General features: G+C 31.5%; 2 protein-coding genes across 2 annotated transcripts; both read left to right on the top strand.

The window, feature by feature from the left end:
• The first annotated feature begins 20,493 nt into the window (after positions 1-20,493).
• On the top strand, positions 20,494-59,255 carry LOC132733020 (uncharacterized). Its single transcript, XM_060719585.1, has 6 exons — positions 20,494-20,681; positions 51,907-52,014; positions 55,066-55,407; positions 55,687-55,773; positions 58,610-58,682; positions 59,138-59,255. Exons 1-6 carry the CDS (start codon positions 20,606-20,608, stop codon positions 59,253-59,255), a joined length of 804 nt encoding a protein of 267 aa, XP_060575568.1. The 5' UTR covers positions 20,494-20,605.
• Positions 59,256-72,109: 12,854 nt separating this feature from the next.
• On the top strand, positions 72,110-77,691 carry LOC132733019 (uncharacterized). Its single transcript, XM_060719583.1, has 4 exons — positions 72,110-72,366; positions 74,531-74,733; positions 75,229-75,403; positions 77,468-77,691. The coding sequence occupies exons 1-4, from the start codon at positions 72,144-72,146 to the stop codon at positions 77,689-77,691; spliced, it is 825 nt and encodes a 274-aa protein (XP_060575566.1). The 5' UTR covers positions 72,110-72,143.
• The last annotated feature ends 57,973 nt before the right edge of the window (positions 77,692-135,664 follow it).

The raw sequence follows: 135,664 nt of genomic DNA, 5'->3' as shown, positions 1-135,664 counted from the left end.
ATCAACTTCTTTTTCTTGGAAAGGTGGAACAAGCCTAATATTTTTAGTGACATCAAATTTTGAATTTATTCTATGTTCAAACTGATTTGCTCTCTTTTTGATTTCTAATTCTCTCATTTTTAACTGCAATTCTCTCTCTTCTCTTTCTTTTTCAAACTGCCTTTCCCTTTCTTTTTCTTCCCTTTCTTTTTCTAACAGTCTTTCTTCCCTTTCTTTTTCTAACAGTAACTGCCTTTCTTCCCTTTCTTTTTCTAACTTCATTTTCTCTAGTTCAAATTTAAATTGAAGTTCAAGCTCTTTTATCTTTATTTCTGGGTTTGTTTCAATAATCTGAGAAAGTGCATCTTGTCCAAAAATATCTTCATCCACAAAATAATGAACCAGAAGATTTTTAATTTCTTGTTTACGCATTGTAGATTTAATTTCTAATAAATTATACTTTTTTGCAAGATCGAGCAAATCAGTTTTCTTAGCCAAATCTAATACCTCCTGGGAAGGTTCAGCTACAAACTTTTCTAAATCAAAAGACATGACTGTTTGCTGCTGGTTTTTAACTTAAAAGTGGTGAGTTTAAAAAAAATCAGAATTGAAAAGCACACTTAATAGAACATAATATATATTACAGTGTACAAATGATCATATATACAGTAAATATAAATACAAGATATTTATGTATAATATAAATTAGTAAAGAAAAGGCATATTTATAACATGTACACACATCTATATATTTTCTCATACTAAAATATAACTAATGCAATTAGTCCATGATATCTATCAACAAATGTCAATTGAGTGAAAAAAGCATAATAAGAGAAAAAAAGGGAATAAGCTACTTGGTTGTATAGGTATCAGGTTCATATGTATACATCAAGAGCATCAGAAATGAGCTTGTTTAGTGAAACAAAATCGCTTAGGCGAAGGCAGAGGTAAAATACAAATCAATGAAGTCATTTATTTTCTCCCTCACTACGTTCGTCCGAAAATAAAACAATTATTTGCTATACTTGACAAGGAAAAACAAAGACAGTATCGAGTTAGAAGGCGGTTTGCTACTTTTTATTTCTTAAAGTCAACAATATTTTCTCATAGCAATACATGAATAATAACGTATTTTATCATGTAATAAAGAAAATATATATCTCCAAAGACAAAATTTAATATTCAATCAACATAATTATACAGATAATTGAGCCATTGGAAAGTTTTATTACAACATAAAGCAACAATCTCACTTATTTAGACCTTAAATTAACTGAACAAACGTAATGTTACTTGTACAGTAGCAAACCTCGAATGACTATTTAGCCGCGAAATACGCACGAGAAAAACGAGCACTATTCATACCAAATACTTTCAAATACCACAAAGGAAAAACTAGAAAGTACCGAAAACAATATTTATTAAAGTTACAATAATTTCAATTTTGAGGAAAGACAATGAATAATTTTGGTTAAAATAGATTTTATAATATATAAATGATTGCCAAAAACACATTGAGTAATTAGCCTTAACCGAAACGAAATTATCAAGGCGATTAAGATGTGTTTAAGCTAGGCCAGTTATTTTATATATGAATAAGGGCACTTACGCAAACTATCAATTATTGACTATCTATAATCTACATTGCTGATGATTTAAATTAAGCAAAAGTGTAAAAAAGGAATTCTTAATAAAAACAACACTTGTATGTTAACCTTAAACCGAAAACGAAACATTAAGGTGTATAAGTTGTGTTGTGAACAAAGAGTAATGATATCACAAAATTGTACATTTATAAAAGAAAATTCATAAAACAAACATAAATAATTGAAAATATAATATTCAGTATTAAATCTTTATGTACACGTTCATAACTTGATATAACTTAATGCTATAAAGTTATTCGCCATCTGCTAATATCACAGTTTATCACAGTTTATACATTGTTAAGGTAGTCATGTTATAGGCACTTGCTAGGAACACCTTAAAACATGATACTCTCAGGCTATCGTTCATGTCAAAAGAATCAAAACCACTAAACATTTCTAAAAGTTGTGATTCTAGTGAAAGGGTACACAACATTTCGAATTGTTGTATGCCTAACATATGTGACAGGTTAGACCATAATGTAGATCTGATAACTGCCATTTTCTCACAGAAGAAAACAAGGTGTAACACAATATAGTAAATGGGTAATTCACATTTATTACACGTTACTTCAAAGCTTCTTGAGAAAAATTTAGAAAGAAGTCTGAATGCATAGAAACATTGAATCTGATATGTTTTATACTGGCGACTGAATCTCCATAACATACACATGGCATCGCATAATATTCTATTGCGTCATTCGAATTCAACAGTTTTGTGAATGGCTGACTCCATGCGTATGAGGATTGTATAGTTCCAGTGTTCATGTCAATTCGTAAGAACGAAGTTAGTCCATATAGACCTAATATTTTGTATAAATCTGGGATAAATCCAGACACTATTCTCGGTTCCAGCATGTACGATGTAAGTCTATTTGTAAATACTTGTTTTATTTTAAAATTTTGTATTAAAACGACACAGTAAACCGAAGAAGAGGAGTTTCCTTTTGTCAATGATGACGCCTATCGGATATATTCCTAGGCTGCTTAACACGAAGTCTGTTCTTGAATTTGTCAGAACGCTTTGTAGATGTTTTATGCATTGATAGTGAGCTCGTTCAAGGGGAGTTAACTGTGTGTCTGTTATTTCACTCCACAGTTCACTCCCATAAAGCGATCGCGGGAAAACTACTAATTCATATATCTTCTTAGACGTGAGCGAGTTAAACCCATGTTTTTGTATTCCACAATCCGCACAGCTATAAAATGTTTTGCGGAGTTTAGTACAACTTTCCTCTATATTTTGTGATAAGGATAAAGACTTATTACAAGGCACTCCCAGGTGCAAATAACTGTCCGTTTCTTCGATTTCTCTGCTTCCAAATTTCCATTTACGAGGAACATTAGATTTGTCATTGAAAACAACGACATAACACTTATCTGGATTGTACAAAATTAGTTCGTTTTGAGCGTTTGTATAACATATGTCAAGAAGGTTGTCAAGACCGTGTTTAACATGTGATATAAGCACTATATCATCCGCCGACGTTGGACAACCACATCGTATTTATCATGAAGTTTGAAGCAATATTCATTATTTTCTATTTCAGTCATCAGCTGATTAATGAATACTATATAAAGGTAAGGACTAAGGCAATGTCCTTGTCTGGTACCTTGTAGAATTGGGAATAAGTCCGATGTATAGCCTTGTGATTCAACATAGCTAAAGCATTCTGTGAAAAAATGATAATATTGCCTTAAATATTGTAATGTCAATACCGGTATTGTATAATTTGATTAACAGGAAAGATGTCCATGTTCTGTCGAACGCTTGCTTGGCGTCTAGGAAACACGTATATACCGGAGAATTATTTTCTTTTGCGTAGTTGATACATTCACGTAACATATACGTTGTCATCAGGCAGTACACATTTTTTGAAATCCTCCCAGCGATGAGTTAAACTCTTAAACTCTTAATTTCCCGTCATCTTCAATTAACTGCATGAGGACTTTTCCATAAAGAATAAGCACACAAGAACACAAAGATATTGCTTGGTAACTGTTAGGATCAGTTTTCTTTTTATTGCACCCTTGAATAGTGTTGAAATAATCGCCTTGTTTAAATCGGTCGGGTGTGGGATAAGGTTAACATTCCATTGAATAACTTGATTAATAAACATCGAAGTGAGGATCCACCGTGAATAATGTTTTCATAATCAATTTTGTCATTTCTACACGCCTTACCTTTTTTTACACAATTTAAGTGCTTTCAAAAGCGTTTCCTCGTCAATTATATGGTGTTTTCCTTTCCTTTGTGGTAATGCCTCTTTTAATGCTTGAAGGTTATGCTTAATTTTAATCCTATAGTCCGGATTGAATTAGGTGAGTAAAGTTCACTAAAATAATGCTTCCAAGGGGAATTAATTTCCTTCGGGTCATTCAAGATACAGCCATTAAAGTTCATTTCAGACCCTAAAGTGAATGGTTTCTTATTTCGTCGCTTATTCATTGTTATCGTATTCAGCAGCGGGGTCTATATCCTCCTCTTGATTCTGTAGATAACGAAAAACCGTATCTCTGTGAAAACTCCTTAATGCTCGCTTCGCTGCCTTTCAATTGATTTTCACTCGACCATGAATGTCTTTTTTTCTTCATTTCATTATGTAGCATTGTCAGCGTTTCGTTTCAATTTGGTTTAATGTAAGGCTTAAAGATGTATAAGTCTGTGGCTAGGTTGACAATAAGAATAATAGCCGAGTATAATTCGTCAATAACTGAAGTTTCACTAATCTCGAGTCTTAATGCACATTTTAGAACGTCATTATTGTCTTTGAATGTTCTATAAGCACATAAATCTTCCTGTTTAACATTTCGCCAGTTAATTATATTGTGTGTACTTTTTCTAAAATGTTCTTTCGCTACATGTACATGTACAACATACAATAGGCCGATGTGTAGAAACACCAAGAGCATCGTCATCTAAAATTTGACAATCATTTGGCAAAATTATATGATCAATGAGTGTCTGTCTAACACTATTGTACGGTACATTGCTGAACTTTGAACCTTTACATATGTGAAGAGTGTTTAATTATTTCAAATCAAATTTTGCCATGAGATTTGATAACAGTTTGCTTCGAGAATCAATATGGATAGGAGTTGAAATGCGGCTGGAATCAAGTTCAGCATTGTAGTCGACAATTATAAATAATGTACCTTTATTTTGATATGCACATATGATATTTTCTAAATCTTCAATGCTTATACAAGCGTATTGTGTGATTTTTACATGGAAAGTACACTTGCACTATAAATATATAACATCCAGGGGACGTCATAATTTGAACACCAATGAAGTTTTCACAGTTCAGTTCAAGATTATATTTGTATAGATATATAAAAGAAAATCTTATGATGCATAACGGATGCAAAACAAATTTGATTAGACTGAGTAAATTTGCATTCAAAAAGTATAAAATATATTAACGAAGTGCAATAATCTTAATTTATTTATTTATTTATGTTTTAAATTACGGGAAAGAGCCGGCGTTGTAATTAATTTTAAATGTATTGTGTTAAAACGCGCTGAGAACTGACATTTGTTAAGTATATATATGCTGTAAGGTGTAATTATTATAATATTTTAAAAAGACTTTAATTTATTTATTTGTTCAAATTCTTAAATAATAATTGTTATGTAGAAAATCCGTTTTTAAAAAGAAATCTTTTAATTATCTATTTGTTCAGTTAAATTGACAAAGAAAATTATTAAAAAAATATTTTTTTTTTTAATGTGTACATGTTAATTGACTTTATAATTTTTAATTAAACAGTACAATGTATGTAACAGTGTGGAAAATTAAATAAGTTTGAACAACACACTTTGCATATTTGCGAACAATATAAACATATAGGGAAAACGCGGACAATATAAACATATAGTGAAAAAGCGGGCGATATAGATATAGAGGGAAAACGTTGACGGAATAAATGAATAAAACGGAAGAATAGAAAACTGTTATAAATAAAAAAAATTGGCTTATACCATGTATGTAATTAAGTTATATCAATATTTTAATTCATCGAAAAAGTATAGTTTTATTTATTTTTTAACCATTATGTAACTTAAAAAGAAATTTCTATTATAAATACCAATCAACTTATTCAAGTCTCCACGTGCCTCTTGTGTATTTGACTTATTCACGCACAGACACTTGTATATTTCAAGTAATCATACACCTTTTGTATATTTAATTAAGTGGCTACAGAAAACGTGGTCAATATAATAATATAGTGAAAAGCGGGCGATATAGATATAGAAGGAAAATGCTGGCGGAATAAATGTATAAAATGGCACAATCGAAAACTGTTATAAATATAAAAAAAAACCTGGCTTCTACAATGTATATAATTAAGTTATATCAATTGATTTCTTTTTTTTAATCCATCATACTTTTTTAGTTTTAGTTATATTTTATCCATTAAGTAACTTAAAAAAACTTTCTACTATAAATACCAATCAACTAATTCAAGTATCCACGTGCCTCTTGTGTATTTGACTTAATTACGCACCGACACTTGTATAAATGTATTAACGTTTTCCCTTATATAAGCGTGTTTCGACGGCTTTTTGCCCCCCCCCCCTTTTGAGGCCTCAAACAGTGAAAAAATGCCCTATTTAGGCCCCAAACACTGTTTTTCGTTTGAGAAATGTTGTTAAAAAAAATGACAACTTTTTCGGCGCCGTCCCCAATCCAAATATTACATCAGGGGGTTGCCAGAAGGGGGATGTGCCCCCTTCTGTTAGGGGGGTTTGAAGGGGGGCGGTGTTCCCCCTCATCGCCAAGAAAATTTTGGACATGTGACAGGCTAAAAATGGCCTCAGATCGATCTTAGGGTAACTAGTAACCGACGCTGAAAAGCCTTTTACTCTATCTCAATTCATTGAGAAGTTGCAGCATTTTGAAATCAGTTGGGTGGTTCCAGTATTCTTACTTGAATATTGTTTAATCACCCTTAGGATATGTTGCCTGCTTTTTAAAGTCTTTTGACGTCTATTCTGTGATATGCAGGCTTCATAACCTCAGATCCCCTTTCAAAATTCCATTTTATTTAGTTCCGCCCATTGTTTTCTTGTTTAGGGCAAAAGCATTATTTTAATTGGGGACCATACGCCGCTTTTCATGGAATGGTACTACCGTGCCACATTGAATGTTCCATGATAACCGCCGTATGAACACATCTGCGGATGTTTCTGAATTCAAAATTTCACCATTTCGTGTTAAATGTTGAATTCTGCTTAAGCCGGTGCTAGGGGCGTGACCGGTACCTTGCACTTTCCACTACCATCCATGAACAGGCTCAATCAAACCGAGCCTGTAACATTTTCAATTTTATTGTGTTGGACTTTCTTCAGGGATTCTGTTTTTCTCTATTTTGATGGGGAAAAAAAACAATGCAAAATAGTGATTTTCGGCATTTTTGAGACGTCTCTCCGTTGCCATGGTAACAGGAAATTTACAATTGAGCATGCTGTTACAGAGGCTATGGTCTAGTCAACATTTGTGCCAAGTTTCATCAGCATTGAAGCATTTTTCATAGTTTCATAGAAGTTTGAACTTGTTACAGGAGGCTTTTCAATGAAAATGGCCATTTTTCGCAATATGCTCATGGGGTAAAAGGTTAAAAGTAATCATACACCTCTTGTATATTTAAAAAGAGGCTACAGAAAACGCGAACAATATAGACATATAGTGAAAAAGCGGGCGATATAGATATAGAAGGAAAACGCTGACGGAATATATTTATAAATAATATATGTATAAAACGGGAGAATATAAAAAATAGTAAATGTTGAAATGAATCTTGAATCTTTTTCACAAGTCTTTATAATCACTTTTTTCATGAAATATTTTAGCTCATCTGAAGGCAGGCAGTTACTTACCCAGTCTTTAGTTTCCTATCAACACTCACATTAAATGGATGTACATAGGTTTAAAATTCTGGCAATATTTTCCATGAATAATTTGTAATTTTTGATAAATTTTAAAATTAGCAGTTTCTGAAACTTTAAAATTTACCGTGTGAGATATTGTGTAATGCATTAAGGATGTAACAAATTGAATTTTGTTGACCTCATTTTCTGCCCACATCAGGCACCAGTATTTTGTGAATGATATCCCCTTTATAAATTTGAATATTTAGAGTATTTACAGTATCTCTGTTATTACTGTTGCTTATAAATGAGATAGTACCTTTAATTAATTAACAATGAGTTATGTCTAATTTTTTCACAGTCCTAAATAAATGTAAATCTGCAGGAAATGTTATAATTACATTGTAAATGATTGCACTTGAACTGGGGACATTTGTTTCACAGAAGCATCATATCATATAGAAGCATAATTTTCGTTTAGGAATATGGTTTCTGTTCCTAAGTTAGATTTTTAATTCAACTTGTAATGTCTGAACTAACAGTTTTGCCTTAACATGAAATTATTTATGGGATATTTGTCATTCATGACAACATAATAAGACTTGCAGCCTTTCTTTAAATGCTTTTAGATGTTACCTATTTGATTTTGAATTTTGCAAAATGAAAGCATTGATGCAAAATTATATCAACCCTTAGCCTGTAGAGTTTCTTAATGGACATGTCTGGCTTTCATATTTAAAAGTGTTTATTATCATTTTGGGTACATTATACATCAGGATGAAAAGTTAAAGTTAGTGAGACAACAGTGTGGAGCCTGTTCAGTCTCAATAGCCTGGCTGTATACTGCTGGCAAAGGCTAATCACTCGGTTTCAGCAGTGTAAGCGTTAAATGCTGGCCTGGTATCAAAGTTTTAGTAGCCATTATGTCGGAAAAGTTCAATGGCTCTGACAATTTAAAGTCATTCTTAAATTTTGTTTTCTAAGACTTAAAGCAGCATGCCTCCAGGCTCATGCTAATTTTCATTAAAGTTTTCAAAATGTATTTAAAAATATTAAAATATTGTGAAGTGAACAAAGAAAGTAATTTACACATTGCAAATGGCACTTACATTCCACATAAATAACCAAAAACAAGTCAAATATGCAAAAATAGCCCTTATAAGTCACGCTGAGGGAATATGGTGATTAATAATGGAAAATCAAAAAGTATCTTTTTACAGTTTATCTATATTTAAATAATTTGATTCATCTGCAGGCATGAAGCTTTAAAACTTATTGAACATTTTCTTTGATACGCTGGTATAGCTTATTTACAATCAAGCATTAAAATAGCCAATTACACTGTCCTAAGGTTAATGCTAAATTACGACCAAATAATATGACCTATTTTAAGTAAAAGCCTCATAAACCAGATACTGTTCCGGCCTTCTTTTGGCAATTGTCAAAATATTTATATATATATATAATTAACTCACCTGACACAAAGTGACATGGTGAGCTTTTTTGATCGCTTTACATCCGTCGTCCGTCCGTTGTCCGTCCGTAAACTTTTACTCTCATAAACCGCATAGCCAATTTAATCCAAACTTCACAGGAATGTTCCTTTGGTAGTCAACTTCAAAAGTTGTTCAAAAAATTTAATTCCAAGCAAAACTCTGGTTGCCATGGTAACCGAAAGAAAAACTTTAAAAAATTCTTCGGAAAGAAACCGAAAGAGCTCAAGCTTATATATTTGGCATGAAACATCGTCTAGTCAGTGTCTAACAAGTTTGTTCAAATCAAAGCCTTGGGGTCAAAATTGGCCCGCCGGGGGGGGGGGGGCATTGATTGTCCCTCTTTGTATATAGTAAAATCTTAAAAGATCTTCTACTACAAATTCCAAATAGCTAGAGCTTAGATATGGGTGTCTACCAAGATGCCTCGGGTCAAAATTGGCCGCGCCCCAGGGGGTCATTGTTTTTCCCTGTATGTATATAGTAAAAACTTAAAAAATAATTCTTTTAAAAACCCTAACAGCCGGGGCTAAGATATTTAGTATGAAACATCTTCTAATGGGTATCTTCCATTTTTGTTCAAATAAGGGCCCTGGGTTGAAAATTGGCCCGCCCCGGGGGTTATTGATTTTCCTTATATGTGTATAGTAAAAACTTAAAAAATCTTCTTTTAAAAAACCAAACGAGCTAGAGTTTAGATACTAAGCATGAAATATCTTCTAGTGGGTGTCTTCCAAGTTTGTTCAAATAAAAGCCCTGGGGACAAAATTGGCCCCGCCCAGAGGGGGGGGGGGTCATTGTTTTTCCCTATATGTGTATAGTAAAAACTTAAAAAATCTTCTTAGAGCTAGAGCTTTGATATTTATCATGAAACATCTTCAAATGGGCTACCAAGTTTGTTCAAATAAAATCCCCTGGGTAAAAATTTGTCACGCCCCGGGGGCCTATATACTGGTGAGCCATCATGGCCCTCTTGTTTTTTGTCTTGTCAATGATTTTCTATGTCATTATATGAGAATTTATTAATTAGTTATTTGCAAACTGATAAAGCTTAGAAATCCTAAAACAGTTTAAAAGAAACGGAGGTTTTTGTTTACTTGTGTACAAGTAGATGAAAATTGATATACCTTTAGTGTCTAAGTTACTTCTGATTATATTCGAAGTAATGTTGGTCACGTGACTATTGTGGTTTTAATAAAAACAAATTTGAAAGAAATTTGTTAAATCATTACCATTGATTTACAAAAAATAGCTAGCTTATCCCAACCTATATATATTTAGTGTTAGTCAAATTTGATCTTGCTGTTTTTCTATAGTTAATATTAGAGGGTTGAGTTATTATCGAAAATGCTTCTTGTCATCTGAGAAAATATACGGCCTGACGTGAACTTTCTTGCAGCCAGAATGCGGACCATTATTCGTATTCAGCTACCGTTTACGTAGACTCAAGTACATTTGACAATCCGTAAATAATATATCATCGCGAACTTACCATTTTGGACATTTAATAGAAACGTTTAAAAACAAACAAGTTTAAGTAAAGTACAAATGAACACGCATTGTTTACAATACGGTGCGTCAAAATTCAGGTATGTGACAATTCGTTACATGTAAGCTAGTCACTGATTGGCTGAAGCGTAGACACGGATTTTCTGTCTAAAAATAGAAATATCGGTCTGAGCAGAGGTAAGAAAGTGAGCGAAAGTGGAACCTTCAACCGATGCACAGGAGAGTATGTTAGCGATGTCGATTACCTGATACTAACCAAATAAATCTGACTGTCGAGTAGTGGTATATATAGAATCTATATGTCAGACTGTTTTGGCGAGAAGATTTTCGCTAAATTACGTTCATCAATTTTAAACAACAGGTTTATCGTGAACAAAATCTATCGAAATTAATAAGGATAACATATCCGAAATGCAATGGAAATTTACTTGATTTTATTCAGGCTTTGCAAGTATAACTTCTCCGTGCTGCAGGGGTAACGCGCTCGTTTAGTGTGCGAGAGGTTTGGGGTTCAAATCCCGAGGTAACATTTTTTTAATATTTTTTTAAGTGTCATTGTTAAGGAAGTAGCCAGGATATGCAAGGATAAAGTGTGGCTGTCATAAAAAATGAACATAAATGATTTTTTGATGCAACTCTAGTTATGTTAAATTCCGTATGTATCAAACTGGTGCCCTGCAAGATGAACTATAGTGCATAAAGATAAACTTATACAGGAAAATACATTTGTACATGCAGATATACAGTACGATTTAGATTGCAAAGATCAGAAAATACCACATAGCTTGCAGCCCTTTGATTAATAGTAATGTGGTCTTAGTAGTCAATTGGCCGCTTTCTTAGTTTGCCTTTGCGCATAAAATTTTGGAATGCCTTGCGATATGATATTAACAGTATATGAGCTATTCTAAAATCCTAGCGTTCTACAAATTTTTGTAGTCTTTGTGTCATACCACTTCAAAAATTAAATTTAAGTAGACCCTAATTTTATATAAGATGAATGTTCATACTGATGGTACCTTAAACGGCTCTAGTCTTTTATAAACAATTAACATAATAATAATTGTGGTACACCTGACTCACAAAGACAGGACCAAGGGTTCGAGCAAGACTGCCTGCAGCCCTAAGCCATCCCATCCACAATCCCTGAAATAGGTTCCAACAAACGGGACATAAAGGAAAGTAGCTACTGTTGGAGAAATTAATAGCGGATAACATTTTGTTTGAAAAATATAGAAAAAATGGGTTTTCATTTGAAGAAATTATAAGAAAATATCTCGCTGAAAATATTTCCGAATGTAACCATGACTTTGTAGCGATTACAAGATAAATGTTCTCGCTCCTAAATTAGAAAAAAAAATCACATGCATTAAAACAAAAAAGTGATCTTTTAACTAACATATGTATATGAATGTATGCAAAACAAACTTTTGAGAAAAATATATGCCTTTAACATCATATTGTTTTATTAATAACCTGAGGTTTTTGCCCCAAAATCTTTGAAAAGATTGTATAAGATATCACACTGCATGCAGGGGAGCCGATAGAAATATAGAAGGTTCCAAGAAGATACTGCCACAAGGAGGTCGCCGGTGTGTACGTACACCAGGCAAAATAATACAGGCATCCGACATCTTCGTTGTCCAAATCATTTTAATTTCCCCGATAAGTCTGTTTCTTTATTTCCTTGATAATATATCTTTTGTTACTGGAGATTTTACAGTGTCTGCATTTAGCTGCGTTAATTTTTGATAAAAATCATGTCTAACATAATCACTATTTCCTTTTATATTATTTGGTAAAAACTAGTGTTTTCTGTTTTATTTACAATATCGTTGATATTGTTCAGATCTTCAGTGAAAGAGTCAATGGTTGAAAAAATGGCACAGTCTGTTCTCTCGCCATCATCAAATGCCGTTACCATTACTATTAGATTTAGATTAAATGGACTATTTCATTATCTAATGTGGACAAAACCATTCATAATTTTTTTTTGAAATTTTAAAGATATAAACTGACTGAATAGCAAAATTGCAGACATTGTTAAGACGGCACGCGGATGTGCCGGCATGAGTTTAGTATGTGCTAGCTACCTGACTAGAATCAATTACCGACAGCAGGCTAAGGTTAAAGGAAATTTCTAATCAAGTATGTTAAGAAATTAGTTTTCAATATAAATGGGAAATAAACGTTTAAGTACAGTTTGCTGCTGAGAGTACCTCAATATGTGATTACAACGGAGAAATGAATGGTGATGTTTTCATTAAGTGGATTAATTAAAAGTTAACCTCTTATCGTCCAGCACGCAATGTCGTGGTAATAGACAATGCACCTTATAACACTATTTGCGAGTACCAATTTCTAACGAAATCAAGAACAAAAATAATGACGTCCTTCAAACAGCGCCATAACACACACCTCAACCAAACAGCGCAGGACTCGCTTGCTCGCAATAAATAGATAATTTTTGTTGTAAACCATTATGTCACTTGTACAAAAAAAGCTCAATTGAATTGATTTAAACATGAGATTCCATTATCTCGTATTTGGCTGAAATGGTTTATTCTTATTAATATACTATTGTTTTTGTCTTTTCTAGACAGTAATTAATGGTTTCCGTTAAATGTCGAATAACGGTTTGTTCATCGTGCTATTTATATGCATGACACACATTTGAGAAGTACCCGTGCATATATATATATGTATATTATCAACAATATCTAACTGCAAATAGTATGATTTGTTTTGCTTATTACTATTACCACACTTTAAGTGGATGTGGTTGAACTTAAGCCTTCCATTTAATATGAATAGAACATATTATTTATCTAACCTGTTAGTACAACTTGCATATGTAAGGATACAGGCATACGAAAAGGAAAATGTACAATCACGGTAATACTGTTGAATTCACACTTAAGGTTACACAAAGTGCACTTGGAGTGCACATCTAGTGCACTTCTAGTGCACTTCAATGTGCACTTTGAACTGCACTTCATAAGTGCACTTTGAAGTGCACTAGACCTAAGCAGTTACATTTAATTTCAATAAATGATAAATAACAAAAGATGTTTACAAAAATAGATATCTGTATAATAATTTATTTATTATAAATTTGAAGTTGTGAATATTGGATTTTGAAAAATATGGCGTTAAATATAAAAACAATACTTTTTTGTAATTCATCATTTTTATTTTTACTTTAATACTAAAAGCTGCACGCCTCCAGATAAGCCAAACTATTTCAAGAAATTCAATCTGTAGAAAAATGTATTAAAAATCTAAAGAAACAAATAAAAAGATTTAAAATCTAAGAAATCATTTACATGTTATGTGCGATTAATGACTGGTTTTGCAGTATCAATCACTATTATTCTACTGCGTTACTAACGCGGGAAGGGGTATTCATGTTTATTTTGACCTCTGATGTTGTTATTTACGTGCATTGTAAGTGTTGTTTGCAATGTGCAATTTACTTTTTTTATTTTACTTTTAAACGCATTTTAAAAGTTTTCATGAAAATTAGTATGAATCTGGAGGCAATTAACACAATTAATTGATATTTTATATGATTCTATTGTGTAAAGATCTGGTAATGAAATATAAAACTGTGAAGTACAAAAAATCCAGTCATTTTTTTGGAAGGGGGGGGGGGGGGGGGAGCAAATTATACCAATTAGTTATATTTGATCTTAATTTATGGTTGTCACAGCAGGTTTTTTCATGCATTGTGATTATTTTTATGAGTTTATAATACAATGCAAAAATATTTTAGTTTTACTCTCTCTTTTTTGTACTTCTTCAAATGAAATGAAAATGGCATGCGGAAATTACATTGCCTACTTAAAATCTGCATTATATGTTATTTATCATTGGGCTCTCTTAGACTAGCTTTATACAGTTTATGAACAGGCTCAATTAAACCGAGCCTGCAACATTTTCAATTTTGCCGTGTTGGGCTTTCTTTAGGGATTCTGTTTTTATCTATTTTATATATGAATGTAGAACAAGCTTCTGATCTATGTGCGTCAGTTTGAAAATTCTTGAATTTTTTTTTATTTTCTCATGACTTAATATGTCAGTTAAGTATCTTTGTGTGTATGACAAAAAATAAATTTAATTAATTATATATTTACAGTCCTACTTTTTCAATCAAATCATTTAGGGAATGTTAACAGAGTGAAATCTCTGTATCTAAGCTACTGCCGGGATTGAATCAGTGGTTTTAATAGTTATTTGGTCTTAGTAGTCAATTAGCCACTTTATAAGGTTGTCTTTGCGCATTAAAGTTTGGAATGCTTGGTAAAAAGATATTAACCGTATTTGAGCTATTCTAAAATACCAGCGTTCTACAAATTGTCTTACCAGTACAAAAATAAATTTAAGTAGACCCTAATTTGATATAAGATGAATGTTCATACTGATGGTACATTAAACGGCACAAGTATTTTATAAACAATTAACATAATAATAATTGTGGTACACCTGACTCACAAAGACAGGACCGAGGGTTCGAGCAAGACTGTCTGCAGCCGTGAGCCATCCCATCCACAATCCCTGAAACAGGTTCAAACAAACGGGGATATAAAGGAAAGTAGCTATTGTTTGAGAAAAAAGCGGATAACATTTTGTTTGAAATGAGACCAAAAGAAACGATATTTATATTATATAGAAACATGTGTTTTCTTTTGAAGAAATTATAAGAAAATACCTCGCTGAAAATGTTTCCGAATGTAACCATGACTGCATAGCGATCACAAGATAAATGTTCTCGCTTTTAAATAAGAAAAAAAATTCACATGCATTAAAACAAAAAAGTGATCTTTTAACTAACATATGTATATGAATGTATGCAAAACAAACTTTTGAGAAAAATATATGCCTTTAACATCATTTTGTTTTATTAATTACCTGAGGTTTTGGCCCCAAAATCTTTGAAAAGATTGTATAAGATATCACACTGCATGCATGATAGCCGATAGAAATATAGAAGGTTCCAAGAAGATACTGCCACAAGGAGGTCGCCGGTGTGTACGTACACCAGGCAAAATATTAATAATACGGGCATCCGACTTCTTCGTTCTACAAATCATTTGAATTTCCCCGATAAGCCTGTTTCTTTATTTCCTTCATAATATTACTTTTGTTCCACATCATGTCGTTTGGAGATTTTTCAGTGTCTGCATTTAGCTGCGTTAATTTTTGATAAAACTCATTCCTTACATAATCACTATTTCCTTTTATATTAATTGGTAAATTAAAACTAGTGTTTTCTGTTTCATTTGGAATATCATTGATATTGTTCAGTTCTTTAATGAAAGAGTCAATGGTTGATAATGGTACTGTCTCTTCTCTCGCCATCATCAAATGCTGTGCAACTTCTGTTAGATTTCTTTGGTTGTTCGTCACCTTATCTTAGGACAAAGGACAAAAACCCATGACAGAACCATCTTACTGGTAAAGTAACAATAATTAAAAGATGTCGTTTTCATTTGATACCATTAACCCTGAGAACGTTAAATAGACTACTTCATTATCTAATGTGGACAAAACCATTTATAATTTTTTTTGAATTTTTTAAGATATTAACTGTCGGTGACTGAATAGCAAAATTGCAGACATTGTTAAGACGGCACGCGGATGTGCCGGCATGAGTTAGTATGTTCTAGCTACCTGACTAGAATCTGTTACCGCCAGCAGGCGAAGGCTTAAGGAAATTTCTAATCAAGTATGTTAAGAAATAAATTATTTTTCAATTGAAATGGAAAATAAACGTTTAAGTACAGTTTGCTGCTAAATTACAATAACAATAACAGTTCTTATTTATAACTAAAATGTGTGCGTGCTAATGTATATAGTGTTATATTTTATATTTATATTCGGGCTTGCGAGAGGGATTTCGTAGCATATGCAATTTACCAGTGCAATACATGTGCATGCTATTTTTTATGTAACAATAACTTAAATAAAAAGTATAAAGCTAATTTCTTTTTCGTAATAATGTCTTATCTTGTAAGAGTATTTGTAAGCAAATTTATCATAACTATTAATGAAATAAATGATAAGTAAATAAAAATATTGACTAGGTGATATATAAATATTTTATACCGTTTTGCCAGAAGTTTTATAACGATAAAAACGACAATGGCTACTAACCCAGCACAGCACAACATAATTCCTACAGACAAAATTGCTTAAGTCTTCTCCCAGGCAAACATATCAGGCGTTATAAATCGAATCAACGCCGCCCGCTGTACTGTACAATTGTGTCAGCTGCTGTCCAGTTTTAGCATTATTATATTATCATAGGTGTCCTTCTGAAACTTCGTGTAGGCCATGATTTTTCCGGGAAAGTGAAAACATGAAATATTAATTTACTTTCTAACAATATTTTGTACATTTTGAACTAGCTTTAATTTTTTATTAGTTTTGTATATAAACCAAAACACATCCTGACAATCCAGGGCGAGGTTATCACCCTAGCGTTTTGGTGTAACTACTCATAACTTAAACCTCAACCTGAATATTGTTAATAAAGAGGTATTTAACAATTGCTTTATCTGTGAGAAAGTTAAATAATTTTAATTAACTTTCTTTGATGATGTATTCAAGTAAAGCATATTCATTATAATAACCAGTCACAATAAAAGTAAACTTAGTTAAATGTGGTAGAGCTATTTATTACCTTTCTAATGAACTTGTTGATCTGCCAATAAGTAAAGTCCTCTCGTTCAGTCCATCGTTTATAAATCGAACCGGCGATTCCATATTCCCTTCATTGTGCTACTGAACCATCACTGAAAATGTTTATGTTAGCAATTTCAAATTTGCATATGTTTTTCCTAAAGCCCGTCTCACACAAAACACGGTTGGACACACGATTCCCATACGGTATACCCGGTTATACACGGGTTGACTGGAACGAGTTTTGAGCTGCAGCCGTGCTTGTGGTTTAGTTGGCACGAATTTGACTCGAATATAGCACGAGTATGTACGAATTAAGCACGGATATACTCGGTCAAGCAAGGTTTGAACACGATTTGCATATGAATACATACGACGGTTGTACGGTTCCAAGTACGGTCCAGTATGGTCTGGTACGATTAAATACGACTTTTACTCGATTTACTCGCCTTTCACAGGGTTTACATAGGCTCCCGCCGACTTTTGTTCGAGTTAGGCTCGAAATATTACACATTTGTGTATGTTTTGATATAAATTAACCCATTTTGATGACTTGGCTTCATGAATTTTCGAAATTTCAACAAAGAACATTTGTATATAGATCATTATAATACTGCACTTTTGTAACGTCGCTTTTCATTGGATAATCGTGACGTATATATATTTTATATACACGGCTGCTGTCGATTTATAAAGAAATCTCGCTTTATTCCTCTAAAAATGATGCTTGCTGTATAATAAATTCGTTATAAAGATTGTTGACAGGTTATATGGCCTTATATAAACGGCTGTTTGCAATATATTTACAAACAGCCGTTTATATAAGGCCATATAAACTGTCAACAATCTTTATAACTAATATTAACATCAATAAATGAATAAAAAGGTGAAGCAATGTAAAATGAATGTGTCTTTTTTCTGTTGTGCAGCGGTTGCTGGAGGGTCCACCGAGCTGGCATTGGAGTCTGAATCCCTGGGAGATACGGTTATTGCCGGTTGGTCCTCCAGCTTATCAGGGTCAATAAATTGGAGTGGTCGGTGAGCCTTGATGGCTCTTCTTGTCTTTCTTGTATGCGTCCAAAACTTCTTCTTTTGATACATTTTAGTGTGATGCAGCAAGTACTATTGGTAGGGTGGCAGCAGGTATTTGTGTTTTTTGTACAGTTCTTGCTGACGTAGAGGTCGTATTAGACCGTACGAGGCCGTGTGAGACCCTGTATACCCGTAATTTACCGTGTCGGCCATGTATGTTTCGTATATGAACCGTATTGGTCGTATGGCGATCGTATGAAACCTTGTGTGCACTCGTTTGAATCGTACCGTGATCTTGTGACATTCGGGTGTTAATCGGGTGTTGGATGTAGGTCTTGGGGACGGTCTCGAACGATTCCATACGATTTATATACGACCATGATACGGTTGGGCTCATTCGGGGAGTGAACTTCACATACGGCTGTATATACGGTCTCATACGGTCTCACAGATCTCTTACGGTTGTACGGTCGCTTATACGGTCATGAACGGACATGGCATCAGTACCAGTTTTTTTAAGTTTTAAAAAATATACACGGCTTACATGGATACACTCGAATGGCCCGAGTGTAACTCGGATAACGCTACGGTTAGTTTGGTTGTATGTACGGTTAACAAGGGTGGCCAACCATGTAAGCCGTGTGTCCTGTGTGAGATGGGCTTAAATAAATCTACATATAAATGCACCCGTCTCACATAGTTACATTTACCAAAATGATAAATCGATGTTAATCAATAGATGATGATACAATGTATAGTGAATTCATTACACCACGCTGTAATTATGTGAATATGCACATGTAAAGATATACAAACTAAGTGTTTTTATTAGAGTATTTAGACAAAAATGTAAAGTGATTTAAATATAACCTGTTAGGATTTGTCACGCCATGTAATCATCATCAATATTAAAACTGTAATCCCGAATGCTTGTCAGAGATCTATATTAAATTTTACGAATAAATTTCGAGAGAAAAAAATAGATCTAACTTTGTTTAAAGGCACATTATGACTCAGCAATCTATATCGTTTAATTCTTTAGAAATGTTAAGCATGTCTTTATTTAGAAAATAGATATCAATTCTGAGTGCATTGTTGTAGATTAATGCACGGTTTGAGTTCAAATGCGTAGTAATATAATCACGAAGGCCGATAGGCCTGAGTGATTAATTACAAAGCATTTGAACGAAAAATTTCATTGTGACGTCACGTAAACAACACTTTAAACGTCTGTACAGCATTAACGACTGAATTAAAATATTGGTGTTCGGATTCATTTTCTTAGTTAGACCATTTTCTTTCATTCTAGATACTTTTCTCAACCAAATTCGACAAAAAGAAATGTTTTTATTTATCAATTTTTTTAAACAAAATGGCGCCCTTAATGTGAAAATACACCGTGAGATAATAAGAACGGCGAGTGCATTGTTGTAGAATTGTTGTAGAGTGCATTGTTGTACCATGTAGTGGTTCCTCTATTTGATTTGCTTTCAGTTCCGACATTGAGTTACGGGTGAATTTTGACAATATATTAAACAGTTATTGGTGCTTTTAATGCAATCATTGAAATGAAATATTTTGTGTTGTGTGTACCAATTATTTTGTCTGTTGTGATAAAAATGTCCATTGGCTGTTTCAAGTACACTAAGCTTCTGAGCAAGCACCGTATGGTTATCCTGTTCCGCTCACTCTGTACTGTCATACACTTACGAGGTATGACTTTATATTTATATACTTATTTAAATAAAAATATCAAGAATCTATTATTTTATTTGTTCACTTATTTCAATATACATTAAAATGGTACTTATTTCTACAAACGGTACAATCATTCTATTTGGCATTCTAATATAATCGAACCTATGCCCAGTGTTTGTTCCGGTAGGTCCTCATTTCTAGAAATATTTGACCATATAACTAAAACGTATTAAGTACACGAAATAAGATTATATAAAACAAAAGCAGAAAATAATTATTGACTGGAATTTTGAAACTATGTTATGATTACTTTACGCAAATACCACTCTGGATACAAAGCAATATAAGGCAATTTCATATCAGGCAATTAATGTAATTGATTTAACGCTAAATAAAATGTTATGATATTATAGAAGTTCAAAACTTATCTAAAATGTCCTGATTGAATATGCAGTGAGCATTAATCATAAATAATTGATAATTGCAAGAAAATGTCAAACATTGCCATTTAAGGCGTGCCAAGTGTAGAGACGTATAGTATCATTTCAAATTAGTCTGATCCAGCTCTTGCTACTTGCAGTAAGCAGCGCAACAAATCATTCCGAGAATTTCTTCGATTTCTTCATAAATATTTTTTGGTATTTTTTCTTCGATAAGAACTTCAAACATGTAGTACGTGTTGTGAAATGTTCCTTTTATCTCCAACCAAAATGGATTTAAAGTTGTTCATCATCTGTGTTTTTGTCAGCTTTTTAAATACAGGTTAGTAATTTATACATTTATTTGATTTTTTTTGTCAGCTAGTTTACAAGTTGTAATTGCTTTGAGATGTATGGTATAAAGATAACAATTATTGCATTCAAAACTACACACACCGGGATACATTAATAACTAGTAATGTTAAATTTCGTTACTCTCTTGTGCGATAATTAGCTCCCCATAACGCGATATTTATCGCGTGAAGAACTGCAACATAAGAAAAATAAGACGATATTTATCGAGGTGAGTTTTTCCAATTTCGCAAGTATATTTTTCCATGTTCTCAAGAAAAAGCGCTCGAGAGACTAGCAAAATTAAATACATGCGAAATTCAGTACTAAATTTCGCCCGTTGGAGGAGATAATTATCGCGTGTTTCAAGCAAAATATTTTGAATTAAATAGGACACGTAAAAAACCACCAGACACGGAATAACAATGGCCACTCCATCATTAAATGCCTGTAAGTAAATGTATTTTTGGTTGACATAATTTAAAAAAAACTATCGTTTGAAATCTTAATGTATTTTAACTTTTGTAAAATTATTGAATATTCTTATATTCTTAAATGTACATTAAAACATCAGCAATTTCTCAATATTTTGGACGCAGTATTGCGAATAAAATGAAATGCACTAGTGAAATTTAATATAAACGTTGATTTACAGTGAAGGACAAAAAATATGAATCATTTAATCATTTGAGATACAAAAGATACAAATGTCGTTATTGCCAGACATTTTAGGACCCCGAAGTACGAAACGCATTTTGGGTCGGGCCCGAAAACGCTGTGTTACAAGGCGGACTAAAAACGTTTCAAACCCATACACAAAACAAGCATTTGTTTGTTTAGTTCACACTCGGACTTTGCGTAACTTGAACAATATAATTTTGTATTTAGTATGTAAACATTAGAAGGAAGTACCTATACAATGAAGGCAAAATGCTTTAAGTCTTTTATGGAAAGACATGTATACATAATATATATGTTAAACAAACAACATAACATTTCGCAGCAAGAAGCTTCAATATTTCGAACATATTCTTAAGTGGATACTAACACTTACACTTACACGTTAAATATACTAGGCATAACAAATTTGCCCCCCCCCTTTCGTTCGGTAAGGATATTTATTGTATTGAAGTTGTTAAAGGTGGCTATGCATATTGACTGTATTATCAATAAGCGTCTTAGTGAACAAGGCATTCAATTCATGGTTGTAAGTGGTTGTAACGTTCCTGAAATGTTATTATCCTCCAGGGGACAAAAACTGGATATTGCCCAGAGGTGTGGCTTCAAAAAGATAAGATTTTAAAAAAGTGAACTGGAACGCATGGAAGATCAAACAACCGCGTACGTTTTTGTTGTATCTATAGCACTTAAGGCACTTAAAGGTTATCGTTAATCATATAAAAAAAGACCAGTTTCACGATTTAAACTAAAAATGACTATACACGCTATCAACACATTATACTTAAATTGAAATACCATCCCGGGGCGTACCGAGTCGCAATTTTTTCATAGCCTCTGCTGCGACACCTGATAAAATATCATATAAATAAATTTTATTGCTAATTACATCAGCTCCTGCGCCGATAATGTAGTAGATTATGCAAATAAGAAAACAAACGTTTTATTGACAGTTTTGTCAATATGCGTAATAGCGGCCGTCAGCTTTTAAAGGGCTAAATTTGTTTCATGTCGCAAAATTTATGTATATAAAACTAGTTCCCTATTCCTTATTCCTTTATCGAATAAGGAATAAGGAATCAATTCCTTATTCATTTTTCGAATAAATAATAGGGAATTATTTCCTGATTCCTTATTCAAATCTATATTAGGAACAGCAAAGTATTTATATAATTTAGAAGTAAAACTGTGGTTGATCAGAAAACTAGAACGGTTCTAGATTTCTGTTCAACAATAATTTAATTTTATAAAAATACTAATTTTGCTGCTCCTTATTTAGATTTGAATAAGGAATCAGGACTTATTAAGACCCCCAAAATATTCAAGATATCGAGGGGTGATAGCGAAAAGGTTCTATCTAAGTGCATTTTCCAAAAAAATTTACAAGAAAAGCAAAAAACTGTCTCAAATGTTTGTAAAATAGCAAAATTCCACAACACTTTGATTTTATACATACACATGTTTTAGAAACGTGTCAATGATATTAAAATTCTAGGAAAGACTTATCAAACAAGATATTTATTCAAATGTAGCTGATAACTGTTTCGCCCTGCTTATAGTTTGATTTTTATGTTCAAAGCGAAAAGGTTCCAAGTGACATTTTGATAGAACAAAAGCATGTGTTTTTCTTATCTAATTTAAGATTGAGCAACATTTTGTCATTTCTTATTATTCAGTAAGAGATGCAGAATAGATTGCAAGATAGGACTGTTTCGCATTAACTTTTTATTTTGATTTCATATTTAAGGTGTGGGGCATTCTCTTATAATGAAATTTTATGTTTGACTGTGTTTAAATTAGAAACATAAATAAAGGTCATAATTGATAGAATACAAATCTTTTAAAGAACATGATGGACATTAATTACACCTAAAACAAATGCATGCCAATTAATTTGATAATCATTTTAGCGGAACTATACGAAGTATACGGAGAGCTGTTCTTCTCGCCCCGGCGTCCTCGTCCAGATTTCATTATTTTGGTGCAGTAAAATACTTAAGGTATCAACTTCAAAATATATGCTCCTACGGCCTTCGTGGCCAATTCCTATGCATCAAAATTCCAAACCCATGTTAAATAGCCAATAAACATCGCTAAGACCGATATTATTTCTTAGTCATTACACACATGTTGTGTGACATGGTACATAACTGTAGTGTTACTACTTCCATAATTATTCCACCATGAACTTTGAATTTATGTTGATTATTTTTTTATTATAACTTCTTGGCATATACGAGCGTAGATAACAGTTATAAAACGCAAGCTCCTGTATTCCCAGAATTATTCCCATTTAATTTTTGAAATTAATTTGTAAATTGATTTTTAGTATTATCTTTGTTGATATAAATAGTATCTACTCTAGACTTAAGATAAATAATTGTTCTTTGTCATTACTCACATCATGCATGACAAGGTTCATAACTCTAGCTTCTTTTTTAAAGTTATTTCCCTTTTTGAACTTTAAATTTTACTTAAAAAACTTTAATTTTTTTCCTCTTATAATTTTTGTTTCTGAAGGGATTGACTTCAGATTTCAAATTGCTGTCTTTCCATTAAAGTAACATTTATTGACAGGACCCAGGCCTCGACATTAGCGGTGGTCCGTTGGTCCGAGACCACTTGGTTTTGGCAAGGACCACCTAATTTTAAAACCCACTGGTCCGTCGGACCACTTGAATTTTCTGGTTGATACAAGGCTTATTTGGGAGAATGGCGATTTGGTCAAAAACATGTTATATACTTTTGTTTAAAATCATTAATCTATGTCCGATGTACATGTATATGGTTCATTAATCTCTGATTAGTTACAGAAGTTTTCTTAAAGTCATCAATAACTTTCATTTTAAGTCGCTAAAATTTTGTTTATGCAAGTTAAAAAGAAGTTAAGAATTTGTGATATAAATTTAGGTACAAAAATTCATTCAAATGGTGCTAGTAATTATCATTGTCTGATTACCTCGGGCGGAAACCATTAACATTTTATGTATGTTTACATATTAATCAACCGGAGTATCCGATGATGGTGATTATATGATATTGGATAAACTTAAATTTCAGATATTGAATAACGGCAGCAAACGAAAGGAACTGGAAAAAATACATCTAGTAATTCTATGCTATTTATCTTTATTTAACTGTTTAACGATAAGAGATCTGTTTCTTTCTAGAGTTAAAATTATTTTAAAAGGTTTAAAAATACCTTATGTCAAAAAAATGAAATATCAAATAACAAGCAACAGGAGGTAAAATTATGTATTATAAATATGTGAGAAAAAATAAATATGTGAAAAAAATAGATAAGTTATAGTAAATAATAACGTTGTCATTATTTTAATAATTTATATATTTCCTTGTTTTCAAAGACAAGAATAAGATAATTTATTAGTTCCATTAAAATGTTAATCTATAAAAAGATGCTATGTTATTTATAATCATGATTATAAGACATACCACGTATTCAGCAATGGATATTTGAATAACAGTAAGAAAATAACAGACACAAATGGCTTCACTATATATTCCCTAACTTGAGTTGAGGGAGAAATCACATTAATATAAAAAGATAACATAAATAAGAGCTCTGCTGTGTATTTTTTGACTCAGATAAAAAAAAAACAAGAAACATGGCAATGCCATGAAACCAGGTTTTCAATTATCACCATTGTAGATAAATATGTTGTATTTGAAATACAAATACAAGCAAACAAAACAATGTAACTATGTGCAATGTAAAAACATGAATAATGTAGGAGGAATTGCCACTGAAGAAGTGTTCACTATAATATTATGTATAAGGAAAAAAACAAAGGGCCATAATTAGGTCAAAAACTATCCAATCACAAAACCCCGACAATATGTGCCAGGGTGCTTGATGACAAAGCTTCTGTGAAAGTTTGAAACAAAATCCGTTGAGAAATGTAGGACGAGTTCAGCACAGAAGAATTTGTTCACTATAATTATATTGATAATTCTGTATAATGAAAAACAAGTTACAAAGTAGACATGAAATAATATATCATATCTTTTTTAAATTACCTCCAAAGATGATATGACCTTTGACTGCCAAATCAAGTTAAAATCATGTAAACAGGATTTTCAATGTTAATGTCACTGTGACCTTGACCTTGGAGCCAGCCATGCGGAACATGCGTTCTGCACGTCATCTTGATGTGGTAAACATTTGTCTGAAGTTTCATCAAAATTCTTCAAAGGGTTGAAGAGTTACAGAGCGGACAGTATTTTCAATGTTAATGTCACTGTGACCTTTGACCTTGGAGCCAGCCATGCGGAACATGCGTTCTGCACGTCATCTTGATGTGGTAAACATTTGTCTGAAGTTTCATCAAAATTCTTCAAAGGGTTGAAGAGTTACAGAGCGGACACAATTTCGTTTGTGACGCCCGCCCGCCCATCCGCCCAGCCGCCCATCCGCCCATCCGCCCGCCATACCCCAATCTAATAACCAGGATTTTCAAAATTGAAAACCTGGTTAATAAACAAATAACTCTACGATAAAATACCTACTGACTTGCTCTCCCTTTTCTGATTAGATGAAAATTATATATCTAAAAATATCTGCTCTCTTTAAAGGTTAATAATACATCTTTGTCATAAAGTTTAAACATTTTTTTTGTACATTTGCAGTAAAATGATATAATAATGATAACTGACCACCTGACTTCTGGAAGGACCACCTAACTTTCAAATCTAGTGGTCCGGCATACCACCTGCTAAAAAAGTTAGTGTCGAGGCCTGTCAGGATCATTATGTTGTGCAAAAAAATATAGAGCATTTGACTGTTTTCTTGATACTGCTGCAGAAATATATTTATATCATAATTGATTTTTCTTTCATAGTTTTGTCTTCCTTTCTGTGTCGAGCTTCGCTGTCTCCTGTGACAGCTATTGTTTTCTTACATTTTCTGTCATATTCTTTAATTTTTAAAATAAAACAGTTAAAACCATATTCTTTCATATTTAAAATAGTTACCTTCAATTGGAAATTAATGACATTTCATCCACAACTATTTTCTTACAATAGTGTATGCATTTATCTTTAAACAACTTTAATAAGAACGGCTAAATGAGGTCATCACATAGTTCCATTCTTAAATGCGCCAAAATGACATTTTAGCACTGTTCATTAATAAAATGTGCTAAAATGACGTTTTAACGCTGTTCATAAATAAAATGCGCCAAAATGACACTTTAACGCTGTTCATTAATAAAATGCGCTAAAATTATGCAACTCATCTGGCATCCCCATGCTGAACAGTTATTTAGATTATGAGTCTGATTCTAATTTAGATAGGGAAAATCCAAATCAGCCAGTGAATATAATACTACACACAGTAAATACGATTTTATTATTTGTTCTGATTACCACTGTTCTTGAATCAATGAGATTACTTTATTTTTATATCAATATTCTCGGAAAAAAATTGGACCCGTCCGAAACTTCATTCAAGCGCAAGAATATCTTTGCAATAAACAGTTTCACAAACAGTCCCAGATTATTGTTGAACTGAAAAAATATCTTAAAAATTATGCATTACATATGACTTGCACATTTTTTAAATTATATGCATAACACACGTGAGCCACCCTCATGTAGCAACAATACATAAAAGAGATGATATGTCTCAAGGCCAAATCCCAAAGGTCACCTTATTCATTAGCATAAGTTTCACTGATACCTATACTTTCATTTCCTAGTTTACACATCACAATCACCCATAGCTCCACCTACATTTACATTTTCAATATCTCAGAGGCACACATGGCCCCACTTTCATTCACATTACTTAAAATTTCGATGTCACATGTAGCAACCGCTATATTTACACAACTCAGTTTCTTGGACTCACACATAGCTCCAAGTTCATTTGCAATGCCCAAATTTATCAAAGTCACAATGTGTGGAAATTTTGTCTATAACCTTTCCTACCTTATGATACCCAGATTTCTGCTTATCATCAAAAAATCGTTTTTAACCATTCTAAATATTTCACTTAGCCCCGGTAGAACCCCAGCAGATTGAAAACGCGCAAAAATGATGAAATATAGAGAAATAAAAATCCCTAAAGAAAGCCCGACACGGCAAAATTGAAAATGTTGCAGCTCGATTTGATTGAGCCTGTTCATAGACGGTAGTGTCAAGATCAAACTACTTTCCACCAGTCGTTCCCGGAAGGGCTTAGGATTAAACCGACAAAGCTATACCTTCCCGGATCACCCCTGTGATATTAAATTAATTTCTCTAAGACCCTTTAGACAATTTTTCATTTCACCCTGTTATAAGTAAACTAAATTGAACATATTTTGACATAATATATATGTGGATGTTTATGTTACAAATATTTAAAAAAGTGAAGTTTGTGCAAAAAGTGAGTTAGAGTCAGCTGGTGGTCGGTTGGTTGCGCGGTCGGTTGTAGATTTCTTTTTCTTAATGTAAATAAAAACGTAGCCCTGCCATTCCAAATTTTGAGTTATTGCCCTTTGTCCATTTTTACACTTCGAACTTTGTCCGGAACATAACTTGAGAACTGTGAAAGGCATTAACCTGAAGCTTTGTAGGTAGATAAATCCCACTGATTAAGAGTGCAGTACATAAGAACTGAAATCCTCCCTTCCCTAATGAGTTATTGCCCTTTGTTAATTATTACACTGTGAACTTTATCCATGTCATAACTTGAGAACTATAAAAAGTATCAACATGAATCTTCGGTGGTAGAAAGATCTCACTGAGTAAAAGGGCAGACATTTCTAGTAAAATATGGTATTGCCATTAAAGGACGTGATGAAGACTCAAAATCCAAATTGTAATTTATCTTATTCATGTAGAACAAATTATTCAAAAGCCATTGAAAAATCAATATTCAAAATTATTTATTAAAAGGAACGTGTTCAGACAAGGGCGTGTCGGGCGTATTCGGCACTTGTTACAATTTCTAGTTGACCACAATCTTTAACCGCAAAAAGATTTGATTACTGAAATATTTGTCTACTCGGCAATATCAATTTAAAACAAGCAAATATGACACATAGGTATTTCAAAAATATTGATGTATTTGTAATTCAAGCCAATTTAGTTAGGTCACCTCTTGAATCACTTAAACAAAAAAAAAAAAAAAGAAATTGTACAGAAACCAAACTCGATTTGTTTACTGATGAAATTAGAGTTAATTCATCAAAGAGTTTATTATTACAAAATGCAAGACATTGACAATAAGAAGATCAGGAATGAGCTACTAGTATCTTGAATAAAGCACAAACGTAAAGACGAATTTTAATATTTTGCAATAAAATAAAACAAGAAAATAAGTTCTGTTTTGAAAAGTTATTAAAAAAAACATCTTGAGAACAGATGATTTTCACATTTTTTTTTCATTTATTTAACATTTTCTGCATGGAAAATAAAATTGTGGTTTTATACATTTTATAATAAATGATTTTAAATTTATGACTGCTTTAGAAATTAAAACATTTATCGAAATGTTAAACGTCCATTTGGCCAGCTGGGATAAGCCTCAAAATTTTATATAACATAACATAACATAATATTTTCCACATAAAATTGTATGCATACAATTTGAAGTCATAAAATTCTGGTATTTTGAGGTGTAAAGTGTTATAAGTAACAGAAAATGGGCCTAGAAGAGAACTATTATTGACAAGTATGAACAAAGGTTACGACATATCTAACATAGTTTGTAAATAACACAATGTTGCGTTTTAATTTAAGTCGACAAATGTTGCATAAAAATACTTATATATTTATAAGCTAGTGTACTTAAACAAAGTGAAAAGATATTTGGTAACGTTGCATTATATCATTATCTACCTATTAAACGGCAAACATTAATATTTCCTAAGATGACATTACCGTTATATTTACTAAGCATTTTTTGTCGTAATTGTAATTGCTCAATTGTTTTCCTGTATGAGAACTCATTATCTGCATCTTCTTTAATCATGTTATATATTCTTTTAAGAATTGAGTGAACAGGTGACTTCCTTTTATTAATCAAAGAATTAACCATTATAATTTTACGGTGTATTGTCATTGGATATCTCTCCATATAATGCATCAAGCTTTGTTGATTTACTTACACACATGATCTTTCGAAGAAATTTACAATGTACAAGTCTCATAATATCCAAACACTACTGTGCTATAATTTAAACGGATCCTACTAATGTATCAAACATTTAACATTTATCTTGAATCTTTAAATATAGTAGGTTAAATACTGTAAAAAGCATAGGAAATAATGAATGTTGGGCAAGATGCTTTTGAATCAGATCTAAAAAAAAATAAACTAAATATTGTAACGACTTCTTACGTGTGACCGTTGAACATGAAGTCAAACGTTGAATGTGTGCCTTGTTTAAATATCTTTATTTTAGTCTTAGTTGTGTTAACTTTTAGATTCCATATTTGGCACTTCGAATTCAAATTATTTAACATTGACTGTAATGCATCGGGTATATTGGCAAATAGAGCTGTATCATCAGGAATAGGCATAAATAATTTTAAGCCACGTAAGAAAAATATTCCGTCAATGTAACAATTATGTTATTTACGAAAAGTAAAAAGAGATGACTTGAACTGGGGTCATCTTGATTTGCGCCTATGGTTGGGTTGAACTTTACGATATCTCTTTATTATACCTCTTACGATATCTCTTTATTATACCTTACAGCCGATTTCACGTTCCTGTACATGCCTTCAATTCTCTTTTCTCAGTGCTAGATAGTAAAACCATTATAAAACGAGGGCTTCAAACTGCAAACGTGCTTATCAGACTTAGTTGCCCTTCATAGTCAGCAATGAATTATTTTTTAAGCAAATACATTCAACATTTTTAAAAGAAAGTTAAACATTCTAAATCAGACAAAGTAAATGATCAAACAAAGAAGCTTTTATGAATTATCCCCGTCTTTATTTGATTTATTTCCAATTTGAAAGTGAAAATTATTAAATTGAATATATATGATCATAATATTTGAGACGAATAACTTAACCATGAAATTTAAAGTAAAAAAGGGGTAATTATCCAGAAACAAATAAAACTGAAATAAAAATAAAAATTGAAAAGGTATCACGCTCAAAGGTATACCAGGTTTGAATTTTTTAACTTTAATGGTAATTTTGAAAAAAAGACTTAGGAAGAGGTGATGCAAGGTGAACAAATAGTTATTTACATATTGCAATCGGCACTTACAATCCACGAAAGTAACCAAAAAATGCTCAACACATGCAAAGAAAAAAAACACACCTCACTGCGTCAATAACGCAATAGAAATATGGTGATAATATACTGCAAAATCAGTGTTTAAGCACACATAACATGTAAAATATAATTACACCTTGCTGTTTTTACCTTTCTTAAAAGTTTAGTGCATTTTTCTATTTTTCTCAATATTGATTTTCTTGAAATATTTGGCTCATCTTGAGACTTGCAGCTTTAATGATATGACATATGTTTCAGATAAAATTATGATTGACATGTACATTGGTTACTCCACTTTATACAAATCCGCCACTGATGCTCTCGTTATGCAAGAAAGTCGTTACCTGTTCAACAAATGTTGCACAAGTTATAAATTAAAATAAATAAAAGTTTGCATCCAGGTAAAACATAGTGTATACCTTAAAGTTCAAATTTCTAAACAAAACGGAATAAAAAACTTTAAACATGCTCTTAATGACATAATGGTAGAAAACGTATCGAATATCCCCGGGATATACATTAATAATAATTGAAATTGACATACGCAAGTTTTCAGTATCTTACACAGACTCAACTCAAAGTACTTTTCAAACAAATTCCATATTGTTTGACAAATGTAATTAAAATGTTATTCAATAATGCATATATTGTGCCAGCAACGCGACACTGCAATACTGATAATATATTTATAACATGCAGTAGACGGCACTTCGTGTTATGACGAAATATGTATTCAAAAGCCAAATATTTCTTACTATTGAAAGTTTTTACTGGAAGAGATAATAATATGACATTCCGTCAAGACTGGGCTTCTTACCATACCACTAAAATGACCATTAACTTTCTCAACAAATGCAAAGTGAATTACATTAGACCCGAAGAATGGATGCTAACAAAGCCATGATGCAGCTCCCTGGTACTTTGGAACCTGGGGTATACTAAAAGGTAGGCAACAGAAACGCAAGTTTTATACAATGCCCGGTCTTAAAAAGGCTCTCAAAGAAGAAGAATTAAGCAAACTTGAGCAGCCTTGCTTAAACCGGACTTAAGAAAGCTGGCCAAAAAGTTGTTGAATTATTAACTATCGTCAGGGATCCCAGATTGTGTTATGTTTCAATAAAACACATGCGAGTCATTGAGTAGGCAGGACTTAAAACTGTTTCATAATCAATTGAACACCTCTCGTACCACATACCAAACCAGCAACCTTAACTTTTTGAGAAGCAAAATTTTAATTTTACATCTGTATATTAATAATTTCATCTTAGAGAAACCATTCTTTAGTAACAGTGACCTTGACCTTGGCCTAAGAGGTCAACAACCAATCCCATGCTCGGTCTCCTCATGGCGGGGTTTTATTGCAATTTACCGTATAATAGAAGAAATATTGCCATAAAGCATATAGTTTGTAATTTCTATAAAAAAAAAACAACATTTCTTAGGTCACGCAGCCTGGTCAAAAGTACAACAATTCAAGATGGCCGCCAATATGGCCGCCATAAATTACAAAATACCATATAATTTTTGGTTCTTGACTTTTTACTTTTAGATTTTGTAGAAAGTAGTTTCAATTGCACAATATCAGATAAAATATGGCAACTTTATGATTCAACCAAGCAAACGTGGCAATTATATGGCAAATTTTAAAATTATCACTATCAACTTTACCAAAAAAGTGGTAAAAATAGCATATTTTGAAAATATAATGACTTTGATTTTCCGTATTACAATGTGGCCATACCACGTGACTCTTCGGGAACGGAACACGCCGCTTTTTCACCCGATTCAGGTATGTTTTTTATTCATAACTTATTTATTACTCAACCGATTTTGATGAGATAAGGCGCAGAGTACCCCTTATTATATCAGCTATCCACGGTATATCAAAATTCTGAAAACCCCTAAATGGTTTTTGAGAACATTCGAGTACAGTTTTCTTTTCATAGCCTGGGCCGAGGGGAACGGTACACACTCATTTGTCATAACAGGCAATTTCTAGCAAGTCATATGTTTTTTGACAGTATTTCATAGAAAAATACATGTCAAATCTGATATATTTACTATGTCCAATGTATCGAGTGAATGCAGTGATGTTTTAGCATATTTTCATAAAGTTATGTTAAAATGGTACGGAACACACTGTTATTTCAAAAGATACGGTACACACACAATTTCTGTCTGTGTAATAATTCTAAAATAAAATATATTAAAATTTAATTTCAATTATAATGTGAGTGATTTTTTTCTTAGTTATACATTTTATTAATTTAAACGAGAACCCAGGGACCAGTTTTGCATGTATCATAATGCTTACTTTTAAGGTTTATATGTATTTGTGCACTTTATTTCAAGAGATCACGCTTAACATTTACAACCTCCATGTAATTGTCCTATTTAAATTCACCTAGGGTATGTTAAACACTTCGATCTTCACAGAATCAGGTAGTTGCGCTTTATAGAAAGAAAATGTTGTTATATAAAATTTGCTGTGTTTATTGTTGTTTATTGTTGTTTTTTATTTCTTTTAGTTTAAGTGAAGTAAGATATGTCTGTTTGCTTCATCCTGAAAAAATAAAACAAGGTCATGACCTAAATAGCTGAAAAGTATCATTACTTGATAACAATTTATATATATTTATATTCTGTTAATAATAAGCAAGTCATTAGGTACAATTTTGCAATATCCTGACCATTTTTAATTAAATCAAATCACAGAAGGCGCTGAATTTGTTTGGGTCTCGGATTGTCAGAAAGGTGAAGGCTGTGAGATTGTAAACCAATTTTTTTTGTATAGTGCCACCAATGTTGTTTCTAGTGTCAAAACTGTAGATAATTGGCTATAAGGCTTATTGCAACACTGATATGTAATTCATTGTTTATTTGGCTTAAACAATCAAAAACAAAAACAAACAAAACTTGAGTTGCCTTAACTTGGATTTGAAGTCAGGACATCTCTCTTCCTAAACGAGCGTGTAACCCCTCGACCACGGGGAAGTTATAAGATAACAGCCTGAAGAAAACCATATCATTCTAAATTAGGGTTTGTTATCCTTATTAATTTCGTTTGACACTGATGTAAATAATCATGGAGCTTAGTATTACATGTATATCTGTAAAGAATTACACAATATTTGAAATCTTTGACCAATTGGGTACTACTTTTTCTTCTCCCGAGAAGGCTTAAAAATTAATGCGCCCGTCATTTGACAATCTTAACACAGTGATCCCCCCTTATTTTTTCAGCGTTAGAGTACATATGAAGGTAAATAACCGCTTCCAGGGGTTCGAACTACTTTCTTATTTTGCAAATAAGCATATCAGAGCCTGAAAGTTCGCTACCATTATTTGTTTGGTCTGACGACCCAAACAAATAAAAATGTAGTCGCTATTGCTTAAATTTTTAATGTTTTAAGGCATGAAGCTTTTAATTCACGTAATTAGGTCATTTTTGGTTTGGTTTCACGGCTCATAAAACTGACATTATCATGTGGCGACTTTCGAGTTTTACAAGTGCCCCTTTGGGTATAAATAAAGGAACAAACGGGCACCTGAGTAAAACGACCGTCATTCTGTACGGTAGTAAAAAAACTTTCTCACATAAAAACTCGAAACATCGAAGTCACTTGTGGTCTCGTACCTACTTCATGTAGTATATAAAACAGAACGCAGCATAGCATTTGATTGACAAAATGGTTATTATTAAAATATCATTTTATTTTTAACACAAACACGCAAGCACTCATATCCATGAACTCAAGTGTTAAATGCATCTTGAAATGAAAGTCCAAGACAATTTTACCAAATTTCCTAACATGTATATCCTTACATGTATATGTAACAAGGTTACCTTGTATAAACTACGTTACGATATATAACAGGCCTTGTTCCCATATGGGTTCTTCAAATTATCAAATTATTAATTTTGATTGCACGTAAAACTGCGAAATGTATTTGTCCATATGTAGATAATTTGATAATTTAGATACATGCAGTTAGTTTGGGACCCTGGCAGATGATTCATACCAAATAGCATGTGGCCGAAAAAAAAACTAAACTTTCCGTGATATAAAAAAAATCCACTTACACCAAAACCAGCATTTTTTCTCTCAAATTCGTTTATTTAAACAACATTTTGCAAGGAACATATATTTCCAACTTACTCCTTACTTCTTGTTTGTTTATATATTCATACTACGTTTAGACAGTCATTTATATATTCGAACAAACAAATTATATAAAATAATAATCGCACATAACAGATGTCCATGGATTTCACAATTTGTTTTATAATCCAAAAGAATATACCTAATTGTTTCAAATGAAAATCAAAACAAAACAAATTTTGAATGTCTTCCGTATCACTCCCTAAATTTTAATATTTCATAGCCAAATATTATTTGCTCAACATATAAAATCGAATTTTGGGAAACGTACTCTCAAAATATTCTTTTATTTTTTTGAATAATCCTGTTTACATCAAACTGTAGGCATAATGATACTTTGCAAAACAGGTCCCAGGGTTCTCGTTTAAATAAATTAAAAGTACATGTATAACTATGAAAAAAATCACTCACATATAATTTAAATTAATTTTTTATATATTCTATTTTAGAACTGTTTCAAAGACAGAAATTGTGTGTGTACCGTATCTTTTGAAATAACGATGTGTTCCGTATCATTTCAACATAACTTTATGAAAATATGCTAAAACATCACTGCATTCACTCGATACATTGGACATAGTAAATATATCAGATTTAACATGTATTTTTCTATGAAATAGTGTCAAAAAACATATGACTTGCTAGAAATCGCCTGATATGGCAAATGAGTGTGTACCGTTCCCCTCGGCCCAGGCTATGAAAAGAAAACTGTACTCGAATGTGCTCAAAAACCATTCAGGGGTTTTCAGAATTTTGATTTACTGTGGATAGCTGATATAATTACGGGTACTCTGCGCCTTATCTCATCAAAATCGGTTGAGTAATAAATAAGTTATGAATAAAAAACATACCTGAATCGGGTGAAAAATCGGCGTGTTCCGTACCCGAAAAGTCACGTGGTATGGCCACATTGATTAACTCAATATAAACAAAAATGCATTTAAATAGATGTACATAAAGTTAGTTCCCTATTCCTTATTCCTTTTTCAAATAAGGAATAAGGAATCAGTTCCTTATTCCTTTTTCGAATAAGGAATAGGGAACTAGTTCCTGATTCCTTATTCAAATCTAAATAAGGAACAGCAGAATTAGTATTTAATTAAAATAAAACTTATACCTCATTCAAATCATTGCATAAAGAATCTGCATAAATTATTTTGAAAAAAAAATCGAATAAGGAATAGGGAACCAGTTCCTTATTCCTTATTCATCTCCGAATAAGGAACAGAAGTAAATACGTAAAGAAAAGACACCAGTTGCAATTATTTTTGATAAATCTGCATTAGAATTGCAAGGATCAATCATAAAAATCATGAAATAAAGCATCTGCATAAAAATATTTTTGAAAAAAATGTTAAAGTCGAATAAGGAATAGGGAACCAGTTCCTTATTCCTTATTCAACTGCGAATAAGGAACAGAAGAAAATACGTAAAGAAAGACAGCAGTTGCAATTATTATTGATAAATCTGCATTAAAATTGCAAGGATCAATCATTAAAATCATGAAATAAAGCATTTACATAATTTCTTTTTGAAAAAAATGTTAAAGTCGAATAAGGAATAGGGAACCAGTTCCTTATTCCTTATTCAACTCCGAATAAGGAACAGAAGTAATTACGTAAAGAAAGACACCAGTGGCATTTATTTTTGATAAATATGCATAAGAATTGCAAGAATCAATCATTAAAATCATTTCATAAAGCATCTACATAATTTTTTTTGAAAAAAAATGTTAAAGTCGAATAAGGAATAGGGAACCAGTTCCTTATTCCTTATTCAACTCCGAATAAGGAACAGAAGAAATTACGTAAAGAAAGACACCAGTTGCAGTTATTTTTGATAAATCTGCATTATAATTGCAAGGATCAATCATAAAAATCATGAAATAAAGCATTAGCATAAAAATATTTTGGAAAAAAAATGTTCAGGTTCATTCGACTTCGAATAAGGAACAGAAAGAATTACGTAAAGAAAGACAGCAGTTGCAATTATTATTGATAAATCTGCATTAGAATTGCAAGGATCAATCATTAAAACAATGAAATAAAGCATCTACATAATTTTTTTTGAAAAAAATGTTAAAGTCGAATAAGGAATAGAGAACCAGTTCCTTATTCCTTATTCAACTCTGAATAAGGAACAGAAGGAAATACGTAAAGAAAGACACCAGTTTCAGTTATTTTTTTATAAATCTGGATTATAATTGCAAGGATCATTAATAAAAATCATGAAATAAAACATCAGCATAAAAAGTATTTTTGAAAAAAAATTGTTCAGGTTCATTCGACTCCGAATAAGGAACAGAAGTAATTACGTAAAGAAAGACAGCAGTTGCAATTATTTTTGATAAATCTGCATTAAATTTGCAAGAATCAATCATTAAAATCATGAAATAAAGCATTTACATAATTTCTTTTTGAAAAAAATGTTAAAGTCGAATAAGGAATAGGGAACCAGTTCCTTATTCCTTATTCAACTCCGAATAAGGAACAGAAGGAAATACGTAAAGAAAGACACCAGTGGCATTTATTTTTGATAAATATGCATAAGAATTGCAAGAATCTATCATTCAAATCATTTCATAAAGCATCTTCATATTTTTTTTGAAAAAAATGTTAAAGTCGAATAAGGAATAGGGAACCAGTTCCTTATTCCTTATTCAACTCCGAATAAGGAACAGAAGAAATTACGTAAAGAAAGACACCAGTTGCAGTTATTTTTGATAAATCTGCATTATAATTGCAAGGATCAATCATAAAAATCATGAAATAAAGCATTAGCATAAAAATATTTTGGAAAAAAAAATGTTCAGGTTCATTCGACTCCGAATAAGGAACAGAAAGAATTACGTAAAGAAAGACAGCAGTTGCAATTATTATTGATAAATCTGCATTAGAATTGCAAGGATCAATCATTAAAACCATGAAATAAAGCATCTACATAATTTTTTTGAAAAAAATGTTAAAGTCGAATAAGGAATAGGGAACTTAGGGAATAGGGAATTTTAAATAGTGTGTATTTAATCAGTTTAATATTAAAGGGAGACACAGGCAAAATTTTCATTCTTTAGTTTTGAATATTTCATTCATTACTTTGTAAATGTCCTCAAAATGAATATAGTAATCAGCCAAAGGAACAAAACTTTTCTCCATATAAAGAATAAAATGGTGGTTTCCTAACTTGACCCACGTGGGTCAGGTTAGAGCGCTAGGATTTAACAAAAGTTACCACAGTGAACTCTGGAAAAGTTAAAAAACATGTCAAATGAATGACTTAGACTTGTTTCAATCATACAATATCCACACTGTCTGTTATCGTAACTTCAAGGGTTTGTTCAAGTCACCTGACTGATTTTCAAACTATTCGTTGATTCTATTGGCGTCTAAATTTTATCATACATATATAGATATATTTACGCTTTAAACAAAAAATATATAGAATCTAAACAGAAATTCATTCTGAAACATAAATAAATGTCATTCTAGCGTGATTTGAGTGCATAAGATCATTTTAATATTTTTGTCATTATTTTGCCTGAATAAGGCATAAAAAATCATTTCCTGAGCATTATGCCATAAGAGTAGAGCTTCAAAAGTGGGTGGGGTAAAGTTACTGAAAAAAATATCTAAAATTACATTGTTCCCAAAACTTGCCTTTACTTTATAATTTCAGTTTAATGTTAATGAAATTGTGTTTTAATTTATGTTCTTAATCATTTGAACATTTCCTAACAAGTTAAGCATTAAAAATTTATAGGCTAAAAAGTTGAATTCAGGGGGAAAAAACCCAAAAAAAGCGCTTCAAAATTTAAAGTTTCCGAAAATTTGCCTTTTTATTTCTAAATCTTAGTTGTAATAATCATAATTAAAAATTTTTTTAAGATATATTCAGTATTCAATTAAAGAGGGAAAAAAAATCATCATATTATAGCCAACTTTAAATTTATCGAAATTCCCCAAAACTTTTTTAAGGTAAATAAAACACGTGTTTTACATTTTTTGCCTTTTGTTATTTTTTTTACACAAAGTAGAAAAAATTGTGCTTCATTTTTTCAGCTACTATTTGTTTTTTAATTTGGCAAAAAATCTTTAAAAGAAAAACGTATCCCAGACAGATAATTTTAAAAAAAGTTAGGGTTTAAAAAACCCGACATAATTATTTCCCCAAAATAAAAATCTAACAGAACAGTTTTTACTTTTAATTTTTAATTTTCATGTTTTGAAAAATTTTGAATCACCCATAGGATTTGCTGTTTTTTTAAATTTTTGTCTTTTGAGTTTTACGTATGGGGCGGCTTCATAACCTCTGATCCCCTTTCAAAATTCCATTTTATTTAGTTCCGCCCATTGTTTTCTCGTTTAGGTCACACGCTTTTTATTACTTGGGGATCATACGCCGCTTTTCATGGAATGGCACTAACGTGTCACATTGAAGGTTCCATGATAACCGCCGTATGAACACATTGCGGATGTTTCTAAATTCAAAATTTTACTATTTCATGTTTAAATGTTGAATTCTGCTTAAGCCGGTGCTAGGGGGCAAGGACGGTAACTTGCACTTTCCAGTACCGTCCATGAACATGCTCAATCAAACCGAGCCTGCTACATTTTCAATTTTGCCGTATTGGGCTTTCTTGAGGGATTCTGTATTTATCTATTTTGCCATTTTCTGCCAATTATTATCAATAAATTGTGTTAACGATGTACCTAGCGTAGTCATCTTTTGGTAAAATATTTTTATTGCAGATTTTTTTTGAAATCTTCGAAATTCTTACTGAATATTTTTTAATAAAAACCTTTGGAAAGCTGTACTCCGTATTGCTGGTCAAGTTAATTTGGTCCTTACTAAAAATGCCAGTCTCAATTACGCTATGTATTTATACTATAATTATTTATAGTGTGTGAAGTAAAAACTTTTAAAATCATGTTTGTGATTATTTTATGTTTAAAAAAGAGCCTGTATAGCAAATACAAGTATTTTCAAATTTCTGTATATAAATTTAATTAAGAAAAAAACATCATTTCATTGTAAATGTTTTATTTATCATAATTAATTCACACAAAAATGTCTAAAAACAAATTATTTTAGTACCTTTAGTTTCATCTTTGTAACATTAGATAGATGGAAGTGTGCTTTAATTGAAATTGTCGCGAGGCATGTGTCTCAGAAGAGTAGCACTAAAAAGTGTGTGGGATGAAGTTGAACTTAAACCTGAAGACATCACGATGCTTATACAACATATTCTTACGGGGACAAACAGTATTATTGTGTTCTTTCTACAAAAAATGTAATTTTGATATTCTTGATACATGTTTATAACACCGGTAATTGATAATGTTTTCCTTAAATGCCCATTATGCCTTAGAAAAGCTTTTTATCTTTCTTTATCAAAAGTTTTTCAATTTTGGTGTAGTTTTATGGTATCCAAAGCGTTTTTCATTGGCCAATTATCTGAACATTTTGGCAATAAGAACAGTTGTTGTGAATAAATATTTTGTATGGAAGGAAGTTAAAATACTACTTTGCTTACATTTTACTACATTGATTACGAGGGTTGTCCAAAAAATTCGTGCACTGCAGTTATTGTCGACAGATTTATTAATAAAAACAAATAAATTATATATCACTTGAAAGAGGAATCTGTCTCAAATAAGAAAACAAAAGAAAAAGTCGAGTAACCGGGGTGTCGTGTAAAAGAATGGTCATTGAGTTACCTTAGTAACGTAATACCGGCGCACGACAAAAACTTGGGTTAGTTCATTACTGTAATTGTATTAATTGTTTGTTGCTTGTTAAGTGGTATTTGCTATTTATGTTATAATTTGTTTTACTGTCAATAGAGGAATGATTGATGCAAAGAATTGTGTTGTTTTTATTGTTTTTATGCAACGTACATGTAGCATATTCCACCAGTGGAGGAATATATTGGATAACCCTTGTCACATGCGCCGGCATTACGGACTGACGTCTGCCTTACCTGTTGTCATCGTCTACCGACTCTCTTTCTCTTCCACAGAGCGTTTGTGCCATTTAAAAATCAGCCTTCGTGACAGTGAACTTGTTCTGCTTGCCCTTTTAAGTTCTTTGTAGGTATCTGTTGGTGTTTTACCAATATCGGCACCAAATTTAATGATCGTCCGTAGTTTGGACGTTTAGCGACTGACATTTTCACGTAATTACAGTATTGACAACCACACAGAAATTTCTGTTTACGACTGTTACAATAAAGCAAATGACTCCATATTTTCTAGTGACTTTAGGAATACGTACACACACTTTTCCCTGAGTTTTAACGTTAATATGTAGTGTTTAAAGAATACCGTGATGTATCAAAGCAATGAACTAACCCAATTTTTTGTCGTGCGCCGGTATTACGTTACCAAGGTAACTGTATGACGATTCGTTTTCAGGACATGCCGGTCACAGGTTTTTTTCTTTTGTTTTCTTATTTAAGATATATCTCCTCTTTAAGTGATATATAATTAATGTTTTTCTATCAATAACTCACACGACAATAACTGCAGTGCACGAATTTTTTGGACAACCCTCGTACAAAGTATTTTAAATAAGATCCTTCAAATCCACTAGCTATGTCATGTGTTGTCTCACTATTTAACAGATATAACATGTTTTTGGATATCAATACTTTGAGAATGTTTCAAAATGTGTGCTGCATAATATGAGCTCAGCATCATGAGACAGAGCACTGACTGTGTAGGTGATAGGAATGATGCATCAGCTCCTGACAGTTTGAATGTTATGTTTTTGATTCTTGAAAATCGTTCAGCACAATATTGTTGTGCTTCTTATAGTTTCAGTTTCTTCTTTTTGACTCACTTTCCTGTTAGGTGGTTCTAGTATTCCTTCGTGAATACTGAATATCAACCTAAAGAATGTGTTGCCTGCTTTAAGATTTCTCCTTAGGTGGCTTATCTCTGATATAAAGACTTCATAGCCTTTTTTATTTCACTTATTAAGTTCCACACAATTTTAATATTTAGGCTAGACACATCATTTCACTTGGGATCATACTTAAAGATTGCTTTTCATGGAGTGGCGCAATGGTTACATTAAAGATCCCTTGGTTACCGTCTTATGAACATATCTAAGGATGTTTAAAATTTAAAGTTTCACTATTATTACAAATTCACTACATTTTGTTTAAATATTGAATTTTGCTTAACCCTGTGCTAGAGGACGTTTATATATCGCTGCTGTCCATAAATAGGCACAATCGAACCGAGAAAATTTTTGAATCATCCGCGCAGATGTGTTTATACACAGGAACTTGAAATTCTATCAAATAACCAATATTAATTATAATATCCAAATATATATACTATAAAAACACAAGGAATGAAACGCCTTTTCCCCACCCCAACATAATTTACGCCGAACAAATCAACAAAACAACGGATCAAAATATTCTATCTGGCCATTTCGATAAACAATACATAAATGCATCAAATACCACCGATAACTTTTTAAAATCACGTAGCTGTGTAGGAATAATTCAACATTTTCTGATTATTTCCCGCGATCTGAGTTTGTCGCCGACTCCATTCCGTGACGTCACTGGATTTTGAATCGAGGAGAATAATATTTATTAAAATTATTTTTAATAAGTTCCAAAAAATAACAGGTATGTATAAAACTTTATACAAATTGTTCTATGTAAATAGATTTAAACATCCTCATGTAAAACCTTTTTAACAAATTACTTTTATAAATACATTTGAAAGGGAAACCCCAGACAAGAACGGTAAATCTTTAAAATAGTACTTTCGTTTTAAAAAAAAAAATGAGTACTCTATTTGATATGGCCCAGCAAATAAATTCAGCCCTGTCGTAAGAAATAAATCAGTCATTTGTTTTAGTTTGACAGTATTTTACTTGCAAACTTGTTATTTTTGGAACATGTTAAAAATAATTTTAATAAATATTATTCTCCTCGAATCAACGTCCAGTGACGTCACGAAATGGAGTCGGCGACAAACTCAGATCGTGGGAAATAAGCAGAAAATGTTGAATTATTCCTACATAGCTACGAAATTAAAAAAGTTATTGGTAGTATTTGATGCATTTATGTATTGTTTATCGAAATGGCCAGATAGATTATTTTGATCCGTTGTTTTGTTAATTTGTTCGGCGTAAATTATGTTCGGGTGGGGAAAAGGCGTTTCATTCCTTGTGTTTTTTTATAGTATATAGGGGGTATATTTTGCATATTATCGTTAATAGTGATAGAATTTCAAGTTCCTGTTGTTTATACGAAGGTCATCATGGAAAGCTAAATGTGACACTTTTTAGCCAGTACATTAAAAGTGGCGTATGATCCAACGAGTAACAGAATGTGTGTATATGAGAAAACAATTGGCGAAACAGAAATGTTGTGTTCTATAACAAATGTTTTGGACTTATTTCGGCTTTTGATCCACATTACCGGACTTTCCTTAATAATTATGTAGCAAATATCGCAGCAAGTGACAACAGTTTATATCACATGATTTCTGAATAACCGATGAGAGATCTATTTTCAAAGAGAAATTTACTTAGTCGGAGGATCAAGTAAGTGACTCCCTTATTAATTAGCTGATGCTCTCCCTATTGAGCTATGCAGGCTTACTATAGATGGACATAACGATTGACTTAATTATAAGGCATTTATTAACCTTCTTTTGTTGTTGTTATCATGCCCTTAATCTATCTATGAAATAGAGAAAAATAAGAATCCCTTAAGAAAAAAAAAACACAAAATATGATAAACAAGATCAACAAGGAAAGGCGGCGTTCAATGAACGCAACCCTCATATGACCCAGCAACAAGAACCAATGGCAAGGAGCCCAGGCGGACCCCAAACAAAAACAGGACAGGGCAAAGACAGAGCACGGACAGGTTAATCATTAAATGATAAATAATTTGTAACTGATTAGGAATTCAAAGAAAATAATAATAGGCCCACAAAGGGGAAGGGGACAGGAGACCGGGGGAAGGGGTGGGGGATTAATCAAAGAAATAAAAACTAGAGGCAATGGGGAAGATACTTACCGTAGATGAGAAAACAACAAGGGACAAAAGGAAAAGTGTCACCAAAACAGTATGAAACAACATAGACATACATCTGAGGAACACAGTGGGGCGCCGCCTTGGAACAGTCAGCAACATAATAATGACTGCTGGGGAGTTTAAACCGGTTAATGGTGCACCAAATCTCGCTCTTAGCCCACCATGTTCCTATAAACGAGACAGTGTAAATAAAATGAATTCCCGCCAAGTGAAATTCTAACAGTTGTCATGGTTACAAAAGGTTAAATAAGTAAAACACTAAAATGATCATGTAGAAACATATAAAAGTAAACCCAATGACAATAACAAAAGTACTCAATGTCCTAAAGGAAGACAGAGCAACAAGAAAATCACCTACAAGGGCCCGACGAAGCAAGGCAGAAGACGAACATTAACTTTAGACAATTCAGTCCCAAAGGGCTTTACGAACTATTCATCATAGAGTCTCCCACTTGGTCCGTCATATGCAATCAAAAGAGGAAAGCGTAGTGTCCAACTGTAAAAGGGTTGAACACTAAACATCCAGTATGTCTTAAAATAGTAGTGTCATAACCTCTTTTAATAAAACGTTTAATGATTTTAGTAAAAACAGCAGAAAAATTACCATGACCCAAAATCTTACGAAGTTTGTAAATCACATCGCCATAAAAACCAGGCTGGCTAATCCTTTGTCGCAGAAGAGTTTTTAAATCACTATTGAATTTAGAAATTAAATCAAAGTTACGATTGTAAAATTTAGTAAAATATTTCCGTAATTTATGATAGCGGTAGCCCTGTTTTAGAAGCTTGCTGGTAATAAAAATATTCCGCTCGTTGAAATCCTTTACGTTGCTACAAGCTCTAGCGAATCTAATTAACTGAGAAACATAAACCCCGTACGATGTTGCATGGGGTACGTCTCCATCTAAATGAGGATAATTAACTATACAAAAGTCAAAGTCATCTCTCTTATCATAGATTTTCGTGTGAATAGAACTGTTCAACACGGCAAAATTGAAAAAGTTGCAGGCTCGGTTTGATTAAGCCTGTTTATGAACGGTACTGTCAAGTGCAAACTACCGTCCACGCCCCCTAGCACCGGGTAAGCAGAATTCAACATTGAACTGGTCAAATTTAGAATTTTGAAACATCCACAGATGTGTTCATATGGCGGTCATCATGGAACCTTCAATGTGACACGTTGGTGCCATTCCATGAAAAGCGGCATATGGTCCCCGAGTAAAAAAATGTGTGTGCCCTAAACGAGAAAACAATGGGCGGAACTAAATAAAATGGAATTGTGAAAGGGGATCTGAGGTTATGAAGCCTGCATATAACAGATATGACGTCAAAAGACAAATTTAAAAAGCAGGCCACATATCCTAAGGGTGATTCAACAGTATGCAAGTGAGGAATACTTGAACCACCCAACAAGTAAGATGCCGAATAGAAAGAACTAAAATACCACAAGATCAACAATAATGCCGTGCCGAACGATCCTAAAGGATCGGAAATATAATATCCTTGATTAAATGTACGAGGACACAATTTTCAGCCTCCACACGGCACAAACAATGCTGATGTGGCGATAAAATAGAGAGAAATAAGAATCCCTAAAGAAAGCACAACACGGCAAAATTGAAAATGTGAAACTGTACCTGCATATTACCTGCATATTAAGTACATCTAAGCTCTCAGATTACGTTGTATACATTTGGAAACAATTTCATAATTATAGTAAAGTTTGCATCTTGGCGTCTTTCAATATGAAATTGAGTGGTTAAAAGGAAAACAAATATTACCTGACATGATCAAACTGGCCATAGCTTTTGCTGAAGCGGTGGGTTCATTGCAGCGGCGATGGAATATTCGTTGCAGAAGCGGTGGATAAAATATTGCTGTTTGCTGTTGTCGATAAGTATATGACTGAATTTTGTTGTATTTTTTTCATGTTTCACTGGAAACACACCGCCTCTGCGATGGACCCACCGCTTCTGCGAAAGTTATTGCCAGTGTAATGATGCTTTATGAATGTTGAAGATGAAGATGATTATGAAGATGAATATGATGAGGATGATGATTTTGATGATGATGATGATGATGAAATACGTCAAAAACAGAAGATTATATATAGTGGAAGAATACGATGATTATAATTATGATCTGCTTGAAACAATCGAACGTGTCGAGAGTGTTACAATTATAAACATTACCTTTCGTATACTCGTGCGTGAAGTTATTTTAAAAATGCACCTATGACTGAATGAATGCTTACATAACCAGAAAAAAAACCGTCAAAGTACTATTCTGATAAACTAGCATTTGACTTGACATTTAAAGCTAAATACTTGATTTTTGAATGTGACACATCGATATAATGTCCAAAAACATTTTATTCCAAATATTTCAAAATTTCATCCAGGAATGACATAATTATTGACTTGACATGACCGTCAGTGCACAATTTTATTTGTCCATATATGGTAACAGTATGGACAACACTCAAAGTAAGGAATATGGAAAAGGGGATGGCACTATAAAAATGATTATTCCTAACATATATTTGTAGGCGAGGGTCATAAAATGCTGCCTTTATTTTAAGTATTAAAATTGACTGTTTTCTTTTGTGCAGAATGTATAAATGCATCTGTACTTTATTAGCTCAACTATTCGATAAGAATAAGAAGAGCTATTGTAGTCACCCAAGCGTCGGCGTCGGCTTAACCACTTATGTTAAAGTTTTTGTAATACCTCATTTTTTTGTCAAAGTCCATAGACATATGACTTTCAAACTTTGCAAACGTCTTTACCACCATGACTCCAACCTGAAGAGAGGAGAAGGTAACTGTATCAAGCATTTTGATAGAATTATGCCCCTTTTCCGATTACAATTTATGTTAAAATTTTTGTAATACCTCAAACATTTTCAAAGTCTATTGACATCTGGTTTTGAACATTTGCACACATGTTCACAATCATGATTCTAACCTGTAGACAGGAGGAAGTAAAAGCATTTTGACCGAATAATGCCCCCTTTTCGACTTAGAATTTATGTTATTTTTTTGTAACATCTCAAATTAAAATATGGCCTTGTAACTGTGCACACTTGTTGACCATCATAACCCCAACCTGTAGACAGGAGGAGGTAACTTTAGACAGGAGGAGGTAACTTAAGTAAGCATTTTGACAGAAATATGCCCCTTTTTCAACTTAAAATTTACATTTAGGTTTGCATACCACCTCGGATATTTTCATTTTCTATTGACAATTTGAAATTTTATACTCTTCTTTGGGTGCATAATAGGATTCTCTCGAAGGCCTGTAACTGTAACATTGATTTAAAGAAAAAAAATGCCATTTTGTTAACTCAGAAAATTTCACATTATCAAGGCTTTTTACCATCAAGTACTAAGAATAGTCGAGTGTTGTTGTCCGACCGACAGTTCTTGTATTGATATAATTATGCATTTAAATTGTGTTTTAAGTTAAATTGATATGTTCATTAAAGCTTAAACACATTTTGCTTTTCAGTTGACTGTGATTCTATTCAGTATGACATTTGCACAAAAATTCATTAATGAACACTCCTCTCATCAATGACAATACCACTTCTTCTTTTGTCATGATAGATCATATAGTAGTCAAATTTACAAGAACTGTCGGAGGTCGGTAATGCTTGACTATTCGAAAAAGTTGTCAGAAGGGTGTTTTATTAAGTATGATAATGCCTACCTATATGAATATAAAAAATTGTCTGAAAAGGTACAAAAGCTTGTTATTAAGATGTATGTTTTATCAAGTAAATCACTGCTTTGTTATTATGAATGCATAAAATTGTCCAAAAAAAGGCACAAGCCCTTCAGTAGTTATGGAGATAACAGCATACGTCAAACAAAAACTTTACCATGAATTTCTAAGTTGAAAAAGGGGAGATATAATTATGGATCTTGGTCAGTGGCATACAATTGTGATCTGAAATGCATATGAGAAGTTTCAAATAAATATCTTTGATAGTTATTGAGATATGTAAAACTTACATTGTAATCAATAACTAAGAGACTAAATAATAAGGGGGGAGATAAATCAGCCTAAATACTTGACACAGATATCATAGCTGTTCTGTGATCATTATCTATTACCACAAATATAGATATGAAGTTTCAAGTTTCAAAATTTGTATCTTTAATAGTTTCAGAGATATGCAAAACTTGCATGTAAAAGTAACCAAAAAAAGGAGATTTTTTTAGTACAAAAAGACGCATAATTCAGTCAAAATACATGGAAGAGTACATGGAGTAATGTATTAATTTATGACCCTAAAGTACATGTGTAAAGTTTCAAGTAAATATCTTTGATAGTTCTAAAGACCTTTAACCTTAAACCAAAATTTCTTTGTATCAAAAAGGGCAAATAATTCTGCGAATATTGCAGGCAGAGTTATTTTACTTTGCAAACTGATGTACATTGTTACTATAAAAAGGTTTTGTAAATTTCAATTAAATATTTCAAGTAATATTTGAGATATTTGACTTTACAAAAAACTTCTACCAAATTTCAAAATTAAAAAGGGGCACGATTCTGTAAATATTGTACGCAGCGTTATCAACTTGTCAATCTGATGTACATTGTTACTATAAACAAGTATTGTAAGTTTCAATTGAATATCTCACCGGAGCGACTGAAATAGCTCTCCATATTCTTCGAATAGTCGAGCTAATAATAGTCGAGCTGATAATAATGATATTAATAATGTGTAAACCAAAACTAAAGTTTATATCAAAGTATATATTTAAAAAATCCTTTTTAAAAAGTATTTATTCATACAATATTTTTGTTTTCAAAACATATAAGATGCCATCACATAATTGTTTAACAAATATTATAGAGAAAAAGAGCAATTTGATAAATGTTATATTTTATGGCGATGACATGATGTTTAGTTCTTCTTTAATGTTATACAATCTTTTTATTTCTTATCACAAAATTCAATTACATGATAAATACACTAAAATTGTAAAATAAAGGAAAGTTTTAGGAGCTTAATAATTTTGAACGTTTTTTCTCCTTTTTTTCTCTTTTTTTCTCGGTTATTTTATCCCATCTACTTTTGAAACTGTACTCTTCTTTGATAAATGCTCAGGTAATGAATTTTTATGCTAAACATATCAAGAACTGTTCAAATTATAAAGAACATAAATTAAAACATATTAAACTGAAAGTATAAAGTAAAGGCAAGTTTTGGGAGCATTGTAATTTCAAATATTTTTGGTAATTTTACCCCACCTACTTTTGAAGATCTTCTCTAACAGCATAAATGCTCAGAAAATGATTTATTATGCTTTACTCGTCTTGTTATGCTAATGTTCACACTTTAAATTTCCATTTTTATTGTGTTAAAACCGAAAACCGAAAGTCATCACATTGTCAAAGAATGCTATTCTTTACCACTTTTTTGGTAAATTGATCGTGACAATTTAAAAATTTGCCATATAATTGTCATGTTTACTTGATTGAATAAAAAATTAGCCATATTCTATCTGATATTGTGCAATTGAAACTACTTTGTACAAAATCGTAAAGTAAACAGTCAAGAAACAAAAATTATATGGTATTTTGTAATTTATGGCGGCCATATTTGCGGCCATTTTTAATTTTTGTACTTTTGCCCGGGCTGCGTAACTTAAGAAATGGATTTTTAGAAACTATAAACAATATGCTTTATAATGGCAATGTTTCTTTTTTGTGATACGGTGAATTGCAATAAAGCGCCGTTATCTGTTTGACAGGTAATATCAACAGTGCTGTATATTTTTCTATTATTGAAATTAGAGACATCAACGGCCTCTACTTAACCACATGTAAGTCATGTAATATCAAACACATTTATAAACCTAACAATTTATGATACAACTTTCTGCCCCTCTAGCACTTTTAAGTGATTTAATAAATATCATTTTGTCATTTCTAACATATGCAGTGATGATTGTGTTTTGTGTTTGACTTAACAATGAATGACTTGTCGGATTTCGACAAGAACGAATCGATTCATCAAATATTGTGCTTCCTTTTGTAAATCAGATTAGAAACTTATTTCATCGCAGTCAATGTCATTACATTTCTTTTATAAAAGAGATATACATGCATTCATATAACAAAGTGTACCGATGTAATTTTTTATCTATTCATTCATATTTAATGACAGTCAAATGTTAGTCAAATAATACAATGCAAATGAATTTGGCAGCTTTTAGGAACCTTAAATTGCTTAACATCAATCCAACAACTGAATTATTATACATGTTATATTCAATATATATATGTATGTATAATTCAAACTTAAATTATTTTTGGCAAGACTGGAGTGGCTCTCATTTCGGCATAAACGTAACGGGGAAAAAAACTGGTGATGGTTAAATTCAGGTCTGTTCTGTAGAAGTAATGTATGCTAGAATTAACACCAAAAGGAATTTTTCCTACAAGGTTTATAATTTGTTTGAAGAGAATTGTAAGTTCTCCCCGAAGCATCTGAATTGTTAAATCTATTCGGTGTTTGCAAAATAAAAGGATACAATGACGTAGCATGAAATTCAAAAGTCACACTTATTTATTTGAGACATAAATATAAATATAATTTATTATGTTGTTTAAGTGTTGTTCTATTTGAAACATGAATATTCAAGAACCAAAGTCGCTTCTCTCTATTATATTTATTTTGTTAAGTAAGATACTTGAACAATACCGTAAGTTACAGACAACTTAACATGGTCAGTGCATAGATATAAATATCCAAGATCTTCACTTAAAACTATATAACAAAGATACAATGGTATGTGATAAATTATGAAGATGGACAACTCAAAATTTTATAAACCTTTTTACAATGTTTGATTGCTGTCGAGGGGTCTTCCAGGAATTTCATTCACACAGGAACAGGGTTTTGTAGCAGCTATAAAAATACGCCGTACTTCGTCAGTGACGTATTATTTTATATAAGTTTCTCTACCTGAAATATTGATTCTAATTCTTTAAGTATTAAAATAAAATACTTAATAAGCCGCCGGGATGCCTGATGTAGGGGGAGATATTTCTATGCTCAAAGTGTTTTTCGGGTTGTTTTTTGTGTGTTGCTTGTTTTCATTTTCCGTCTACGTTTAACAAAGATATATATATTTAATTTAACATGATTCTCTGTATCAATTATTGGGCACAAACAGTAATACAAAATACATAAATACATAAAATACATACTTCGTGGACTTCTTTTTATCTCTTGAACGTCAACGTGTATTGTAATGAAATATCATCAGCATACCTTGTAGAATATTATCAACACATTTGGAAAGGAACAGTTAACTGCATCTATAAATAATGGCTTTATATTGCTTTAAAATAAGCACATACACGGCTACCGGCGCACGGTAGAAAAGCACAGTTAGTCATCGTATTTTTTTTTTTTGCTAAATAACTAATACTTAACGTAGAGTCCCTGCTAAACATCGCGTGTTTCTTTTATGATGTCGTCTAAGTAATTTTTTTAAGTTATGGACGTCATTTCCATGAAATTTTGTTGAAAATGACGGACACGCAGAAATTATAAACTTGAGCGATCATAAAATTGTGTTGTAATTTTGGAATGATACCTACCAAAACATTTGAAAAAAATCAGCAGGCGAACAGTGAAAATAAGATTTCACGATCAAAAGTGTTTAAGTGGCATAAAACATTAGTGATGGACAATAATTTCAGAAGCAGTTACGGTCATTGACTGCGAAACGTTAATACGTTATTATGACGTTGACCTTTATTACTTTTTTATTGCGCCCCTGTTGCCAACATGTGTTTATTTAAAATTGAATATTGTTGTAATATCAGAGGCTACTAACATAAAAAATAATTGTGTTTTTTTGTTGTTTTTTCTTCTTAGCCGTGTAAGAATTTCAAAATTATTTCTCAAAATAATTTTACGTAACAAAGAAAGTCCACGAATTTTTGGATAACCCCTCGTACATGTATCAAAAAAATACAAGCACGTTTTGTAATTATCAGCATACAATGTTAATATCAATTCTTCATTCACTTTGTTCTTTTTTAGTATCCCGTCAACATCAGTTCATGTACAAACCGACCGAGTTTCCATATTCAAGATGCACTTCAAATTATCTGGGTCAAGTAACGTGTGAAAACCTTAATATCAGTAAAGGTATGTAAATATGTTTCTGATATAATTTTATCGTTCTTAAAAATCTCAATTTATTGAAAGTAAAACCCTTCTTAATAAAGCTGAAAGACTTTGTCTTTATTAGCATAGTTGTATGATATAATGGTACTGGTATATATACATGATATATATATATGATTAGAACCTTTGGCTGCCTTAGAAGACCGATACTTTTGTTTTATATGATATCAATTATAAAGTTATTGTTTCGCGCATAAGTGCACTTGGATGGTGTTTAAAGAATATTGTTATTTTCATTACATTGTACTGTTACATGTTTTATCTATGGCCTGTATGCATAATGATATGGACACTTTTAGCTTATCATATTCGAAGACATTTCTCTCATTATTAGTTAATACAAGGCTACGATAGAAAACGAGTGATGGAAATCTGAAATAATAATGTAACACAGACACAGAATTAACTTATCTTTTTATTTGTCTTAATAAATGTCGTTAAGCTTTAATTTTGTTTGAAATCTGTTTCTAACGTAGCTCAGCATATGGTGCATATGGTAAGTTTACAACTGCTTCAAAGCTGAGAACATGCTATCAATGTCCTTATGCCATTGTTGCTGTAAGGTTTTAAGTGTAAGTCAAATCATTGAAATTGGATTTCATCATCTGCCTAATTTTGAGAACACATGTTACAAGAAGGTGTGATATCACCTAGAACTTTACTATTATAATATTCCCTTTGTCAATCTATGTTTTATCTATGGCTTGTGATTCGTTATTTGAAAATATTTGTCAACTTATATATTTAGATATATGTTCTAGTAAACGTGTCATTATTAAAGAAAGTCGAACAGTCTTAACGCGTATATAGAGTCTCCATTCCTATATGTGTTTAATCCAATCTAACGAACAAACGTTTAACAGTGTCATTTTATATTATGAAGCGTAATAGGGATTAATAAAATAAAAATAAAACAGAAATCCCAAAGAAAGCCAAAAGCAACATAATTGAAAATATTGCAGGCTCTGTTTAATAAACGGTACTGGAATATGCAATTTACTGTTCATGAATTTATACGGCGGTCACCATGAAACTTTCAATGTTACACTTTAAACCCAGATACCATAATGTTTGTAATTTTACGCCTGTTTTGTGCGTGTATCTTTTAACAGTATCATACTGAATAATGCTTGAGTAGGATTAATTTGCTTGGACTGAAGCTTTCATCTAATAATATACAGTATAACCGAGTCTACGGCATTTTTGATTTTAACCTTTAAGGTTTCCACATTTTTATTTCTATATGCCTTTAAACGGAGGTAAAATATAATGTATTGCGTCGTTTGAAATATTTCAAGGTAATATTATTTATAGTGGCCGTGTGGTTTAGGTCGTAGAAGAAACTTTTTGGTGAAGATGTCTCATTTGTTTTTGTAAGCGGATATTATCAAGAAAAATAATCCAAATGCTATGATTTGGAGAGAAGTAGTCATTTTGTTATTAGCTCATCTGTCACAAAGTGACAGGGTGAGCTTTTGTGATCGCTTTTCGTCCGGCGTCCGTCCGTCGTCCGTCCGTCCGTCGTCCGTCCGTCGTCCGTCCTTCCGTCCGTAAACTTTTACTATAAATGACATCTCCCCATGAACCACTAAGCCAATTTTATCCAAACTTCACAGGAATGTTCCTTTGTTGGTCCCCTTTAAAAATTGTTCAAAGAATTTAATTCAATGCAGAACTCTGGTTGCCATGGCAACCCAAAAAAATAAATAAATATCTTCTTTTAAAAAACCCTAAGAGCTAGAGCTTAGATATTTAACATGAAACATTTTCTAATGAGTGTCTACCAAGCTTGTTCAAATAAAAGCCCTAGGGTCAAAATTGGCCCCGTTCCAGGGGGTCTTTGATTTTCCCTATATGCATATAGTAAAAACTAAAAATATCTTCTTTTAAAGAACCCAAAGAGCTAGAACTAAGATATTTAGCATGAAAGATCTTCTAATGAGTGTCTACCAAGTTTGTTCAAATAAAAGCCCTTGGGTCAAAATTGTTTCCGCCCTAGGGGGTCATTAATTTTCCCTATATGCATATAGAAAAACTTAAGAAATCTTCTTTTAAAGAACTCAAAGAGCTTGAGCTAAGATCTTTAGCATGAAACATGTTCTAAATTGGTGTCTACCAAGTTTGTTCAAATAAAAGCCCTGTGGTCAAAATTGGCCCTCCCCCCGGGGGTCATTGATTTTCCCTATATGCATATAGTAAAAGCTTTAAAAATCTTCTTTTAAAGAACCCAAAGAGCTAGAGCTAAAATATTTAGCATGAAACATCTTTTAAAATGAGTGTCTACCAAGTTTGTTCAAATCAAAGCCCTGGGGTCAAAATTGGCCCCGCCCCAGGGGGTCATTGATTTTCCCTATATGCATATAGTAAAAACTTAAAAAATCATCTTTTAAAGAACTCAAAGAGGTAGAGCTCAGATATTTAGCATGAAACATGTTCTAATTGGTGTCTACCAAGTTTGTTCAAATAAATGCCCTGGGGTCAAAGTTGGCCCCGCCCCGGGGTCATTGATTTTCCTTATATGTATATAGCAAAAACTTAAAAAATCTTCTTTGAAAAAAACAAAAAAGCTAAAGTTTAGATATTAAGCATGAAACATCTTCTAGTAATTGTCTACAAAGTTTGGTCAAATAAAAGCCCTGGGGTCAAAATTGGCCCCGCCCCAGGGTTGTCATTGGTTTTAACTATATGTGTATAGTAAAAATTTACAAATCTTCTTTTAAAAAAACCCAATGAGCTAGAGCTTAGATGTTGAGCATGAAACATCTTCTAATGGCTGTCTTCCAAGTTTGTTCAAATAAAAGCCCTATGGGTTTAAACTGGCCCCGCTCCGGGTGCCTTTATACAGGTGAGCGACATCAGGGCCATCATGGCCCTCTTGTTTGAGTTAAACCAGGAAAAGCAATAAAAAGCTGATACCAACTTTTCTTGTAAATTTTAAAGACTTTTGCTTTGTATGGACATGTGTTGGTATAAATTATTTTCACCCGAACGCATTACATTTTTTGTTCATAGAAAGACGAGACCAACAGAGTATGTGGCCACCTGGGCCATATGCAATACCAATGTCCAAGTATGGCTGTCCTGAGTCACAGTCCCGCGGATGGTTTAAAAGTTTTTTGAAGTTGAACATGGTCGTACCAAGTAACAGTTCTGACAGTTCCTCTACACTTTATGACAGGGAATCGGAGCGGAAGTCTTTATTCGAAGACGATGACTTTTTCAAACCACCTTTCAAAACGGAGGATTTGAAGCTGTATTTTTGCGTAAAATACCGAAATGAAACTAAACTTGATCAAGGACAATGGATTCCAGGAAACTACAGCATTTATAAGATTGGACAAACGTGTCCTTTAGGTATATCTCTGTCAATTATTTGCTACATGAGTTGAATATATTTTTGTTACGCCGTTGCTAGCCCAAAAGAGAAATGCACGTTATTTGATCTTTCATAAACATAATCAAAAGTGTGCCGTCATTTTCTGAAATATTTGCTTTGATTATTATCTCATGATCTCTCCTTTATATTATATTTGTTCAGACATCGCCAATAAGCCCCATTTTACTAAATGAATTTCTATCATTTCATATATTTTACTTTTTAGATAAAAGTAAAATATTGTTTAATATTTCTAGAATTTGAAGAATCAAGCCGAACACTTCCCGTCAGAGACTTTGAGTCTTATGGTATTGTTCCTAATATTGAAGTTCCTAATAAAGAAGGTATGTGTGTGTTATAAACATATAATTTTGAACTTAATATATTGATGTAATTTTCGATTAAAATAATATTCAACCACATGACATTTAAGAATTTGTAGGCATTTAGGTTTGTTGACGTTGCATTTTTCAGTTCTGCATTGCACACATTAAATCAGATCTGCAAATTTGTTCATTGTTTTGTTGCAATTTAGTATGTAGTATTGTTTCAAATGTACTATGTAAGTAGGATGCAAATAAGTAAGTTTGTTTTTTTAATTTCCATTTAAGGGCAATCCAAAAGGTTTGTCAACATTTCAATGTGTAAACGATTAAACTGTAGAGGCACAGATGACACTCGAACAAATATGACATTCACTATGCTTGAAACGGATTTCATTCTTGAAAAGGCAATGTTTTAATTTTCTTTTTATAACTTAATTATTTAAAAAAACTTAATTTTTACTAAATAAGTAAGAAAATTCTTACCAGTACAAAAAAAATATAATTATAGAACATATTTAATTGTTTTCATAACAAGTATAACAATAAATATAGACATGACTGATTTTGAGGAATGGTAGTACAAGTGGTATCAGGGTGTTTTTCATTATATATTTTTTGTTAATTGAATGCGATAAAGATTGATAAAAAACTGCAATTATTATCTTCACTATTTGACTGACACATTTAAAATGACCACTAGGATGCCAGCCAAAAGACTTTAAATCACAAATAAACATCAACTGGTTTAAAACGAACAGTGATGACACATGCATGAGACAAGGGCAGCTGACATCGCAATTTATGTATGTTGTGAAGTACAAAAACATTTGAACTGGATGGAACACGTTTTAGTTGCCCCTTCTCATGAACATAACTCGTTGAACACAGTTATTTGCAGATGCTTGGTAGTTTCTGCAAGTAATGGACATGAATATTCAGTTATCATAGTATATCTACAATTATAAGTAAATGAATTTTAGATAGGAGATTCCTGGAAACGAGAATAAAGTTTTTTCACGACTTGGCGTACTCCATATATACATGAATTTTCTAAAAGTTATCGATGATCATAGTGATTGCAGTGGATTAGCTGAAGTTTGGGTTGAAAGTGGATTACCGGGTTCTGGTCTAACAAAATAGGTGTTTCAAGGAAAAGCTAAAAAATGGACGGGATACATAAACTGACTGTTCTAGCCTTGTGGAAGATTATAAAGCCAGACTTTGGCTATACATCGTCTGATACACGAGAGGCGAATCTTGAATGCCATGCACAGCTTGTAGACATAAGTAGATCTTTTTACAATTCTGATTATGTTTGCTTGGTGACAACGTGACGGGTGATTGGTGTTGTACAACAATCATTTATAAGATGCCTCCATTCTTCATGAGGTATGATTATCTAAATTACGCAAGTGGGGTTCAATTTACTTAGCTGAAATGTATAGGCGTTCACGCCCAGTGTTAGAAGAATTCAAAAATGTTTTTTGCCGTTAAAGATTTGTTTCAGAATAGTCGCAAAGGTAATACGGGGAAGTCAAAGACCGGGCCCGCAAAGCGGGTCCGGGCTTTGGCTTGCCCGGCTATAGACTACACGTGTATATTTAAAAGAAAATTAAATAAAAACAATTTAAAAAATATATGGAATTCTATACCTATCAATGAAATTTTCAGTGTCAGTTCTTGTCGGGCGCCGCAATTTACAATGTAACTCAATGATAAAAGGCGGGGTATTCCGAAAACAGAACAAATCTCAACTTTTCGGATAAATAATAAACGTCGAGTGTTCCGAGTGAAAACGAAAGCGGTGCATGTAAATTTTACCGAATGACAATTTTAAAACGGAAAGAATGAAAGGAATTTTTAACGACTTCCCCGTTCATAGGCTTTGCCTAATTTCATATTACGCTGAAAGTCCGATCGGGGCCCGGCGAGGGTTGTAGCGCTCTTCAATAAATGTCTCGTATCAGTTTAAATGAAATCACATAAAAAGTAAATGAAAATTTCACAAAATATATATTCTATACCTAATGAGCTGTGAAAAAATCCTCAGTTAACTGGGGGCCGCCATTTTGAAATTCTTTTTAGCTAGATATAGATATCAAAGCGCTTTAAATGAGCGTCTACATAATTCAGAATATTGTTAGCAGACGCATGCTAAATAACACTTCTAGTGAAAGAATGATATACACAATCCGATAATAAATATGCATTTGATTGATAAGAAGTATAGTAACGATTATAAGTATAAAATGTACTATAACATATCCTTTTTGATAAATCAGCTCACTAAAAAATAAAGTTAAAACAACAACTGTGGTTAAAGATTAACAAAAATGGCGAACGGGATTTTTCAAACGCCGGTGCATGCGCAGTGGTCTCCCTTTACGTTAGAAGACTTTTGGAATATTCCTTCAGATGATAGGTTGAACACCACCAATTTATTCGTTTTGTTTACAGTACAAAATACCTGCAAGAAAGATCTGGTTAACATGTACACTAGACATGTTACGCTAAATCATAAATCATATGAGATTTTCGTGTCATAGGTAGCACCTAATTTGATATTACAAATAAGACACATGAATGGATACATGGTACAAGACAAAGTGATTGGGGCATTGTTGACTTCACTGATGCAACGTCTGCACTTTGCTGATGGACATTATCATAAAATCTACAATCGGATATAGCAGAAGACACACATACAATGTACAATATGAGTACTGGCCAAACATATGTACAACCTGAAGCACCAAAGTCTAGAAAAAACGTGATACAGTAGATTAACTTTCGTAAAGAAGTACATGTCAAGGTTTAAAGTGTTTAATTCAGATCCCACATTGAATATTCACAGTATTGCTAAAAAGATCTTGCTACAGAGAAAAGAAAGGAATCATTGCTGAGTGCTTCAAAGGAACTCCACTGAGGTTTATAAACATAAAATGTCGATTTTTCGCATAGATAAAACATGAGCACTTAAAACAGAAATATAAATGAAATACAACCAGATAAAATACATTGAAAATCATATGTTTGTGCTATTCTCAGTCAGATTTGAAAGAAAAGCGTTTAAACGCTTTTAAATTTTTGGTCATTTTTCACTATAATAATAATTGTTCTGGAAAAACGGAGTGAGCTAATGATCGGAAATTTTGTACATAAGATATAAGTATAGATTTACATCAAATGGAGTAATAATCTCAAAAAATTATTTCCAGTCCCGTCATGTCAAAAAACCTGGAGTCCTTTTAAAGGGAACAGATTAAAAGTATGTGTAAAACATATTGATCAGAAATAACCAAGAAGAAAGACAAATTGTAAAGATACTTTCTGCTTTGAAAAAGCAAAATGCTCAAACATTTGCCAAATGATATTCCATTAGAAAAGACGGGAAGGAAAGGGATAAGACTGTTATCACGAAATTGCCAGAAATGTTTTACAGCTCTAAATTACTGCATCATATGAGGATTGACGATAAGCTGATTGGCAGTCAGTCTTAGAACATGACCGGATGTCCGTGCCTGTCTTCTTAGCCAAAATGTATGGATCTTTTCATACTAGAAAACAGCAGTTCTCGCAGATAAATTGATGGAAGGGATAAGTCGACAAAAGACTTTTGAGATGAATGAAACGGTCGCATGTTTGATGATTGATGGTCAAGCTCTTATTGTTGCAATTGGAAAACCACAAAATGCAGAAACATTTGGAGATCTATCAGATATGTTGATGTTGTCTTTGACCGTTATAGTGATGTTTCCATCACAATTCAGACGATGACAAGGAGGGCAAAGACAGTCAAACTAATAAGACGATTAGTCGAAGTCCGTGAAATCCCTTTTCAAAGAATTTAAGAAACTTCTTTGTTCTTCCGGAAAACAAAGCAGATTTTGCACAATTAATGTCTGTTGCAATGATCCCACAGATACCCGTTGACGAAAAAATTTAAACTTCAAGATGATGTGTGGATGAAAAGGATTTAAGATCTTTCAGAGAAAAAAATCAGATAATTCACACATTAGCTCAATCTACGGGGAAGTAGATATAAGATTTATTTTGCATGTTGTTAACTCTCAACATTAAAAAGAAGTTATAACATCCAAATATGCATACGTCCTTATTCGTCTTGTGTGTCACTTCTCACGTCCATTCTGTATGGAACTTTGGATGCTGTCGGAAACATCGCAAAAAAGCAGAATTTGGCATAAATATTATTGCAGGTGGCCTACCAAACAATATTAAAACAAATATATTAACATGTCATGCACTTGATTTGATACAACATCATCTTTTATTTTGCAAACTGTTCTAAACGGTCTTCATGAAAAAATATTTAAATAACACCGTGAATTGTTCAGGCGATCGTACTGATGAAACGATTAGCTCAGCTGCAAAAAATTTCCTGTCGTATCTATGATGTAAACCAGACAGATTATGTGGCCTGGTATATTTGTTTGTCATAACAAAGAAACCAGAATCAACCTTGACAACAAAGGATGCAATAGACTTTCATTTAAAGAGAGTGCATAATTAGACCATGGTTTGTGGATATGCAGACTGCGCTATGCCAACACTTCCAAAATCCAGTAGACATGGGATTGATTAAATAGGGCTTCAACCTATTCCAATGTCATAAAGCCCTTTCGTGCTAGTTGTTCTGAAATAATTTATTGCTTTTGTAAAGAACAGCACGTTGTAAATGTCATTGAAATGAGTTGAATTGTGAAGTATGTGCGGTTGAACTAATATCTAATGAACATGTTGAAACTTTTTTTAATTTTCTGTATCAAACAGAACATTGAGATAATGTCATTATGCATAAATATAATTGATCTGTGAAATTTGGATAAAAAATTGCTTTGGAAAAAATATTGTTTCGTATGACATTTTGACTTTATTTGCGTACAATTATTTGGGTATATTTTGATCTAATACAACTTAAAAAGTGTTATAAAATCAATAAAAGCATTGTATTTACTTGAAATGATGATAGAAAATGTTAACATGTTAATACATTATATCATACTTTCATCAATATTATACTTTGGCGGCGGCATGGCCGAGAGGTTAACGCGTTCGACTAGTAATCTTAGGATTGCTGACCGCGTGGGTACAAACCCTGTATTGGGCAAGCCGTTGTTTCCTTGAGCAAGAAACTTTACATTCATTGCTTAGTACTGGTTGGTTCCAGGAACGGATTCGAGAGTGTTTCAATAAGCTTATAGCAATCGAACTAAAATAAATTTGTATAAACTAATATTATACTTTTATTGACAAATTATACTTTTAAAAAGCCATGTTTCTTTGACGTTTTGAAGTTTTTTTTCTTTTCTTGGTATCCACCCTTATCCTTTTCAGCATACACAATTTGGAAAATCAGTCGAGTGTAATAGATTGGTGTACACATGTTATCTTTAATTGTCTTTGTTCACAACATACATCATATGTTATCCAGATCTTCGAAAAAAGCGTTATTTAAACTAATAATTGTAAAATGGTTTTTGAAAAAGTAACTGCTACTTATACATTTTTCCCTTAAAAACAGGATTCAGACACGAATTGCCCAACATTTGACGTTTCAACAGTGACTGAAGGACTAACGCACTGTTTTTACAACCCAAAAGGTATGTTGATTTAAAGCATTATTTTATTATAACAATACAGTTCGGCCTTTTAATCATACGAAGTAAAAAAAGTGTATAGTCCAATTGTAACATACACAATGAAAGGTTCTTCTATTCAGACAAATTATGTTCTGAGTTGCTGGATTGCTATGAAAGTCACGTGTCTACAAATTATACTCTGACTTTTAATTTCTTTTGTAATTCATATAAACTTATCTTCTTTATCAGAAATGAAAAAGCATAGTCTCTTATTAGTTATTCTCTTGGTTGATCAAACAGTACAAAATGTTTGAATTATAACCTAAAAACTGAGACAAGACAACATTCCAAAGAACAATATCTCTTTAGGAATTATTTCTGTTTAATATTGTGTTACATAGGTGTATTTTTTGTGATAAGCGTTTATATCTAGATTAAAGAAAAAAGTTATAAAACACGTGTATAACCAATTTACCCATCACTTCATGAGCATTTTGTGAAAAATGGCTATTTTCATTGGAAAGATTCCCGTTACAAGTTCAAATTGCTATAAACTATAAAAACTCCTTCAATACTAATCAAACTTGTTACAAATGTTGACTGACCCATTGCCTTTGGAACTACACCCAGTCTTAAATTTCCTGTTACAATGTTAACAAGAGGACATCTCAAAATTGCCACAAATCACTTTTTTGCGTTCATTTTTCTCATCAAATTGATTGAAAAGTGCTGAAACTTCTCAATGGATTAAGATAGGGTCAAAGGCTTTTTAGCGTTGGTTACACCTTACCTTATGATCGACCTGGGGTCATTTTTAGCCTCACAAGTCTAAAATTTTCTAGGCACATCTCTTCTGGCAACACCCTGAATGGGGGGCGGCGCCGAAAATGTGGTCACATTTTTAAGCAAAATTTCTCAAACAAAAGCAGGTGTTTTGGGCCTAAATAAGGCATTTTTGCACCATTTGAGACAACCAATAGGGGGTGAAAAAACGTGTTTAACGGGTTCTGGGTTGAAATGTTACGTATGGTCTTTAAGGCAATTTCATTATATGTATGTTTAACTATATTGGTAAAGGAATGTTTAATTCAAAGAGGTAGGTTTGCATACAAAGTGTGTTTAGTTATACTTGAAAAAAAACTTTCTCAAAGTCACGAATTGATAGTAACTGTTTATATATTGTCTTGCTTTAGTTATGATTGGTTTATGTTCATGAAATTTCAAGGTTGGAGGTTCAAATATTTAATTTGTTTCTAATTGTTTTCAGTCGTGAACTTTGATAATGGAACAGAAACAGGTAATTCTCGATTACAGCATTTTATAATATCATTAAATATAAAACATCTTGGACATACAATGCAAAATAATCTTGACAATCATTATGTTTTGTTCTTTTATTTTATTCATTTCATTGTGCATTATATAAACATAATCAAATTAAAATGAAACTGCAGTTACAAAAAAAGGTATTGACTATGTTAATTGCTCGAAAATAATACAAAATCTGCTTTTAGTTTTAAAATAATTAATCTTACTGACAAAACGGGGTTATGTTAAAATGCGTAATATATTTTTGAATGACATTATTTAAAAGTGTTATGCTTGTTATTTTCAGATATTATTCTAAATCAAAATCAACTCACAAAACTTCATCACGGTACGTTTTTACAATGCGTCTTGAAATACGCATATTTGCAAAAGATATCCAATATATTAAGCCTAAATATAAAACTGTTATACAAACTCAATCATTATCCAAATGTTTTAATGTATTTGGAAATAATAAGGTATCCGTTCTATGTACAGTTTGTGCTGATTATTTGCTAAATTCTTAACAATAACTGAATTCAAAGTCAAATATCATAAACGAGGTATTGCTGTTTTTCAGACATTGATTTGGAATCCTGGTATTTTCTTGACTGTCAGCGCTCACTTGAAGTAGTAAAAATTTACATCAATGTTTATAATTTAGTAAGTATGCTAGAACAAAAAGAGTTCCTTACCGAACATCCAAAGCATGTGTTATTTGTGTTAACACCTGTTAATTCCGACCAGGTCGAAATAAATCATATGGCCTAATTGATAATGGTCTTCTGCAATAAAATGAGCATTAGACAAGTTCAAATAGCGGGTTGAATATATGCTGCGTTTTATTCACACAAAATGTTTTTGTCATTAAGGTCTCTTTATCCTTCGGTAATATTTTAAATAATTTTTAGTTGAAACGAACAATTTTTATTTTTAGAACGGATATATATTTACAGTAGAATCCTGACTTAAGGCCACCCCATTTAAGTCCACCGCGCTATTAAAATCATTTTTAAGGAAGAAATTTTCTGATCTTTATGTAAATGATAATATGATCTAGAATTAAGACCATCCTGCTTACCCACTTTTAAGACCACTAGATTCAGTCCCAATTTTTTGTTGTATCCTTTATTTGAACCCACTTTTGAGACCACTGCTGATATAGTCAACACCTACCGAGATCATGAATTTGTTGTTTTTATCCACTTAAATGCTCCTAGGCATGACACTTGATTTCACAAGGTGTCTACAATTTTTATTATTGGGTAATTGTTTAAATTTTAGAATCACTGTACTATAATATTGCTTTCAGTTTATTTACCCTGTAAATAATTGATTTCTAATAGAAATGGTGAATTATGTACATCATATAATAATTGATATTAAAATCAAAATAAGTTATTATTTAATATGAAATCAAGTCAAAAAGAATTTTAATTTAAAATTCTTCAGAAATATGTTATGCGTTCATCAGAATGAGATTAAATATTATAACATTTGTATCTTTAGGGTAAGATACATTGTTTTTTCATACAAAATTACTAAAATAGACCATGGTCATAAAATATATAAGCAATCAAAAAAGATCTGCGACTGAGACCACCTCGCAATTAAAACAACTTTTGTGGGTCTTTATTGATGGTTTTTACTGTATTTGACATTCAGTGTGATGTTACATATTTTATTGAAAACTTTCACTTAAAATGAAGCCGTTCACAGGTGTTTTTAACAAAGTCCACGCCTTTTAAAAGGATATATAAATAAGCTATATTTACACAACAATCACATTGTAATGCTTTGCGACTGAGATGATCATTAACCAATATGCAAAGTTTATTAGTTTTATTCTACGTTAACTATTTCAAATCGTACTTTCAAATACACTATTGATATTCAATTATTTTGATAACATTGTTATTTTTGTAAACTGAAGAAATGTTTTCTTTTAGCTAAAGTGTTTGGTCAATGATTTGCCATGGAATTTTGCAGAATCAACAATCTGCAACATACATTACATAGAGTATAGTACAGATTCTAACACAATACATTTAAGGTAATGCAACTTTTCCTGTACTTGAATTAATAAATAGTGTAATATTTTTGGTATTACATGCTTTAATTAATAAATAGTGTTATATTTTTGGTATCACTAAGCATATGAATAAAAAGACAAATGTATGTATGTATGTGTGTGTGTGTGTGTGTGTGTGTGTGTGTGTGTGCGTGCGTGCGTGCGTGCGTGCGTGTATGTATGTATGTATGTATGTATGCGTGTATGTATGCGTGTGTATGTATATGTGTTTATGTGTGCGTGTTTGCGTGTGTATGTGTGGCTGCGTGCGTGTGTGTGTTTGTGTACCAGTTTCTGTGTGGAACTAAATTTGCGGGGTATCCCCGGAGATGAAAAATTCCTTTTCAAAATTGATAAAATCACAAACTGTATATTATATACATTTTATACATGAACATTAATTATCATTGATTTTATCAATCTTGTAAATGACTATATATCCTTCCTATTACCTTTTATAATCAATTGCTTGCACTTGTTATTTACTGCGTCTGTATAGTACATTTCGTTGGAAAGCAAATGAAAATTGTTTCACGTCTTGATATATAGTTAAAAACATATAGAACTTCTTTCATTTTTATGCAACCAATCTGGGGAGGGGATTGGTATCTCAAAAAGTATTTAACATAAACTCGTGAAACTGTTCAGAAATGTTGCCATTGTGTGTAATTGTGCACATTGGGATTTGCTTGTTTTTGATGCAGTATTTGTAGAGTTATTGTCCTTAACTTTAATAAATTTTCCACTTGTGGCGCTGTAAGCCCAAAATAGAAATTGACATGGAGTCATGAAATATTTGCCAGTATGTGTAGTTATGCATTAGGGTTTTGCTCTTATATCAATTCAGAATTGGAAAGTAACTGCCCGTGACTTTGTAAAACCCGCTTCCAAATGCTCTGACACGTGCATCTAACAGAGCGTGAGCTAGTGTCATCAAACTTTACAGAAATGTGGATCAGCATGTTAATTTGTGAACCAGGATTTCTGGATGTGGATTGATTCAATTGCCTCTGACTTAGTACAAATAAGCAAATTGTCTTGCGTAACTCGAAACGATTTTTACCCAAGGCCGTACGACTTTAAAGGAATGTTTGTTAGCATGTGTAGTTAAAATCAGGGCTTTTGGTTGGTTTGATATTCTTGTGAGCGTACTTCCGGATATAACATTTAGATTTTAGAGTTCTTACAGCTCAATATTTGGAAATGTCAAGATGACAACACTCGGAATATTGAATGTCGTTTTCATGCCTCAACTAAGGGATCAAGGGAGTCATGTGAAAATTCCTTTGTCTATTCTTCTGTCCTACTATCCTTCTGTACGTCAGTAGACAGTCAATACAATGGGATGTGGGGTATCTTTTTCTATTTACATATTATTGTAAATAATATTAAATGAGGTTCGTTTTCTTTTTACAATTTCCTTTAGTTTTGTGTAGGCCATGTTTGTGCCGCGGACACTGTCGCAAATATATAGTTTAACTACCATTTCAAACATGAATTATGTAGAAAAGCATTACAATATATAATCTAGAAATAGAGGCAAGGTAGGCTCAAACATCACATCTTTTTGGTGTCAACCTCACGAGCTATTCCGGCTTGTTTCGGTCCCTTAAAAAAGACACCGAACTACTGTAAATCTTATAATGGAATGTATTTTCAATTGTGTAAGTGGAGATTTTCACGCTTTTGTGATAAACAAAATTATCACAACCGGATAATGTATGCAATTGAGCAAGTTAATATTTCAGGAGTTATATTTTAAGAAAGTGGCAACTTAATTTGACCAGTTACTAGAAATAATATAGCCAAACACAAACGTCCACTCTTATAATTGAAAAAGATATATGTTGTAAGAATTTTACAGTTGAAATATATTTATACAATAAAAGTATTTATTCTTACAGGGATTTCACTTTTTCGAGACCCTTTAAAAAGAAAAAAATCCTGAATTATTTGCCATTTGATGACTTTCTGACAAATTGTAAAAAAATTATTCATACAAAAATATATCATTAATACTAAAACCGGCCTACGGGCACTATGTTAGAAGGGTAGCCTACGCCCCCATACATCGTTTTAAACATGCCAGAGTTGCGAGGCCTTATGTATGCCCCACATTAAATATAAACCCCACAAGTATGGTCTCAAATAGACCGATGCCCGTAAATGGAGGAATGTGACTGTATATATATATATATATATATATATATATATATATATATATATATATATATATATATATATATATATATATATATATATATATATAGTTTTTTTTTTTTTTGAATTCACCATTGAATTTTATAATACAGAAAAATAAAAAAAGTCTATGAAAGGATTAAATTTTCCTACACTGTAGAAAATGTCTTTAAAAAGCTGGTCAAGTTCTAATTTGGTCATGTTTTGATGATTTTGGACAACGTTATCTCTCTTGAAAGTTTACTTACTTTTGTGGAAATGTATGTAGTCATGATTTAGGCTACACATATGCCATATGTGAATTGCAATACTGAGTAATTTCACGGCCATGAATAAAAATGGTTTGTGTTACCATTGAATAGCTTAAAGATCCTGTATGTTGTGATGAAAGTGGAAAACTCGATAAGTTAAACTTTAAATATGTACATATGTACATTATTATACAAATAAAACAATTTTCAAACATCGAAGAATATGTAAAATATGTACTGTAAACAGAGCTGCATTACTGGTACTGGTACTGCAGTACGTACTGCAGCGATTTTGCAAGTACTGGTATTGATACTGAATTACTCTTACAAAATTTTGCTACTACTGGTACTGGTACTGCATTACTGTCTTAAAAAGTGGTACTGCTACTGCATTTCCCAGTACTTTTGGTTTTGATAAAAATTAAAAATAACATCAATTTTTCTCATAAAATAAAGCTGTAAATTACATCAACTATATTTTATTTTTGTGAAAAAGTAAATTATCAAATCTAATTTGCTGCAATATTCCTTCAAATGTTAACATAGTATTCATCATAAAAAGCACCAAAGACTTTAAGTAAAAATTAAATTCAGATAAACAGACTCAATAACTCTTTACCCTAAAATATCCTTATTAAAATCTTTTATTACTTTGTATTTACTAGATAAAGAGCAAAATAAACACTAATTAATTTCTTTTTTATTCTAAATAATCCCATTTCAAGTGAAAAAAGGGATATTGTTAGCACCATAAAAAGTTGATATTTGCTTTGGTATAAATTGAACATAGGTGTGAAGGTGTGAAAGGCAACAAAAGATTGTTTTGTTTTAAATGAAAGATGTTTGCAATGTATTTATACAGTTGACTGGTTACTTAACAATTAGATATGGCATGAATATATGTTGTAAATATTGTTTGTAAAAAGTATGTTAAAACTTAAAAGTTGTAAATATGTTATGTTAACTTTAAAGCAGCACGCCTCCAAATTAATCCTAATTTTCATGAAAATTTTGAAAATGTAGTAAAAGGTAAAAAAGTATTAAATGAACAAAGAAAGTACTAGACACATTACAATCGGCACTTAAAATCAACGTAAATTACCAAAAAGAGGTCAAAACATGCATAAATAGCCCCTACTGCGTTAGTAACGCAGTAGAAATATGGTGATAACTACTACAAAATACAGTCATTAATTGCACATAAGATATAAATTATCACTTGAATCTTTAATTTGTTTACTTTTCTCAAAGTTTTAGTTATTTTTTTCCAAGTTTAATTTTCTTGAAATATTTTTGGTCATCTGGACGCATGTAGCTTTAAAGTTAATTATTATTTTATTTCTTTGCTAAATAATATTTGCAATTATATGTTTGACACTGTATTTACTCAAACATTGATGAATATATAAAAGTAATGGTACTGATACTTCATAACTTCACCAAAAAAGTACTGGTACTGCTGTACCGAGCTAAAATTTAGTACTGGTACTGGTAATGGTACTGCATAATTTGCCAAGTACTGGTACTTAAGTACTACAACCTTAGTACTGATGCAGCTCTGACTGTAAATATTTATGCATATTATATGTAATCATTAAAATCCATGCATTCGTTTCTTATTGTGTTTTTTTGTTTTAGATAATTTTATTATTTCATTTCAGGAGGACAAGGGGTCGATTTTTTACATTTGTATTCAAGGACATAAAATGGCTTGTAGGATTTTATTTATCCATATATAGCATAGAAGCACGTTAGTATACTATATGAAATTCAATAAAAAAAGGGTTGACTTATTTTATTAAAATATTATAGTATTATATTTTCTTTTTCAAATAGTTCTCACATTTCAGAAACAATTATCACGATTTTTTCAGTAGAATAACATCTGAGACATGGCGATTTTTATCAAATATGTGTTCAAGGCATCTGCTGAAATTTTCCAAAATAATACAAATGTATAACAATACAGATATGGTATTATTAAACTTCTATGTTTAAATAACCAGGAGATGATAATTGTAAGTAAAAATATATTTTTACATGAGAACGTGTCATTACAGCATGAATGTGAAAAAGAATATCACATAAACCAGATTATAAGACTTAGATTTTGTTTTTGTAAGCGTGCACATATTCACAAGAATGCAAAGTAGTTAAATCTGTTCTTTTATTTCATAATTGTAATTGACAGAACGAACACTTTTCGAATCTGTTACTTGTTTATCTCTTTTTGACGTATCTTTCTTTTATATTTATCGGCGATTGCTTAAATCCTTTACCGATAAGCTCTTTCAGCCATAAACGTTTCGTTTCTTGTAAAAAAAGAATAAATTTATAGCCGAACTGAATAATGTAGTTTGTTTAAACTATATCTTGTTTTATAAACAGTGCAATGATTTGTTTTGATAATCTTAGGCTACTTCTCCAAAGAGTTATAGTATAGAATGCCTTTGTTACTTAATAAACATAGAAGCAATAACTGTATTTTAAAATATAAAATATTCAGGAAAAAATGGTTTTCTGCTATTCTTAATGGGATTGAAATCATTTTGCAATGAAGCCGTGCATGCCACATTCGCTCTTAAAGTAAAGAAGCATATAAAATATTTCTTTCATACATGCATTTTTGAAATATCCCTTTTCAAAACTAAAATAATGAATTAACATGATGCTTTCTAATTTAGATTAATAGCTTTATTCATTTTAAGACAATATTTTCTTCTTTGGTGTGAGGAAGCTTTCCAACTGGCTTATTGAACGTCAGTCGTTCTACTCAGTTGCTCGCTTGTGGCTTAAATAATGCACTGATGGGCACCAAATGTCTTTTCTACCAGTATAGCTGGAAAGTCGCCATTTTACCTATATCGTGTTGGTGCAACTAAATGCAGTAAGAAAGAAAAGTCAAGACCAATGTTACGTTCTACGCCATCAGTCGCAACAAGGAATCCAAAAAAGTTCTACATGTAATAATGTATCTTCTTTCACAAAAGTTTCACTGTCTATTAAGTGCTTCTTTTACAGTTAACGGCGAACCTTGCTTTGAAAGTATTGATATAGACCATAAACAGGTGCCAGGTAGTCAGATAACTGTTTCCTCTGCTCAACTTAACCAAACGTCAGACACCGAACACTTACTTCATGCCTTTAAAGACTTGACCCCTTGGATTTTGGTTAGTAAAATATATGTCATAAATATACACACTTTCTTTTTATGGAAGCACAAATAGTTAAAATTTATCTATATATGTTGATATGACGAAAACGCATATAATAAGATTTTTTTTTAATATGTCAATGCAAGATTATTAACAAGATAACTGTTCAACACAAATTATATTTTTTATAAAGTGATGGTAAAATAATATTCAAATAAACGTAATACATGGTTGAAATAAACCCTTTTTTTCAAAATGACTAGAAAAAGGTAACGTTTGGGTGTGTTTATAATCAAACGTTATTGAATTGTTAAATGTATTATATGCATAGTTAACTTTTTTGCTAATATTACGTACCATTAAGATATAGTTATCTTCATTATAAATTTTTCTTTTAATCTCTACAAATATACACTTTTTTCTTGTAAAAATTTTATACATTAGGTGGATCTGATTTTTATGACAACAATAGAAGGAGTTTGTATTCATGTTTCCCAAGACTGTGACACATGGACAACTTTCAGTTTATATTTTGGTATTAGTGAGGATCAGCTACAGAAATACAATGACCTGGTAATTCAGACTCCTTTATAAATGTCTAGTGTAAAAACATGTATGAAATTGAAGAGACAATCATTGTTGATTAAGTGTACTTTAATTATAATTCTTAGACATACTTTAAACTGCTATTTTGATAAATTTTATATTTTATACGTAAGTGTGTAGGAATTTAAGCTCGAACTTTTGAAGAAAGGATGTGTTCTGATCAACCTTGGCATCCACTTACTTTTTTGGTAACTGTGTACATTTGATCAAAAACTATAAAACCTATGAAGTACTTGTTTACTATCAAATTTAAAATGTATTCCTGATTGCTGAATACTTTCCCTTTTTAAAAAAAGATAATTTGCCGTTAAAGTATTCACTTTAAACATGAAATATCTGTTGAGGCAGGTAAGTCATGGTATGTCCTTTATCTATATTTCTTTTATTAATCTATTTGGCACTGAGAAAAAGTGAGCGCACTGTCAAGAGCAGACAACACGTTTTAATTATTGTTGCGTTCAAATGTTAAAAAGAGAAATTCGTCTATTAAATTGAATGTATGCTAATTATTTTTTCATGCGAATGTAAAACTAGTCAAAAGTAACACAACACAAGGATCAGAACTGTCTTTCTTTTATCGGCGGAAATTCAAGAAATCAAAGAACGTGTTTTTATTCATATTTTAGTTTTTCCAGATCTTTCCATTTAAAGTGCTTCATTTTATCTAAAATTGATTGGATTTTCTTACCTCTCTTACATCTATGCGAAAATAACGTAGAAGTAATAATGACATTATTTCAGGAATTTAGAATTTATCCCTCGAAGAACATGTTCACCATAAATCAGACGTTCATTTTTCCAAGATTCATCAGGACAAGATATGTGAAATTTAATGCTTCATTTGAAAATGAAGCAACCAGATCTAGATGTCTTATTTTTACATTGTACGGCTGTAAACTTACACGTAAGAAAATTGATTAGTTTGATAACATATAGTTTGACACATAATCTTAATTTAAACTATTGAATGAAAAACTGGCACATATTTTTCTGGAAACAGGTTCATATCAATCTAATAATGTGTCAAATGACACAATAGTTATATTTTCACTTTTATAGCTGTTGTTTGCTTTCTGTTTTACATATACCGGCTATATTTATAACATTTTTATATATATTTGAGAACACGTGACTATATTTTTGTCGTGAAACAGGTATCTTTGACATAAACGACATAAACGGCGAACGTTTATCTGAAATGATGCCAATTAAACAAGAATTGCGGTCTGGAAACTCATCATTTTTTGAAAATACAGGTGTTGAGGAATGTAAACATCTTTGTAGTTTAAATAGAAGTTGTAGCGTTGCCAGTATCAGTAAAGAGAAACTCTGTAATCACTACATGGGTAGTGAACTTGGAATATGGAAAACTTTTCAGATTGTCAAAGGTAGCCAGTGGTTTGCAAAACTAAAAACAAATGGTACGTACACAATTCACATCAATTAGTTAATAAAATAAAACGATTTAAAAACTGTTATGGTTATTATTTCATACGCCGGTTGGTCAGAATATTATGTATTACCTGAAACCTTGTAAAAAAACTGCATTAACTTACATTAGTTAATCAATATGTTGTTATATAACAATTGGTTTGTTCCTGTGCAATTATAAATGTGCCTCTAAAATAGCATTTCTTTTGAAAAGTTTGTTCGTCTGGTTGGTTGTATTTTTTGTATGAAGGCCTTGTAGAAAAAAGTTTTGGTTATAACACATACCAATGTTTTGGGGTTTTTTTTTTAATGAAGAAAGCCCACTAGTATTTCATTAAGCCAAGTCATGAAACAATAACCCCGTGTAAAAACTTGATGTTAAAAGTATTTAAAAAAACATAATGCAATTCATTGCAGGAATATGATAAATTATACAACCCATGTTGCATTCTTACTCGACCGAAATATAAAATGTTTTGTTTTATATTTGAAAGAACCGATTCATTGGTAATGTGCTTGAGATGAATCGGATATCTATGTCATAAGAGAGGGCGCTTACTAGAGGGTACAGGTATAATATTATAATACTTGCAGTTAAATAAGCACACTGCATAAAGAGTGAATGAAAAAGAAAATTCAAATTTAAAGTGCGCTTTTTCTCAGTTTGAAATTCTATTCATATTGTTTTTGTTTTGTTTTTTTTTTTCGCAAAAAAAATATTTTCTAGGTACAGAATATTTAAGAAATTAAATAAGTTTTCATCGCTAATAAAAAAACAATCTAATAAAATGATAGCAAAGTCCTGTATTGTTGTTTACATGCTCAAAAATGGCTTTATTTCTAGAGGTAAATGACTGTGTTTTGGCTATGACACAAAACATAAATAACTTCAAAACACTCTCCTCTTGTATTCCTTATCAGCGCAGTGGCTAATCTTAGAAGTGTTCAAATATAAGACATCTAGAAATTTAAACTGTCAATATTGCGAAAAATAGGAGGAATGAGGGTTATCAGGTTATATACATGTAAGCTTTATATTGCTAACACATTCAGTTAAAAATACAATCTGTGCAGCTATGTTTATAGCTTGCTATATTTTCTTCTCGTAATTTGTAACAAAATAATGTTTTTTAAAGGCACAGGCATTATCTATAAAAGTGGACCATACGCCGCTTTTATGGAAAAGTAATACCATGTCGCATTGTCGGTCCCAAGGTGACCGGTGTAAGAACAAATATGCGGTTGCTTTTACCCTTTTTGAGTTTAAATGTTGAATTTTGCTTAAGCTGGTTCTAGGGAGTGTAAGCGGTAACTGGCGCTTTTCAGTACCGTCGATGTATAGACTCCTGCAAAATTTACAATTTCGTCGTTTATAAGTTCTTAAGGGATTCGGATTCTGACCACCAAAACAAGATTTAGAAACAAGCCATGCATTGCAAAAAATAGCAGCAGTATTAAGAAGGTATTGTTTGCTATTTTCATAACAACTCAATGTACCACAATTCAAGTTGCTGTTTCTTAGTGCAAATCAGCTTAATGGAAATTTTACAAATCAAAAGTTTCTCAAAAAAATACCCGCAACATATTTGACAATTGTCAGATTTCTGCATGGCATCACATTATCGTTCAAAGCGTCTAGAGTTCCAGACAGACAAAATATAATCGTGTTCCCAAATTCTCTGTTTTCGTCTGTAGTGACCTTCCCTCTTGTAGCTTCTTTTTATTTACAAAGCTGAAAATTTGTTCAGTGCAAACACCTTTGTTCTGAAATAGCTTTCACAGATTTGGTCCTGGGACTGAAACTTTGAATTTCTGTCAGAAGTGAATCTCTTGATTGAGCAAAATAACAGAAAATCAGTGCAAACAATAAAGAATCGCAATTATTTATGTCCTTTAGATGCATTCATTATTGATCATTTTTTGTCTCCCTCCTAAATATTCGAAAATCTCGTGCTACAATGCTCAGTATTCAGTATCAATTGCATTTGTAACACTAAAATTTGTGACGTCATTTAAAAAATAGCACTACATTCATTATTTTTTTATTTTGTTTCTACGCTTGTTGATTCTCTTGATGTGGTTTCACAACTGAGATGATGATGTTTGTCCAGTAATTCTTTGTTTAGCTAATACAAATCGTTTCTTGATAAACAGAATATATGGTTCCGTTTCCGACCTTTCATCGAGGGTTTTATAACACGTTTTTTGGAAACGTACAGTACTTAAATGGAGACTCCATTTTGACGTCACCAAGTTACCCTCTAAGGACGAAGTTGGACTATGAAATTATATGGGTTGTGGGTTTTGAGCTCGGGCGATTCGCCAAACTTGTTTTCACAAATATATCACTACCTAAGGTATGAGTTCATTATCTCTGAAACCTTTTACGAATTACACTTTTTCGTAAGTAATAAAATTGGGTAAACTCATTTCTTGTAAAATTGCCTTCTTTGATTTCTATTCCTACTTTGGATTTAATATAATTAGAATTGGAATTCATTTTTTTCAGTTTGAAATCAAATATTTGTTCGGATTTCAAACTGATTGTCATTGAAAATCATGTTTGCAATTGTTTGTATGTAATTGATTTCACAATAGTATATTATTTTTGACAAATTCAAACTCGGTTCTCTCTCGCAAAAACTTTGAATTTTTCAAAAGCCTACTGAAAATACTACATTGCAGGATCTGTTAGTCTATAGGTCAACGTTTTTCTTTGTATTGTAATATCTTGACTCGCCCGTCGTCATTTTAATTCGCATCATGGAATTCCAACGACAGGTATGTATATTTTATCCAACTTTATACTTTTATCATAAATTTTTGGTTAGGTGCTTGCTATTTTATTATAGGATTGCAACGTGACAGTATCGGAAAACATCAACAGATTTTCTGGATTTGACATTGACGAGAGTTTTAACAATGAAGTTTTCGTATTAGAAACAAACAAAAGTCTGGTGTCGTTAACGGCAAGCTGCCTTCAAATATGGTTAACGATGAAATTCCGAGCGATTGTTACTGCTGAAGGTAGATTTTTATCATATTTAAGAACTCAAAAGATCAAAGTTCATTCATGTCTTTCACAACGGCATGATTAAGTGGACATGGCCCTTCATAATGTTCTGGGGTTCTGTCTGATAGGTGTTTTTCTTTTGTATTGCTTGCAATACTTTGATGCTTGCTAATAACTATGAAATATTTTCACTGATCATCATTTACATTTTAAACCTTTTTAATGTCTTTAAAGGAAATTGATATCATGTAAAACAAACACATATTTTTATTTCAAAGCTTCTGATAATTACATTTATTTAAGCTATTCTTGACATATAGTTTTAACTGTATAGGGAATAGGTTTTATGACTTAACTACTCAATTATTCAAGCAAACGTATGTATTTCTTTCTCATTCAGATAATGCGTTTTAAGCTGTACTTATTCTTTTCTTGATCACACCCTAATTGTTACATCTTTGAAATTTACATATGGAAAATAAGAGAATTCATAGTAACAGTATTCCTATATTCAAATGTTGGATAAAAGTGTTCAAGTTTGTGCAAAGCTTGCATTTATAAACGCCTTTTCATGAGCTTTGCCTGCTTATCTATTTTAACAAGAACATTATTTGTGGCGTGGAGTGGACGCTTTTTATTTGAAATTAAATAACGGAAGTTATGATAAAGTCATATTTATAATTATTGTCAAATTATTTTCCAAATGTTTTTATTTGCCCCCATGGTAGCTATTCTCCATCTATTTTATTGGTATTCGGTGGAGTGTTTAAATATCCGTGCTTGAATTTGATTTAAGATACGCTTAAAGTTTTAGCTAACATATACATTTATATATGCAATTTGAAGGCTTGTATACTAGGGGGCGTAATTGTTATTATTGTTATTGCTGTTTTTATATAGGGGGCATGTTTTTATTTTCGTTATCCCTAATGTATAAACTCAATAAAACACCGACTACGCAATTTTCATGTCATTTTGTATGATTAAAGCTTCCGAAGGATCACACTTTTTCCAGATTTTTATAATCTCGGATCACTTCTTATGGCAAGAAATTATGAAATTATAAAAGTTCAAATTCAGATTAATTAGTATTAGAACTTATCGCATGGTTTGAAACTTTTCCTTTGTTCTTAATAACCCATTTTACTAAGTACACTTCAATGGGCATTTAATATATAGCAGTACAGTTCTTTTATTGATTCATATAGGAGAAAACTCGACTGCTATATAGCGGTTGAGTTGTTTTCGCACCTTGTATATATCAAATTGAATGTAGTTTTTTTTTCACAGAGGCTCCAATTGGGCAGTGGTTACAAACATTCCCAGTAGCAAATAAAAATGGAATCAATAAAATAAAATAAATAAATAAATACAATGAAAAATATAAACAAAGATAATTAATGAAATGATATTTACTCTCATAACAAAACGTACATCTTCTGAATTCTTGAATAAATATTGGTAACAGTTTACATACGCCTCTAACATTTGATGTCTTTTACATATATATTTTTGCGGCAGCGAAAACAACTTGAAAAGAAACTGCCTTATCATGAATAACTGCAATGTAGATAACGATTTATTTATTTATTTATTTATCTATTTTCTATTCATGTATTTATTTATGTATTTATTTATGTATTTATTTCTATTTCAAAAAAAGGAAACAATATGCCATAACAGTTATAGCTAGTATATGAAACTCGTTAGTTACGAGGATATAACACTGGCTGGGCGGGATGTTTCTGCAACAAATTGTCTCGGCCTGACGGCCTCGCTAATTTTTATCAGAAGCATCCCTTCATGTCGCCTCAGCCAGTGTTATAACCTCTTAATATTTATGTTTACTTTTATGTGACTGTGCAAATGTGACGAGCGTAGGAGGCCTATAATATAAGAAAAAATTACCCTTGAATAGGCAAAATGTTACTTTCAGCAACTGCTGAGGTATAATATTATTCTTTTACGATATCCATATTGATGTTTCATTCATCAGTATTTATCAATTCCGTCTAGCAATGAAATGTGTCATGAATATTATCAGCATACAAATTTGCAAACATTTTGTATCCTTTCAGAAACTCCAGCCTGCCTTAATCTTAATTACGTTGGTATGAAAAGAGATAGAATCGAAGAGTGTCATGAATCAAGCATGATTCTTTCTTCTCGTTCTTACTTGAATATTGACCATTATGACTCCGCTGAGGTTTTCAAAATATACGCCAAAGATCACCAAAGCATTGATATTATCTTCATTGATTTTTACATGCTGTGTTATACCAATACACGGAATTTATGGTAAGTTACTTCAAATTTACGTTTACATTTAAAAGTGTCGTTAAAAGTGAATTGAATAAATGGAGTTTATATCTTATTTTATTTTGCGGTTAGACTGACTTATAATCCCAAGGTACTACATTTAACCGAATACCTTGAATGATTTTATTATTTACTTTTTTAGAATGATAACATGACGTTTATATATCAAAAATTAATTCATTTAATAGTTTGATGTGTTGGATTTTAAGTCACTCGATACGGAAACTTTAATGCTCTACTGACTCTACTGGTGAAAGAAAAACTCAAGTGCCCATTCGTGCAACATTCATTCATTATGCCTGTCAAGCGCGGGAAATGAAGATGACCATGAGCTAGGTGTATAGCTTTCTTCCATGAGAGCGAGTGTAAGAATTTAAGTAAGAAAGACCCTGGTATACATAAACAGCAATCGTTATCATTTTCAAAGCTTGAATTAATTGACAGTATATAACATTTTCATTGATTTCTTATTTACATGAATTGAAACACATGCAATTAAATAACATGATTTTCAAATGTTTCATTGCAGATATAATAATCAATTAGATATTAAAACATACATCACAATTACCAAATATCGTCTCTAATTTTTTTTATTAATACAGTCTGATAAACACACTTCTTTCCACATGCAAAGATGCTCGTGATGATATCTGAGCATATTTAAGGTAGTGTGCTTGATTATTTTTGGTATGCAGAAATGTATATATGTTAGCTTTATTTCTCTAGCATTATTTTGTAAAGGAAAATCGTTGCTATGCCCAAATCGGCCGCGGCGGAATAGCAAATTTGTATCGATAAAATTATCTTAACCAATTCTCATCCTATTTTGCTCCGTTTAAGGTAGCATACACCTAATGCATTATTTTCACTTTGAAGAGTATTCAAAGAAGATAGAATCACTGTCAACTGCATGGCGTGGGTTCAAATCCCAGAGGGGACAACTTTTTTCTTTCTTTTTTTAAAAACATGTTTGTGTATCTCTCAGATGCCTTATGGAAGAAAAGAGTGTTTGATTTTAATTATATAATTATTGCAGGTATTTGATTGCTAGATAATGCCAAATTTAATAGCAACTTTGGTACCAGTTGTTTTTAAAGTTTGATAAATAAAAAGTACCCGGTAAAAGTATTTTATGTTTTGCAAGATCAACCAAATACTTTTAAGAAAATTAAGGTAAACTTTGAAAACAGCCCCTCATTTTAGTAAATTTAGGGATATTTTGAATAAGGCTTTTTACATAGCAAAATGATCAAATAAGTGTTTAAAGTGGGTAGGGTATAATTTTTATTCATATTAAAAACATTTTGTTTAGAAACAATCATTTTGTTCGATAAATGTGTTACCTGAATGTTATCGTTTGTTTCTTAACAATGAGCAACAGGAATTTATTTTTCATAAAGATAATATTACAGATTTTTAGAGTTTCCTCATTTCTGAAAAATGTCGTTCTAATAGCAAAGATTTAATTCAGAAAAATGTCCATTTTTTATCTGAAGCTGCGTTTATGTCTTGTTTGAAAATTATGAAATATGCATTTTATGTTTTGTCTTATATTTCTTAATATTGCGTTTAACACCGCTTTCAACAGTATTTCAATTGTAATATAGCGGAGTGAACTTAACAAAACAGTGTTTAAAGAATAAACTTCTTTTATAAAAAAATGACACGAGTCCGAGGTGGACCTTGAATCATTTTTTTACACAGTAAACAATTTCAAATGGGCTTTAAGAATGTTCACATCGCGCAAATCATCTAAACACTTTCACTCTTTCTTTCTATGCAGAAGTATATTCTTTGAGTAAATGTTAATAGATCAAATTAAATTTCAAACCGCTTACATGTACACCGTGTCAAAAGAAAAAATATTTGAAGTTAAAATCCGCCTCTTATCTCTTCTTATAACGGATAAGTCCGGTTTATTGTTTACATAAAAACGTTTTTTTTTCTCTCTAAAAGCTAAAAGTTAACTGTATATAGAAAAAAATAACACGATAACGTAAACAGTAAACATTATTCGTATGTAGTGGTATCATTGGTTGTGCAAGTAATTTAATAATTATTTTTTGTATTTTATTGAAATATACAGTTTAACCTCTGCAGTGCTGCTCTACATAGGTTAAATACTGTAATACAAAAGGGGGTATGTAAGTACACGTAAAGCCGAGTAGCGTAATGGTTATACATTGCGTTGCAAATATGCGAATATTTCTTTCAGTTCTGCTTCCAAAATAGTTTTAAGCTTGTCACATAAGGGTTCATTTCTAATTTATAAACTCATAAGCATAACATTTTAAATAGATTAATATACTGCACAAACATAAAAATGGTAAGCAAAAATAATTGTTTTTGTGTCTTGAACAGTGTGTTTTAAATAATCTTAACATTTTTGAATATTATTTCTGATTTCATTTATTATTTTTGCCACATTTGTATGTACAAATGTAAGAAAAAATGAAATACATGTATTTATGAGACTGCGGTAAGCAAATTAGAAAAGTATAATGAATAAAACATTGTCAGATTAAACATTGTAAATGTGCTCATCTAGCGCATGCATTTCAATGAGAAAATAATCAACAATATGAAAAATATATTTAATCAAGTCCCTGTGTAATTTTAATGTTGGACGGAAGAAAATTGTTATTTGTTTTTTTTTTTTTTAACTCAAACGTCTTTTGACGTCACCGAAATCATTACCTTTTACTCACTCTTTATCATATTTTAAAACAGTAATAGCAATATATCTCACTCGTTGACCCCCTATTTTATTGCATAAATGTATGGCTTATAGATTTCACTACGAGCTAATAATGTAGCAAAATTCACCGTGTTGATTTCTTTTTATTTCACAATTGTTATTGCGATGACGTGTGGTGTTTTCAACAGATTTGTACGTCGAAACATTGGGGTCCCTTTGGTGCTTTAACATTTTCTTGCACAAAATAATGCTGCGGAAGTTAATCTTACATATCTATATGTTTGCGTACCATGTTTGCGGTCATCTGCGGATGTTTCTAAATTCAAAATTTTACTATTTCACGTTTAAATGTTGAATTCTGCTTAAGCCGGTGCTAGGGGGCGTGGACGGTAACTTGCACTTTCCAGTACCGTCCATGAACAGGCTCAATCAAACCGAGCCTGCAACATTTTCAATTTGCCGTGTTGGGCTTTCTTTAGGGATTCTGTATTTATCTATTTTAAGTATCCAACGAGCAATATTTGCCCAATGCAAGTTTAAAGTATAAGTAAACTACCCAGAGTTCGTTAAACAGTTTCATGTTTTCCAAGATCCTAGTCTCTTTTTGTGTCGCCTTTACGAGTCCGTCTATCTGTCCGTCTGTCACAAAACTTGTCCGGACTACTCCTCATAAACTACTGATACAATTTTATCCAAACTTAACAGGAATTATCAGTACCAAGTTTTGTGGTGCATACCGTCAGTATTTTTCGGTTCAATGATTTTTGTTGGAGTTATGCCCCTTTCATAATTTTTATTTTTAAAGTTTGTCCGGACTACTCCTCTTATACCACACAATGTAATGTCTATGAAACTTTACATCATTGATCTGTAGGTAAAGGCCTTGCGCATATTACAAGGTTTTTTTTGTTGAATGTTGTTTGGCCTAGTTATGGCTCTTTGATAAAAAGCTTATTTTTTCTGTGTGTTGCCAGATACACAAAAACTTGTCCGGACTACTTCTCAAAACTACTGGTGCAATTTCAGGAATGATCAGCTCGAAGTCTTGTTGTGCATATCATCGGATTTTTATAGTTTAATTAATTTTGTTAGAGTTATGGCCCTTTAATTATTTTTTCTTTACAGTTTGTCCCGACTACTTTTCATATACCACGTTGCAATTTTAAACTTTACAGGATTGATCGGTAGGTCAAGCACTTGCGTATTTTACATGGGTTTTCTGCTTGAATGATTTTTAGCCAGGTTATGGCCCTTGAAATAATAAAATTTTATTACTTTTATTACAAGACTTCATGTTTTTATGAGACATTCGTCTGAAATTGAAGGCTACCAGTCGGGAAAACAGACTATGATATTCGAGATAATATTGAAGAAATTTCATTTAAAATGGCATAAAACAAAAAAAAAATGTATTTGTTTGCCGTGTAAGATAATATCCCCTAAATACACATAGGTCTATCGTACAAATATGTCAATATACATGCACAATTATTAGATATACAAGTATATTATTCAGCGATATATGTTGACAGTTTAATGTTTTCTTTCCAGATTCCAAGCCTAGTAAGTATGTCTTCTGAACATTTCTTAAATGTTGTCTGAAATGAACAAGTGTGTGATAAGCATTCCTTGCATGAATGTTTCTCAAATTATCTCTGATTAAAATCTTGTTTCTTTTCATTGAAATAAACTGTCTAAACTTTCAGTTATTTTTTTTTCTTATCTGGTTTGAAAATCAAATTAGAAACAAACAACCTTTATTGTATAATGGTTTATGAATAAGGTGTGAGAAACTGTTAGAATATGAGGGGAAAATTGCATATAGAATGGTCATGAGGGTCATGTGAATGCTTTTTTTAAATTTCACACACACACACGCAAGCACACACGCACGCACACATATCAACACACTCACATGCACGCACGCAAATGTTATATCTATAGTTACAAGGGTAAGTCAATATGCTATGCAATATTTCCCATAAATATAACAAAAGGGCAAATATTTTTCAATTTACAAATTCTTTTCAATAACTAAAAATGACCAGCCCAAGTCAATTTCTACTGTTGTAGAGATGATCTACAAGATGTTTTCAGTCTAGGAAAGTCGAAAGATCTCATGTTGCCAAGTCTGGAAATTTGGTGTATGTGTATGGATAGTGAGTCATTTTTTTCAGAGAAAAAATTACAATGAATTAGGATAGCTGCTTTTGTTCATGCGCGTTGTCACGTAGAACATTTAGACCTTTCATACCAATCGAAGGACGAACTTATTTAAGTGTTATTCTATTCTTACCACAGCAATATAATACTAAGATGTGATAGAAGTAAGGGGTCATACGATGCGCATGCATCCTCAAAATTCCGATACCGCAAACACTTTATAAACCGGTATTTTTAGAAGATAAAAACAAGTCAATAACGATCAGAAAATATTTGAATTCAATGTCTTTCGCAAAGAAGATTACTTCTAGTGCTAGTATTCCAAATAACTCCACACAACTTTTCCCTTTTTTCGTCAGTATTTTGCGTCGAATGTCATTTGGATTCTGGATACTGTGTACACCTGGCGTAGAAATGTTACAAAAACTGAGAATTTGACGATTAAACTGAAAGTTTCAAACACTTTGAAGTTAGTATATTGTAGAATCTATTTCAAAAATATATTTTCGATCGTGTTCATTTTCCTTTGTACGAAAAATAAAGATACTGCTTACACATTTATGCCAAGCAGTCTATAGGCTTATTAATGTTATAAAGATAACACTGATAAACAAAAAGAAAAAAAAATCAAATCTTATGAAATATGTTACTCCCTTAACATATTTAATAATTTATGTACATCCTCAAAAAAAATAGAATTTTGAAACATTGTTTTTTTACAATTTGTTCACTCATTTATGTAACACTCAACCCTGGTAAAAAAACCTTCGTACGCTGCATTTTAATTAACTTAATTTTTATAATCAAATCTATATCTCATTTAAGAAAATATATGTATGTCGATTATGTGGCGAGTTTTTCTCCAGACAACATGAAATACGTCATCGGGAAGGTATTTCTAACAAATGTGACTTTTGTAGACATATGGCTTTATTCTGAAAATCATTACTTGTCATAAATGGAGCGTCATACCTCTGAACGAAAGTTAGAATGTCACTGTGGAAAATGAAAATGGAATTATTTTTATGCCCGACCTCCTCTAATTTAGGAGTTCAGTGCTTTAGAAATGCACTGGGAATACTTCGTACAACAATTACGGTTATTTACCAAAATAAATTAGTCTTAACTAATGATTTATCTTTCACATTACATAAAATCGTTTATGACGTTGTTAAATACATATAAGATACATTCGTTTGTCATTTGCACTACGCCGAATGTGCATGCACGAAATATCTGTTTCTATTGACATCATTCCTCAAGCTAAACTCTTTACAATATCAGAACAGATTATATAAAATATTAATTTATGCAAACCTATTTATAGCAAAATAAATTGTATTGCATATTACCATATGCAAAACTCTTCATAACAGAACATATCATATTGCATAATACCATATGCAAATCATTTTATAACAGAACAGAATATGCCGTAAAATGCCATATTCAACAATCTTTATAACGTAAAATATAACATTTATTTCACAATACTTTTGCAAAATTTAAAATATGGGAACAGATTTACAGATTTTGAATTATAATTTCATGTCCTATTCGTGGTATTTTGAACAAATTATATGGCAAATGTCAAGAACAAGAATATGGCTTCATTAAAGAATTGACTGGTAACATCATACCCAATGTAATACTTGGTCTCTATGGCTGTGTAGCTAATAATATTAATGTTGATCAAGTGTGGCATTAATACCGTATAAAACACTAGATATAGAAACATTCTACGAAAAAGCAGTATTTTTATATTTTGTTTGCTGGACGATTTAAAGTACATGGTATCTTTTAACAATATGAACTGTGTAGCTAATAATATTAATGTACAACACGTGTTGCATTAAAACCGTATAAAACACTAGATATAGAAACATTCTACGAAAAAAGCAGTATTTTTATATTTTGTTTCCTGGGCGATTTAAAGTACATGGTATCTTTTTAACAATATGAACTGTGTAGCTAATAATATTAATGTTGATCAAGTGTGGCATTAAAACCGTATAAAACACTAGATATAGAAACATTCTACGAAAAAGCAGTATTTTTATATTTTGTTTGCTTGACGATTTAAAGTACATGGTATCTTTTAACAATATGAACTGTGTAGCTAATAATATTAATGTTGATCAAGTGTGGCATTAAAACCGTATAAAACACTAGATATAGAAACATTCTACGAAAAATGCAGTATTTTTATATTTTGTTTGCTTGACGATTTAAAGTACATGGTATCTTTTTAACAATATGAACTGTGTAGCTAATAATATTAATGTTCAACACGTGTTGCATTAAAACCGTATAAAGCACTAGATATAGAAACATTCTACGAAAAATGCAGTATTTTTATATTTTGTTTGCTTGACGATTTAAAGTACATGGTATCTTTTAACAATATGAACTGTGTAGCTAATAATATTAATGTGCAGCATGTGTGGCATTAAAACCGTATAAAACACTAGATAAAGAAATGTTCTACTAAAAAAGCAGTATGTTTATATTTTGTTTGCTGGACGATTTTAAGTACACGGTATCTTTTAACTACAAAAAATTAAAAACGCATTTGAAAAATGCCTTACATGAGTTCCGGACTAAGTTTGGAGATGCTATATTGGACCAGTCTCACCATCATTAAATGTATGCAGATTTTAAGGTTAAACACTTGCAATTTCAGGAAACCAAGTGTGCATTTCCTATTCTTACTTATACCCATTTCCGTTAATTAAATTGTCGTGACAGCATTTCAAAGCCCAAAGTGTCATTTTGTCAACATACACTTCTAATTACTGTTTGGACATAAACAGGTTATCATTATTCATGTATGAACAGAATATCAGAATATATGTCAAATATATACATGTTTATTACCCTTCCAGATTTTTTCCGCATTTTTGATTGGATATTAATCCCCCGAAATAAATTGATATAACCGAGCCAGACGGGTAATATACACACTAAATGTCCCCGTTGGGAACCCCACGTTGTAAACAACATGCGCTGTAGCGATGCGCGTACGGTTTGATTTTACACGATGTAAATTCCGATTTACAAGCACTCTTTAACTGTCAAATGATAAATATTTACCAAAATAGAGTAATGATACATATTCTCATCAGTATTGAAAACAAATATGACCTTGTGAAAGCTTGATATTAATTCCAAAAAAGTGCGTTCAACATACTACTCCTTTTCTCTTGTTTACATTTGTTAGGTTCGAAAGAAACTACGTCATGTATTTATGTGACGTCATGTTGGGGTGAAGGGGTACCCTAAAGGGGATCTTATTTCGAAGTTTCATTTGAAGTAGCAATTATTTATTTTAAAATCGTCTTAACTCGGCAGGGGAAGGGTAATAAAATTATTATTTTGGTTTTGGAGTGATATATGTGGATATATTACCTTCAAAGATAAAATATCATCCTCGCCTGACGGCTCGGATGATATTAAATCTTGACAGGTAATATATCCACATATATCACTCCAAAACCAAAATAACATATAATATGTAAACTTAAGAGCCATCCCAACTTTACTCAAAGGTAGTGACATGGAATTAACCAAGGCTCTTTCTCCATAAAAAACAGATGAATGGTTTCTAACTCGTCCTCTACTGAAACTTTATATCCATATTCTTTCTCATGAAACACTGCAATAAAAACCTGTAGGTAATAAACTTTATTGTTTTACATGGTCAAACCTATACTGTTGCCTACTTTTTAAAACAACCCCAATGACACGTTTGAGCTGCAACACCGACACGAAAAAATATATATCATAATCTGCCTTCATACAAAAGAGACTGTAAGACTAGACTAGAGAGCTAACAATTGGTTGCTTATTCTGGATTCCGCCATACACTTTCTTAATTCCCAACCTTTCCCTATAACGTGTTAATTCAATCGATTTGTCGGGCAATATCTTTCAATTTGTGGTCGGCGAGAATTGCACTGACACAAATTTCTAAGCCTTTAGCCTTTATACTATCAAAGACATTAATGTTCGTACCCTAATACTCGGGCCGACTTTCTTCGGATAAACTCCGGTCACCAAGTTTCAAATTACCAGACTCTCATGAGTTGTCTCTTCCACATAGTTCAAAACACTCGGCAATCTGATTAATACTCGTACGAATCAGATAGCCTCATGTTTCGATGCTCTTTCTAATACTTAACACAAAACAAAGCCATGAAAGTATTCAATGTTAACCTTTTGCATGTTGCATATTTTTAGCCGAGATAATGACTACATACATTTTACACATAAGTAAGAGTGCGGAAACTGAAAATTTCATTTTTTTTCTCAACGTTCAAGAGAGATAACTTTGTCGAAAAATCATCAAACCATGACCAAATTCAAACTTTGCCTGCTTATTTCTCTGATGTATCTTTGTGACAAATTTGTGTTGAAAGTGTGATAACTGTACGGGAGATTATGAACGGTAACTAAAAATTTCTTTTTTTTAAAAAAAGTTCAAAAGGGATTACTTTGTCAGAAATCATCAAACCATGTCACAATTATAACTTGACCAGCATATTTCTTTAACATATCAATATTTTAAATTTGAGTTGAGAATGTACACCTGTTACGGAGATTATGAACGGAAACTAAAAGTTTCCATTTTATAAAGTTAAAGGAAGCTAAACTCAGCCAAAAATCATTGAACCATGACCAAATTCAAACTTGACATGCGCTTTTCCTAGATGTATCCATATGTCAAATTTGAGTTGAATGTGTACAGTTGTTGGTGAGATAATGAATGGAAACAGAAAAAAAATCAAAGTAAAGGGGCATGTATCTGTCAAAAATATCATCTAACCATGACCAAATTCAAACTTGACCTGCACAATTCTATGGCATATCCATATCTTAAATTTGAGTTGAATGTGTACAACTGTTGGGGAGGTAATGAACGGAAAAAGAAAAGTACTTTTTTCATATGAAAAGGGCGTAACCAATAACAATATTGGAATCTGACCTGCATATTTGTTTGAAATATCCATATGTCAAATTTGAGTTGAATGTGTATTACCCTTTGGGAAATAATAAATGGAAACTGAATTTCTTATTTTTCTCAAAGAAAAAGGGGCATAACTCAACGTTCAAGAGAGAAAACTTTGTCAAAAACCATTAAAACAAGACAAAATTCGAATTTGACTTGCATTTTCCGATGATTAATCCATATTTCAAATTTGAGTCGAATGTGAACTGTCGTTGGGGATATAATGAGCGGAAACTACAAAAAAATTCACAAAGGGGCTTAACTCTGCCCAAAAATCATTTGGCCATGACCAATATTCAAGCTTAACCTGTAATTTCCTATGATATATCCATATATCAAATTTGAGTTGAATGTGAACAACCCTTACCAAGATAATGAAGGGAAACTGATGATGTCGGAAGGACAGAATTGGGTAACACTATATGCCCCAGCAATTTTATGGCGGGGCATAATTACTCAAATGATGCTATAGTGAGAAAGTCTCTCACAATTATATAAACATATAAATATTTTCACAATTATCCAAAGAGGACCGAGTCTCTGGTAAATGACGATATCACTCAAATATAGTACAATACTAACTGATTTAAAATTGTCGTAATATAGTGTACATGTTTTGTATATAAGTTGTACTAGATTAATGAAGAACGGTTTTATAAATTTGCCTGCAGATTAAATAAAGGACAATAAACTGTACGAACACTTTTAGAAAAGTAAAATAATTCAAAATTCAATATCAAGTGATGATTTAAATGTCATATGCAATTAATGACTTATTCTGCATGCATTATCTATCACAGTTTTTCTACCAGACTAAAACAGTAAGGGGTATTTGTGTATATTTTGACATCTTTTTGGCAATTTACGTAGAATTTAAGTGCCTTTTTGCAATGTGTAAATTACTTTCTTTGGTTATTAGATTTTTAAGAACATTTTTTCATGAAAAGTAGCATGAATCTGGAGCATGCAGCTTTAGCTTTAAGTCTTAGAACATATTTTTCAATAATGACTTAAAATTGTCAGAGCTTTTGACTTTTCCTACATAACGGTTACTTAAACTTTGATACAAAGTATGCATTTAACCCTTTCTCTGTAAAAAAAACCGTGTGATAGTATTTGCCAGTATACAGCCAGGCTGTTATGACTGAACAGCCTCCATACACTTGGCTACCTAACTTAAGATTTTCATCCTATGTACATTGTGCCCACAATGATAATGGGCTAAAAATCATATTTCATAGCAAATGACGCCAGAGTTTAAAACTAATGTACAGCCATTTGATGATGGTGTTGATGGGAAACAATAAAATGTAACATTTTAAAAATTTAAATTGTTATGGACTTTACATGTCTTTCATACAACATGTTTAATGTCTACAATTTCCACATCTACAGTCTGTTTAGCAAAGATCACAACTTGCAGCAGCAATACATGCGTTAAATTCATGGTTTTGTCACAATAAGGCTGACAAAGGATCACGTGTCTGCACTTGTCACATTTAACAAAAATTTAAGGTAAAACCTTTTAAACTTAAAATTACACAATATACCAAAATGTATTTAGCATTGCACGAGAAAGTGCTCCATAAAAACTAACTTAACAAATATGTTGAATGTAGATATCTGATCATGTTTGATAGTGGTCCGTACTGTAAATGTATATCATGAAGTGAAACCAACCACATTTCAAAATTGTTGTACCGATGATGACTTGTAGGGTGCTGTGTGGCTCTGATTGTTGACATAGATCTTGATTCTGAAGTATGTCAAACAGTTTTTCATCCAAGGTTTCATTTTTAAATAAATTAATCGTGATTTCTGCTACAGTCAAAGCATTTCATCACATTTGTGCAATTTCGTTCATCATTGTTCATTAAATTTACAATCCACTTACAATAAGCTTTCAGGTCCGCTGGTACTTTGATCATAGATATAGATAGCCCTAAGTGCTAGCAAACACTCCAACCCGTGTGAACACTGGGTGAAAGACATGTCCATGTTGTTTTTTTTTGTTTTTCGTTGTTGTTTTTGTTTGTCACAGCTCCTTTAAAAACAGATGTTATGACATTTATATATATCTTTACACTGTATATAAGAATTGTACATGAAAACATTAGTTACGATTTATCAAAGAAGATAACAAAAATTATATAAATACATTTCGTCAAAATATAGTCGTCCCTGAATTCAGAAGAGGATAACAAGTAAATATAACTAATCCATATTGGCTGAAATTAAATAGGTAGCTCTGTTATCAAGGCAGTCTGTAATTATGTGACAATGTATGTGGACGTTTTACTCTTAAAACAGACTGATAGACATAGTTACATAAAACCGCTCATCTTCCCAGTGTACAAACCTGGCATGGATCAACTCCGACCTTTTCATTTTAATTAATACATTATGATAACTGTAATTATATAAGCTACCCCCACGGTAAATAAAAGTTCAGAAAAGTTTGAAAACTTTCACGTAAAGTTTTTATCATAGCCGGGGCCGAAGGGAATGGTACCGGGTTGAGGCTCTCATTCGGGCACGTGGCAGTTACACACGTTATTAAAAATTTGGCTACATTGTGTCATTTTAGGCAACAAAATCGTCAAAATTTACCGAAAATTATCCACTAGTAAATGTTTTGTAAACGGTTCAACACCATACTTATAAACACTTACATGTTTGGTAAAAAAAAAACACAACAAAACAACATTTGCTGATGATTCAATAATTTAGTTAAGAATAAACTAAACTCATAAAAATATTGGTTTGTGATGACTAAATTGGTTTCGTTATTTATCAAATTAGTATTTCTTAGCTCAATTAAGTCGTCTTCTCATGACAGTGCTTTCAATCTAACTTATGTGCTTAACTTATTTCCAGGTGCATATGTATGTCATAACTTAGTCTGAAAGATAGTGTATAGTCAAACAGTAAAATTAAATAACTCAGTTTAAAATGAAACTGAGAAATGCTAAAACTTTTCAATAAGATAAATTTAACCTTTAAGTGAATTTGTTAAAAACTAACTGGTTTAACATATCACTTGCAGTGCACTTTGCAGCATTTTTATACGCCAGAAAGCGTTCGGTGTATATTGTTATGCACCTGGTTGTTCGTCCGTTCGTCTGTCCGAGCAAACATTTTGGTTTAGGGACTAAATAACGGTAAAGAGAACGAAACAGGTCGATAGATGGATTACGTGATCAAAGGGCGAATGGGCTAGTATCACTTAAGCAGACAAAGCGAATAACAAAGAAATTAACCCCTTAACCAAAAAATGTTGGAGTGTCCGTCCGTCTGTTAGCAGGTATTCTTATCCGGTCTGTATTTTTTTGAACAAGTGGAAGGAAATCAAACTACTTGACAGAAATGTTAACCATAATGAGACGATGTGCAGAGCGCAGCTTTAACCTTTTCAGGTCAAGGTCACACTAAAGTCTTAATCATTTTGTTTCAATATCAAAATTTTTGGCCGCTCTGTATCTTTTGAATCCATGGAAGGAATTATTTTGGCAGAGATATTACTTATATTGGGAAACTGAAACTGCTTGGCTAACTTGTGAATCATAATGAGACAATGTGCGAAGTATAGGTTTGACCTTTCTATGGTCAAGGTCACATTTAGTCATTTTGTTTTAATTTCACAATTTGTTTCTTTTAAAATGGTAGTATGCAATTAAATCTATTCGGCAAAAATATTTAAATAATTGAGATGATGTGCAGAGTGCAGTTTTGGACTACCTCAGGTCAAGGTCAAAGTCACACTGACTCATTCAAAATCCTTATATATAGTGTATATATTACAAAGGGAGAATACAATGTATGAATATGCCATTATGTAATAATATATATGTATTTACCTCCCTTAATTTTCCAAAATTTATTACTTTATAAGTTGTTTTATTATCAAACTTTATATTTTTTTTTCCTGTTAAGATTATGATAAATGATACACATTTATAGGTTTTTATGATTTAATTTATTTGAAATGAAACAATATTATCAATAAAAACTAATGTTACGTCTGATATATAAATACATTAAATAACAATACGTTGTAAATGATGCATTTAAAATGTCATTGTTTCAAAGGTAATTTATGGACTGTTTATCGGGCGACCCGGGTTCAATTCCCGGACGGCGCAGGTCACTTTCGTTCTGTTTGAACATGAAATATTTTTTAACGGTCATTCGTACTGTACCTCCTCTGCTTTGGAATGTACAGAATGTACAGAAGTTTCAGTTCCTTGCAAAAGCGAAGGTAACTAGTACTGGTAAACAGCCTGCCTTCGGTGGTTTAACTGTGCTCTGATGGATTCAATGTGGCTTAGTGTTGTGATCCGGAGTGAAAACTACCAACACCACCACAAGTCATTTATCAAAACTTTAGACGTGTATACTTTTTCGCTTTGTGGGCAGTCTTTCTATCTAATTAAAATACTGATATATGTTCTTAGGAAGAAATACCAATATAATAAGTTTAGCCCACTTCATTTTGAATTGCTGAATTTTAAAAGCTTTAAATCAAAGAAAAGATAACAACACATTTTCATATGCCCAAAACTATTATATTTATATTAAAGTGAAATTATGCTCATTTTTTCAAATTGAGCTGAATTGACTATATATATCAAAACATTGACTGTTATCATTATGATTGACCAACACTTGATGAAAAATGTTATGAATACGATATAAATCTGCTTAAAATATAGAAAGACTGCCCCACTCTTTTTTGAAAATTGAACGATACAGGTAATTATCTACAGATATTTTTAGAAATTTCCTTGGGTCATGCGAATTATTTATCTTTTATGCAAAATAGATTATAAAATGGAATGGAATAATGGTAAAATGTAAACTCATTTTGACTTTCACCAGTTCACTTACTATGTACTCTTGGATGGGCAACTGTCACTTTCAGCTTAGATATTTTGCATTAAACATCCCTTGTTTACATCTACAAAATGTACATAAAATATGCTCCTGGGGTCAAAATTGGTCGTGCCCCAGGGGTCTCATAGATCGAAAAACTTATTCTAGTGTAAAGTTACAAATCCCATCTCTCAGTTATTTGTCATGTATCCTCTGCTATTGTTCCAAAAATCACTTCACTGAAATTAAAAAATATCTATGCCAAGTAGGTTGATGGGGGTTGATAGGTCTGGCACTGTTTACATGTACACAAATTTACATAGTATACATGTTTTAAAAGTACAAGACGCAGAACATCGATTTTTAGCCTGTATCATCACTTTGTAAAAGAATTATCAATTTTGTGATGGATGTTTGTCCGAGTATTGTTTTATAAATATAAAAGGAGAAAATTAATTTTAAGCATAATTTAGCATTTTTGTTTTCAGGCATACTATTGTTTTGCTTTTGAATGTCTGGTATAATATTGTTTCTTTGTTTCTTTGAATTTTTATTATTTAGTTTCTTAAAGCGGTGAAATGTCTGGGTATGTACTCCACAGCGGAAAGCTGTGGCATATATAGATTTCTCAAAGCATAGCTCTTAAGCATGTATCAATATAGATCTACATATTGATAACTGAAGTCATGTTTTTGACAGATGTTATAAATGGGTATCCTCTCTGTTTAAACACATTTTTGGTAACTTTAAATTTTATTTCATAAAACAAATTTGCATTCAGACGTATATTGCCACGTTCTGCGATACTGTTGTTTAATATGAAATATTATATTTGCACAAATACAGCAATTATATAAATGAAGTTTTTTCTTAACCAAAATAATCGATTTGTAATTGAAAGGTAATCGACGATTACACCACGTATGGCAGATGTAATGATTACAATAACAAATAAAATTAATCGAATTTTACAAAGTAATCGAGTAAATTCGATTATATGTACAAATTGTAATTACTTGCAATCGAACACGATTAAGATATTACGATCGCCCCATGTCTGGGCTTGGTATATGTTCATATTACAAGTTTTTGTTGAAGATGTGATCAATTGGAATTTGAGAAAACTAAAGTAGGCATGTGAAATCTAACATTTTTTTTAAAGAAATGCGATTTTCACATAATATACTTTAAATGTTCATGTTTATGTGTGCATTAATTTTTATGAGATTACGCTTTGTAACACCGCACTTTGGGGTCCAACGCACTTTGGGGTCCGATCCCAGAGTGCGTTGCGCACTTTGACGTCCAATTTCGACCTCAAAGTGCGTTAAACAGGTATTGGGGTCATAAAAAATAAATTTTCATTATGTTTTAAATGATATATTGTAGACAAAGCTTATGGTAAAAAAATCAAGGTATAAAATAGACGTAAAACATGTGCACTGAATTATAATAGAACCAATAGGGATTTTAAATGATCTAGATCAGTAAGTGAAGAACTTACATCAAATAAAAAAATTATAGATATAAATAAATAACCTCAAAATATATTTTTCTCAAATTTTCCATTTATTTCAAAAGAATGTACACATTTCATTAACTCCATTGTTTTAGCTAATTGCATCATTTTCCCGTTTTTTTATTTACACATTTTATAAAAAAATTAATAGTCTTAGAATAGACAATGATATTAATTCTGGTAAATATTAATAGGACATTTCAATTAAAAATGTGCCTGATAATGTGTTGAAATGGCCACTTATTTAGCTGATCTAAATGTGACATATAAGAAACTTGACTAGGTGTAAATGAGGCCTTAATAAGTAGTCGTTTAGGCACTACTATTAAATAGCATACACTATTGTAGTAGACACACATTAAAACGGAGTGTCATAATAATGTAAAGTTCTTATTGTGTAAAGGGGATGGTAAGGTGTCGACCCCCCCCCCCCCCCGAGATTTTTAGAATAACGTTTAAAGGCCCATTATGCTTCTATTTGTATTTTAAAAGCCTTTTTAATTTTGATAATCTTCTACAGTATCCAAAAAATACTCATTGGCCCATTACCTGAACCATCTTTTTCATCTGTTCTCTTTGGCAATGATGACTACTGTTAAAGTGAATTAGTATTTTATATGGAAGTCAAATACTACATTGTTTTGACTTCTTTTATGACAATGAAATCATTTCACATTTATCCCTACTTTATTCAGGTAACAAGCATCTTACATTTCTCTGATACCATTATTTAAACATTATTAAATTCATGTTTGCCCTTTCTAAAGAAGTATGTAAGATTTCCCATCAAAAAGCCTCTGGCAGACGGTTGTTACGGACCTTGTTGATAAGCTTATAATGTTTTTGTATGAATCACTATTTATAGTCCGATCGAGAAACTTGATATTTCACCAGAACATTGCAATAGAGTACATTTATAGTTATTTGGAAAAAATATTAACTGCATTTTATTTCATCCCCATTATAATGAAAATGGGGCTCAATATGGCCCCAAAAGTTATGGTTCTAAAAGTTAATGACTGACAGAACGTGATGTTTTTCGCAGCATCTTTTAATTTCAGGAATACACTCATAATTTATGTGCAGTATTGAAGCAGAACTCAGATGATACATTCAGAACCTCTAGAACCCAAAGTGCGTTGATATGTAGCATATTAACGCCCTTTGGGGTCAATTTCTCGATTTTGAGCCCAAAGTACGTTGGACCCCACAGTGCGATGCGAAATATAACGCACAATGGGGTCGGACCCCAAATGCGTTGGACCCCAAAGTGCGGTGTTACAACGCTTTACATTCATGACATTGTCATGTCTAAATTTGACTTGGGTATTTTGATCAAAACCTTCTTTTGTCAATTCTGTTATAACTGATGTCCCTTAAATGCAATAACAAAGAAAAGTGGCCCCCATAGAAGAATGACTCCGATGATACTTTTTGAAGAATATAAACTCCCTGTTCGTAATATTACGACCCTGGTCATCATGTTGTGTCTTCCCGAAACGAAAGGCTGACACTCGCTAAGAATCCCCCTGTCATTTGTTGTAATTATCTAAAGGTAATCCTTTTCATATATAATGAAAACTTGTTTAAAGAAAATGAAGAAAATTTAAACATATGCATATTTTTCAAGTTAATACATGACTCAATCTCAAGTCTGAATAATATTTATCCCAAATGCAACAGCTGTAAGTGGGATGGTTTTAAAAGCAATTGTTTTTCACTTGGTTTTATGAATTTACTACTACAAGTTTACTCCTTGTCCTTAATGTGTACTACTGTCAATCCAATAATAGTAACTCAAACAAGTACAGGTTATACTTTTTGTGTAATAAATAGATCATAGGGTTTAACATTTAACAGAAGATAAAGTGAAGCGATGGACATTCGGTAAAGATATCAATCTCTCAACCCAGGTGCAATAAGAATGATGAAAGTGTCAGTATTAAATTGTGTAGTCCCGACTTTTTCTTGGTGAACAAATCTATAACGTTAAGCACACTCCTGTGTGTAATAAACAATTTTTGTAATCGGTTTTAATTTCATTTCCTTTACTTGTGTTTATGAAAGCAATTTGCCCATTATTTTTCTCCCACAATATTTTACGAAAACGGGGTCACTTTTAGCGGGGAGTCAGCATTCTTTAATGCAAATATCACATAGTCATTTTTTAAAAAGAAAATTGACTCTCCAAGCATAATTATTTTGACGCTAGGTAAACTCTTGGTATTCTGACAATTTCCTTTCGAATTTAAGAATCAAAGCACTCTGAATAAATAGCACACGCTAGCAATAGTAAAACAGCCCAGTAAAACTTTCAAAAAAAAACTTATTTAAGCATATAGTTACTGGTGTATAGAGAACATGTAGCATATAAGAAGGCTGTTACACAATGTCTCGAACAAATACTGTAAAAAAGAAATATTACGAGGACATTCCAGATAAAAAAAGATGCACAAATGTACCTGCCTCAATTTTTAAGTAACATAATAATAAAAAAAATAAAAAGGTAAACATTCTTCAGCCATGACATGTACGTACAATCATGATGAAGCAACCTTGAATTTTTTTAACTTCCAAAGATACAACGGAGTATTGTCTTCAATACACAAAAAGTCTATGGAAGAATGATTTATATAAGGAGTCACTTTTTTCATTTGATTACAAAACAATGCGGACTATTCATCATGATCACCTGAGTAGTGAATACCGTTGGTATAAAAATGACACAGGGTCTGTTTATGTCAGAAATAAAACCTGACAGTTGTCAAATGTCCTGTACTTCAGTTTTATAACCAGTTCATTATTATATTGAGTTAGGGCCTTTTTCTATCGGATGTCTTTTTAGCTCACCTGAGCTAGCTCAGACCGAGCTTTTGGGATCGTTGAATGTTTTTCGTCTGTCGTCCGTCGTCTGTCGTCGGTTGTCTGTCCACGCTTTTTCGTTAAAACTCTAGCAATCACATTTGTTCCTTAATCATCATCAATCTTTGTTAGGATGCTTATCTAGGTAATAGCTCGGATGAGTTCGAACATTGGTACTCTCGGATGTTAAAACTAGGTCACAGGAGCTAAAAATAGAAAAACCTTGTACACACTCTAGTGGTCACATTTTTGACTCATTTATCATCAAACTTAGTCAGGGTGCTTGCCTAGATAATTGCTCTGATGATATCAGACATGGGTCATCTCGAATGAAAAACTAGGTCACAGGAGCTAAAAATAGAAAAATCTTGTTAACACTCTATTGGCTACTGTTATGATCCAAATATCGAAAGTTGGTTTTGATGATTTGAAGGTCAAATTCGAATATGGGTCACCTGGGTGCAAAAACTAGGTCACTCCGCTCAAATATTGAAAAACCTTGTTAACACTACGTGTCACATTTTGACTCAATTATCATCAAATTTGGTCAGAATGCTTGCCTAGATAATTGCTCGGATGAATTTGAACATGGGTCATCTTGGATGAAAAACTAGGTCACAGTAGCTAAAAAATCAAAAAAATCTTCTTAACACTCTAGTAGCTTCTGTTGTGATTCAAGTAATATGGAAATTGGCCTGAAAGTTTAGTTTGATGATTTCTATGTCAAGTTCGAATAGGGTTACCTGGGATTACAAAGTATGTCACACTGCTCAAATATGGATAATCCTTGTTAACACTCTAGTGGTCACATTTTTGACTCACCTGTCATAAAATTGGTCAGAATGCTTGTCTAGGTAAATGTTCGGATGAGTTTGATGGGTCAGGTGAGCGATCTAGGGCCATTTTGCCCGTCTTATTTCTTTGTTTCACCGGCTAAGTTTGAACTGTCTACTTAATTATGTAAATGCTAATTTTTTTGTTATGCTTTAAAAATTTGTAGTCAAATTTCATTCAAATGCTTACACAGCAGTTTGTTTTCCATAAAGTTTATCTTGTGATAACATTTTATTTTATAAATGATATTTTGTTACATTTATATAGAAGTTAGATCAAGATTTGCTATCAGAGATGCTTTCGGCGAAACCGAGTTTTGCTCTGGAACATTTCCATTGGAGAAATATAAATCAAAAGGTTCACAGATTAGTTTGATTTATAGACTTTTGGATGTGTCGACATATGCGTATAAGACCGGCAAAATACATGAGCGTATTGAAGGATTTCGGCTACATTATAAAATATCAGATCATTCACTTCAAAGGTATACTACCGAGGACAAAGGATCTGAATCAGGTTTAAATAATATATTCATAAACAGAGCAAAATTAAAACAAACATCGTTTTATCTAAAAACAAAATAAATTTTTAGATATTATTTCAAGGTCAGCTCAGCAGATACTTCCGTGAAGTTTATAATTATATAAAGGGATTCCATTATATCCTTAGTGCATGGAAATTATTGAATATAAAACATTTAAAGTTAAAAGTCTGACTTTGTTTCAATCCTAAAAATTTGAGACTATATACTTAGTAGTTGACTATGACCAAGTGTTTTGAAGAAATGCATAACAAACAGTATTTTGTTGATGATATTTAATCCCCTTATGGAACAATTAATATATTTAAATGGAGCACGTTTCTTTATTTTAGGGCTTATTTCTTGCTCGAGGCTTTTAAAAAAATGCTATACAGTATTCAATGAAAAGGTATCATGGGATATTGCAAACCGCAAATGCCGTAAGCGCAGTGAACATCTTGTTACTATAGCATCACGAATGGAAATGAATTACGTACAATACCTTCTACGTATTGTGTTTTATGATAAGATCGATGATTGGATAAGGCAACATTATAGAATACATTATGGAGCACATATTGGTAACTTTTCAATTGTAGTGTTTTTTTATTTTTTTTTTTTCCATAAACATGGTTTAAGTTTCATCTTATCAATGTTTCTAGCTGGATTGAAAATAACTATTCAAAATTCTAATTTAATGTTATATATTTAGCATAATATGTTACAATATTTCGTATGTGAATTAAATGGCAAATACCTTATATTAATCGCGTTTTCCAATAAGTTCTGTAATCACAGAGTTTTAACACAAAGAAAGAGATTGAAATACACAAAAAGTGTTATCGTTTATTCCAACACTATCGGAAATGTTTCTATATAAACAAAGAAGGCTGGAAGCGCGCATTATTCTACAACAATGCACTCGCCGTTCTTATTATTTTCCTGTGTATTTTCAAACCGACACATTGACGGCGCCAATTTGTTTGAAAAATCCGATAAATAAAATAACAATGTTTTGTCGAATTTTGTTGTGAAAACTATCTATAATGAAATAAAATGGTCTAACTAAGAAAATGAATCCGAACACCAATATCTTTAATTCAGTCATTAACGCTGTACAGACGTTTAAAGTATTTTTAAGTGACGTCACGATGTAGCGCCAAACAGCACGTGCAAAACAATCAAATCATAAACGTTATTTCAATGTCGCATACGAGTTAAATTTCACATTAATTTCACTTTTAATACCTTGTTTTTCGCTCGAAAAATATAAACTGAAATAAAATAGAGTATTATCAACGTTTTAAAAATTCTATATTCTCAAAAAGTTTCTACACACGGTAGATTTAACGACAGTTTGTTTTAACCCACTGCAACAGTCTATAAAAAAACGTTTCTATTGGAAACTCTAAGGCGATAACAAATTTTACCACCAAACATAAAGTCCAACTTTAAAATAATCATTATATTTCTTCTTGATGTGTTAGAATGGAAACATATATTAATTATCGTGCATTATAGTATAATAATGCACAGTTTTTCGTTTAAATGTTTGTAATTAATCACTCAGGCCTACGACATTCGTGATTATACTACTACGCATTTGAACACAAACCTTGCATTATTATACACAATGCACTGAACATAGAGATCAAACGCATGGAAAAATTGCAACAAATATTTTTTATTGTGCATTCTATTAATTTATTAAGAGCTTTAACTATTTGTGTTATTTTATTTTTTTAAAGAAACACAAAACAGTTCTCTGAATGTGTAGTTTTTACGTCATCCTTATTGTCCTTTTTTATAACTAACATGCGGCAGTCTTTTTGGTGATTGAAAAATGATATTGTTAGTTTAGTCAATGTTATAAGTAAGCATGTAACTATCTATTGAGACATTATCCTTTATCATACAATGCCTAAAGGGTGTGGTGACTCATTATTTAAAATACAGGACTTTGTACTGATTAAAGCGTTTGATAAATCCTCAGCATGGCATTAACTTTACGAGTAGAGACACAATATCTATTAATGGGTTAGATATATCAACAACAAACAAATGTGTTTCGAGTCTATATTAATGATTCAAGAGAAAAATATATAACACATTTTAGACACTATTCTAGTTTTTATTAAGTAAACTTATTTATCCATAAAAGATGTAAAATGTTTTGTAAATTAACTGATGTATTTCTGAATTGTAATGATTCCGTATTTTTGTTTTGATTTAAAAAGGCTTAAGACGACTTACGGACAAAAACAAGAAGACAAGTTTTAATTGGGTCAACGGTAACAGCGTTACATTCACTGCATGGTAATAAACTTATGTGATACTGCTTAACAACAATTTTGAAACCAATTATATGTTATTCATATCGACTAAGTGCGGGTCTATAGTGCCTTTAATTTACAAACTTGAAAAGTGGATACAGTTAACCCATTAAGAAGGTAAAATTCATTTTTGTTTGAATTATTTTATAATGTAAATCTATTCTATATTTTTCTTTCAAGTCATTTGTATTATATTTGATGAAGTTATGTCCAGAGAATTTTCTGTTACATTAAAATAAATTTTTTAGATGAGACCATCGGTTCAAATCACAATTTGCTCTGCAAGATTGTTGCCTTTTTTGCTGCTTTTTTCATTATTTAATTTATCCTGTATGATATTTATTTAAATTTGTTACTCTTATCAGTTCGGGTAAATATTACGAGAGTTTACGAGTTCTTCATTTATGAAAGACGGACAGGAATAATAAAATATTCCTCTGTTTAAATTTCATGAAATCCCAATATCGGTTTCATACGAAAGTGTCAAATAAAATTTTAAAAAATGCAAAAGCGTTATAATCCCAATAAAAGTGTAATTACGCAAATTAAAAGGCGTAATTACGCGAATCAAAAGGCATAATAACGCGAAAAAAGGCGTAGCAACGCAAATAAAAGCAACGTAACGCGAATAAAGGCGTTATAACGCGAATCAAAAGGCGTAATAACGCAAATAAAGGCGAAATAACGCAAATCAAAAGGCGAGATAACGCGAACAAATGTATTATAACGCAAATCAAAAGGCGTCATAACACAAATAAAGGCGTTATAACGCGAATCAAAAGCCATAATAACGCATTTATTCGCGTTATAACGCGAATTAAAAGGCGTAATAACGCAAATCAAAAGGCGTAATAACGCTAATAAAGGCGTAGTAACGTAACTAAAAGTCGTGATAACCCAAATTAAAACGCATTATAATGCCAATTTTATACCATATTTATACTTATCAAATGGCCTAGCAACGCGAGAAAGGAAGAACAATATTGATCTGAATTAATCGCTCAAAATATAAACTATTATAGAATAATATAATACACTATTATTCCATTTGTGCTGTAATAACGTGAAAAAGGCGTTATAACGCAAATCAAAAGGCGTAATAACGCGAACCAAAAGGCGTAATAACGCAAAACAAAAGGCGTTATAACGCTAATTTGATACTATTTAGATTCCAAACAGTGGCCTAGTAATGTAAGAAAGGAAGAACAATGTTGATCTAAATGAATTGATCAAGATGTACCTTTTAATTCTGTATGGATACGTGATAAGGCCATAGTCTGATTTTTTAAAATCTTTTACTATGAAACGCTTTCGTCAGATTAGAGGTAAACTATCACCCAACTATAAATACTTTTCTACAAAGACAAAGAAGGGAATGTCTCCTATAATTATGACTTAACTGAACACTATCACCCATTTAAAGCATACCTATCAAGAATAAAGATATTCTTTCACCCTAAAGTGACTAACTTATACCTTACGTTTTTCCAAATCTTGTTACCTATAGCCTATTACTTATAGCCTATTACTTATAGCTTAATAAGGAATGACATTCACATAATTAGAAGATGCTACAGGTTATTAGGTAATCATACAGGATATCCGAAGATAATTGATTTCTTTGAAACATGTAATGTGAATGATTATTCTTGCATCGATATTTTGTAAGGTATTGCATTAAATACAGCTGGACTGAATGTTATTGGACGAAATATTCGTAAAAATCTGATGTTACCATTTCCAACAAATTATTGAGAAGGATATTTATTTATCATAGTAATATATTTACAAATAGACAGGACTGATTTTAAGAAAATATGAATGTTAGAGGCATTTTATAGTACTAGTAATATCTTGAGTGTTTTAACCTAATTCGGGTATGCTGAAGACGATGAGGGTGGATACCAAGAAAATAAAATTGACCTTGACCTTTAAAAGGTCAATTCAAAATGGCCGCTTAGAAATACTAAAATAGTTCATTAAAACTATGATACAATATGATGCAATTAATTATTCTTGTCCAAATCAAATGATTATTCAATATTCTCTAAGTTTATACAATAATTAAGTTAACCAATAACAAATTTCTAGTAATATATAAGGTTAACACGTAAAAATCATCCAAAAACAAGGTCATAAAGGTCATTTATAATTTTATTCCGTACAGCATGATTATTATTATCATGTAAGCTAAAACTACATTTCGTTATTAAACTAATATCATATTTAAGAATTTACTGAATAATTTTGATACTGAAGCTTTGAAAGAACTTTACTGTGTTATGCAATAAAGCTCTCAATATCGTTTTACATGACTGTATATTTCACTTGTTATATATGTACACATGCCAGTATTGGTCACAGTCTGAAGCATGTGTTTGGATAAGTCGTTTAGTCTTTCAATATGTTGTTTTCTGATTTTTGTTTACTGCTCAAGAATGTGATAAAGGCTATGTCGGTCTTAAAAATAAAAACGATTAAAGGGCAGATTGAAATAATTTAAATTATTAGCATTTCCAAAAACTCTAGAAATCGTCATTCAGCCGGGTTTTCGAAAAAAAAACAAATCGTGAAAAAAACTTATTCCTGAACAAAAGAGCTTCTCTTAAGAGAAATATTACATATATTGTTTACTCAGTAGGGGCCCACACACTGGATTCAAGGTTTGCATATGAAGAAAGTAGTTTAATTCTATATAAAGCTAACACGAAAAAAATGGCGGATGGCGTGCACAGTAGGGGTCCCTTTTTGAGGTTTTTTGACTTTCAATTTGTTATCATGTGGCATTAAAGTATGCATTTTGAATGGCTTATGGGGAGACATGGTTGAATCTTGTTAATTGTATATGTTGCTACCCAGGAACAGAAACAATAACAAAACATCTAGGTAAGGTAATGTTTACCTGTGACTTGTAAGAAAATTAGGATTGACTGGGTTGGAGATTACTTAGGAGACATTCTATTTTATTTTAGGGTTTTTATGGATTCCACTGCAAAACAATAAGGCTATGAGCATATAATGCCATGATCTCATTGACTTTGAACCTAGTTTGGTTAAGACTATTGGTCATTTGAACTTTGGAAATGAAATAGCAAACGCAACTGTAACGCTTTCATTTTTAAATCCCACAAGAATCAGCTAAAACGCAATTGAGAGCCTTGTGAATATTTAAAGATTTTGGCAAACAGGTTATATGCTTGAGATGAGAAAGTTGTTAGCATTTATTAGCGTGGCTTGTTTATAAACAAGTCTATTAGGACAAGTTTATCTATTACGGGTGGATTGAAAAATTAACACTAGTGATCCCAAAACAATCCAACTCATCGGTCAGTAAATACCAACAGGACTATTTGTCCATTTTGGGGGGGGGGGGTAAATGCAGAAAATGTATGGTGGTTAGGGGTAGTAGGTGTGTTAAGAACTGATAAGCAATCATACGGTCATACCAGTCTTCTGATAAACTCTCCTACAACTTTTATATGGGAAGCTCGCTTTCAGATTAGATAATGTTTCCGTTGATGCTGAGTGTCTTGGGGACTTAGGTTTAGTGATAGTGATGGTTATGGTAGCTATAGAAGGCCTATATCCCAGTGAGTAATGGTGGGGGAAGAGAAGTTTCAAGAGTGGCTCAACCTCTGACCATTTAGTTATGCTGGGAGTAAGGATAAACTGCAAGAAAAGCAGTGCCTGAATTATATAAGTATACCCAGTGATTAAGTGGACAATTACCTTTAGAAAACAAATTACTCAAATGTTACACCACTTATGGATAATCAGACCTTTGGGCAAATTACTTTAAAAAGTAAGTGATTAAGTCACAATTATTTCTTATTCTTTTACAACAGTTACAGTGAATTACTCTTAACTTTTCTCCAGGGATTGACAGAGTAACATTATTTTTTTCATGGGCAATTATGATAACTTCTGATTACTTTCTATTGTCCTCGTTTTAAATTTGCCAAAGACCTAGTATGAGTGTGATAATACAAAGCAAACTATTTTATTTGAATTCGGTACGTATGTATATGCAATTCATGAAGCAGTAGTATTGTGTTGAAGGGTTACAATTACAAAACTCTTTTGGCAATTTTAGTTCTGGATATGCATGTTGTAGTTTATCTGTTTGGCTGACATCACAGTAGAACACTTTGTCGTAACCTAGTTTGTGCAAGCTTCAAATACAAGTTACTGTTATTTAAAAAAGAAAGCCAAAACGTTTGAATAATATAATGGCCTTTTTTAATGTTAATTATTCATAAATTGCGTGGTATAGGGTTTCTTGTGAAGAAAATAAAACGAGCATTTAGAAGAATTTGAAGTCATAACTATGACATCTCATTCGATGACAAAGTCACAAGGCGAAAAATGTTGATGCCAACAAAAAAAACTTTTTTTCTTAGTCTGGCCAAGGGGAGGTTTTTGATTCAATATGAGTTTTATAATATGCATTATGAATAAACTGTGCAATATTGGGCGCATTTGCACTTGCAATTCAGAGCTGATGCATTTTCACAATGACATTATGGATAGAAAACTCAGCCATTATGAAAAAACACACATCCATTACGAGAAAGTCGACCGTTTTAAGATTCAGACATTCTGACTGACTGTTTGACAAGGCCATTATGAAGCTCACGCTAAACATTGAAAAATCCGATGCCATTGCGTTATATATAATAATTAAAGGTTTTCATAATTAAACTCTTATTTAGCTTGAATTCTTTGGCTTTATGACAATGTCATTATGAAAACAAACTCCAATTGTTGACATTACAGTAACACAGCTTTTCCCTAATGTTGTTGCTTATGGGTCAATAAATAAAATTTGTAAGTCGCTGGATAGGGCCTTTGAACTGGGATCAAAATATAATCCTCCAGATATGTATATTCAAATGATGCCTGAGTCTCAAGATGAAGCCTCATTCACTGACATCTGACTTGGAAACCAGTGCATGCATGGGAGGATAGGGTTGTTTGACAGTTATAAGAAATCCTTTAGTGAAGCAAAATTAAATCTAAGCTGTTATATTAGTGTTATTGGTTTTAAATACTTAATATTTCCTGAATTTCAATATCGCAATGAGTGAATTGCATTGGGCAGCTCTGAGGAGTAAGAGTAAACTATTTAGACATTTCTCAGGCGGTTAGTCAAGTTTAAAAACCTTGTTGAAAGAAATACTGGCATATTATTAGTGCTGTGCAAATATAAGTAGAAATCTGAGTAGCCACTTTATATGCTTGCATAGAGTGCCAGATAAAATACACGAAAGCTCTATATATTTAGCAAATAGGCAAGGGAAGAGTGTAGTGTTCGCTGCGAAAACCCTTAATATTGTGATGGTTCAAAGGAGTAGGGACTTTCTAGAAATTTTACATTCTAGTCTCTTATGTTTAAATGCCTTAAAATATTTAGTACTATCTGTAATATTACTTCGATATTACTAATATATTGGCTTATGGAAAAATGTCCGCCATCTTGGATTTTTCGACCATATTGGATTGTTGTTTGTTTCTAATTCTGTTTTGGTGTCTAATTTGTTTTTACCTAAACATGCTTTGTGACAAATTTCAGGCGTTTTCTATCTTTAAAGGTTTTATTTGATATATCATCCATTTATGATAAAGAATTTGGCGGTTCCTATATTGGCCTTAAGAAAACGTCCTCCATCTTGGATTTTTTTCGGCCATATTGGATTGGCTTTTTTAAAATTCTGTTTTGGTGTCTAATTTGTTTTCACCTAAGCATGCTTTGTGACAAATTTCAGGCTTTTCCTTTCATTAAAGTTGTATTTGATATATCATCCATTTATGATAAAGAAATTTGGCGGCCATTTTAGTGGTCATTTTAAATGGCCATTTCAATGGTCAAGATAAAGTTTTTCAGTTTGGTATCCACCTTTATCGGATTCAGCATACCTTAAATAGGTAAAATACACCAAGATACCGCTTGTACTACAAAATGCCTCTAGCATCTTATAGAGAGCCAAATTCTCAAAATCAGTCCTGTCTAAAATGCGTAATTAAATCTAGCTGTGACTAAAAATTATTCACCGAAACATGGCAGCGGATTATAATGTAAAACATATTGTTATGTATTTCAAACGGTTTGGTGGGGCCAAAAATTATTTTGGATGAATATGAGTGTTATGTCATATGAGAGTTGGGGGATAATGGCCGCGTTTTACCACATTAAACAACTCGATTAAGTAAGAATTCATTCACATAACATAAGGGTTAATAAAATAGATGAAAAAATAGAGCAGAGTTTCCATTGTTACAGTAATGAATATGATGCCGAAATCGGAATATCTTGCTTGTATGAGTCTAGTTAAAATGTCCTGATTTGTCGTGCAAAGTGACTTCATTTCTGCAAACGCTTAATAGAAATAAAATATTTTTAAAAAAACAGTCACTATTGTAAACTGTGACAACTTATGCTATGCTTGAATTAAGCAGATCTGCGACTTAACAATAACTATTTAAAGGTTTCTATTAATTCATTTTTCCTTAACGAAATATGAATAGATTTAGACGCCAGCTTCTGTTTGCCATGCCACTTTTTATCAAAATCAACTCATATTGCTTAAAAAGTGAAAACAATTAAATTCTTATATTATTTAACAGCTGTATAGGTTCATTTTTACGTCTTTTTTGAAAAACTGCATGAAAAGTAGTCATTGTGCCATGGCAAATTGAAATTTGACATAGATTTTCGGTATTTTTCTAATTTCATAACTTTGACATGGCCATTTTGCCTTAAAAAGTGCTTATAATATTTTTAAAAGCATAAATTAAACATATTGCTATGTTTTAAATCGAAAACCCGAAAGTCTATTGCAAAAACTTGCTTTGACAATGTACGAAGAAACAAAACAACGCTGTCTGAACAACAAGTCATCATAATGATTCTAATTATCATCATTACCACCATAATCATATAAGTATTATAAATATAACCATTGTCGCCGTCATCATCATCACCATCAACATCATCATCATCTATACAATAAGAACTTTAGAGTGTTTTTTCTGTATTTCTTCTGGAAAGTACAGTGTTTGCATTAATAAAGTACATTTTGGAAATAAACTTGATTTATAACAGTGCGTCGTCCATAAAAGTTAGTTTTTTGTGTTGCACATAATTTCTTAATAGTAAATGCAACTTTTCTTTACTCGTCATTTTTTCTCAAATGTCAATTGAACTGTTTCATAAAAATGTTTCATTATTCTTTGCATTTTCACCTAACTGTAAATCTTTACTGTATGAAACAGTAACAGGGGAGACGTTACTCTGTTATGTTTTAAAATGTTATTGTATGTTTATTGAGAGTATTACTGATTTGTCTGTGAAAAATATTTTTCATAATTTCATCGTCAAAATTATCAAAATAATTTCACACTTTTCAATCAAGACAATCAAATAAAAAAATACTTTTCCATTGTGCTACCACGCTTTTATTTTGGCTTACAACTCAGGCATAATTAGGCTTGTTCAAGGCAAAACAAATATGAATTTGATTAATAATTTAAATCACAAACCTTATCAAAGATAATCAATTTATTCATTTGACCGATCACAAACAACATCTTTAATTTTAAGATAAGATAAGATTGGATATTTATAAGATTTTTTTAAAAGTCGGAAATGTTAAGGTAACAACACACACTTTCCTCGGTTCCATTTAAACTAAAATTGTAAGAAATGATTGACATGAACTATTTAACTTTCATGCATTAAATGTATTTGATCTTGATAAATTTTTAATCGTCATATCAAAGCACTCTGTCATCAGAGTTTTAAAATAGAAATATCATCTATATATATAAGGAACTATGAATCGGAATATTTCTATCTTTTCTCTAATATAATAACAATTGTACGCATTTCAAATATTTTATGCGACTTTGTTCACACTACTACTTACGTTATTAAAGATTGATAAAAGAAAAATCTCTTAATTTAAAATGCTTAATTATCTAAAAGTTATGCCGATCCAAAGTTAATACGGCTTGCATCAAACAAAGTGTCAAAAATCTGCTTTTCTCTCTAAGACCCTTTTACGCTAGATTGTTGTATAGCACCCAAATATCGTACAAAATAGACCAATCTACGATAACATACTTTTACACCTTTATGACCGATCTGACTAGTTAAAAAGTTGCTGATTCATTTCGTTTTATAGCAGAAACTTCCTTACATCTTAATGTTAATTTCTGTCAGTTGTTATTTGTATGATGGTAATTGACATTTGTAAGGTTTCTTTTCTGAATTAATTCATCTAGATAGCGTTTGTTTAATTTAAGATCACACACGATGTACAAATGAGAACTTGATATTACGTATTTTTGTTCGTTAAACAACAATTGCTATATATGTTTGACATATTCTAGGTATTACTCTATCAAATTAACCCGACCTTTCTAACTGCTATTATGTTAATAATTTATTCGTACTCAGATATGCATGTCAAAGAGATTCAATTTATTCCAGGCCATATGTCCGAGGTTTATTAGTTCTGTGTCCGATTTACTTTCGAACAAAGTATTCAAATTTATCACTGAAATTATGTTCTCATGACTGTTCGATTAATTACTCATGCATGAAGAAATAATAATATGCAGACTATTAACGATATTTTTGAAATTTCTGTGGTAGACTTCCTTTTTCTTTCAAATAAAGTTTCCTTGACTGAAATTTTCGACCACACTGAAACAGTTCTTAAATTTATTTCACCTTTAGTATTAAGCTTTTTACTATTAAGTATTTGTTATAACTATATGTTAAAAGAATTACTTACTAATATAAAGAAATAAAACTAAACACAAGAAACGTTTCACAGCTTAATATGATACCTAACTTATATGATTTATTAACAGACATCAATTTTAACAATAATCATATAAAACTTTTTTATCTATAAATATAACCACAGAAACTAAATAATTTTAAATATCCAAAATATATCACTTTACTTTTAATCCAAATCATGAAGACCTTACACACTTAAAACCGTAATAATTTCTGACTTGTATGCGAAATCATGTAAGCTTATATACTAAATAAAGGCGTGAAAATAATCAAGAAAAGCATGCGGCGGGAAAAAATAGAACGGAGTTTACAATGACATAATAGAAAATAAAGAGTTTTCTTATTTCTTCAACAAATTCAGGAGTATACTCAAATGAAAAAGTAGTTCAATTTAACTTTGCTATGAAAGGTTATAAAATTACAAAAATATGTAAAGAATCAAAACATGTCTAACTTGCAAAAAAAATCGCAGATTTTGCGAAAATTTTTAAGGGACGCGTCCACACACAAAAAATATTGTGTGTCTTGGACAACGATTTGCTTGTACAGCACGCTTTGAACCCGTACGTAAGTACGTGTCAGGGCGATGTGCAAGTATGCTTTGTCTCGGCCGACAAATTTTTAATTTGTTCAAAAAGCTATAAATAACAATGAACGATATAATTTGGAGACGTCAGTATGTAACATATTACGAGTATTGACGACAAATGACACTTTACCCGATAAATCCAAATTGTCGCAATACAGATTTTCTTACTAATGCCTCAGATAAAAATGCGTTGGTATTGTCTAAAACGGTTTACAAACATTATTTCTGGAATGATTTCTGTCAAAAAATCACGAACAGGTCTAGAAACGGTTTCATAAGACTACTTAGCAAGATCCTTATAGATATTTTAGAACTACTTGACAATGTTGTCACCTTCAGAACAAAACAACTTATAACATTCAGTATAAAAACAACAATGGTAAAAGAAGCTAAAAAAGTGTTATGATAGCACAATATTATAAAACAATCACAATTATAACGTAATGCTAAAAGAATTATATCTTTAAGTCATAATAACCGCTTGAATGATTACAAATATCAAAATGATAAACTTACAACATTACTTACAAAAACCGGATGCCGTATCAATTTTAAAAAATGAAAAACAGCATAGTATTGTGTATCAATACAAATATTTAAAATCTTTTTTAGATGACGTAAAAATAAATATCGTAATTAATATCACATTTTATTGAACTAAAATTTAGGTTACACTATTTGAAAGAATATGGTATTTTATAAATCCAAGCAGAACGAAAAACAAAGATCATGCACAGCAACATATTAGCAAATGTGAAAGGTAAAACATACCTCTAAAAGTAGCAAACAGGTAAAAAAAAATAAACACTCAAGAAGCAGGAGAAGCAATTAAACACAGAGTAACCACTCTATAAATATAAAACAGGAATTGAAAAGCCAAGTAGCTGATACCATACAAGCACAACAGTTATAGATAGAGAAACGAATTAGAATGCGAGGCAGAAAAAGCTTGAATGCATATAATTGACAAGGAAAAATACCTGATTCTACAAAAGCAAAATATAAGAGACAAATCGTTATTCATCAAGCATAAACCATAAAAGCAAAACTTAAATTAATTGATTGACTGTAAGCTATGCATTTCCATTCTTTTCCATTCCGAAATGAGCCCAGCTTTTTTTAAATAGTTCAAAAATAAAAACTTCATGAAATTATGCGGCAAATAGTTCAATAAGGTAAGTGCGTCATACATAAAGTGTCGTTTTTTTAGCCATTGTTGTCCTAGCATGAGAGACCGCAAATCATTTGATTATAACCAAGACAAAACAGATGTGTCAATGATAAGATCAGTTAAACAACAGGGCTCATGTCATGTTTGAATTGTCATAGTCTTCATTGCTCTATTCTTCTTATGTTTAATGTTGGCTTATTTACTTTTTAGTGTGTGAAAACCTATTTGCCTGAATAAGTTGCGTCCTATTCCTTTGTAGATATTCAAAAGATTTGATGATCAACGTGTATTCAAAGAAGTTGAAAGCTTCAACTGTCACTTATAATCTTTCTACCCTTTATACAACACTGCCATATAAACAATTGCCCTTTTTCAGAAAACCTTTTCACGGGAAAAAGTTACTTTTTTGGAATGTAATTCTCAAAATCGTAAAACATTATACTATCTGGACTTGTGACGAGGTTTGTAGAGCACTTTCTGTGAGAAAACAACATGTCAGGTTTGGTAATACCCTATTTAATAACACTTCCCCGATACCGAGAGGATATTCTTAATTTAGATAATTTCTACTTTCATCAAATGGTGTCTTATCTCTATCCCAAAGAATTTCAACTTAATAAAACGAATTCTTAAAATTTGACATCATTTTTTGATATCTTTATATTATCATTTGAAAACTCTTTTACGACTAGGGAGTAGCAAGTCTGATTTCTATGGAATTGTGATAAACAAACTTCGTAAGATCTTGGGTCATGGTTATTTTTCTGCTGCCTTTTCTTAAATGATTAAACCCTTTATCAAAAGATGGTATGACCCTACTATTTTAAGACATTGTTTGATTGTTTGTTTGTTTCATTTTACGCCTTTTCCCAACAGTATTTCAGTCATAAAGGCGGATTTTAAGACATACTGCATGCTTAGTGTTCAATCCTTTACAGTTGAACATCACGTTTTCTTCTTTTGATTACATCTGACGGACCAATTGGACGATTCTATGATGAACAGGTTCTAAAACCCTTTTGAGACGGAATTGTCTAAATTATTCTCTTCGGTCTCGCTTCGTTCGGTCATTATAAGTGATTTTCTTGCTTCTCTGTCCTTCTTTAAGACATTAAGTACTTTTGTTTTTGGTACTTGACAGCCATCAACCTGGAGGATATGGTTATATCCCTAAGTTCGTACGACAGCTTTCAAGAAAATCAATCGCTTCTTTACACACCTGTCAACAATTATTTGTTGTCTGTTGCAATCCTCGAAAAATTTAATTTCTTTTCAATAGGGGTAAAATTATCAAATCTTAATCAAATTTCTTCCAATCAAACATATAATATTCTTCCCTCTTTAAAGAAAGCGGACGAAACTCTCGCATTATACAAGTCTTTATGTGCATGTTAAAATTCGTATACGAACATTAATGTTACCGTGGGATTTTCCTTTTAAATTCATTACTTGTAAACAACTTTTAATGAGGTTTACAACAATACTGTTAAAAAATGTCAACGAAACTTAAGAATGCCTGGTTTGTAAGCCGGCAGAAAAATATGTTTACATATTGTTTTAATGTCGCTCTAAGTTATGAAATAAAATCCTTGAAGATACACGGTTGAAAATGGTCAAAACTTAATTTAATGTCATAATAAAATGTTGAAATCGTTAATTTGCGTTTTTGAAGACCCGAATTCATGAAAATTAAATTAATGATTTCAGGTGTTTTTGAAATTTCGATGTCTAAAAGGTGAAATCCTAAAGTCAAGAAGTTGAAATCGTGCATTTGAAAACCTTAATAAATAGATAATTGAATTAACGAAGTTTAAATCATGAAGAAAAATATAAAAAAGATAAAATTGTAATAGGTGAATACGCTTCTGTGTACAATTTCTATAACACTTCAGAAGGGATCAAGCTGGTTTTTAACCATTGCAGGGAAAGTGGACAGCCTGCAATAACGGATTGTACTCGTACGTTATTCCAGTTTTTCAATACCGAAGCACTTTGGGGTACTGAAGATTGTTTGTCTAATTTGGTGGATTTTTACATCTGTGAGAAACCGTTTTTAGAGGACGGGAATCACACAAAAGGTATATTTCATTGCTATTTTTTACACTTGTTTTTGTGACAGGAACAAGTAAATCGTTATGATTATTTTCAGATTTATAATCATTTTTTTATTTTAATGAATGTATTTGGAAGTTATGATTTTATGTCATAGATGTGATATTTGCAAACATATTTGACAGTCGAGCATGTCCATACAGGTTTCCTAACATGAAACTATTTTATTTAAAACATTGTTTGTTTTGACTGACACTGTTCCTTTTGCAACCTTTACAATATACATATTCATCATAGCTAAGAGGCCTTTGCATATTAAATAAATTGTATAGCACATGCCATACAATAATTTATCCGGGATGTGGTTATCTTTGACCAAAGATACCCTATTGTCTGTATGGAGTAAAATAAGGAATTTAATGACTGCTACGTATACCCGTTCTACATAAACAGAAGTCTCCGTTCGTTTTCACTGAGACCATAATGATATTTACTAGTCTTTGTACATAGAGAGGCATGTAATATGTAAACCGTACATGATTGGTTAATAAATATTTTACTCGATTAAATCATTTTTCATAAATAAGTGTTTATGGAACAGTCATTAATACAACTAAAGAGAAGATAAATTCATCGATAAAATTAATTTAAAAATAGTGTTTGGCAGCAATAACATGATAACGCATATTTTGATAATTGATATTTATTTTGATAACCTCCCCAAATCGTAAAAACATTATGATTCAGACCATGAATATAAGTAAGATTTTAAACAATAATTTTTATATTTTCAGGAATAGGAAATGCTTAATCGCAATAAAGTATTTAAGTGGAATAATAACTACATTTCAAAGTTTTTTTACAGCTATGTAATACAGAAAAACAAATTTATAAGAATACTTTTATGTTGAATCAATTATTTTTCTATGACCTTTTTGTATCGTAATATTTGACACATCTGAACATTCTGTTTGATCTGAAATGCTGAGAGATGAATGTACTGAATGTACTAGACACGCTGCATTATAGCAAAATTCAATTGTTAAGGAAACGAAGCAAAATCTATCTTTTCTGAGGTCTAAAAGCCTAAAGACATAAAATTTTATTTTATAAATGAATGACGGAGATTCTTTATACAGAAATATTTATTGAGATAATTGAGAAATATAATCAGAATTAAACTGAAAATCGCAATTAAGCAACGAGCTTTGTCAACTTTCACTCTAATAATAATCATTCTTGTAAAACGACTCTGAAATTTGCTGTCAAGTTATTGGTCTATATCTACATCAAATAGAATATTAATATCGAAAAGTTATTTCCTATCTCATGTTTAAAAAACCTCAGTGGTGAACTTACACTGGATCTTAGACGTCACCGATTAAAATAAAATTTGTTCATAAATAACTAGAACTGCCACTGTCATGGCGTGAATACCCCCACATTCTTTTTTTCAGAATTAACCGTGGTCATTTAGAGCTAAAGGACATCCTCCCAACCAAATCTGAGGGTAAAAACCAGTGCATTGCTAAGTTATGAATACCCCCTAGTTCATGCAGCTTTGCCAGGGGTATTTTATGATGAATATATTAGAACATAATTGTATGCTTCAAATGTCAAAATGTCAAATGAATAATTTCTGGATAGGCATTCTTAAGCATTTGAGCACACAGGCTTATTGTATAAAAGCCCCTGTGACATTGACCTTTGACACAGTCAAGTAAAAATTCCTAGGGACATCTACTAGTCATAACCAACATCACTACCAGCATGCAGACAAAGCATTTTAAGTAATTGAGTTGACAAGATTTTTTTCACTAAAGTACCTGTGACCTTGACAATTGATCCAGTGACTTCAAAATCAATAAGGGTCCTTTACTGGTCATAATCAACCTCCATGCCAAATATTAAGACTGTGCGTCAAAGGATTCTTTTTATTAACAGTTACATTTTAAGCGAGAACAAATGGAGTCACAGTTCTCATTTTCGAGTTATCTGCCCTTGAATTGGACTTTTCATCAGACTCAGCATTGGCCTCATTTTATTAATCTAAAGTACCTTTTTAAACAAATAGCAGAAACGATATCAGAATTGCATGTAATTATTTATTGTATTCAACCATAAAAAGAAAAATATTATCAAGAAGTAAAAGCAAGAATTAATTTACGTATGTATAAGTTACCTGTCCTTTAAATGACCTCAAATAAGTTTTTTTTTTTTTGTTTTTTTTTTTTTTTTTTTTTTGGGGGGGGGGGGGTTACGTTACATCGACACAGTATAGGTCATATCGCGACGTTCCAGCTTTACTGGTGGAGGAAGACCTCAGGTGCCCTTCCGTGCATTATTTCAGGCACGAACGGGCACCTGAGTAGAACCACCGACGTTCCGTAAGCTAGCTGGATAACTTCCTCACATGAAAGAATCCAAAGTCCCTGTCGGGATTCGAACCCACAGCGGTGAGGGGCAAGTGGTTTGAAGTACACGACCTTAACCACTCGGCCACGGGCGCCCCCTCAAATAAGTAGAAAATTCTGATTAAGGGGCAGATAACTCAAAAACGAGAACGATGACCCCATTTTTTTGTTTCGCTTAAAATGTTTCTGTTATCATATTCAATGCGTTCCAGAATAAAAAAGGAAATTTAAGATGTCCCTTTTCATGGGGTCGACCTTAAGGCACTTTTTCATCAACAATTTACATGCAGAGAGAGATACATAGTGAGACTAACTAGAGAGATAGGGGAATAATTCCCCTATCTTTTAAACCTCAGGCGAAACGCATTGGATCTGTCCATTCTGCGGATAATATGCCACTATCTTTTTATAGGGGTTTATTTTCTAAGGATAATTTTGTAAAACGCTGTTCGGATTTATTTGATCAATATGCATAGAAGTATATAGTTCATACTTTAAAATGGGTCTTGTTGCTGGGTCGTATGGGGTTGCGTTCATTGATTGCCGCCTTTCCTTGTTGATCTTGTTTATCATATTTTAGTATTACTGTCATTTTTGCAGATCATTCTCCGGAATCACAAATGGTGTAATGCTGATTAACGAAATGAATGAACATGATATTTTCCCTGCATATTCCTCATGCGTTAGTATAATCTCTGCTTATAATTACTATTTGTGTAGATGAAAATGTGTTCGTGATATATGGTTTTACCCTCGTTTATATGAAGATGATATGATCAATGACAAAATGGAGGGTCATAAAATAACGCAAACATTGTTTTTGGGTTTTATTTGTGACAATTAGTTGCTTTATTTAACATTTTCCATCATACAACATGTTGTTAGAATTAAAAAAATTGTAGTAAATAAACAACAACAAAAAAAAATGTTAAAAGTTTTCTACAACTGATATTAATATAATAATTAAAAGCTAGTAGTACCGTAGTTATGCCAACTAATCCATTTTACCAACTATCTATATATATAAATATATATCCATTACCTACAGTCTAATCATTTTATTTATTTACACTAGTTATCAACTTAAAAAAACTAGTGCAAAAATATAATATTTATAGAGAAAAATGAATAATAATAATAACAAAAATAGAAATTATAATAATAATAATAATAATAATAAACTTCACAGTTCATATATATATATAACTTCAACTGATTTTTCTCATTCTTTTTTATTTGCCCGGGTGATATTGAAATTAGAAAAATAAGTTAATGTCAGTTATTTTAAGTATAAATTCATACTAAAAGTAACTGACATTTACTATTTTCTCATTTAACTTATATGCCTAGAAGTCTTCATGAAAATATCAGATAAAAAATTGTGCTTTACCAATATAATATAACTGTTACATATACCGGGATGTGAAATTACCCATTACTTCAGTATAGGCATAGAAAAGTTGTTTGAAGTGGCAAATAGGTGAAAGATAAGCATCTTTGCTTTCTAACAAGGTACTTTACTCGTATAGCAATTAATGATAGGAAGATTTTACTTTTACTTTTCTTTTATAATAACTGATAAATAAACAAATAAATAAATAAAGGGATGAACAAAATAAGCAAATAAATAAATAATTAAATAAATAAATTTATGACTGAATAAATAAATATATATAATTCATTGATTTAATATAAGGTGATTGAAAAGTGATAAAAACATAAAATGGTAAAAATGTAATAAAAATGCGGTATATCATTATCATTTATATATGCAATGGTGTGATTAATTGCTGTCATGAAAATCTATTGTTTGCATGCTGAGTAAATAGCTTAATTATATGTTCAGAGATCAACCAAAGTTATATTTTTATGGTTATATATTGGCACATCTTCATCTGTTAATTCTTTTGAAATAATATCCAAGTTTATGCGGACAAATAACACATAACTGTCTGCTTTGCATGTATGTTCCAAAAGTGCCAATTAAATGTTCTAATATATCTTTACTCAAAGAAATAGTAAATCTTATCAGCTATCGTACAAACTATAGTTGTAAAATAATGTCCATTTTACAGACAGCCGATTCCACATTTATCATTTCGCTAGTAGTCAATAAATACACTGAAGCACTAACAGTCGTACCGCAAAACGCGAAAATAACACAAGTTAAACATTGTGTTGATTAGTTACACAATTTGTGAGAAGTTCTACATCATATTTAGGAATTTCATTTAAACAAATAATGCTTTTTTAAAAATAGTATAATATAATATAACTTGCCTACCTTATGATAACTATTATTAGTACAGTTAAACTTGAATATATAATAATAATAATAATAAATACCACATTTATATAGCGCCCTTTTCATTAAAATGTTCAAAGGCGCTTTACATCAATCATATATGTCTAAAACAATATAAATGAACAGGATTATGAACATTAAAAATATTTTGCATTAACTAATTAAAAGTATAAATTATGGAATTATTTTTACATATTAATACAATATAACTTAAAGATCCTTAAAACTCACTTTACAATATTATTGTCATACATTAAATTGTCTTCAATATATAATAATAGATAAGATCTTGCTAAATCATCATTATAAAACAATAGAAATACTAAATTGATTTAAAAATTGTTTGTTTAAAAAAAATAAAACTTTTTAATAAAACTAATATTCAAATAACAGATACTTCGTATTCACTGTTTATAAAATTCATTCATAACAGACACTGATTATTTTGCATAAGCTAAATTGAAGTAGTGTGTTTTAAGATGTTTTTTGAAACTTTCTACTGTGTTACAGTTTTTTAGATGACTTGGTAGTGAATTCCATAGCTTAGGAGCTGATGCCGAAAAACTCCTTTCACCAAATTTCAGTTTAGTTTTTGGTTGCACTAATCGTACAGGTGCATTTGAAGAGCGCAGATTTCGGGAAGTGGAATAAACTTGAATCATTTCCTGCATATATGATGGAGATTGTTGTTTCAGTGACTTGAAAGTATGTAATAAGATCTTGTAATTCACTCTATATTCGATTGGCAGCCAATGAAGATCTTTCATCACTGGTGTAATATGATCTTTCCTAGATGTACGTTTAATCACACGGGCTGAAGTATTTTGAACAAGTTGAAGTTTTTTCATGGTTTGTTGAGGTATACCATATAGAAGAGCATTGCAATAATCCAGTCTTGATGTCACGAGAGAGTTAACGAGTGTTTTTTGTAGCTTCTTCGTTGATATATTTTCGAATACGTCCTATCTTACTTATTTGGGCATACGAAGATCTGCACACGGAGCTAACATGATGTTCCACATTAACCCTTGAATCAAGGAATGCACCCAAATTCCTTACACTTGATGACTGTTTGATTTCAACTTGGTCCACATTGACAGTTATATTTTTCACTGAGTCTGTATTGCTACCCGACGAAAAGACTATAAGTTCTGTTTTGTCTGAATTCAGTTTGAGAATGTTGCTGTTCATCCAGAATGTTATTTCTTTTAAGCAGTTTGAGACAGAATCAAGTACAAGTTCAGTTTTGGTGTTGTCCAACGGTTTGAAAGAAATGTATATTTGAGAATCGTCAGCATAGAAGTGACATTGCAGACCATGTTTTCGACAAATTTCGCCAACAGGTTTTGTGAAAAGTATGTAAAATTTTGGTCCTAATACAGAGCCCTGAGGGACACTGTATGTCATATGCACAGGGTCAGATAGTTCTCCATCAATACAAACAGTCTGATAGCGACCACTGAGATAAGATCTACACCAAGCAAGCACTTTTCCAGTAAAACCAAAGTCACATTCGAGTCGATTAAGAAGAGTGTTGTGGTCAATCGTGTCAAAGGCAGCAGATAAATCGAGCATTACTAATATTGTAACTTCGCCTTTGTCAAGAGATTGGAGAATGTCATTTTGCACTTTGATAAGTGCAGTTTCTGTGGAATGAAATTTCCTGTATGCAGATTGATTTGGTTCATGTAGATTGTTAGTGTTGAGAAACATATCAAACTGACAGTCAGCCGCAGATTCTAGAAGTTTTGAGTCATATGTTTCATTAGTAACTGGTCTAAAGTTTTTCATAATTTCTTGATCCAAATTGTCTTTCTTTAATAGTGGTCTGATTATCGAAGTCTTATTGCGTGGAGGTACGTCGGCGGTGTAAAATGATAAGTTGAACATGTGCGTTAGATATGGTGATACTTCAAGTTTGCATTCTTTTAGGAGCCAAGTCGGTATCGGATCTAGTTCACATGATTTAGTAGATGACTTTGATATGAGCTTAAGAACTTGCTCTTCTGTAATAACTTCAAATTCACTGAATGCTTCTTTAGGCTTTTGTATTTGAGTTGAATTAGATTCATTTGTTATATTACATTCATTTTTAGATGCTATGTCAGATCTGACTTTTTCAATTTTGTTTTCAAAGAAATCACTAAAATCTTGAGCTAGTTCTTTAGCAGAAGTGTGTGATGGGAGCTTAACTTTTGTTTCCGAGGAGATGATTTGTTACTTTGAAAATTTGTTTTTGATCATTACCACACGATTTTATTTTGTCTTTGTAATATGTTTCACGAGATCTTTCAATTACATCATTTACAACTAAGCACTGACTTCTGTATATTTCATGATCTACAGTTAATTTTCATTCCTGCCATTTTCTTTTAAGTTTACGTTTAATGTGTTTCTCGTCATGTATTTCTTGATTGAACCACGGGCATTGGGGTCTGAGAACAATTGTTTTTGTTTTCTCAGGTGCATGTTTGTCTAACAAAGATGAAAGGACAGTGTGATATTTCTCTGATGCTTCTGCCATGCTGTCTGGTTTAGGACCAAAAAGTTCAGATGATCTAATATCTGCTTTGAAATCTTCAATGTTTATATCACGAGATTTTCTGTATGTGACTGTTTTACGAATAGGTGGTGGTTTCGAAACATTAACTTTCATTAGGATAGCAAAATGGTCACGTGTTACTTTTCCGTTTGAAGTTTTAAATCCAGGATCAGTTATTTTAATATCAGATACTACATTTTCATTTTCTCTTGTTATGACTACATCTAAAATGTGTCCAGCTACATGTGTCGGTTCATTGACTAACTGTTTTAAACTGTGAATAAATAAAAACAAAAGAGACAATATGAATACATTACTGAAAATGAAACTTTTTTTTCATCAAAAACAAAAGTATCTCAAAAATGTTTGGCCGTGGTAAACGAGGTTGCATTGTAATACCAAATATAATACTATTTATATTCATATGTATTTTCAATGATATGTTTCTTTTGGATCGTTTTTATCCACTGCCGTTTTTCTTTTTTGCTATTTTATTGTTCTTGTTGTTGTTGTTGCTTCTTTAAAAAGAAAAAAAAAAACATTTAACTTGCAATAACATTTATGCATATAAAGGGTTTATAGTTTTTTTATCATAAGATTTTATGCATTGTTACTACAACAAACGAAAAATAAGACTGAACACTCATGGAATATAATACAAATAACTGACATTATTGTTAGAGAATTCGATCTCATCTCTATTTTTCTAACTGATTATCGAAAATCAGACATAAAAATAAAAATTAATTTGTATATAATAAACATAATAAGAAATATATGTGCATCACAGAAAGCTTTTTGATGATAAAAGCTAGTATCAAAATGTTAAAAAGGTTAAAGGCACAATCTGTCGCAGAAATCCATAATAATTAGAATGTTTAGAAATGTCAAACATGTATTCACTATTGTTTTAATCAAAGATTTAGTGAATGTAAGATGTTTAACAGATGAGAAAAGTATCGCTGAATGTTCATTAATATGTCGTAAAGGTAGCAAAATGTAAATTAGGTAGTATTTTGACTTCTACACGAAATACTTATTTACAAGAATTATATCAATCGCAAATTATTCTATATAGAAAATGAGATCGTACCACTTTTAAGGAACTGTAACAGGATACCAAAATTAAAACTTAAAAAACAGTTTTGAGAAATAAAACTAAAAGCATTTTTAGGCATGATGTGCCTTTAATTGTAAATTCCAAAGATTATAAAAGACCAGACATGCGTAATATTATATTAAACAAAGCACAAAGCACTGACAATGGAAACATAATATTTATACATTTTTCTGAACATATGTTTGCGGAATCAAATAATTTACTTTCTGTAAAGAAAAACAAAATTAAACAAAAATAAAAACATGTATAAAAATAGTTGAAACATGATAAATTGAGAATACCAATATCACTTCAGCAACGTCCATGTTAAATGTTTATGTCTGATGTTTTCAAAATGTTTGTTCCGATGCATCACTTGTCTAAAAACCTTTTTTTATCCATATTTTATGGTAAATCATTCATGTAATATATAACACCGTTTAATATTAATATCCAGTATACGTCTTATTGATTTGTTGAATATCAAATCACTTTTTTCCTTTCTTCTCTAATCTGTAAAATAAAATAAACAATTTCATTTGCATTTTTTCCACATCAAATTTGTTCCTTAAAAAATCGAAGTCATACATTAATTCGAAATTTTTAAACGGTCAATTCACGACGATTGCCTGACACAAAATGAAACACATGACTGTGTTTATTTAATAGGAAAATTATTACTCGCTTTAGGACTGACAAAACGTGCATGTATCGCATACTCAATCTGAAACTCTCTAATTTGTATGTGATATGAGTCGTATGAATACATTGACTTACACTTTAAGCATAACGGGATTTTTAAGTATATGTAATTTAATGTATGTATTTTAATAACAATATATAATTTTGATATTTTTTCATCTTAGCTTGAAACTTTGGTATGTTACTTTTTATTCATAGACAAATTTGAACGAGTCAAAACAACATAGAAGGATCATTTTATGCAAGAAAAACAAATATTGACAAAAAAACTTATTTATATTTTATAAAGTCTTATAACGTGCGTAAATTTATTATGCTTGTTTCAAATTCTAAGAATTTGTGTGAAAGTTACTAAAAATATTTAATTGTAAAAATGTTAAAGTTACAACAATTTAAATTACATTCACACTTTAAATGTTATGTTTGTTAGTTAAAATGAATGGCACACAAGTACATGACAATATAAAAGAATATTTAATTACCGCCAAATAACTCTTATGAAATGAAGGTGAAAATTGTATGTGATGCTTAAAACAAATACAAACACGAAAATAGTACGATGAATGTATACAAAACATAAAAATGGTGAGTATATGTACCTGATTAATTAACTATTTCCCAAGCACTAATCGATCACCCTCATGTACTTCTGATAGCCATGTTTCATTGTTTGTTATGTTTAGCTTATTAGTTCGAATGAGTAATTCAGTGTTCTATTGCATTATTCTTGTACACACTGACACTATAAATATTTACTTTTCCCGCTGAATCTCTCTTCTACTACACAGTCCTACGCATAAACCCATCTCGCCTGCTGGATCTCAGTAAGGGCTTATCAGCTAATAAATCACTATAAACTGTATGTCTCCCATTAACACGTCCACTGAGTTGAGAGTTTTGTCATTATTCATTGCTCCTCTGTATTCTTATCTAATGGCCCCAACTTTAAAGGATCAAATATCTGTAGAAGATACGCTCACTAAAATAATCAATGTTTTTTCTCTTTCTTTTGTAAATGGGTCTGTGGCCCAATAGACCCCTTTCAAAATTCCTACAAATAGAACGCTGCATATCATTACTGACCACAGTTTATATCTGGAGGTAGCAAGCTGTCTGCTAATAGCCAAAGTTCATTGAAATGCTCAAAAATGACGTTTCATTCTTTATACTTTTTTGTCTGTATAGAAATATATTTAATTTTTTACTTCAATAAACTATCCTTTCTGCAGACAAAACATTTCTGATCCATTATTGTTGGAACATAAAAAACCTTGGATAAGCTGCAGATACTAACATTCCATGTTCCTACTGGTAAGTTATTGAATTAAACTGTATTTATGAAATTATCTGAGAGTAAATTATAAAAAGGCCATTTTAGTATATAAGTCCCTAAACACTCTTCTCCCATCATTTTAATATATAAACAATATGTATCTTTATATAAATTATTTGTTTGAACTGTATACTATAAGTACATTTTGATAGAGACTCGAAAGGAAGCTTGAACTTGCCAAACTATGTTGCCCCTTACAATAAAGTTATCATCATCATCATCGTCATCATCATCATCATTTTTATCATTATTATTTTTATTATTATTATTATTATTATTATTATTATTATTATTGTTGTTGCTGTTGTTGTTGTTACTACTAAATTATGTACCAGTGTTTCGACATGTTCAGCCTGTTCTATTATTAGAAACTTACAAGTGTTGGCAAGCAAGAGGCAGTGTACAAATAACATACGTTACAAGGCTTACCTGATAAAGAAAAAAATATTATCAAATCCATGCAACCTTAATTGACATTGATTTATTTTAAATTATCTTTAATTTATTTTTAACCTCAGGCATAAACTCAGTTTCAAAACTACAATTCAAAACTACCAATATTATTAGAAATATCAGATTACAGAAAAAAATGAAAACAACTGACTGGCTTAAATACATATATTTGTGGAACATCTATCCAAATTATAAAGATATTCTTTGACTTCTGAAATGCATAACCCAGTCATTTAAAATATTTCCACTTCTGCAGAAAAGCCTGTTAATAAAATTAAGGCTAAACTTTATTTTTTTGCTAACGATTAATTTACTATGTGGAATGGAGAAATTATTAGACCTGCCAGTTACTAAATAATGATTTATGTTATGAAACATAGTAAAAAGCATGAAGCAAAACAATTTGTCACATTATAAAACGTAAAATGCATGCAAAGAATTATTTGTTGGTTACCACGGCTTTAATTTTCTTGGTCAAATCTTTTTATAGCGTTTGTCCATGCATCCCTTCTCCACAATACGTATTTAGGAATCTAAGTACATATAATGGCATGGTGTTTTCTGTGTTTTGCCTATTTGAGCATCCATATATTTGAATAAGAATGCCTGTATGAAATAAATAAATAAATTAAAAACATATTTAAAGCAGTAGCATAATATTTTGTTCCGCATCATTTAATTCTGTTAAACCACAGTTTTCATGTGTTTTCAAGAAAAACGACCCGTCTACACTTATCCTAGTCTTGAATGCAAGTATCATATTCTCTTGTATTGCATAGTGTAGACACCCTACTAGAATGAGTTTTAAAGAGAAATTATGTGACATCTAAGGCCCTTTCTACACCTATCCAAGCCTTGAATGCAAGTATCATATGCTCTTGTATTGGATAGTGTAGACACTCTACTTAAATGGTCTTTAAAGAGAAATTATGTGACATCCATGAAGATAATTTCTTTCAAGAAAATTAGGGCCCGTCTACACTTATCCAAGTCTTGAATGCAAGTATCATATTCGCTTGTATTGAATAGTGTAGACACCCTTCTTGAATGAATTTTAAAGAGAAATTATGTGACATCTAAGAAGATAATTCCTTGCAAGAAAGTTAGAACACGTCCTATTTTTCTACAAGTTTTTGGCTGTCAAGACACTGATAACACCGGTTTGACACAAACATGTCCCCTGAAGGTGTGATAGTGTTGTTGTTTTTCTTTTTATTTACTGACATTTTTTGTTACTGATTCAGTGTTCATGATCTGTAAATTTTAGTAAATGTATAAAATATCTTGGTCAGAAGAACAGATCAATACATTGATACACCAAGCGCAAAAAAAAATCTGTTTTTTTTTTCAAGTAGTCAAAATGGATTTTAAATGATCTTCATTTAGTGAATAATTTTCATCAAAGAAAGAATTTGCATCAAAATGTATTTGTTCTAACATTTTCCATTCTTTTAAAGAATATAGGCCTTTCATTTACTCCATTGTTTTCAGCTAATTGCATCATTTTCCTGCTTTTTTATTCACACATTTTGCAGAAATATGGTAGTATTTCAAAAACAAAGGTATATATCCTGGGCAATCTTAATAAGACATTTCAGTTAAACTTGTGCCTGATTATATGTTGTAAGGGCCATTTATTTAGCTTATCTAAATGTGACATGTAAGAAACTTGAATAGGTTTAGACGCGGCCTTTTTAGAACACGTCCTATTTTTCTACAAGTTTTTGGCTGTCCAGACACTGATTACACCAGTTTGAAACAAAACATGTGCCCAAAGGTTTCATAGTGCTGTTATTTTATTATTTTTTTCTGACTTTTTGTTGTTGATCCAGTGTACATTCCCTTTGAATTTCAGTATATGTTTTCAATGTCTTGGTCAAAGAAACAAATCAATACGCTGATACACAGAGGAGCAATAAATAAACAAATAAATAAAAATAAATACATTGTAAAAAAAATATAAAAGAGCTCTTTTTCAAGTAGCGTCAAAATGGATTTAAAATGATCTTGTTCATTTAGTGAATAACTTTCATCAAATAAAGAATTTGCATCAATATAATTTTTTGTCACATTTTTCAATTTTTAAATCAATATACGCATTTCATTTACTCCATTGTTTTAGCTAATTACATCATTTTCCCAATTTTTTTCACATATTTTACAAAACAAAAAATGATAGTATTGGAAAGACAAAGGTATAAATCCTGGGCTATCTTAATGAGACATTTCAGTAAAATTTGTGCATGGAAAATGTTGAAATGGCCATTTATTTAGCTTATCTAAATGTGACATGTAAGAAACTTGAATAGGTGTAGACACGGCCTAATAACATAAATCATTTTTTTAATCAATAATAAATAAAGTTCAATAGTTAAGTGTCACTGTTACTCATGTTACTGACTGAATCCCCCTCCCGGCCCGCTAAAAAACAATTCAAAAAAAAACAAAAATCTGTTCATAGATGTAACTTTTACTGCAAAGTGTTAGACTCTTAACTGAAATGACCAGGTAAGTGATATTTTAATTATTAGCTCGACTATACTAAGAATGTGGTGATTTGTCCTACTTACCCTGGTTTGCAAGTCGAAGTAAGCGTCCATACTTTAAATTAATGTTTATGCACCAATAACTTCTTTATTTCTTAAGGTATCATTTTTAAATATATATTCCTTATCACCATCCACATCATTTGATAAGGTGCAAAACTCTAAAACCAGTATTTCCAGACTTATATCCCATTGAAATAAAATAATGTTATATTTTACTCTAACATCTTCATTTCATATTAAAGTATTGACTTTAAACTTCAAACATGCGTTCCTTATCATCAACTACATAAAAGTGGCAATTTTTTTAACTCCAAGTTTTCCTAGAATTATCTCCCCATGAATTTTTGTTCCTCTCAAAAAATGTTACTTTTTACTTTCTGTTTTATTCCTTAAGGTATCAACTTTTAACTTCAAATATATTTCCTTATCATGTGTGACAAGATTCTTACCTGTAGCATGCATATTTCCAGGACTATTTCCCCCATTCAAATTGGTTTTGAATAAAAATTGATATTTTATAACTTTTAACAATAACATGAAAAGCTTCATTACTCTAGCATCAATATTTTCAGAAGTATCGAATGCGCCCGAAAAAGTTTCTTAAGCATGCAGGACTGGTAGTATGAAAAGAAAAGAGGGTGAAAGTAACTAATTTCTTAATATTTTTCTTTGTATTATTGTACCTATAATCTGTAATTGTGATAGCGTGAACCTTCCAAATATAAGTGTGACCTGACCTTTGAAGAAGAACGTGGTTCCTAGACACAACAGAATGTTGTCATGAGATAGACATTTGTGCCAAGTTATTTCAAAATCCCACAATGCATGACAAAGTTACATACTGGACATGATTGTTGTGTAAGTGGGGACACACAAACGAACAGACGAACATGAGCCTTAGCTGCAATACATCGTCCTTATGTGTTTGACATTTGTGCCAAGTTATAATAAAATCTTCCCATGAAGTAACAGTCCGGACATGAATGTGTATCTTCAAACTCTTCTCAAATGAATGAATACCTTCAAACTATAAGTATGACCTTGACCTTGAAGGTAGGGAAAGGGGTCTTAGTCGCGACATGTCATCTTGATGTGGAAGATATTTATGCCTAGCTATTTTGTAATGATTTGATGCATGACAGTCCGGACACGAATGCATGTAACTATAAACTCTAATTAGGATAGATAAAGTGAAACTTCAAAATGTAAATGTGACATTGACCTATGAGGTAGGGACGTAATTCTTGGACGCGACACATCGTCTTGATGTGGTAGACATTAATGTATAGTTATTTAATATCATTAAATGCATGACAAAGTTATGAATGAAGTGGGGATGCACAGACAGACGGACATCAAGACAGACAGAGGGACGGTGCGATTTTAATATGCCTCCCTTCGACTGCATAAAAAATGTTTCAACACCTTTATCAGGTGCGATTAGATTTATAACTCAAGTCCTGTATTTCTAGAACTATCTCCATTTCATTTTTGAATTAGGGATTTATTGAAAATTAAAAATTTTCCAAAAATTACTTTGTTATTATGAATGGCATCAACTCTAGACTTAAGACAATTGTCCTTTTGTCATTACTTACATCATGCATGACAAGGTTTATAACTCTAGCATCCTTATTTCAAGAGATATTTCCTCTTTAAACTTAGAATTTTACTTTAAAAACTTTATGTACATTTTGCTTGTATCATTTTGGTACTTTTAAAAAAAAAATCACATTGAAGTTCATCTCTTTTCCTACTAGATTGAATGATAAGCTTCAATAATGCTTTGAATCAATTATTTTTATTACTAAACGTTATTTTGCTACTTCTGAAAAAAAGAAAAGGAATGTAAATCACTGAGGTATGTTATGCCTTTAATATGAAAGTAATTTACACAATTTTTTCATTGTGAGTTGTAAGTGATTAAAAACCTTTTTTTACTGTAATCCAATTTTTATTTGTCTTTAACTATTATTAAAAATTGTATGTATCTCTTTACACTAAAAAGTTAAATCTATTGGTTTTCGTTTACATCTAAAAATGTTCCCCATATGTCTTCCAGCTTAAACTATACATTCTTGAAACATGATAGGATCATAAAACATTCAAGGGTGCTGCTATCAGTAATTTCAGTGACAAGCCGTGTAATTATAATTAAATGCTCATCACATGACCAGAGATTAGGAAATTTTTGGGGGAAAACTGGAAATAATTTTCTCAACAAGCTCTTAACGTAAATTACATTATTTATTGATGAGTAAAACCTAAAATAAGATATTTGTTCTATCTTATTTCATGTGAAACAATTAGTTGTATTTAATATTTGCGTGTTCGATTTGTAATTATTTTATCGTTTTCAATATTTCAAGTATTAGACATATGTACTTGCATTTACTACAGTGAAAAAATTGCGACATGCTTTCATATTCAGTTATGTTAATTTGTCTCTTTGTTGATTTTACTCTGTATCTTTCTGTTTAAGTAGCATAAAATATTAACATTTTCGTTTATCTGTTTGCACGGATAGGCAGACTCATACGTTTCTCTTGCAAACGGTTTTTCCTTAATCGGCCTTAAAAGAATTAACCTATAGTGCTGCAATAAATATACATATAACGGACAGACGTTTAAAAATAATTGTGATTGATAACGGTAATAATGAAAGGTTTAAACCTTTTTTCATTCATTTTTATTCAAACACACAATTACAAATATTGCTTATACTATCTCAATACAATTATGATAACACAAGTTTGGTATTATACAGATGCATGTACAGATGCATTTCGTAAAAGCACACTAGAAACATTGTAAAATACTATTCAAATTCAATGAGTCAGAATATAAAATGATAGGACAAAATTTTTACTGGCCCTTACAGGGTTATTATGTTATGGGATCGACAAGATATCGTTTCGCCTCACCAAAGGCAAAGCAGAAAATATACATTGCTTGTTTTAAAAATATTCAAAAAACAAAACATCACATTTGAAGATTGTTTTTTCTCAATATATGATACTTACAATTAAACACTTTTGAATCCGACACATATAAGCGGGATCTATACTCAAATATAATCATCTGATAATATTCTAAGTATGCAAAGAAAAGAAAAGTTTTATCCTGCAAAATTGATATAATAGTAAGTAAAATGTGTAAATATTTTATAATTGCATTTAATTATACAGCGTGCGTAAAAAATCAAGCAAAATGTTGCTGTTATTCTATGTGTTATCATGTATAAGACTGGATGGTGGCCGAAATTGATATACTGTTTTAAAATATCTGTAATTTATTGCACATGCATAATTAAGAAATAACAGAAAAATATTGTTTATATCTGAATATACTGTTTATTGTTCAAAGCTCTGTTTGCAGAATTCATGGCCATAATTCGAGGGTAAAATATAAACAAACCTACTTGTATATTTAAGTTTCTAGAATATAACTCGTATGCTATGTAAGAATCTGGCCGGTGTAAGAAATGTGACATATGTAGAACAATTCTAAAAAGCTATTAGAACAGAGTCTGCGAGTTTCACGTATTTGCAATTGTGTGCTTTTGAGGGATCTATCCATTCCAAAACATGCAATTGTTATGTTTTCAGTTCTTTGGTAGTTTTATACCACTTTAAAAGAAATTAAGATTCTGTAAAAGACAAGTGAAGATCTTATTACAGTAAACTTAAATACGAAATGAGAAAGAAGGGCTAAATAATCAAAGTATGTAACGTGTAAAACATTGCAATATTGTTACACTGTTATTTGTTTAATAGGAAACAGCCCGAAATCGGACGGAATGGGCATCTACAAAACGGAGCGAAATGTTGTGACAGCTAAATAACATACGGTCTACAACATATACACACTAGTATAAGAATACGTTAATTACACTCCACTCTATCTAAGAACATACCATGATTATCGTTTTTACAGAAAATCAAGACATTAATTGTACTAATTGCCATACTAAGAATGTGACTGAGTCATCAAATATGAAAATGTTTTGATTGGATGCATACAAACAATACAATTTTAACTTCATACATTTACAGAATAATTCTGTAGAAATCAAACGAATATTAAATTTATATACTATGCATTTGTTGCACGTTGTTCGATCCCTTAATCAATGTAATAATTTTTTTTTATTTTACCCATGAAATATGGTGCTATATCAGTCAAATATATTCCATATTTTTTAAAAATAAAAATGAAATATAAATATGAAACTGGGCCGTCCTGGCTCGTGAAAATATGTTGCATTTTATGATGTTTCGTGAAAATATATTCCTTATTTCACTCAAACAAAAAAATAATATCCTCATATTATTTGTAACTATATTATTGTTTGAAACTTTGGGTTTTGAAAAACAAAAAACTGTTGTGAAACACTTAATTGATCCAAGCTTTATAAATATACAATGCTTATTTGTGTTTAAGTCTTTTGATGCACTAAGTAGACTGTTTATTCTACTTTTCACTAATATGTGTTATACTGAAAACAAATAACTATATTTTCTTTCGTACATAATATCCTTGAAACACAACCGCTATCCATTATTTTGTTTGAGTACAGACTATTGTCATAATTATTTGAAAAAACACATCCCGGAAGAAACACAGACAGAATCGAACAAATGAGTTTTTAATATTCTGCCAAGACAAGTACAAAGTAACAGGAAATGTAAACTTCAACTCTCAACTCAAATAATGTTATTGCGTTAAACATACAATATATGTTTTAAGCACATACAAAATATCTATAGGCAGAAGACATATATTTTTCAAGGAGCACAAAAATACTGTAAAACATTTGAATTCATAATAAGGACTTGTTTGATGTTCTGTAAAACAGGAAATCTAAATAACATTATGCCTAATAAATATCATGTCAGGATTTTGGCAATCAGTTACATTTGTAATAAAAATATAATTACATTGAAATTTGAATTGGTCTGAAACATTGAGAGTGTGGTCAGTTTGATATGTTAACAGTGACAGGAAATAACAGTCACAATACTCTAAGATAACTAGCATACATCTTGACTATCTGAAATAAAACTTTTTCAAACGTCATCCAGTTTTTTAGTTTGTTTCCAGGAAAACTGAATCTAAAATAAGACCATTATACATATACTGTATACAATTATAAAGTGTTATTTTTGGGGGGATACCATTATCAACCTTTTATGAGCCTCTGCCAATGAATGACGATTATAAGCTACAGTTATAAATTTGAAGCTGAATAACGAGACATTTATACAGCATGTGCCTAATATATTTTCAAGTTTCTTCTACGATTGAACGACAAAAGATATATTTATATTATATGAATTTAAATATTGCAGTTTACAAGTTTCACACATTGAAATGTATATGTTTTATATGCTTCCACGCGTATGTTTTAAAATCATACTTATCGTCCGGTCAGATTTATGTTCAACTTGCTTTCAAGATGATCTGTAAGTTGTGAATACTTGCGGACAAAGCAACACAAGCAACACAACACAGCATACACTGTTGAAAGAACATAGCATGTACAAAAAAGTTTGTATTTATAAAAAATGTGTTTGTGGATTGAAGACTTATTGAAAATATTTATGTAACTTACATTTTTTCGTATTGAACATGAAACTGCTTTAACATTATCTATACAAATATTCACACAAAAGCGCTATCAAAAACTGTTTATCGATATTGTTACACATCACGCGTTTGGCAAAGTCTTTCAGTAACCAATAGTACTTGCTTATTTTCTGTCTTGTTTCTCAACATTTTATTTCAGTACATGTCATAAAATATCAGGCTGCCACATTAATTAATGATCCCTTCCAGTTTCAGATCAATTTGATCTTAATTACCCGACATCTCTCAAACTCGTGGGTTACGCAGTTAATTACAGGTCACAGTGTCATAAGTTCAATCTCTTGAAAGATTCCACAACTGAAACTCACTCAATGCAGACTTGTAAACTTCTGCCTATTTTGAATTAAAAGAAACTGTTCATCATTTCTCTCTGTGGCAAAAGAAGTTTTTTCTTTAATACTATGCATTTTTTATGCATTACTCCATTTTAATAACGAACAGCATGTACAAAGAAGCTTTGACGATAGTTTTTATTACTGGTATCATTGTATTTACAAAAAGGCTTTATGCACCGTATCAACCATATATTGTATGTTATACACCAAACAATATAACAAAACAACGATCCTACGCGAGTAGTTGTCTAAATGTTAAAATATCCTACACTCGCGGTTGGTACTCTTAAAAACGATAAGATCCATTAAATGTGAAGAAAGAAACATATTTTATCTTTTGTGAACCTTGATTTGAACATTCCTCAAGCTTTAAGATTGATGACTGATTTATTGTATGTGTATATAGCTATATCTTATAAAAATCTTTTATAATATGTATACTTGTGATTTCTTTTTCGCAAATGACCCTCTGATGATTTACTAGAACTGCGTTAACTGTGGCAATATCTCGTTTTGCTATCACTAAGCCATTTTGACCCTCATTTTACCATAGTTTATACCTTACAGTCTATCCTTATACTTTCACGACTTTCGAAACGTATTTGTTTTAATATAAATGAAAAGTCACATTTAAAAAACAATAGCTTTTTTTCGACCATAAAGATATGAATATTTTTATATATTAATGCCTTTTTTATTTCAAAGTTACAAAATATTTGTGCATTTTTATTCATACTTTATTTAATCATAAAACGTTAAACAACAAAGTATTTATATCTTCAACACTTATTGACGCGTTTCGTTAAATGGAGTAGCTTTAGACGGCAAAATAAAACGTTAAGTTAATTCTATACATTAAACATTATAATTATTTTGAAAATGTATAATAACATGTAACACTTACAGTTACTTAATTTAAACTAAACTTTAAAACATCCCTTAGGTTAAAATATTTTAAAAAGTCGTTCAGGAAATCAAGATAAGCGCGATGAATGATAACCTATGTAACGATCAATCAAGTACTGAAAATTAGTGAGGAAAATATATGTCATGTGAATTTTTTTTGTTGTTATCATTATATAACAGATCAACTGATTTGGTTGGACAAAAAGTTTCACTGCACAATCGGTACATGTTTTGGTTTACAACGTCAGTAGTCAATTGAATGATCACGCAAAATAAAACTCGATGCTACATAATTTAGGTACTATGAAACTTAATTTACTGAATTAATTTTACATGCCTTTTCAATTTTCCAAAATAAAGATTGTGTTCCTGTTTTTTGCATGCGTTTTGTTTTAAATTATCGTCTTAGATTTTATTTTTCTAAACGCTGTTCAAAACAGCTCTTACCTCGGTGATAAAATTAATGTTGTTTTTTTTTTCGTTTCCTGATATCATTTTAAGTAAGTTTCAATTTTACTTGTATGAATATGGTATGATAGAATATCTTTTAATTTTGAACACTCTTATAATGAGTCATGAAATCAGGTTAAATCAGATTATTTTATCTTGATAGAGCAAAGTGAAACGTTGTATCTCGTAAATATGTACATTAACTTAATGGAAAAAGCGTTATAAAACATATTGCGAGGGCGGTAAATTTTTGGTTCCGAAGAGTCCGTAAAACTTTCCCAAATTATGATGCTGTCCCAACATTGATACATGCACGAGTACATGATGATCACAATACAGGATGTCACTTGATCAAGGTAAAGGATAACTTGTCCTTAAAAATGTTTCAATGCGCGTACGACAAAATTGGAGACATGAGCTCTACTCCCATCATGTTCCAAACCAGGCATTTTTGCCAAATTATTTTTCTTCTTTAACTGTTAAATATTCAAGGTAAAGAAGAGAATCAAAGTAAGGCATAATTGAGACATTTTATTTATCTTTATGTTGTTTGTGTAATCATTAAAAGGCGAGCGGTAATGCTACGCCTTAATTATTTTCATAAAGTTAAAAACCTCTTATTTAGTGCCAAGTATGAGTGATAGACGTTAAACTAGCACCTCGCCTATTTGTCGTATAACGTAGAAAGCACTCACGGATGTTACATACTTTTAATATACAAATACAAACACACATGTGAACGAGTTGAATACCAAAACTGAACTCCCCACTCTGACATTTGAGAATAGTATATATAATATCAACCTGTCCTAAGGACATTTTATAATGTATATAAATACACACGTTTTAGAGTTACATATATAAATCATCTTGACATAAGCTAGTCCGTATGCATCTCCTGCACTATAATACTCATAAATCATGTCATGTTCCATAGTGCACATTAAGAAATAAAAACCCTAATATATGTATATACATGTTGACTTGTCATTCTTTTTGAATATAGCATGTATGACTAATTAGCCTGTGCAACCAGCTATACGACAATACCTCCATTACTTATAAAAAAATATTTAAAAAAAAAGTATCGAACAAGTTATTATTTAATATCAAACATTTCAAACTCGTATTTCAAATTATAAAAATCTGAAATCTAAAATCAACTTGACATCTGTTTTACCCTTAAGGTAATATCCGGTCAGAGATGTCCGGTCAGAGATGTTATCTAACGACTTTTGTTACTTTATTTTGAAAAAGAAAAACGCCTTAGGAAACAATATTCGGAAATATTCGCTCAATATATTTTCTTGTCACTTTTTAAAAAGTTTTCGGATACTGCAGTCGGGTAAGTTATAATTTACTTCAACAATTTTGTAATGTTTTTAATAAGTAAAAAAAATAATTATTGTTAAATGTAAAGATAATCTTTTCGATATTAAAGTGACATAAGGTAAATATTATAGCTTTATAAGTTTTTCAATAAATATTAAATTTCCTTTATTTCATCATAAAAAAAAAGAAAAAAAAAGTTAATTTCTAGAGATCAAGAAAACATAAAAAACAAACAAATAAGTTAACAATTTTCAAAGAACAAATTATTTTAAGAATATTAATTAGAAAAACTTTAAGGTATAAAATTTAACAGATTTATATGTATGATAAGAGTAGAAAAGATATTTATATACGAAAAAGTTAAAAAAAATATTATAAACAATTGATAATTGATAAAATGTCCAGGTGTTTCATTTCCTGTAAAACGTGTATTGTGCATGCGCATTGAAACCCG

Source organism: Ruditapes philippinarum, unplaced genomic scaffold (assembly GCF_026571515.1).
Source record: "Ruditapes philippinarum isolate M1 unplaced genomic scaffold, ASM2657151v2 ctg1248_1_1_1_1, whole genome shotgun sequence".
Lineage (NCBI taxonomy): Eukaryota > Metazoa > Mollusca > Bivalvia > Venerida > Veneridae > Ruditapes > Ruditapes philippinarum.
This window is presented reverse-complemented; position numbering and strand designations above follow the sequence as displayed.

Bases quoted from the DNA above. Each gene is read 5' to 3' on its own strand.
- LOC132733019 (XM_060719583.1), top strand. From the start codon at position 72,144: ATGATGCCAATTAAACAAGAATTGCGGTCTGGAAACTCATCATTTTTT. The intron at 72,367-74,530 runs GTACGTACACAA...CTTGATAAACAG, and splicing joins TGCAAAACTAAAAACAAATG to AATATATGGTTCCGTTTCCG. The intron at 74,734-75,228 runs GTATGAGTTCAT...ATTTTATTATAG, and splicing joins CAAATATATCACTACCTAAG to GATTGCAACGTGACAGTATC.
- LOC132733020 (XM_060719585.1), top strand. From the start codon at position 20,606: ATGTTCCTTTTATCTCCAACCAAAATGGATTTAAAGTTGTTCATCATC. The intron at 55,408-55,686 runs GTATATCTCTGT...TAATATTTCTAG, and splicing joins TGGACAAACGTGTCCTTTAG to AATTTGAAGAATCAAGCCGA. The intron at 55,774-58,609 runs GTATGTGTGTGT...GAATATTCACAG, and splicing joins TGAAGTTCCTAATAAAGAAG to TATTGCTAAAAAGATCTTGC.